Below are 144,179 nucleotides of genomic sequence, written 5' to 3'. Positions count from 1 at the left end.
CCGGTAATTACAGATACCACTTCCCCATCTGAGCTGCTGAATGATTGCTGCCATCTGATACCCCTCCGCCCTCTCCACTTTTCCACTTTTTTTTTTAAAAAAAAAGAAACCAAACATTTTGCATTGCTTGAGTAATCATCTGAGCCATCTGAGACACGCCGGACCGTGTTTAAATCATATCAGTAAGGATAGTGTGAAAAATACTGGTTTAAGCCACTCACGATGGTGTCATCCAATTCCACAGGCCAAGGGACCAAGGAATATCTGTTAGGTCGTCGACTGAAGTCTCTCGACTGCGCAGCACTGTGAGCTTTCGAGGTGAGAAGAGCTGGAACATAAAAATGGAAGCTCCTTTTTAACTCTCAGACACTCCTTGAGGCTCCCCCATGGCTGATCTCAGAGTCCCTCCCCGGCACCACAACCTGGACGTGCAAACCAGCTGATCCGCAGGGTCCGGAGTGAGAATTTCCGATTCTGGGGGAGTTGGCCTGCGGCTCAGTTTCCCAACCACGACGTGGGAAGACAGACGACTGCTGCAGAGGCTTGGCTGAGTCTCTGCTACGTGTATTAAGCCAGTCACAAACCTTTCCCTTCCACCTCTCACCCATCTCAGGGAACGAACGCGCCACCGTGGCACCTCGCTGCCAGCCGGGGAGAGCAGAGAGAAGACGGGGGATATGCCCAGGAGCAGCCTGCTCCCCACACTGGCTTGCAGGTGCATTGTACAAACACTAACATCTGTCTGCAGACCCCATTTGTATTTGTCTGTGCGTTTAAAGCCTTTCTGTCGTAGCCCGTTGGGAGGGAAGAAGGTGATCCCAGGCCACAGTTGAGGCGCCAGGAATCCTCCAAGCTCACAACCCGAAGCAGGATCGCAACTAGCATGGGACCAGAGTGTTCGGCATCACCGGGGACTAAAGTGAGCACAACTTTGGGAACTAAAGTGACTCGAGTGAGCCCCAGTCCTCAGCACTGGTGAGATCCCACCTTGAGGGCTGTGTCCAGTTTTGGGCCCCTCACCACAAGAAAGACATGGAGGGGCTGGAGCGTGTCCAGAGAAGGGCAGGGGAGCTGGTGAGGGGTCTGGAGCACAAGTCCTGTGAGGAGCGGCTGAGGGAGCTGGGGGTGTTCAGCCTGGAGAAGAGGAGGCTGAGGGGAGACCTTCTCGCTCTCTACAGCTCCCTGAAAGGAGGGGGTAGCCGGGGGGGGTCGGGCTCTTCTCCCAAGGAACAGGCGATGGGACAAGAGGAAACGGCCTCAAGTTGCACCAGGGGAGGGTTAGGATGGATATTAGGAAAAACTTCTACACTGAAAGGGTTGTCAAGCATTGGACCAGGCTGCCCAGGGCAGTGGTTGAGGCACCATCCCTGGAGGTATTTAAAAGCCGGGCAGACGTGGTGCTGAGAGATGTGGCTTAGTGATGGTTTTTGTCAGAGTCAGGTTGATGGTTGGACTCGGTGATCTGAAAGGTCCCTTCCAGCCCAGGCGATTCTGTGATTCTATGAAGCCAACAGAATTCAACGCTACACACTTGATGTGTAGCTGCACACTTGATCAAGCTGCACGCTTGAACAACGTCTTAGCCCAGAATTACTTTTTTGGAGAGTGTGAGCCCAACCGCGGGGCTTCCGGAGGATGCGCTGAATGAGCGGTGCCATTCCCGTTTAACAGGTGGGGAAGGGGGACGCAGACAAAAGGGCTCACTTGCCCAAATATCACTCCACGTGTCCCACCAGCAAACTCCACACCAGCACTCACACCCAGGAATTCCCAGGCCCTAAATCTGGCTTTTATTCTAGCTGTTTTCCACCAGGGAAGGCGACTTAAAGATGGGAATCTCACCCAAAGTGAGTGACAGAGGGTTTTCCCGGTACAGGAAAATTTTCATCTGATATAAAATTAAAGCTTTCAAGAAAGCTGAATTTCTGAATTTCAGGGGAAATACTGACATCTCTGTATTTATTTTTAATCGCTATTCAGAGAAAAACAAGCTCTTCCATGAGGCAAAGACACAAAAATTTTCTGTTTCCACAATGTTGAACCATTTCATTTCGATAATGTCAAAACAACCCGAAATACTGTCTTACGCCAAATAGTAAACAGCTTGACCACTTTAATAAGCCAAAATGAAATTAATTTACACAAGCAAGTCGGAATGATTTGTTTTGACTTTCTCCTTTAAAAAACTGACAAATTGCTAGAAACCTGAGATTTCAGCACTAACGATACCCTTTTTCCTACACGGTGACTCTTCCAGCCTGTGTTTTAGACCAGCTCTGCGCGTAACGGCCAGACTGACTTCAACCCCAGCAACACCCACTGCTTCATTGGTACGTGGTCCAAACCCTGCTCTTCTGGAGCTCCTGGAAGGAGATGAGGCCCATGGTGACACTTTTTGGTGACAATTCCAATGTGGACAACAGCCGTGCTGTACCCCTGGGGCTACCTCCGTTGTGTCTCCTGCTGGTCCCAGGGACTGAGCCACTAAAACTAAAGGAACCGGCACCCAGGTGACAGCCCAAACAAAAAGAAAATTGTTGCCATCAGAAGTAAGAGCCCGGAAAATAATCATTATCGTCTCTGTGGAAGCGCCAAGTCACCTGTGGCTCCGACCGGTCACTTCAACCTCGACTTCTAGAGCTCAACCAAACCACTCGGACTGTGCTAATTTGTAATTACGAGCGGGTGATTTATTGCACGTTGAGAGCCTTGTAAATCAAGCTGAAAAAACGGCCCCGTCAGAAGCTTTCTGTTAACATTTCTGTTTCTTTCTCTGCTCACTGCTACCGAAGAAACTTCAGACTGTGCCATTCCAGGTCCCACCTCCCTTCCACCCGTCGTTTTCAAGTATTTCAGCTCCCGTGGAAGGGCTGAAAAATCTGGGGTTTGATGCTGTGGGTCATGGCCCCAAATATTCCCCCCAAGCCTTTTCCTCTACAGAACACAAAAGACCCTCTCCCCGCCTACCACAGTTCGTGTCCCACACTTCAGAAAGAAAGGCACAAAATTTCAGGTACGCTCAAAGACGAGCCGGTTACGGCTCCCAAAAGCAGCGAGGCCAACCAGCTACAAGTGCGACGCAGGGCTCGGAAAAGCGAGAGAAAATCGTTTAATTCCTACAAACCCACTCGCCAGCCTGTCTGCAGGCAGCCCGGCTCCCTGCTCGCGTCTCGCGAGTTCCCCGCCTGCCGCCGCAGACCGTTTCGACAAGGGAAAGACCCTTTCTTTGACGCTTCGCGTTCCCTCTGCCCTGGCTGCGGCTTTCCCCAGGTGCCAGCCGTTGCGTGCATCCCCTCCCGTCTCTGAAGGTTTCTCCGTCTACCTTGCAGAAAGACGGCAAAAAAGAGATCCATTAAACACGATTAATACATTTATACCAGGTAACTACTCCAGCCTGGCCGCCCCAGGGTGGTGGTCGGAAGGACCACAAACGTCCGGGCACATTCCCCCCGTTTCCCCGTCTGCCCCGCGAGGAGCCGCGTGGCCTTTCCCCACTTCAACACCTGATTCCGGAAATTTCTCCCCAACCCCATCAAGTCGTGCCCTGAAACACGCCAATAGCTAAATTTACAGATGACCATTTTATTTCAAACCATATTTTTTTGTCGTTGTTTCTATAAAGGTCTCCTGTTTAAGGTTCCTGGCTGCTTGCACACTAAACAGCCTGCCTTGCTTTCACTTTGCCGCATCTTTGTATGATATTATTTTTACAGCTGACAAACACCGTTAGACTATGGCAACACTGAAGTGTCAAAGGCAGATTGAATTTGCTGATTGCTGAAGTTCTTTGTGCTGCTCGCGCAGAATTTCTTTCCCCTATAATACATCTGTTGTTTGTATATTCGATAAAGTTAATATCTGTGAAATCAGTCATTTCCCCCAGCTCTAAATTATACCGCAACAGACAGAAGATTGACTTCTTGTATTGACAAGAGAGAAGTCTCAACGCTTATTATTTGCGGTGACTTGGAGAGATTACAAAAGCACACAGAATGGCTTTATCAGGGGACTATGTTTCTATAAAAGCTGATAAGGTGATGTATGCACGCTAACAGTGGGAAGTTTTAACCAACTTCAACTTTTCTAGTATTTTGGGGAGGCAGAACTAAAGAAATAGCACAAATCAACGTATCGTTCCCTTCCTCTCCTCCTGCCGGTATCCTGTTCAACACTGATCTCATGTGCAATATTTATGTCTACATAAATAATTCAGGAACTAATTAATCCAATTCTTTTATAATTACCTCTTATAATGGCATACAGCCCAAATCCCAGCAGCTTAATTGCTACTTAATGGAGATATTTATGACACCAGCGCTAGCAAAGAATATAGGCGCTCTCACTTATTTCAGTTAGGGATGAGGCTTGAGCTACTGAGCTCCTGATTTGGATTTCAAACACCTCTGAAGTTCTGGCATTTGGAGACACACAGGTTTTTCCCTTCAGAGCAAGAGGCTGCAACGCTCCTATTTGACGTGTGAGCGTGTATCAGGGCAGGAGAGTCAGCACCCATTTACTGCAAGAGGACAATACCGCAGTACCGTTTCTCTGGTGCTTTGACTCTCGCCGTAGGGCTGTCCTGGGTTTGGGGCCCATATTGAGAGGTACGACCAAGTTTTCCCGGGCTGGGTTAACCCCTCTACTCCGCTCCGGTGAGACCCCCACCTGGAGTACTGCGTGCAGCTCTGGAATCCTCAGCACAAGGAGGACACGGACCTGTTGGAGCGGGTCCAGAGGAGGCCATGAAGATGATCAAAGGCCTGGAGCCCCTCTGCTGTGAGGACAGGCTGAGAGAGTTGGGCATGTTCAGCCTGGAGAAGAGAAGGCTCCAGGGAGACCTTAGAGCCCCTTCCAGTCCCTAAAGGGGCTCCAGGAAAGCTGGGGAGGGACTCTGGATCAGGGAGGGGAGCCATGGGACGAGGGGGAATGATTTCAAACTGAAAGAGGGGAGATTTAGATGAGATATTAGGAAGAAATTCTTTGGTGTGAGGGCGGTGAGCCCCTGGCCCAGGTTGCCCAGAGAAGCTGTGGCTGCCCCATCCCTGGAGGGGTTCAAGGCCAGGCTGGACGGGGCTTGGAGCAACCTGGGCTGGTGGGAGGTGTCCCTGCCCAGGGCGGGGGGTGGCACTGGGTGGGCTTAAAGCTCCCTTCCAACCCAAACCATTCTATGATTCTATGTAACCAGAGCATGGATCACCCTTGCTCTGGACATGGGAGCAGCCTGAATGTTAAGGGCGTCTCAGATGGGAACAGGACACTATGCACCGTGAATCCTGTCTTAATGAACCACCCCCGAGGACCAAATTAGACGCTTAGCTGAAGAACAGCACTCACACAGGTGGGAGCGGAAACGTATCGTGTAAATCTGGGAATGGTAGAATCAGGTGAAGATTTCGTGTATGCTACTCACCCCAGGCAGATAGCAAGATGTGAGGAAAACCTCCAGCTTTCCCAGTCTCCCCACCAGTACCCTTACACGGGTTCAGGAGTTCATCGTTTTCCCTCTGTGGCCAGCATCGTAGTGGCCCAATGCATCAGAAACTTGCTCGACACGGGTAACGTCTGGTGCTCAACACAGCTGCCGACGCTGAAAATGTAATTGGGGACCACAAACATGGAAGGAAAGGGTAACATGGTCAACAGAAGCCCACTCAAACGTGCTCCTGGGGCCAGCCAAAGCCACACGGGCAGCTGGCAACGAGAAGCCCTGGCCACCGAGTGGTGCGTGGGTCAGCAGAGAGCAGAGGGATGCTCCGGCAGAGGCGGAAGCCCCCCCCCCACATGATCCGGGATGGCCCCACAGAAAGGAGGTTTGGGATTTTTCTAGGTTGGAATGGTTTGAAATTTATTTTTTTTTTTATTTTTAATTTCTCTTATTTTCCACACGCAAAAATTAAGTTTAATAACAGCACAACCTCCAGCAGGTGCAGGTAGCGGCTCAGTGAGTATTTTTGATACTGCAAGAATTACCTGCAAGAACTGGATAACCAGCTTTGTGAGCTGACAGTAGGTGAGAAAACACTTGGAAAAGTAAACAGCATATAAAGGGATCTTTCAGGGCGCAGTCCTGCGGAGCTTTTGCTCTAGTCACATCTGCCAACATTTTGATGTCTAATTTATTTTGTGGGGTCTGGTTAATAAGGGAATCAAGATCATAAGCAGAGTCATGAATAATCGGGTGTCACTGGTCACATCCTCTTGTTCTGTCGCTTACGTCTCCGTAAGGGAAACCTGCCCTCCTTTAGAAATATAAAGGAAGGTTAGCTCTCCCTGCCTCAGCTTAGCAGGCCTGCGATTTTCCCCTCGCCCCTTCGGAGAAAAAAGCGAGAGAAAAAACCTTGGGAAAGGAACAAATGCTTAATGAGCTATCTAATTTGGTAGGCACGCTCTTAAACGTGATCTCAAGCCAGCGGGGTATTTCCAGAGCACGGTTTGACGCACGCTGCCCGCTCCACGAGCACCTCGCGAGCTTGTCTCGCGCATCGCTTAAAATAAACCTCCTTGAGAATACGAGAGCAGCGTTTCTTGCCATGTAATTAAATATGTGGTGTCTTTTCCTTTGCGTACGTCCCTCGGGCCGGCTGTGCGCAGGCCCTGGACCCCGTTCCCCTCCTCTCGGGGATGCTCCACGCTTGTGGCCTGTTTTAAGCAACGTTTTACAAGATCAGCCTGGGAAAAGGGCTGGAATTTGGGTAGCCAGAGGCGAGCGTGGCGTTTTTGAGTCGGGCTTCGCCTGCCTTGGGTTGTTGCATCAGTCCGGTTTACTTCAGCCTCAGAAACTAAATAAAGCTTAGGCAGCAGGAGCAGCTACAGGGATTGTTTGCGTTTTGGGTTCAAAGGACTGCATTCGGTTCAACGTGAACGCATCCTCGACTGATTTAAACCGAGGGGCAACAAACAGTTCTAAAATGAAAAACGAACCCCCGCAGATTGGCGGGCGCAGGTTTAACTACGCCCGCAGAAAAACCGCTCCTGCCACCAGTGCGATTCCCCCACCGTGACGGAGTTCTAAAACGTTAACGGCTCGCAACTTGCAAAAACGCGACGCCCTGAGACTTTGCCCCCTTGCTTGTAAAGCGCGCCGCACCAAAAAGTGCGTGATAATTAGAGGGAATGTGCTGGCGCGAACAGAGAAATCTCATTTTAAAGCCTTTAAAAGCTTAAGAATGCAGCTTCAAACCGAGAGCCACTTAGTTTTTATGATTGCTTTTATCTTTACTAGCAGCTAAAGGCATCCTCCGAAGTCTCAGACTAAGTCCTAATCAAAATGGTTTAGTCGGTGTATTTTCATGAGACCTGGCAAATTTATTCCACTGTGCTGCTATTAACCGGTGGGTATTTATGCATCAGGATGCAAAGGAGCGACTCCTACAGCTCCCGTTTCACTAAGGAAGGTTTCGTAATTGCACCGAGAGGTTGGGAATTAGGATTCCGGGGTCTCTTCCGAGCTGCAGGACAGACATAACGTGCCGTCCCCAAAGCGAGTCACTTTCAGTCCCGCACCCACCGAATGCACAGTAATGTGGATAAGAAATTATTGGGAAGTCTGTCAAGACGTCTTCAATAAAAGGATGATTTTGGGGGCATTTTATCCCCTCATCTGCATGCTCACTCTAGGCCATTTCACTGCTGGTAAGGCTCTCGGAGATTCTCAGGTGGAATACACTGTCAAGAGCACTTTTATTGGTGTTTGCGGGTGGTTAAGGCATGAATCCCTTTCTCCCTGACTTGAGTCACAAAGTTGGGAAGCTGAACCTGAACTAACAACACTGGAGAAGAGGTAAAACAGAGAAGTTTACAAGGAAATTAAAGAGAAATTGAGCTGTTAACTAAAGGTGTTTTCAAATAAGCCCTTTTTGTTTGGGGAGAGGATTACACTTTTCCAGAGCTTTCCAACTTTTTTAGAAAGAAAATGAAAACAGCTCCACTCTCAGACCCAACGACTGAAAACATCTCTATTTCCAAAAAGATCTTCTGGGTTGTATTTTGGTTGGGTTTTTTTGTTTGTTTGTTTTTTGTTTTTTTTTTTTCAAAAAAAAAAAAAAAAGGTCATCTGACCTTCTACATACCTGCTCCTAGATCCTTCGCTTGATGAACAGACAGGGCAGACGAGCATTAGAGATCATCTTGAAGACACATCACACAGCAGAGGTCTCCGAGGGACACCGCTTCGGTCCTCTAGCAGAAATCCCAATGGGCAGCTTAGATGGACCATCTCCCACCCCTGCAGAGAGCTGGGCAGAGAAATCTCCACAGATTTTCTTCTAATTTCAGCCTCTCGTTCTTCTGTCTCTTAATAAACCTGTCCCCAGGGACAAGGATTTGGACGAGCCCCTTGGAGAGTCCCGTATTTTTTAGCATTATAAGCCTTGCTCGTTACTCTTCGGATAGCCTCATCACTGTGTTGTACTAGTACGGCGCTGACCTCCAGCGTTCCCGACCTGTCCCGGGGACCAAAGAACCACTATGAAAATTCAAGATAAGAACAAAATGGAGAAAATGAAAAATAAAAAACGGGCAAAATGAAAAATGGGAAGAATCGCATGCCAGGAAGGCTTTCCGTTGGTGTCCTCGCTCCAGGTGGGCAACCCAACCTTTGGCTGCTGCATCTGCCAGGGTATTCTCCACTGCAAGGAACTGTTGGGTTGAAATTTTCCATTGCAACAGCTCTACTCAGCTCAAATATTCATGAAAACACTCTGTAGAGAAAGATATTTTATCTAAGAGAATGTCTTGGGCTTAGTAACTCCACTAACTTTGGTGGAATAAGTCTCCTTTCTGAGCTGATGGTGATTTATCTGCTCTATTAAGTTCAACGACAAAAGCGCACGGTGCTTTCAGGGGGACCAGAAATTAGACTGTCTGCGAAAAGGCAACGGACGGAGGTTCCACCTCAGTTGCTCCGATTTAAATGCAGAGAAGCTCCTGTGGCTTCTTTTGTGTTATTTCCGCTTTAAAGGAAGGAAACGGGGAGCAGAGCTGCGCCAACGAACAGCAGCACCGCAATCGCTTAGGCTGAAAATAGCGAGTAGTTTAAGCAACTGTATTTTCTTTTCTCACGGAATTCCCAAGTATGTTTGGGGAGTTACGGATTCATTTCTCAAAAGTAACGTACAGTCTTCTCATTTGATGAAAAGAAGAAACACAAATGAAAAGACCCACACAAAATCATTTGCCGCTTCTCGCTTATTTTGAGAATATTCTTACCTGGACACGTGCGTCTTATTTCCACATTTCTCTCCATGTACAATTCAGCTGATAATAAATACCAATATGTTATCCCCTGTATTTAACAAATAAAGTTCTATGGTAATTTCACAATCAACAATGCCTGGTGTTAAGGATTTCATTATTAAATCTGATTGAATATGATTAAATATGGCTCATGCTTTCCAAAATGGGTTGCATGATAGATTTAAATGAACTCATTAGTGGTTAATGCAGCAAAGCGCTTTCTAAATGCTAATGTTTGGCTGCCTTTGGCTCGTTAATTAATTTGAAGATTGTGTAATTATCAGAGCTTTCAATTAGCATACCTCTACTTCTTTTTATTCCCAAGCGACAGTTGTTTGCGTGTAACTATTGGAAATTCAATTATATTTATAATAAAAATAGGACATCAAGCTGCCCAAACAAGCACACTCTGCATGGGAACAGCATCTTTTCCTCTAAAGTCTTTTTTTATTACTGTTATTTTCCAAAAAGAACACAGGCTCAGCAGCTTTCTCTCGGCGCAGAGGAGGGACGGCAAAGTACGCGGCTTTGCCAGGTAATTACATACCTCTGAAGAGTTGTGTGGGACACGTGGGGTCTGAGTAGGGCTTGGAAAGAAACGGGAGTAGAGTTGGGGTTGTTTTCTCTCCCGTTCGCTGTTTTTTGGGGTTGTTTTTGGTTGGTTGGGTTTTTTGGGTTTTTTTTTTTTTTTGGTTGGTTGGGTTTTTCTCTTTTTTTTCTTTTTTTTTTTTTTTTTTTTTAGTTGGTTTGTTTGGGTTGTTGTTATTATTGTTATTAATTTTTATTCTATACTTCGCTTTTAAAGACCAGCAGCCGTGAAATGAGATAATGAAGCCCAAATTGCCTGTCCAGACCGGGTGAGCTGGTGTGTGGGTGGGTGTGTGTGTGTGCAGACACGGCACAAACTGGTGGTGGTCGTGCAGGACCACGGAGCCACCAGCTTTGGCACGGGCTGGGAAAGCGACACCTGTTAAATACACTGCTGATAGGGCAATGAACGTGCCGCAGCTCTCCTTTAAATGACAAAAGAGCGCAGGAAATAAAACAGAAATGGTCTCTGAAGCAGGTATGAGGCACAATGATGGGGCCATAAACGCAACAGAAACTCAGAACTGAACAAAGAGTTACAGTCAGAGCTTGTGTCTGCAAGAGAAAGACGCGGATTACGAGATACGAGCACTTCATAGAATCACAGAATGGTTTGGGTGGGAAGGGACCTTAAAGCCCAGCCAGTGCCACCCCCTGCCCTGGGCAGGGACACCTCCCACCAGCCCAGGTTGCTCCAAGCCCCGTCCAACCTGGCCTTGAACCCCTCCAGGGATGGGGCAGCCACAGCTTCTCTGGGCAACCTGGGCCAGGGGCTCACCACCCTCAGAGTGATGAATTTCTTCACAATATCTCATCTAAATCTCCCCTCTTCCAGTTTAAAACCATTACCCTTGTCCTATTCATAACCGTCAGCGTGGACTCGAGAGAGATGCCGTAGGGATAACTCCTGTCTGACATTCCTAGAGCCGTAAGGCGCTCAGGTGGAAGACCAGAGCTTCGTCTCCTGCAGGTTATGAAAGCAATCACTAAACAACTAAATTGACTGTCTGGATCGTTCCTCCCACGCTTTTTAAAGGCACATCTGATTTCTCTAACAAGCCTCCACGGCTGTCTTCACATCAGCCCTTACGACATTTCACAGGGAACTTGTTTGCCATCAAAAGATGTTGTTTCCACTAAACGTGGGATTCTCTGCTGTAGTCACCCAGGGCCGCAAACAGCTGGAGCGGCAGCACGAGTGTAAAAGCCAAAAAAAACCCCCAAACCTCGGGGTTCATTAGCATTCACGCCACCGCCTGAAAGGAGCCCTTCTCTGCCAGCAGCTGCAGGAGCGACAACGCATTAACATATGGAACAATTAAGCCCAATAAGCAACTATTACGTTTTCTAGGGGAATAGACCAACTTCATTTTCTCAAACAGTCAACTCGTATATCCAAAAAAAAAAAAAAATCCAACACTTAGATAAATCATCTGAAGAGTTTGGTTTTTAAATTGATATTAATCATGGGTGTTTATCCTATGCACTTTTATACAGATATTTATTAATCAAAAATAAGCAGCCAGGCATGATTAAATGGCCCTTCATACTCCCAAAACCCTCAAACCCCTCAAATCACCATTCAAGGGGAAAAACACAAGGAATGATTATAAAGCAAAATGCGTCACCCTTAATTTCTCAGCTACTGCTGTTTCAACGCCAAAAAAAAAAAAAATTGTTAACTCTTTGGTTTCCACTGAAGTTGCTGACTTGCTATGTGACTCCTATTTCAGGCAGAGGTCTGCCCCCTCCAGCAGCAGGGGATTAAGAAAGATAGGGCTTGGTTGCGTTAATAATTGATGGAGAAATAGGAATGCGGAGACGGGTATCTTAGAGAAAAAAAAAAAAAACAAAAAAAAAATCACACCTCCAAGGACTGGAAAAGCCCGTTGCCGCTTTGCCGTCACATGGGAAGGCAGGCGTATCGCTGGACAGGATACCAGGGCTTGGCCGACTCGATTAATGTCCCCAAACCCTCTCAGCATCTCTTTCCCGTCTCTAAACCACGGAAACCCGGGCGTTCGCTGCACCTCCTAGAAGCTGGCAGTGACCCCGGCAGCAGCTCGCCCTCGGGGTTTGCTTTTGCCACCCTCGTCCCTCGGCCTCCACCACCAGCTTGGAGGGAAAACAAACGCGGACAGACCGAGGAGAAACTTCACCCAGGAGCAGAAAATACAAGATCTCTTGGCTGGGCTCCATCACAGAATCAATGGTAGGGGCTGGAAGGACCTTTGGAGACCATCTCATCCAACCCCCTGCCAAAGCAGGGTCACCTGGAGCAGGTTGGACAGGAACGCGCCCAGGTGGGTTTTGAACATCTCCAGAGAAGGAGAACCTCTGCCGTTCCTCCAAACAGCTCCCCTCCGCCATCGGGATGCCGGAGAGCCCCGAGGGTGCCATGGAGATTTCCTAACAATGTCACAGCAACACCCGTTTTAAGGCTTCAACCGCCTCCATGGCAGTGCTGGTGCTTCCAGGCATGAGCTTAAGAATCCAGCTAGTCTTGGAGATGAACTGCTGCACGGAACTGTCGTCTTTCAAGGCAGCTGGAAAAGAGAAATCGCTGACTCAGCAGCTGCCCCAAGCCAGCAGAAGATGCAGGAACATCAACGGGCCCGTCAGTGAGGACTGTTATTGCTGGAGGGTGCAGGGACAGGCAACAAACCGAGAAACCAACAGAGCTTTTGCCGCAGCCCCTGAGGGGGGAGGCAGGGAGCCAGGAGGGAACCGGGCTCCCAGGCTGCTCCCGCAAACTGTGGAGAGACTCTCGGACTGATGAAAAATAGATGAAACAAAACTTAAACCACACACTTAAACCCTGGTTTCAGGAAAAGGCGCAGCACGGTTCAGCAGGACGCCTCTGAAAGGTGAGAGCAAAGCACCAGACTTGAACGAAGAATTGCAACCGCCGGCGCAGGTCGCACCGAACGTCTGCAACGCTTGTTCAAAGGCAAAGTCACAGAGACGGGGATGAAAATTTTGTTGTGCCGAAGTTCCCAGAGATTCGGCTACTGACTTTCACGGAGCTGGCAGTCAGCCACCCTAGAAACGCCCTTAACACCAAAAGAGAAAACTCTCTTTCGGATGAGACATTTCTGGATGAAGAGGGCAAAACGCGGCGTTGCTCAAATACCCGTCCCTGCTGCTGGTCAGGAGCGCGCCTGCGGTATGAACCATGCGGACGTCCCTTCAGATCCCGCCTTTGGTGCTGATGGCCACGGAGCCTGTCCCCGGGAGCTCGGCAGCGCCTCCGCAAGACGGAGGAAGGCGAGGAAAGGGGAGGAAGGTGTCTCGGGGCAGAGTCGCTGACCCCAGTCTCCAACAACCACCGCGCCTGTGGAAGGGTCCCCGTCGTTCTGCAGAGCTGACAGCCCGGGGCTCTTCGTGAAGTCCTGACCTTCCTCTCCTTCCCCTCGTACACCCCCACAAACTGCTGTAACAGCAGACTTTTCTTGGGAAGACCCCTCCATCCATCCATCCATCCATCCATCCATCCATCCATCCATCCATCCATCCACCCACCCACCCGCCTGCCACAAGGACTGTGGTCCCAATCCATCATCTGCTCCATCGGCCTTTCAGTCCCCTTTTTTCCGTACTTGCGGCGCACTCCGGCATCTTCACTTCTGCAGATAACGAAGGCCTGTGCGCTGCCATTTAGCTCAGCAGACGATGAATCTGACAGCTTAATCTGAAGTCCTAAACAGCTGTGTTTATTTACTAAAGCGGTAAATTGTTTCCTCTCAAGCACAGAGGGATCGGTTCTGAACAAACGAACGTCTCTGCAATTTGGTGAGATTTGGGACTCGCACATGCTTTCTCTTGAAACTATACATTTTTCTATCACTGAAGTATCTGAATTACAGGCAACCGTGGGATCCAGTCTTTGTTTTAATGACTCCCCCGGCTGCTGTTTTGCATAGAGGAGAAGGCAGGCTGGAAGTACAGTAAATTGGCTCGCAGGAAATGAGAAATAATAACACCACTTGTGTTCTGAATCTTACTGACTACATTTGCTCCCGGTTCCAAGACGCTTTTCTGTTTCCTATCTGTCGTTCAGTTCAGATAACACAAATCTCTGCAACACCACATCGCTCTTCTAGCCTGTCGGGAGGGGTCGGGAAACCGTAATGGTAGTCACACACCCGCACCCTCAAACTTAAAACGCGTTGTTATACGAGTTTCTGGAAATGGCCTTCACTCCGGGATGCCCGGCAGCGGCTCCGGAGCCGTGGGACTCGCCACGGTGCCCGGCTCGTCCCGCTCCGAGGGATGCTCCTGCTCTGGCCCCGGGAGCGGGGCTGCTTGGGAGCCTGCACAAAGCACAACTCCTGCCCGAATGCCGGGGAAAGGGAGAGAAAAGAAAATCCTGCAGCTTATCGAGAGCTAAGTATAGCGTTCCTGCGGCAATCCCAGCTGGAGCAGCAAAGTTTTGGAAAACGGCTGAGACACAGAAATCTAAAGGGAAAATAACACATCCTTCTTGCTCAGCGGCAGTGGTAAAATAATGCCAATAAAACCTCCTCTTCTGTTTCCCGCTTCTCCTTGGGGATACGGAAGCAGCTGGGAATACGCTACAGGTCACTACCGCTGAGACCGTGGGATCCTTAAAATCTCTCTCTCCATTCGGGCGTCTCCTGATGAAGGAGGCGCCTTTTCTTACGACTTACTCCCCGCAGCAGCATCAGCCGCACTCCGGCCCCGAAGAGGAAGGGTTCAGGTTGCCCCCACACAGGCAAGAGCGGAGCAGGCGATAACCCCGAGGGAGAAGTCATCTGCGTGCCGAAAATACAGTTTATAACCTCTACACCCTTTTTCAGTCGTTCCCCGCGTCTCCATCGAGCCGAGGGCGCCCGTTTGCTGGGGAACGCACCGCAGACCTCGGCAGGTCCCAGGCCGCGGGTGCGGGGGACGCGTCGGTCACACAGCCCACCCCACCGCCTCCTTCTCTGCTCTGCCACCCCCCAGAGGGGAAAACACAAAATAAAACCAGCCGGCGGCTTTTCTGCTGGGTCGGTGAGCTGAAGCAGCTCACAAAGAGGAACCTTCTCTCTCCTTTTGGGAGCTTTGGGCCGTTTCCGTACCCACGACCACGTGCTGGAGGCTCTCACCTCGGGCGGGCAGATGCCATCTAAGTAGCACACCCGGAGCCGGCTGCTTTGGTGGCCTTTCAAGGGCTGCAGCCAGCTGCGACCGCCAAGCAGAGAACTTGAGAGAAGTTTCAGACACGGGATTTTTACAATTTACAGTTTTCCCCTCAAAATCTCCAGCTGGATTGGAATTATTTCTACGTGGTCCCACTTGAGAAATGACTCCTTGGTTAGTCGGCAGGTGCTTGGCGTCCTCCAGTTCTAAGAAGTGGTATGAGTTTAAAGCTTTTTATTTGCAATAGATTTGGTTATTTTTGAATCCCTGCGACGCTGGCCTATTTAAAAGCAGCTCTTTGGGAGACAGAGAGCTGCGTGGTCAGCAATCAGGAGCGCGTAGGTCTCTGGAGATAGGAGCAGCCTTGGCTGAAATGTATTTTTATCACATTAAAAAACACTTACTGCCCGAAAGCATGATTAATATAAAGCAGCAACAATTCTTTCTCTTTTTAGTACTCTTACCATGCGTGTTAGCGTATCACTGGAGCATTCTATGAATTCACTTGCCTGTTTCGTTTCAGCGCCGGCACCGCGTCCAGCTGCAGCTCCCGGGGTGCCCGTCCCCGTTCTCGCTATTTCTGGAACATTCCCGTAGCGGTACGGGTTTGCGAGGGCAGTCCCAGTTGGAAACCACGGGGCAGACACAACCCTCAGCCCGGTCTCTCCCATCCTATTTTGGGGGAAACGCCTTGGGAGCAGGGAATTTTATTCCTAGCTTTGCCATAGACCTGCCGGGGCAGCTCTGGACAAAGCCTGTCACCAGCTGAAAGCCAGGATGGCGGAGCAGCACAAACGAAGGGTTGCAGAAGAGAAAAAAAGGTGTTTACCTAAAACTTCCCAAAGCATTGGGGGTCCCATCTTGGCTGGGACATCAGTGATACGAACCCATAAATTACTGCGCCCTTGTTTGTATTTATTACAGCAGAATTGCAAAACCGGGAGCCTTATTTCATTTTCGCAGTTCCCCCCCCACCCGCTTCCCCTCTCGTGCCAGAGACCATATTTCTTATAAATAAGGTTCGTATTTCCGTGTTCATTAGATTGTTTGTCAAGAAGAGCAGCTGGTGTTGATGAACTGATTAAGATGCTCCGAGGACGGCTCAGCCTAAAGGAGAAAAGACACAACAACAGATTTCAAAGACGTAAAAAAGGCTGCTGCGGAGAATAGAGAGACAGCTTTTTCTCGCCCCCCCCCCCCCCCCCCCCCCCCCCCGCCAGCCCACCATTACGGTCAGGGTGGACAAACCAGAAAGTTTTTAATTGCAACAAAACAAGATTTAGATGAGGCAGAAAAGCGCTTTAAGGCTGTGACGGGATGGGAATGGATGGGAATGCCTTGGAGAGCCCGGCTGAAGCAGGGGCGTGCGGATCTGCCGAGCCCTCTCCGACACCCCCCACCAGCGGCATCCCCTTTTGCCTTCCCCGTTATTCTGATGGCCCCATTCCCCGCAAGCGACAGGGTTCGGTTTCATCCCGCTTATTTGGAAGCCCTGCTAAATAAAGCGGAATAAAAGGGCTGAAAAGCTGGAGAGACAGAGCTCTGCCAATTCCTGCACCCACGCGCGTGAGAACCGGTCCAGCCCCAAACCACGCAGAAAGCCCCGCGTGGGGCTGACGCTCAAACGAGCGGAGCGCTATGGGCACAGGCTGCTTATCCTGGTTATTTCTTACTTTTCATTTCGTATTCCTCGTCCAACGCGGAGGCGTAACTTACCTGCCACGAGAAAAGCAGCCGACGGAAAGACGGGAGTTGATTTACCCGCCCAGCCAAGCGGAACGGGAATAAGCCGGGAGAAAAACAAATAAAACAAACGGGTCAACAAGGGTTTCGCACTTGAATGCTCCAGATAAGAAATCATAGAGCCAAACCGCAAACTTGGAGGCACCACCCGCTGTCCGGGCGACGGCGACAGCCTACACCTCTCTCTACCCGGCATTCCCAACGGGAATTTTCCCTGCTTTAACAACACACAGCGCAAAGTTATAATTTGTTTTCCGTAAAAGCTATGCGGATTGATTTCCTGTAAAATTAGCTGCAGGAGCCGCGCTGAAATTGAAGAGTTAATAGAATAAAATAATAGAATATTTAATTCAGCGCAGGCAGCGAGATTTGCCGGTCGGAGCACGAGATGGCAAACCACGCGATTGCGACAAACCGACACGCTCCTGCTTCTTTCCCCTTGGGAACTGGGTTCTGGCTTCAAATTACTTACTGCTGGAAAGCACTGGGTTGCCGTCCACCTCATCAGCATCGGACTCGGCTGCAGCATCCCCGCGAACTGAAGATGGATGAGATGTGGCAACGGGAAGCGAGAGAACGGCAAAACTTTCAAATAACAACTTAAAAAGTGAACTAAGCAGCAGGAATTGCAATTCTTCGCTGTTTGCCCAAGGCGGGAATTTTCTACCTTGAAAATGATTCACTCGCAAGGAATTAAGGGATGTACGTCAGGAGCTACTGCGGCTCCCAATTTAAGCATTAGGAGTTATACTCCGACTCCTGAAGTGTACGCCCGTGGTTATGACATCATAAAAAAGTCTTTTTCCGTATTTATAGAGCGTAAGGCCACAACGCAGTTCACGCGTAACAGCGAGCAGACATTAACGTCCCTCGTAGCTTTTGTAATTGCAAATTACAATTGTAACAGCACCCCAACTCCGTGAGCAAAAAAGAGATCGTAAAGACCCAACGCAGCTTTGGAGAGCCACCAGCCGTGCCCCGGTGGCTCGCAGCCTACCTGTGCCCCCGGCCCCTGGCCTTTACGAAGGACTGACCCGGCCCCTTCAGATGTTCTTGTCAATAAAAGACATCCCAAGCAGGGACAAAGGTAGAAATTAAACCAAACGGAGCCCACAGATTTAACGTTTTCCATCAAGGCTGAGACAACACGCAAGAAGAGCAAATGTTGCCTGAGATGTGTTGTACGCGCACTTCTGTACAGTGCAACGGGAAACGTGATCTTTAATAGGCGGATTTTTAATATTTGTCAAGAAAAGAACCCTTCATCCACCAACACTCCTCTTTTCGGAAGTGCTGCCCTAGGTCCGTCTGATTGCACCAAAGCGATTGGAAATTTCCCCTCAGCGCTGCCGGGAGCGGGGACCTCTCACAGGAACACTCCATCCGAGCCGTCACCAGTCCCGTGAAGAAGTCTTCAAACGTTCAAGAACGTGTAATTCAGAAAGCTCGAAATACAGCACGCTCAGGGTAACAAGTCAGGGCTCTCAGCACCTAGACCAAGTCAGAAAATCCCCATGGAAGGAAGCAAACGGTCTGTTGAAAGCACTTGACCCCTATTGGGACTTTTTGACATCTTCTCGAGGGCACGATCTTGACTTGGTACCTGAAGTATGAACGTGGCAGCTGAACCTTTTCACATTAAGTTTAGTAAGAAAACCTGGTCTTTTTTAACCCTTCCAGCTACCCTTTATGGCACCAGTTTTCAGTTGGTCAGATGAACAAGAAAGCCTCTGCACGACGGATCTCCTGGGTCAGCTTCCCTTCAGGACAAATTGTACTAACTGGGGCATCATCATTCTCTTCAGAATCATCGATAAATTCCTCTTAAATTATTAGTCTGTTACAGCTGCCCCGTGCCGACAAAAGGGAAACAAAGGTGTTGCTTAGATTTCCATTAAACCACTTCCCTACGAGGTGGGGAACACGGACCTTATGAATACCCGAGATCACGAGTTTTCCATAAAATTACACACCCAGATTATTATAGCATGAGGATAACTAAGCTCCAGAGGGAAGATTTGGGCAGTAATGGCGCAATGCACCTACCCGGAGCGCCGTCTCCTCCTCACAGGAGGGAGGTGGCCATCACTACCATGGCAAGCGTAACATCTCCGTACCGCACCACCGCGCTGTGGGTCCTGCATCTCAGGGGGGGACGTACCCTAGATACATACTCTAGATGTATCGTGACATTAGTTCGCACAAACAGCCTCTCTCAAAGCCACGAAGTTGCTTCAATATCGTGCTCTCCAACTTCAAACGACAGAGAAACCCTCAAGGGCGCTCAGACGCCAGGTGAAGGGAATCCACGACTGGAAGATACAGTCCCCCCTCCATTTGCAATCATTACGTATGTTTTTCAACAGCAAGTTTCAATGTGTTAAAATAAATTGATTTTTATAACGTTCATGAAATAAGAAAGCTATTACTTTTGAACATATTATAGCAAATAAATAGTCTGCAATAATTTCACCACGAAGTTCTAGTGACATTGAAAATAAGCCATCCGGGTTCGCGCTCTCGGATGGTGACACGACCCACAATTCTGAAGGAATTAAAACATTCTTATGTATAGACGGATCCATGTTATTTCGTGTATAAATCTAAATGCTTTCAAACACCCGGAATACAGTAACACCAATAATTTCCGAAATCAAATCGAATCTCTCTGCAGGAATGGATCTCCGGGAGGTGAGGTTGCGTTACCGTGCAGGAACCCGCTCCCACGCCTCCACGGTCCCCGACGCGGCTGGAGCGTGGCTGGAGCCTCATGAGAGCCAGGTTCTCTTCCACGAGCACACGGGTAAGGAGAAGCCGAGGCACGTCAAACACACACAGGAGAAAGCAACAAGCTCGTCTAAATCAAACGGATAGCAGTAACCGGTGGCCAAGGATCGCTCCACCAATTTCAGAGGATTTCCGGCGCGTTCATAAGGAGTACGTAACTCTTTACGTACAGCGTATTCCTCCCACTGCTTCTTGCGTATTCTTACGTGAAAACGTGCCAAAATAAATATTAGAAACAGCATTTCAGCCTACCGCTTCCCCAACACAATCCACCTGTAAATCTTCTGTCCCACGCACTTAAAATTACATTCGAGCCAAGGTAATATCAAAATATATTTTATTCTGGACCTCTTTCAGATCTGATTCAAATTACAGTTGTCAAAGCAATACAATGCAAAGGGAAACTGCAACAGAAAATGTGCCTAGAAGGGATATAAGGGCCTTGGGGACAAATCATTGTGATGTAGAACCAAAATACATCATAAAGTGTAATTAACATGGTCCAGGACAGTATAGAACATCTATATCAGTCTTCTTTAGACAATAATCATGAAAACTGAACAATAAAAGTCCTTTAAACAAGTACAAAAAACTGTCATGGGCTGGTTTACACTCTTACAACAGTTGTAATTTAACTGGATAACTGAAGAAATGATGCAGACATTTTAATCCAGTGCTATAGGTAGGCTCACAGAATTAGACCCAAAGGATTTGTAACTCCAAAATGAAACCATTACAACTACAATGTCAATGTCAGGAGAGAGAGAAAATTACTTCTGTATTCTAGAATTACTGTTCTGCACACCGCAGTCTGTTGAGGACAAGATTGCAAAGTACACTGGACTAGCAACAACATGCAGACTGTTTTCCTGTATTTACCCACAAATGTCAAAAAGCATTATGAAGTAGAAATGAATGATTATTTTAAAAAAAAAAAAAGAAGAAGAAAAAAGAAAACAAAAGAAAAAAAGAAAACAAAAACATGCCTCAAGTTATTGTCAAGCTTCAAACTTAAAGGCAGAGAAAGCGAATTATGTACTCAAAACTACTGATCTGAAGCACTATTAACACTAAATCTGCAATCCGCACCGAACGGCGGATTTTCCTGGTTGGTCTGCCTTCCCTCGGACTGACGGAGAAGACAAGTCCCGCTTTCACACAACGGGGGATTTCAGAGCTTTCTCTGGAGGGAGGAGCGAAGGCTGCTCCACGGCTCTCTCCCTACGGAAAAGTGTCAGGGATCTCGATGGAGATTTACTGCTGTCTCCCGAAGCCAGAGATTTTGCTTCTAACATGCCACAATGTTGCTTCTGCTTTTCTTCAGACTTCTGGAGAAACTGGTCCCTCTGGGGAACGGCTCTACAGGGCTTTGTGAAGGGAGAAGCTCGCGCGCGTGTCAACGAGAAAGGAACCCTGGGCTAAACCCGGCAGGTCCTGCTCTGGGAAAAGCCCCGCCGACGCCAAGGTGGGTCTTGGCTCGAGTGAGATGGGTCTCGTTTTACCCCCGCATCTCATTTTACCCCCACATCTCGTTTTACCTCCGCGCCACGACACGGACCCAACGCCTCCAACGCTCGTTCTGGCAAGGTTGATCTCATGAAGTGAAAGACAACGGGATTTCTGGTTAAGTAAAGATCAGGGCGGGGAAAACAAAATCGGGTCCCAAGGCTCCTCTCCGCTAAACAGACAAAAACATACAACCTTTTATTTACAGGCTGAAAAAACCCAGTTTGCGATTTTAATGAAATTCCTTCATTCGGCAGAACTAAACGCGTCGGCTGCTGATGGCTCCGGAGGCAAACTGGCACGACCGCCCTACGCCACCTACTATTCTTCCTAAACACAAAGAACATTTCAAAGGTACAACGTCCCATTAAATACCCTAGCATGAGGTAAGCAGTGTAAGGAAAAAGGAGTGCTTTTTTTTTTTTTTAAAAATGAAAATTAATTAAAATTGGTAGAAATCTTTGGCCTTTTTTTCTCAAGATGCATTAAAGTGTCATGAAATCAAGAAACATGCTTCAAAATGCCATGTCGTTCTGACTCTGGTAACTATTACCTCCCTCCACCCAACCCAGAAAAAGAGGCACTTTTAGTGTTTCATATAAGATTTCCAATCATCTAGTAGACACGCTAAATAACCCTGCACAATTGTAGTCCCAGAATAAACTGAGTTTATCAACATTACAAAGAGTCTAAAAAAGCTTTTATGAGGACCTAGATATTCTCTTAACTACACTAAGAAGTCCACCGGTTGGGAATCTCTACATCACTTTAAAAATGCAGAAAAAGGTAAAGCGAAAATAGAAAAAGAGGAACTCTACAGAAACCTGGACCTAACGCAGAGATGCGAATCGGGGCTCTGAGGTGGATGCACAGAAAGACAGCGAACTCGAGAGCAGTTCGTTTCTTACTCCATCGCTCATCCTGAGCCCCGTTTTCCCCCTTCCTTTTACCCTCTATTTGGATATTTGCCCATTAACCTGTTGAACCGGAAAAAAAATAGGAACCGCAATGTAGGCAAAGGCTCATGCACACGTTTGCCTTTACACTTGGAAACCAACAGAACGACTCGGTCCGTAAGACTAAGCCCGTGCGTACGTTTCTATAAAGTGAGGGCCTTACTGACACCTGGCGTGCTCAAAGGAACAACTCGGATGGTCTACCTCGCTATTGAACACGAGGTCTTTGCGCTATAAAACGTAATAATTAATGTCACGGTTCTCTTTTTTAAAAAAAAAAATAAATTTTTGCTTCACATAATCACAGAACCTCGCACACCTTGCACGCATGCATTTAACAGTCTCTAAAAGAAGAGGGGAGAAGAGGCGTGAGCAGGAGCAGCACTGTGGCATGCTAGTCAAGGACAACGATAAAACAGCGACCGGCCAGATCCTTCCCTTCGCTCGTGGAAACCGGCCTCGCTCCGCTACCGGGGGACACTGCTGACCAACAGCGGGCTGGGGGGGCTCAGCCCGCGCCCCCGGAGCACGCGAGTCGACAGATCCCACCTTCCTGCCGGTCCTTCCAGCACCTGAAAACCCCTGGACCTGTGATACTGAAGCTCCGTTTCGTCTATTTCTGCATACGTGGCGCTACGCCTAAGCAACCAGAATTACAACCAAAACAGCTGATGATCGAGAAAGAGGACAATGGCAATACCCTAAAACGTGGCTGGGTGATTTTTGCAGCTATGTCACAGAATTCCACCACAATTGTTTAGATTGGCTGAAAGAAATCATCCCGTAACTTTTATGAAAATGAAGAAACTGTCCATATTAAAATACAAAAGTACTATCAAGAATCACTTCTGACTTTCAGATTTAAATTCAGTGCAATTGACAAATGCATTGCTAAACGAAAAATGCAGCTTAAACATACTCAAAACATTTGTGTCTATTCCTGGGAGCACAGTTTAAAATTATTGCACAGAATTTTTTTTTTTATTTTTATTTTTTTTTTTTTTTTCTCCATTAAATGACAGAGGTCAGCCACAGTCATGGACCTCCAGCAATAGAAGCAATATTTCAAGTGCCAGACACTCAATATATTAGGTTTCCTACATATTGTAACTCACAGGGCAATTGCTCTTAAACATTCGTAATATGTTCCAAAAAAACCCTACAAATAGCTGGCACCGAACCACCGCGGATGACTGCCTTTATGGATATGACTTTTTGTTGGTTTTAAACGCTGTGTACGATAGTAATATAATCCTGGGGTATACATAAAGAATGTATTGTTGACTTCTCTTTACCACTGGCAAATTGCTACCCTACCTTAGCCAAACTCAGACTTGCTTCAAGTCGTGTTTATTCCATGGAAATAGCAGAAATCAATGCCTAAAGAACAATGGTTAAAATGTCAAAGCTGCATTATCTCAATTAAATCAATTTATAGGTAACTTGGGGGGGGGGGGAAGTTAAAACAAAACAGAAGTTTGAGACTAGCAATCATAAGCCACAAAATTATTTGTGATTGAGATAGTGTTATAAAACTGATAACTTTGCAAAGCTCTGTAATATAAACCATTCCTTAAGTAAAATGCCTGTGACATAAATTTGACAACCTCTCTTTTTATAAATTTACACTCTTGGAATCTTATGCAAGACATGATGCAACCTTTTCGACTACACATACGCGTAAACACAACCTCATGCTATCATTTACAAATAAAATCACTATCAGTATACTTTTAATCACATGAGCAGAAAAAGGTTTGCCATATACATCTGTCATTGTAAGAAAAATACTTGATATTGTAAACAGAGTAAAAGACACTATATAGTAGTGATTATTAAAAAAATAGCAGCTTACTTCTACCCTATATTTGGAAAAAAATGTAGTCACAAGATACAATAAACTGCAGGACTGGAGCAGCAGGGGAATTAGTGCAAGTATTCATCTTTTAAATAAGCTGAATCACTGCTATTAAAATAAACTTGAAGCAAGTCCTCTGTTTAAGATCATTATTTTTTTTTTTTTTAAATCTAAGGTAGTAAACATTTTGCCTCTTAATGGCAGTGTTATCAAATATATGCCAAAGATTTTATTTTAATAAAGAAAAATTACATGAGATACTTTTAATACTGGAGTTTGGTTACAATTATACATCTAAGCTCCTACAAATACGATGGGCAACTCTCGGAGAAGCTGTGGCATGAACCCTTGTCCAGAAAGATCTTAACCTCTTAAAAACGATCCCCCAGCTATACTTTGCTCCTTTTCACAATAGTGCACAATTTAACCATATTTTAGCTATGGTCTTAAAGCAACAGAAGATGCATTTTTTTTTTCCTCTTTTTTTGTCCTTTTTTTTTTTTCTTGTATGTATTTTTGCATCCCTGTATTTTTCTTTTCTGTATTTTTGTGCCCTTCTGTTCTTAAGTTTGGCAGAATTATGTCCCAAATAAGAAACTACTGCATTTCAGCCATGTCACCAGAAAATAAAACATAGCATTATACCCATTCCTGTCATACTTCGTAGATGAGCAGGACGTGAAATATCACGCCTCAAAGAAGGATTTTTTTATTTTTTTTTTTCTTCTCTCTCCATAATCCCTTTTCCACCCTCCCTCTGTTCACAAAATTGTGCTCTGGGAGCCACAAAATGTACCAAACGTTATCAGGTTCAATCTACCTTTTCAAAGAATGCATTAAAATATGTTTCAAAGAAACATGGTTTTTTTCCAAGGTGAAAAAAAAAAATAATATATATATATAAACAAGAAACTAATTCACTCCCTTACTTCATGCATCCGTAAACTTAACCAAACCAAAACAGAAAACCCAATGGTTAAAAGCAAAGAAAAAAAGCTACTGCTGCAGATTTCTGTAAGTCCGTTTTCTCTGTACACACAAACTGCTCAACTACTGAGAAGGAAAACAAAAATCCCCCCCAATCCATTGTCGTAATGGATTTAAAGGGAGGAAGGGGTAATGAAGGCTGCCATTAGTATCTTCTGAATTTGGTATGTATATGGGTCTGCTCTTGTATACGGTATATTTCTCTCTCTCTCTCGCTGTCTCTTCTGTTTTTCATATCCAAAACCTTTAAATGTTATTTTGGGGCACAGCAGATTCCAGCACTTGGTGAACAGGATTCACAAGCTGTGACAAAACTCTGTCATCCTCTTCAGGGTGTAATTATTTTTTTTTTTTCCTCTTTTTCTTTTTTTATATACAGTATATGTATATATTTCTTTTACGTTTGGCTGTAGTGGACTGGCCATGGTTCAATTGGGACTATAGCAGTACATGGGTCAGGGACAGTCATTTTGGCTATGTACACATTCATAGTCGGTCCATGGCTTCCAACTAGTAGCGCTATTTCCGTAGGTCTAATACACAAACCTGTAAGAAAAAGAAAGACGTATACAGAAATTGCGCAATATTCCACATTTATACAATTCTCTGGGAAATACCTCAGCAAAACCTATGAAACAGATGAAACCTATGGCAGAGGCTGCCCAGAGAGGTGGTGGAGTCTCTGTCTCTGGAGACATTCCAAATCCACCTGGACGCGTTCCTGTGCCACCTGCTCTGGCAGGGGGTTGGACTAGAGGATCTCCAGAGGTCCCTTCCAACCCTATGGTTCTATGATTCTATGATTGTGCAAGTGTCACCTTGTATCTCTTAAAAATAGATTGAGGGGTGGGAAATCCCCAGGTGCGCACTTTGGTTAGGAGCACCCAGATCTGCCACGGGTTCTGCTGCCTCATGAATTACTATCCAAACATCAACAACTAGTTCATGTTCTAGTTCTGTCAGATATAGAAATATACTAGTAAAATATAATCATATAAAAGCTATGCTTTTGGTCATCAAACAGTTCAACTCTGCCTCTATTTGCTTAGTTGTTATTATATTTAAAACCAAGGGGATGAGGAAGGCTTTCGCCAGCAAACAATGTAAGACAAAATAAACCCAACGCTTTTAAAAGAGGTAAAACTAAATGAAAACAAATCTGTTGTAAGTACAATCAGCCTCTTGGGTCAAATTCACTAAAGACTGGAGAGGTTACACAGTATGGATATAAAAAGGTCATCTAGGGTGGAGTGATAGTTTCTACTCAGGATACACCTTGAGCTTTTTGTTCCATTTATGACCTTGTCTATACTTATAAAACTAAAATGATACGAAAGACCAATCGAAATGAATTCTCTAGAGTTTAGTCTACTTAAAATTCAGAGCTTTCTATTTTCTATTCTGAACTGCCTGGAGCATGCAGGACAGGAGAATGCTTTGGCACTCGTGTTAAGATACTGTCTGAGACTCCGGCCTCCAAAGCCACCAGGACTGCTTCTTGCTCATGTTTGGGGCTTTCAGCTACAGCTTCAAAGTACCATTCCTTTATCATTCCTATTTTATTCTAATTTTGCTTTTCCTTAGGCTCTCTTCTCCTTTCTTTCAAACCCATGGCAAAAGAGGTGCAAGCGCAAAAAACAACGATTGTACTTGTTACGAGGAACTGCACGTTAACATTTGTCATAGTTTAGGCTGGATCAGTTGGTTCTTTCTACCTCAAACCAGGACAATATTTACCTGCAGGACGATGTCAGAAGAGCTAGGAGGTGATGCTACAGCACACCGCTATGAGATGACAGAGGGTGCGTTCGTGATTCGTTAAACATACAATTTTATTCCCTGCTTCTTCTAAGCCACGTAAGCAGAGTGTTATTTACATATAGCTCCTGTCATTTTTAGGAACTTTTTAATTACGGGCATTCAGAAATTTGGACTTTGCTTTGCTGCTCTTTCTGTTGAATATGATGCAGAGAGATTTCATTCCTATCACGCGTTACAATAATATCACCTACACTGAACGTTTTCACTTGAAAAGGGCAAAGAGGCAAAAATGAACTTGTTTCCAGTCTATACTGAAAGACCAGCCACAATGAACACATTTCCATGGAAAGCCCCAGTAGGGACAGAAAATTTAAATGAGAGGCATCTTCACCTTCTGAGAATTTTGGAGGATTTAGAACTGTAATGCATTAAGCTGGAACAAAGACATATTCTCCTTTCAACATTACAGCACCCTTACATGTGAAAATCTACATGCGATGTAGCTGTACTAAACTTCAGCTACAGGAGGAAATTTTGTCTCCGTAGTTAGTCGAAAGATTTCCAAAAGATGCTTGTTGTTGAAAAGTCAAACAAGTCAAACTGCACTTACTGAACCATCTGAAGCACTTGCTCCAACTTTGTCTCCTGCTGCATTCCAGCAAACCTCAAAAATCCCTCCTGTTCCCCGATAACTGTGAACTAGGGCACCTGTCTAAAAAGGGACAAAACATGTAATTAATATAACAAAATCCATGCCAACAAGTAAAGTTTGGACAACACGTAAAACCTCCCCACTGCTTTTAAAAGCTCAAATTCTCGGAAACGGTCCAGGTGAGACTCGTGGACGATCTCTAGCACGTGACAAACACAACTATGGCCTCTTGATCCCTTGTGTTTGACAGGCAAAACTGGGGACGGCCATGACCACTTTCAATTACTAAAATAAACCTTTCAAAAATTAACATCCACTTCCCAGCAGCCAGAGGTTCCATCTTGCCTAACAACAAGGTCTTTAGACTTTCATTCGCAATCAGCTCTTTTTTGGCCAGAAATACAAAACAAGTAACAGTGTCTTAGAAAGTTACGTAGAAAACATTTTGCTGTCATCGCCTTCTCTCACACTTCACATTCTCTTGTTTTCAGTGAAAATGCAATGAAACAGCTATCAGATTTCTATGTCTACATCCAGTCACCATTTTTCACAGCAAACCTGTTTTATCAGGAGTTAAACGTTCAGAGTTAACAAAGACAATTTGTGGATGAAACATGCTATTGCAGACACTTTGTTGACTATGTTTTGACGTCGTCGGTTTTTGGTGGTGTTTTTTTGACAGTGATTTTGAGGGTTTTTTTGCTAAGTAAAGACAACATAAAGACAATTATTACTTCACCATAGCCAAGCACTCAAAGAGAGAAAATTAAATGTACATCTACTAACAGGAGTGGCCTTAGAACAAAGTCTGTTAGCAAGGACAAAGCTCTTGGTGGCCGAAACATGATGGAGGAACGAAAGTTGGAAGGACACTGATGGAAAAGACGAGACCACAAACGCCTGAACAGAGAGAAGAGCTGTACCTGTGTATTCCAGATGTGTACACATTTATCAAAGGAGCCGCTGGCCAGGTACCTGCCATCAGGACTGAAAGCTACACTGTACACAGGTTCTTGATGCTTTGTCAGAGTATGAATACAAATTCCTCTGTCTACATCCCATAACCTAACAGTAGAATCAAAGGATGCACTGTCAAGGGAAAAAACACAGATTAATTACATCTCAATTTGACATATTTTTATTTCTAATATAAACATAATATGATGAAGTATCCTACACGCTTCAAAACATTCTGTGAACCTACGTACAGAAAAAGTGAAGTAAAAATAATGCTTAACAGCAATTAAAAACAGGATTAAGTAGTACCTTGCTAACATAAGATTGGCATTTGGATTATTTGTTCCTGGTCCTGTAGGACTCCATTTGATAGTATAAATTTCTTTGTTGTGTGCTTGTAAATCATGGACACAACTGTCTTGTTTCATACTCCAGATCTATGACAAAAACGGAACAAAAAACAAAGACATTTAGCACAATATTGTACTAAAATACATTTTACATCTTTCTTCTTTATCACTTGCAGTCTGACTGCTACCTTTTAGGCCACCCAAAATATTTGCCCTGACTGCTGAGTTTCTAGAGTACTTATTACAAGTATTATTCCAGTCCCCTCCATTCTTTGAGTCTGAAGTGCCTGGTGGGGTTAATGAGTAATAAAGGTACCGTCTATACAAACTGATCTGCATGTGCTAACTACGAGCCCCTTGAGAAGTGCAGGGATGATAACAGATGCTAAAATGAGAAGAGCAATATGTACATGTTCATGTCTGAGTTGACAAAATACCACAGTCCTATTTTTAAATGAACTCCTTGCTACACAGATCGAGTGAAATAAAGGGACAGTAGAGAAATTGTCTGGTTTTGTCCAAAGCCATAGATGTGTATTGCAAAAAAGCATTATGGCATTTTCCTGGCTTATTAGGATTTGCATTGCCAGGTGTTCGTTCAATACTTCATATCCAACTCCTGCATGATAACCTTCAACAAACAAAATAACTCTATTCTATCAAGAGTTTGCATTGCACACAGAAGGGCTTTTGGGAAACTTTTATACCTTTTCTTAAATGTGAAACTTGACATAGCAGTTAATCATCTGAATGCATTTTTTTAATGTTATCTGGTTTAGTAGTGCTTTTAGCTCACCTTTTATTAGAAAAAGCTAACAGGAGCATGTTTAAGCCCACCTATATTTAAGATGCAATTGAGGTGTATGCTTAAATGAATGATGCTTTTCAGAACTGGTGCCTCACTGAAGGGGAAATTGATTTTCAATGAGCAGACAGAATTAAAATTGTACTTCCAGCTTAAATTGATGGGACCAAAATCTAGCTTCTCTTCCCAAAACTAGTATAGATTAAAAGAGTCCACATTAGCTGCCCTAGAGAATATCAAGTTGTCATCAAAAGAGAGAAAAATAAGTAAATAATAAAGACATCAGTAGGCACCTTCCATCTACCTCAAAACTTGACACTTATTCCTACTGCCATTGAAAAGTAAGCGATCAGTGATCTCTAGACTTATCTACAAGCAATAAGGCTTCCAGTTAATCCCGAACAAAACGATAAAATTCTTTCCAGGCTGGGCTGAATTCAAAACAGCAACCGAGAAGTTAATTGCCTGAATTGCCTGAGCCCACAAACACCGACATGTTCCCTGTTGTCACCTCTCTACTCTCCGAGAGGCAGCAGCGAGAGCTCGAGCTCCAGACTGGAATTCATCTCACCCGAGTTTCAGCTGCCTCAGTATTAAACACCCAGCTTAAACTGGCTATTTTGGCTCCATCCATTGCCCAGGGAGAAGGACTGATGCTCTCAGGGGTTTACTCATCACGCTTGACTTAGACACTTAACTTCGGAAAGGAGGAATTGCTCTTCAGTGGCGCTAGACACTGTTGACTAAAGACGTCTAGACATCCAGCTTTAGACTGGAGGCTTAATCCTTAAATGTTTATATTTAGATAAGGTGATTTCCATTGCAAGCGCCGCACTCTGTGCCAGCACAGGAAGGGATATCGGGCTAATCAATGCAGACATTCCCCGTCTCCAATTAAACTGCAATGAGCTAGATGGAAATGACTGTCCCAAGGGCTACTAGTAGGACAGCACCGTCAACACAAAAAACCATAACCCGAAGCTCTACTAAACATAGTGCTAAACACCCACTAAATACAAAGCAGTATGGGAGTAATGGAAAAGCATCTTCTACCATGGACCTGTCAGGCACAAAGAGCCTCCTTTCTTCCAGTGCATCTAACCTGCGGGGATTTTTTTATGCATCGCTAGTGCGCCTTGAAGTCACGTGTGGAAGTTACAGTATCCTCTGCATTCACAAGTTTGCCCCAGTTCTACAAGAAAGCCGGTTGCTATGAATTATTCGGAGGACAAGTGCAGGTGCAATCAAAAACTGCAGAATGACTCCTGTTGAACTGGGAAAACGAAGGAGTACCCAGACTCTCTTAATAAACAATATGCCAAAGATTTTAACTAGAAAGAAGGGGAAAACAGAAGAAAACTAGGAAGGGAGCTAGTCACCCATTCTTGCGTGTGTTACACAACATGCATTCCAACTCTTCCTTCTAACCGAAAGCAACCATCAAGCGTGACAGTTTAATGTTTAATGACCTGGTTCTGTAAACAGCTAAAAGCACCTAATAAAACATGCTCCAAGTCTCAGAGTGGCAGCCTGTAGCGAGTTCTCTGGACCAAAGCTTGGCTCTGATTAACAAGGATTTGCTAGGATTGCCTAATCTTTTTATATTAAAAAAGAACAAATATTAGACACCACTGGAAATACAGCGAGACTGGTGGATTGCCGGAGCTAACAGTGTGCATTCCAGCGTCCTGCACAGACAAGAGAGCAGAACTCCCGTTACCTTTAGAGTCATATCATCAGAGCAGGATGCCAGAAGATTACCAGTTGGATCCCATTTGATTGCGTTTACTTCATTCTAAAATTGAACAGTGAGAATAAGTTGGAGTCTTCACTTCCATTACAAATGACAGCTTACGAAAGATAAAGTTGGACAGAAGTTATGAGTATTTGTGTAATCGTCAGTATTTTAACAGTTAATTTTCATTCCTAGCTTTGCCTTCATTAACAGTTAACTTTTTTTTGCTATCTGTTCATCACATTTTCCCATGGTGCTCTTACACAACGTAGGCCGTGCAGAGCAAAGTCTTAAAGTTACCATCTTTCTTCTTCTAAAGCTCCCTTTTGCTGTGCCACCCTGGCACTGGTAAAAACAGCGGCGCACGGGAGCGAGAATTGTTCTAGTAACAACAGAGAATACAGTCATCACGTGACCTTAACTACAACTACCTGCGTATGCATCTAGTGCCTGTTGCCAGAGACCAACCGTTACACAAGTGCTGTACATTGGCAAATAAACCGGGCCCCCAGTCCCTTATTAATAAAAATACGGTATAGCAGCCCCCAATTTCCCAGTACTTACTGTGTGACCCTGGAAGGTTTTGATGGGCCTATCTTGTCCTAGTTTACAGACGTGAATACACATGTCTGTACTGCAAGAGGCAAACGTGTTGTTACTCTGCCAATCAACATCTAATGCTGGTGCTAAAAGAAAGAGAAAGATATTTAAAACTATGGTACGTATTCTGCAGGAGTCTGATTCGCAAAGTTAGGGTGCACCACCTTAGAACAAATGCCAACAGGAAGCAACCATTAATTTTACAGCCGTTCTAAAGAGAAAACACTATGAACAGTGAGAAACGCAGCCAAAACCAATCTTGCACAAAGAAATGAAACAAAATTTAGTAGAAGTAATTAAAACCTGGAACATATCTGACATGAAACAGTTATAAAGAAGACAGTGCAGCAGGACAACAAGCTGTAGTTTAGTCATCTACAAATAAACCTCAGGAGTCAGCACACGGAACAGGTTGCCACAACTTAACACATCGTCACGCATGAGCTCATCTCCACTAACAGTCCACGTCTGTGCTGATAGATGGCAGCCAGTGAAAGGTAATGATTTATTTCCTTTCCTAATTCCAGCATTATAGGGTGTGGTAACTTGAAGCTTAATCACGGGCAACATATTCCATTTGATCAAGCCAAGATATTTATGGCAGATAGCACACGGAATTGCTTGGAGTAAATCAAGAATCGATGGGTTTGATTGTTGTCGTGCCACTGAAAACGTAGCGCGAGCGGAATAAAAAGGGGAAACAAGACACATCTCTTAAAGGCCCTTCAATGACACGTTCGTCATCCTCGCTAGTCTATTTTCCAGCTGATTCTGGCAGGCTTGCACAGCGTGCAGCCCACAAAGCAATTTGTCTGACCTCCCGAGAGGCCGCGCTCCCATCCCGGCTGGCCAGTGACCAGCCTTTCAGCTGGTTTGTGGCCAAACAAATTGGGGACAGCACAGCGGGCAGCGCAGAACAAAGGGATGCTGGGCTGGCATTACCACAGCAGGAAGATGACAAATGCAGTCCTGAGCTGATAAACACAACGCCTGCGTGGCCCACCCTCTTGATTTGTCTGCTCTGTACTACAGAAAGTCGGTAATTTTTGGATTATCTCTCATGACTTTCATAGAACTGCAATAAAATTGTGAGTTGTAAAATCAGAACCATTCTATCCTTGTTTACATTCTCAAAATTCGTAAGACTACAAATATGGGAGTCAGCATGCAAAGACTGCCTATAAAACTGTAAAATGGTGTAAATAAGCACCACAAACTTCAGATTTTTTTAATCTATTTTAATAAACCCCACTTTTTTAGTCTTTTCAGATGACAATCCTGAATGATCAAAATCAAGACTTACCAGAATGGAAAGGAAACTGCTGCTTGGCTTCGCCAGTGTGGGCATCCCAAATAATTGTGGTCTGTATTAAACATAAATAAACAATAAACAAATTTGTACAAATTGCCGATTTCCCCACAACTGTCACCATTCCCATGTATCAGAATACCCAGCCTCCTCCCCACAGCCCAAACCTGCTCCCGATGAGGGATTTCTAGGGTTTCACCCAATACTGAAGGAAATTGTAGTAGATGTACAGAGAACAGGAGAGAACCTTAACATGGTGTGGCATTAGCAAGGTGTTCAATCACAACACCTCGGGGTCTGGAGGGAAGGGGGGGGTTGTGGGCTTTTATTTTTTAATAAACAAAAATTAAATAAATTTATCTCCCTAGTCCTATTTATATTCTCGCAATCTACTCCGCACACCTATTTTAACTTCCAATACTTGTACATTCAAATTGTAATTTCAAATACTCAGGTGTCCCTGAGGAGATCTCTATATAAACAAGTAGTCTCGTAGTTAAGAATCTGAAAGATTTGATTTAAGGGTGTAATTCTGTTCCGAGTTCTTCTCTGCCAATACTTCTGATATCTTCCTGATGAAAGAAATCTTACATGACAAAATGAGTATTTTATAATCCCTATATTCTATGCCAACATTCCTGACCTGCCTCAACGATCAATGAAAATTTTGACACAGAACTCAGTGGAAACATGAACTGACCACACAAATTACTTATGGAAAAGAAGCGCAAGGTTGAGTCAATCTTTCTGCTAATGCAGAATATTTTTCAAAGCATAATCTCCATTGCTTTATCCAAGGAGTGTTATTGACTGAAACCATGAGGCTTCTACCTCCTCCAGAATATTTTTCTGCAAATTAAAGCTGTACCTCCACAAAGATTTAAAACCTGGGATAAGCCATTACAGCTGCCAAAAGAAGAAACCCGTCCTTTCCATGCTTTCAGATATTTACTTTTCCTGCCTTTCTGCACATGCATTTATAAGGGTGGGCACTAATGCAAACCAGGTTAAACGCGTACAGGAGAAAAATAATAAATAAAGGGGAAAATCTACTACTTTCCAGTGACAGGGCCAGTTTTAAGTGTTGTGGGCCTGTGGCCTTACTGAGCTTGCAGTTTGCCAGCCTAAGAGAGTAATTGTGTTTACTTCTGCACCTAAAATCAGTTACAGAGAAAAAATTAACTCTTCTTACTCTTTGAATAGTCTATTCTATTCCTCTAATTCTTCTTAAATCTATTCCTCATCACTCTGTGCCCTTCCTACCATTCATAAAACCTCTCACGCTAACAACAACTTTGAATTTAAAGACCTTGTGTGCCGTTAAGTTGGTTTAGAGATGTGAAATTAAACAGTTAAACAAGGAGCTTCACGGCTGTACGCTACTGGCACCTCCCGGGTCAGATATATTGACTTTTCTTATGTCCCAGCTCTAACCTTTTTCATCATTCTCGGGCTCGACTGATACCCAAATCAGCCGGAACCTATTCCTCCAGTATGATTTTTTTCTGCGTCTTTGCGTAAAGTGCTTCACTAAATTTTAGATGATTCTGTTTTACAAAGGTTTAATGTTCCTGCGTTCAACGCACTAACTTTCCAACTTACGCCAACCTAATGGGGAAGAGATCCAGGGACACTGAAATTTAATAAATTAAAGTATCTCAATAAACTACTACAAAACACAAGGAAACAAAGCTAGCATAACAAGTTCTTTGTAAGTACATATTTACGTCCCATGCCTTCAGTTTAATTTTCTTACTTTCTATAGCTTTGCTGTTATGCTTACAATTAGATTATAACGGTGAAGGAAAGAATTTTAATTTTACCAAAGATTATTCTCACCTTGTCCACTCCTGCACTTAAAATGAAGTTTCCTTTCTTGTTCCATTTTAACGCAAATATAGGACCTTTATGTTGCCCTAAGGTGCTGGCAAGATTACCTGAAAATTTATATTGATATGAATACATTAAAAAAATAAAAAACTATGCTGTGAGCCACAATACAGGAAAATATACTGGAAATTAAACGCATTTCACTTACCGTCTTTAGTCCATATCCTTGCAAAGCCATCGTAAGACCCAGTTGCTAGAAGTGTACCTTCACTCTGCCAGCAAAAAGGTTATTTGATTTACTCATTTTTACTGTATAACTCAAAGCTAAAGAGCACAAAGCAAATTTCAGGTAGAATACATCCGTGTAAAATTTATGATATTTATTCCATCGACTACAACTTATTAAAACGAAGTCCCCGACGTACAATACAAGAAATTACAACGCAACTCAAAACCAGAAATCTTTCAGCAGCCGTAGCAGAGGATGCACAGCTGCCATTATTTAAAATGTGACTCCGCAAAATTATAGGTACCATTTTCTCGGGGTACTCTGAGCCCTGCCATTTCTACTTACGTTCCAATCCAGCGATGTCACGTCTTTGTTGCTGGGTACATCCTGCCCTCCTTCTCGTATACAGTGTCGAAGTACCAGCTGCGTAGACCCGCTCGTGCTGTTTTCACTGAGGTTCCATATCCGTGCTGTCGAATCGCCAGATCTACAGAACGGTTCAGGAGACTATAACCCCTTCTCTCAATTAATTCCATTTAAAAAAACAAAAAAGGGGTGTTTTTTTTCAAGACGGCAAACGTTGTGGCATTTGACGTAGAGGGCGTTGGGGCAGGTATTGTTTTAACTTGTTGCCATGCCACCGAGCATTGCTATTACGTACAGAAATGGTTAATGCACATACCCTGAGGCCAAAAGGTCACTAACGGGATTCCAGGCACAGATAAACACTTCAGACTCATGGCCACGCAGCACCACTGCCTTGTTGGGAGGGATTTCAACATCTCCATCTACTTCCATCATATCTGTGTGATTATCTGCATTTTGGGAAACAACAGTAGAGAGAGGTGGATTTTAATATTTTGGGACGATACACTGTAACTACTGCATGGTTCCTATTCTTCTGGGATGAGCATAACAATCGATTCACAATTTACGTAGATTAAAATTCGACAGAGCTGTAACATCCCTTTATTTTTCCAGTTCCAGTTTACGGAGTACTATAAACAGACGGGGAGTTTCAAAACTGTGAGAAAGCTCTTAGCCCCTCTAAACCTCAGCATCCAAATGGATTTAATTTTGAAGCTTCAAAATTGAGAACAAAAGTTAATACACTTTTTTTGCAATGTTAAAAAATAAACACCGATGTTAAAAGCACTCACAGGTTTTCAGGCACGGTACTGCATAGTTCAATATGTTACTAGTCTATCTTGCGCTTTAAAAAATACGCTTATGACACATTCCTTTTTTAAAAAAAAAAAAATAATCTCTCTTTCCACCAGTTGCAGTCAAACAGGTTTTAAATCTGCATCTCAGACACTTCATTTACAAAATGGCTTCGATTAATATAATAACATTTGGTGATACAGTAAACTGATAAGAGATCTTTTTAAGCTGCATTGGCAATTACCATGGAATTGTGGCAACACAGAGCTTTCTGCGCGGAAGTGATGTCGAATCCATATTGTTCTGTAAAACATACTGGGGGTAATTCAACTGACAAAACAGTTTTCTTGGCAGCTGCCATCAATCATTTTCTATTATTAAAAATAAATTCACACGGAGTGTAAATGCAGAACATAAAAAATGCTGAACAGTTCACCTGCTCCGTATTCATTCATTGTGGTTAAACAAAGCATCTCACATCTATTGCTTAATTTAAAATTAAGGGTTTCTGTCACTGTTTGTATGTGTGAGAAAACAGAAAAGGCTATTAGAACGTGTATATTTTTAAGAAAGAGCGCCACGTAAAACACTGCTTCAATGAGAGCGAACCAATGCCGGTATAATTCGGTGAACCAGCCAGCAGGGGTTGCTGGTATCTCACATTTAACAGGGGCTGAAGAGCTGAAGTTTACCCTTATTCTATCCAGTTCACAGCTAACAAGTAAATAATCTTTTGAGATTTTTTTAAACAAAAGCAACAAAGTAGAGAGCTTATTGTCTAAGCCAAAGATCAGATTTCCAGTTTATTTATCATCTATAATAATGAAAAAACTAGTAAAATCCAGCTGTAAAACGCAAAACATTTACACGGCTTGATAGGAATATTCTCTCAAAAATGTCTTTTCTTCAGGTCCCTTTACAGCAAGAGCTGTAACTCCCCCCCTCAAATGTGTAATTCGGACTTCCAGAACGATATTTTCATAATCACATTTTAATCCCTGACCTGAACTTTTCTATACTAAGCCTAATTGTAAGGTACGTTCCTTTGACCAGGGATGACAAATGGTGAAACAAGTGACTTTTTATCAGCACCGCTCAGTTGTAACCAGCTGCGGATTAGCAGACTCCTCTCCTTATTCCTTGTACAGTGGCCAAAGCTGAGGGGATGCGATATTTAAAGAGTAGTCTCTGATTTATTCCCGCCCCCCCCTCTTTCTGCAAGAGCTCTCAGGTGTCCCGTGAACAACCTACAGATGATGGGAAAGGGGCAGGACTGGAAGTGGGTCTGGTCAAGGGAATGTTGTGAATTAATGACTGCTGAAGTTTCAGTCTCCTCCTGCAATTCCAAATATCAAACTGGGGACAATCAAAGGTGAGAGACCATCTGTTAAAGTATCACCTATGACACAGGTATTCTCTGCACGCTGAAGGGTTACTAGTACTTCTCCACACGCACCTCATGGTCTACTAGCTCATACTGTGATACATGCCAAGGAAGCGACGTTGACCCAGGTTAAGGTCATTTCTGTCTCAACTTACTTGCTATAGTATGTGCTCCGTTCTCTTCTCCATTTGCAGTATTTTCCCCATTTTTCGCTGCTCCCTGTTGGTTAGTCGCGGCTGCGGCTGCAGCGGCGGCCGCCTGCTGTTGTGCGAGTTTATCTCTGTAGGCCTGTTGTCTTGTCTGGACCACATCAGGCATTACTGCATCTATCAGTGAGAGAGACTCTATCGGCCTACCATCAAACAAGGTACCATCCTGAATTCCAGCAGAGGGAGAAAACAAAAAAAAACAAACAAAAAAGACAACACCAAGTACAAGTTAACATTATGGGCAACAATTCCAAGGAAAACTAAAGCAAAAGTTTTGATTTAGTGTAATAAAATGGATTACAAACGGTGCAGAAGTGATATCTCATCATTGTTGAGGTTGGGATTAGAATTTTAGTCTAAATTTAAGTGGCCATCATCACTATGCAAAAAAAAAAAAAAAAAAAAAAAAGCCACTGCAGGCCTCTGGCAGAGCTTCTGGAATCAAAAGTTCTATGCTTCGGGTTTGCTAAATCGTCTGGTAAAGCAACAAAAAAAATCTGTAAGTTATCTATGAATATGATTTCAAACATGAGTGGCCGCAACAAAATCTAATGGTTTGTTTGAAGAGCTGCAAACATTGGAAGTCGGGTCACGGGCTTGTGAAGTTATTCCATCTTATTAGACTAATACTTTCCATAAACATATTATCTGGAGAGTTGACTAGTTTTCTTCCTTTTTTTAAACAGTGCTGGCATGCTTTCACACAACAAGGAAGAATTTTATCCTGAAATGGACAAGACCCAGTTAAAAATACCCGTATACATATGCCGGGGCTTTGTAAGGATCTATTTTTAGAAGCTAGAAGGATTCCTTGCGATAAATATAGGGTCTCCTCCTTCTATTCCAATCACTTGCTTTATTTTTCTGAGGCTTCCTAAGGGAAAGGATTTGCTTCAGAGGGACTATAAAAACTACGCATAAACAGAAGACATAAGGGAGACTGGAAAGAGAGCAGAATTAGTGAATAAAAAGGTTTCCTTCTGCAATATAACGGAGACATACCGAGGCTGCTAACCTTCCAGGCATAAATGAGAATGGAAATCGAGGGCATCTGCAGCATCAGGCAGGAAGATACATAGCTTTCCGTACTGCTGGAATAACCATTTAAACATCAAATGTAATAGATGCTGCTCAAGATGAATTAGCCAGCAGAGGCAAAAAGCAAACTGGCATCTACCTTCATCCTTCCTGCCACAAACTGAAACCCTCGCTCTACTTGGAAACCTTGCCCTCGGGCTCTCGTTACTTCATTATAACGACACAAGACCCAAAATGAGAGCCGCTTAGTGCTCTCCCACCTCCTTACTGCAACTCTACAAAAATTAAGAAGTTCCTCATCTCCATGATTATCTTATTGCATTTGTCTGGATTTGCTACAACATGTATTAGGGTAAAAACTCTGCAGACAACGGACCTTTAAGCAACGAGCCAGAACACCATGCCTGGTGTTGTGTGGCTGCACTGGGCAGAACCCCTACCCAGTTATGTCACTCCATTCTGGTCCCACCACTGGAGTCATGGTGAACACCAGCAGTAAGGAATCTGAAGTAAAAGTAAATAAATAGGATATAAGAAAGTTAAGAAAAAATACTAACATTCAAACTTACTGCAAGCAAGGATGTAATTAATGCTCCTAAAGGCAAAGGCTCCTTACCTCATTAATACTGACTTCTGCTTCTACATACTGCAGACCTTTCTGGATGATGGAAATCAAAGCAGCTGGTGGCACCAGAGCACCGTTTATATTAGACTGGCTGATATGGCTCTCTATACCAAAGGTAAATGCTGAATGGGAAAACCCTAAAGACAAGGCAAAAACATCAGAATTGATTTACGGATAGACAATGCTACTCGCCCTACTGCTGGAGGAGCTTCCTTTTACAAACCTCAGCAAATTACACAAAGTTCTAACACGCTTACGAACGACAAAAAAAAAACCCCTCTGCTGTTTTCCTCATAGGTTTCTAGTTTAAATGTGCAAAAAGACAAAAATGAAGTTTATATATAAACACAAAAATTGTTAGTTACGGTATCATTGGCAAGACATTCGCGCTTGAGCTTACTGCAGGGGGGTTGGACGAGATGACCTTTAAAGGTCCTTTCCAACCCAACGCATTCTATGATTCTATGAAATGTAAAAATATAACAAACACAATTTGCAATAGAATTTACATATATTTATATACTCTAAAACTATATATGTGTATTGTATCATACACAGTCTTTAATAAAATATATATTTCCAAGACACCAAGACTGACTTGTTATTTTAACTCACTGATGTGTTACCCGTGAAAGCAAAACGGATCTGTACGTGGAACAGAATTCACTTCGCGGTACAGCGCTGCCGTAATTGTGCGTGCTTTGGCACTTAGAACTACACGAGTATTGTGCGCTGATTAAGCAGTGGCAAGCATGTTATGGTGCAACACTGCTAGTTGCTTGCTATTTATTTGATCGCCCTGAAAAGGCAAATTTCACCTAGAGAAAAATAGTTTCAGCAAATTAACTTTACTGTCACAGAATTTAATCTTAATCCCCCCCCCCCCCCCCCCCCCCGTCAGGTAACTAGGATGCTGCCTGCAAACTTTCAGATGAAGTTAAAGCAATTTTGCAAGTTTGGCTTCTGTGACAAAAGCAATCTGCAACTGGAATAAGAATGTATAGTAGTTTTCAGTAAATTCAGGCGGAACAATGAGTTTCTGCTTTCTTCTGACAAGCAGAGACTGAAAAGCTCTGCCATCCACCATTGCTTCTGGTGCTTCTTTGTCTCAATTTCAGAAGCTCATGAGCAGTGGACATAAGCAGTAGACAGATGTTGCATCAGTCAAATGCATTTTCAAGAAGCCTGAAGTTTGTTTTCAAGTTTGACAATATTCATCTGTCTTTTGCCCTTCCTCCCAAGAAGCAGTTGGCTTTGGGCCAGCCTGACACCAAAGGACAAAATCCTCCAAGAAAGGGTCCTGCAGGGAGAGAGGATTTTGGGAACCCAAGAGTCATTCCTGTAAAAAACTCTGTTCATCTATATTTAAGATTCAAATGATACGAGTCATATGGTCAGAGATGCCGCTTCTTCCTTTGAAATGCAACAACATCTGCCCTCCCACCGTCACATTCAGGCAAGGAATTTGGCCACGCAAGACCAGCTTGCGGGAGCACCAACGGAACAGGAAACACAGTATTTTAGTGGTCATCCTTTTTTCTTCGTCAAGTAGCCCCAAAGAAAATGGTGCAAAATGCCATCGTCACCCTGTAGATAAAAGTGATCTCCAGGAGAATGCATTTCTAAGCAATCAAGTGAGTCCTTAGCTGGTTGAGTGCCACCTGAAGACTCCAAATGACTAAATCTGATTAAGTTACAGAAGGTAACTTGGCAAGAATTCGTTCTCTTGTTGAGAAGAAACACCAAGAGAAAGTTCAGAGAGAAGCACATGTCTACTGGCAAAATAATTACATGAGTCTGTGTTTGCTAAAGCCAGTTGGAGATGAATACCAAATAAATTATGCATTGTTTAATAACCAGAATTGAAAAAAAACCCAAAAAAAAAACCAACTCACCTGACTCTTGCAAGTATCTATATACCAGGAAGTTAACCTCATCACTGCTTATACTCATCTTTATTCCCAGTTAAACCATGAGGTCACAACAAAGGACACAACCCTGAAAATAAAAAAAGTAGGTCAATTAAGTATTTTTAGTACCTAATACATCTTTCTCAACAAATGCTACATTTATAAAGTAAGTAGCTCCCTGGCAGCACAGACAATGGTTTTATTTTATAATGCAAATAAGTCTACCATAGTCATTAAAAAGTCGTTTGTCTCACCACAACATAAAGGTCAGTAAATTAAATACTGAAGGAACAGATTCTCAAATGATGCAAATTGGTATGGAGTGGGGAACTATGCTGCTGAACACCAGTATTAAAAAGGCCTAATTTCACAGTTTTTTTTTAAAAATCATCAAGTGAGTTCCATCAAATCAACATTATTGGTATGGAACACATTTTTTAAAATGTGGATTTCTCTCTGTCTGGCTAAAAAAAGACAGAGAATTTGATTTAATGTTGGTACCCAGGCAAGTTCTCACATTTGCTTTCTAATCTACTTCACTTTTCAGGTACTTCTACTCTAGTAAAAAGGTGCAATATGGGCTACAACACTGTATCTGTTCAAAGAAAGCTCAACTATTTCCACTAAAAATTAGGAAACATCTCAGCCATACACTTAACGCTTTGCAAACGGAATTCTTGAAATTAGCGACAAGCTTTAAACAGAGCATTTTTAGTAACATTTCTCTGGGCTTTTGACCAATGCTTTAAAAAACATTAAGGGATATATACACCCCATTTCCCCTTGATTTTATTAATGGCAAATATTTAGCAAGACAAATACCGTATCAGACTATATATATGTTTGATGATAAATTTTGAAAACATGAAGCAACAAGAGCCTGTAAAACATGACGATGAACAGACAAAATACACTATTTTTTCCAACTTTAAGCCTCATTTTTGAGAACATTCTCATGACTTCTCAATGTCTGAGAATTAAAATCCCAATCTTTCCATGACATGTAGTAAACAAGTGAAAAATCAGGTTCCAGAGCAGAGTGTGAAATAAGGTCCATCTCCTATTCCCAGTATCCACCCAGCACTTTTCATCAGCTTTTCACCCAGCCACCACCATCATTTTCTGCTGTGGATCTGGAGTCTGAGAAGGTGAGCAACTTCCCTACCGATATTTGACAAAGTTTGACCTGGATCCAATGTAAAAAAAGCAGTGGAGACCAGGTTTCCTTGTATTGTTCAAAATAAAAAAGGTTTTGCTAGACGGCTGCACAGTCAGGACATTGACCACTGGTGCTCCAAGTGGGAAAGTGGTGAACGCAGAAGAAAGCAACAACTCAAATCACAGAATCATAGAATCTTCGTGGCTGGAAAGGACCTTTGAGATCATCGAGTCCAACCATATACAAAGATCATGATCGGCATTATAAGGCTGCCGTACATATTCTTTCTAGGCATTTTTTCCTAGCAACATTTCCCAAAGAAACAGCGCAAAATTACCACGCTTTCTTATCATTTAACTTGCAAATTCTACCAGTCAATTGCAACCAGATTTGACGTTGGGAAGAACTCTCCAAGATGTGACTTTCCTACAAGTCCCATAATATCATAGAGGAAAGACCCAATTAAACTCCTTGAGGAAAGGCTACAGGATGAACTTGGACATTAAAAGTAGCGGGTTTGCCCAAAACCACACACAAACGCTGGTCAGTCGATGAGCACGTGGACACCCCCAAACCCATCCCAGGAGGGAGGGCAGCACGCACTGCCCGCTCGGTTCGGGGAGGCACAGGACATGGTCCAAGAGCTGTGCAGGGAAGTCTCAGACCCACCTGGGACCATCGGGACCCAAGTGGGAGAGCTGGGGTCACCCTGCACGGGAAATGGGGGGCTCTACACCATGCTGGACACATCCACAGAAGCCCAGATCTCCTGCCTAGAGAGCAGCTCAGATGCACTGCACTGCCCAAGGCGGGACGATGGGGTTAGGTTCTTAAGGAAATAAATAAAAATGCAGAGCTACTTAAATCCTTCTAATTTCTAAAGGAAAAAAAAATAATAATTGTTCCAGTACAATAAGTTCTAGCTAAGTGCAACACAACTCGTAAAGGTACATTGATACTAACCCTACTCGACCCATCCACAGCCCCCAGCGATGCCTGACGTACGCGCTATACCCGCCAAACCACAATATACTTTGAAGGCTCGTTTATTGAGCAGTGTGTGAAATAAACGTCATTTTTAGCCATTTTATGCATTAGCAACCAGTTCTACCGCATGCAGGACCAAAAGCTACTTTTATTCAGCTACGTTTTGTTGTCATACCTGGCGCCAACCTTCCTTATTTAAGACTGCTTGTTACAGAGAAGTTTTGTAGGCAGAGGAGCAATAGTCTCCTTCAGAAATAAAGGTAATTAAATTTAAAAAGACTCATAAAAAAGCCTTTTTACATCACGTAAGACACAAAGGGTAGTCATTATTCCATGGGGGTGTTACTGATTTTTAAAATCTTGTTGCGTCATCCACAGAGATAGCTCAAAATGCAGAAATCAGCTGAAAGTGCTATTTGCTACATAGAGATCTGCATTATTAATATAAAAAAGGCTCCCCACGCAAAGCGGAATAGTGGAGATGCCACGTAAATTCCCCTGTTATGCAGCTAGGTAGCTAAAGAAAAAAAAGCTTAATGTTTTGCTCGTCTATCAAAAGTGTTATTCACCCTGCTCAATGAGAATCATTTTTCAAGGCTGGTTCAAAGTGTTTTTCCACAAGGTGCTTTGGTACGTAAGGACCAAAGTCCTGCCGCACGCTGTCCCAGCCGGCCATCGAGAGATGGCAGTGCAACACCGGCTTTTGTACTGCAACAACTAGAAAAACACAGAAATGTGGTCAATAAACACACGGCTTTGCCTGATGAGGACATGAAACTGAACAGCATGCAAAAGGTTCTAATTTTTTACCAAGATATTGCTTTATCCGTTTTTTCGGTGCTTATTTAAATTATCTGAAAGCTCGTTTCTGTATCTACCCCCCACCGCAGCGCCCAGAGACACCCCTCACCTGGCTGTCGCACGGCTGAGACATGAGAAATTGTGAGAAGAATTTCTTGAACTGAAAGAAGGTGGGTTTAGATGAGATATTAGGAAGAAATTCTTTGCTGTGAGGGCGGTGAGCCCCTGGCCCAGGTTGCCCACAGAAGCTGTGGCTGCCCCATCCCTGGAGGGGTTCAAGGCCAGGTTGGACGGGGCTTGGAGCAGCCTGGGCTGGTGGGAGGTGTCCCTGCCCAGGGCAGGGGGTGGCACTGGGTGGGCCTTAAGGTCCCTTCCAACCCAAACTGTTCTATGATTCTATAATAAGAACAGGCAACACCAAAGCATCCTCCCTTCCCATCCCAAAGGCAAACTATCACATTAAAGAGAAAATACAGCAGAAGTACAGACAGGAGAGGATACAACAACTATTTCCCTTTGACCAATTTTGAATTAATACCAGGCTTCCGCTGCCCACCCTCGAAACTAGGGGCCAAGTCAGACACCCCTCAGCAGCGTGGCCACCTCCAGCCACGGAAACAGACTTTTTGGAGAGCTGAAGAAGCAGCTCAGAGCTGCATGAACCCCATTGCACGTGACGGGGAAGCTGCTGCTGCTTCCAGCCCCAGGAACTTGCTGCCCCCCTTCGTCTCGCTCAGGGCTTCTGGAAAGTAACCAATGGGAATGACCTTGAGATGATGGTGAAAAGCAGGAGAGGTGGGACAGAGAGGGGACCCATTGGCCCCAAAGCCACCCGTCATGGTGCTCTCAGTGCTCAACACCCCCTCGCTTCATGCTGAAGTTACAACTTGCCAAGGATGTCTGCCAAAGAAAAACAGTAATGGGCTAGAAAAGAAACCTGCTACCCTACAAACCATCTGAACTCCGTTCTCCCTAATGGCCCAACACAGCCAAGGCTTGTTTGGGAGGTGACGGAGAAGATTTCTTCAAAGTGGCATCATGTAAATGGAAACGGAAAAACAAACAGAGGACGAAACGCTGAAAGAAGAAACTTAGAGAAAAAATAGATAAATTTATGCGTGCACTGCTGCATGTACACGCATATCCCACATACTAATAAATCCACTTCGTTAATGCTGGTTTATTTCCCCCAAATCCACCATTTCCATGTGCAATCGACTACCTAATTTAGACACTTAATAGATATTAGCATTGCTCTTTATTTCAGATACAGCATATAAATATATTATAAATAACTGAAAAGACACAGAAAAATGAGCCAAAAATAAGTAGAAATGACACATAATTCCTCCCAGTCTTAGATTTCTAGCTTAATTTGCAAAGGGCCCATTAAAAATATCTCAGGACATTTGCACCTATATGTCCCAAAACCATTCTGAAAATGTAACAAGATCCTTAAAGCCCTTTTTTTGTGGCCTCTCTAAAAAATTCCCAGTCTTCCTCAAAACATTCTATGGATTTACAGGAAATACGGCAAAGTACGATGCACCCACACAACCGTTCTAGCTCCAAGTGCACTTTTAAAGGAGATCCCTCCCATTTGCCCCGACTTCCGTTTTGCAACTTGGAGCAGTCGCAGTGTACGTGAAGTAGAGTCCTTACTTGCAAAACTAGGATTAAATACAAAATAAATAAAAAAAAACCCAAACAACAGGTAAAAAAAGGATTTGCACGAGGGCTTACAAACCATGCTCAAATTGCTCACGGGCTTCCGGACACTTGGACCACTCCAAACGCCACTGTTCAACTAGAATCAGCACAGTATCAAGATATCCCACGTATTTTTTAATGTTGCTACAGAAAATCCCTGAACTCCCAAAATTTATCAGGCGTAAAACATATCAGCCATAAATTAAAGTCAACCGTCTACGCAGATGCCGGCCTCAAGATCTACTCAAGAACTAGATGTGCTTTAGACAAACTGACCCACTCGTTCCAACTCTGAATCCATGACAGAAATCACACAAAAAGTCATTTGGAAATTACTTTTTTCGAAGGAAAGGAGGCTTTTTGTCCCAGAGACAACACGCCAACGCTGACTTAGCTTCCACATAGCAAAAACGTGCCGGTATTTCTGTAACATGCGTACCGTAACTCGGACACCCCGGCGTGCGGGGTCTCACATGGCCTTCTCCACCTCTTGAGGACCATTCACACGCTTTCATACTCTGGGTAAAATTTACAAGTAAAATCTGTTATAATGAGCATCAAGTTCCACGATCACGAACACCGGATCGGCAGGCGAATGGGTGCCCAACGGTACAAATCTGATTGCTTTTCCGACAAATTATTATTCTACGCTGCACATTTACGCGAGCTTTGTACTCTTCTTCCAGGTCCATGCCAAATGCTAGAGAACAGATGCCGCCCGATATGGCTCCTGGCCTAATAGGTCTTTTGGTTGGGTTTTTTTTGGTGGTTGTTTTTATTATTTTTTTTTTTTTTTTTAAAACAAACCTGAACTGGCAGAGAAAGTTTATATGTCAGATTAGGACTTTGTATCTCTTAATCACAGTTTTATAACGTATACTAGATTTATTACAGTTAGATTTATTGTATCATCAAACAACAGCCGAAGAAAGTAATATTTCTGCAGTTTTAGGTGGGCTCTAACACATCCTAATTAGGTAGGATAACAGAAAAACCTGGCAGGCTGCTGTGAATAATAATTCCCCCAAACATACCAATCATCAGTTTGATAGCAAACACGATATGTTAAAGGGAACAGCTAATGCTTTTGGTGGCTCTGAAAAAATGTTTAATGTTCAGATATAAACAGACTGCTGCATTTATCCACGGAAAACAGAAGTCTGGCTACAGAAACAATAAATCTCCTACAACAGAAATATCGTCACCAGTCCTTTTATTTTTCCCTCTATCACAAGAAATCTGGACACATGTTTTGCCAGCATGTGTGCACACAGACAGCGATGCCATTTTTATTTTTTTTAATTGCTGCTTAAGAATTGTCCTTTTTTTAATGGCCATAACGGTTTAAAAACAAAGTAAATTGTAATGACCCAACTTGGGAACGCGTAATTTTTTAATTACGCCCAAAAAACCTGAAGGCGCGTACTTTGAAAAGTTTTGTTACAATTCTGCTTTACATCTGTATTAACTCTCTCAAAAATAAAATGAACTCCTGTGTGTGATACACAATTTTTCATTACGCTTTGCAACCGACACGGGGAGTCCCTCAATCTGGCAAACCTACCTCTGAACTCAGCTGCTATGGGACTGCTGTCACGGTGGCTCTGGGGACAGACAACACCCCGTAGCCCAGGAAAGTGCCGATACACCAAATCCACCACTTCTCCAACTGCATCCAGGTCGATTAAGACAGTGAGGCATCAATGCCACCAAGGCTGCTTTGACTTATCAACTCAGAGGTGCTGAAGCAAGTGAAGAAGGTGCTATCCAGGTGCGCCAGGGGAGGGTTAGGATGGACATTAGGAAAAATTTTTTACACCAAAAGGGTTGTCAAACATTGGAACGGGGTGCCCAGGGCAGTGGTTGAGGCACCATCCCTGGAGGTATTTAAAAGCCGGGCAGACGTGGTGCTGAGAGATATGGGTTAGTGATGGTTTTTGTCAGAGTCAGGTTGATGGTTGGACTCGGTGATCTGAAAGGTCCCTTCCAACCCAGGCAATTCGCTGATGCTTTGAAATCCAACCACTCCAACCAGGCAAACTCCTGGATTTGTGAGGTTTCAGCAGACTTCACTCAATACCAAATCTACCCTGTGAGCAGCTTCCAGAAGTGGAATTTTAATCCAGGGCTTCACAAAACGTTGCTGCCGGTGGCCGCTCTTCTATTACAGCGTTCTCCAAAAGCTCTTCCCCAAGCCATGGCGGGTCTACCCCAAACGGCTGTGAGGCTCAGTAAGACTACAGCCAACGAAGAGTTATGTATAGCCCTTTAGAAATGGTTTATAAAGGAAAACTCGTAACATAAATTAGTGGTTCCCGTACGTCGAGCATGCAGGAATGACCAATGTTGAATGACCTTCTGCTTAAGAATCTATTAGACATCAATTTCAATCAAAATGAACATTTTCTCATCCTTTAAAAAGAAGAAAAAAGAAGAGTTTTCTTGAACCGTATCAACTAATTGCTCTAAACACTCCTATTTGCTCTTTCACATCTTCACTTGAGAGATGGGGTCCAATATTGTAATGGGCACAATACAAATGAGCCCTTATTAAAGGCCTCCTACTATCTGACAATCTGCAATTAGGAATTCTTTCTAACCTTTTGAATTTAAAGGAAAACGTTTTTTAAATTAAATGCATACGCTTTGTTGTAATATATTTCAAAATGAAAGTTATCTCATTTTCTGCATTTTCACCTGTGTCTCTAAATTGCTATTATTTAAATGTGCCCTTTTTTATTATAAGATTCAATAATCTATGTCAAATGTGAACTTGCATAAAAAATTATCTGTAATTCTACCTAATGAACCTTCGTACTGATTTCCCATATGATCAAGTTTTGCTAGTTTCCCTTCCAGCCATTTAAAACAAGAGATGCTTCTCATGTTCATCTTTTAACTCGACTGCTTTGCTTTTAATCTCAAGAATACAGCTTCATTTCCAAATACTAAAAAAAATAATTTTTCCTTCCCTCATCTGAATTGTTTTCCATAGCTCAGGCGATAAATATTTGTATTCTGTACTTCAGCTTTAGTGACCTGATTTATGGCAACAGTCTCTGTCTTTCCGTGCCAATTTGAGAGTATGAAGCATAAAAGATGACAAAGCCAGTTTGAAATTTTCTGAAGAAAAAGAATTACAACCCTGAAAGGGAAAGGAGGGGGGGAATCCAACAACAAAACAAAACCACCCAAAACCTTAGCTAAAAATAACAGTTACTGTCTACTTATCTGAGTACCCAGTCCCCAGAAACGCCAAGCACAGTCCTGAGTACTATTACAAAATAAGCTGCAGATGAAGCCCATTTGTTGGTTTTGCCTGGAGCAAAGTAGTATTTAATTACTGAACTATGAATCTCCTCCCCAAAGTCATATGCTGCGTGACCCAGGAGACTGGGATTCCGGATGTTACAGCAGAGACGAGCGACGGTGTATTTCCAGGGCTATGGCTACAAAGCTGCAAACTTCTATGCTTTCTAGAGTTAAAAATACATCTTCCTGGACCGCTATAGGGCATCTTGCAGTGATTTTGTAAATCCCTAGACTGACTAAAGAAATCGGGATATTTCTGGTACCGACACTTTATTCAACGCTCTTTAGGTTCTTCAACCTCTTTTTTTTTTCCTCGTTACAGTGCAACACAGGAAGAAATTATGTGTTTGGGGGAGATTTTCCTCCCTATTTCCTGTATCAGAATAGCAAAAAGGTATTGTATTTTAAACACTTTTCAACTCTTTGGGGAACAAGGAAAATAGACATTTCTTTCCAGGCACAACTTTTCTGCATGGCAGTTACAACCCTGTTGAAATGGAGGTAGTTCTGATATATCTTCAGGAGCAAATATGTTATTCCTTTAAAACTTAAAAGCCAAACCCAGCTGCTCCAGACATGCACGCGTGTGGCAGTAAAACCACCAGCAGAAAGTCCTGCCTCCATTTTGACTACTTCTTGAAAGCCATCCCTACCCGATTCCCCACAAGATGCCAAACCCAAACATCCCATCTCGCCCCCCGTGAAGGCAGCCAAGGAGAGGGCTTTCAATCACAGAGCTCGAGTTCACCGACGCTGGCAAACTAGGATTAAATGAAAACTGTCCAGAACTAGTAGTTACAAAGTTAAGTCACCACCCTCTTTCGATACTTAAAAAATTTTCAGAGCACACCAGGAAATACAACCAAACATCATGAAATTCCCCTTGATCAAACACCTAACGCAGACCAAAGTAATTTTTCGGAAAGGAAGAACCCGTGGCTTGATGGGATGACCCATGGGTTAGACTGTCCTACTCACACACAAGCTGGGCAGATGCCTACAGCAGCAAAACTGGAAACGCGGCATTTCTAAACCCAATTAGAAAGAGATAGCTTCTGATTGATGAGCACAATTAGCACGTTTACCTGGGGAAGCAGCAGGATAGGTTTGGCCAGTACAGATAACTTCACAAGATGACCTGCAAAGTCCATCTTCCAGGCTCTGTACGCTAAACATATCTAACTGTAACGGAGAGGGAAGTACCAACAAATAGTTGTTATTACTCCAGCGAGAGATGTCTGTCCCCCAAAAGGGAACATTTTCTTATTGGAGGGGCCATCACGGGAACAGCGGTAACATCAAGCAAGCCGTAGAGCTTCCATTCTGAGGCCATTAGAAGGACGTACCTTTAGACAGAGTCACAATCCTTCAGTAATACCTAGTTTAAATAAATTAAGACTTTGGCAACCAAACTCATAGACCCTGTCTCAAGAAGGCTTTGTGAAATTGTCAAATGGCTTTACTAAGTGCTAAAATAACGGCCTACTAATAATCTCTGGATCTAGCCACAGAATAGCGGTAGGTTGGTGGAATCCAGTGCAAGAAAGATGAAAACTGGAAGAAGCATTACCTGCTAGTTGTTTAAAATCCCATGCAATATACCTCTTCGGCGAGCACCCAGTTTTAAGCGTGCAACTATACGACTGCTGACCTCCTCTGCGGCATTAAAACCTTAGCAAAAAATTAATTATGGATGAACGTGGGAGCACACCCGTTAATCCTCGCTTGGATCAAACTGTGTAAAAATTTCACAGAAAAAAACCTGATTAAGAAGAGCTCTTGAGTTGGTCAAAATGAGACGTATGAAGAGCTTCTGTTGAAACTAAGGTAGGGGAGGGTCAACGTCAAAAAAAATGTCTTCTATTTGAGATCATGCACCATTGAAAATAAGCACAACTTCTACGGTTCAAGCTTCTTCATCAAGAACATGTAGAAATTAAACAGTTAAACAAAGTTAAAGATCTCCATACTGTGCTAACTTTCGGCTCTCAGCTGATTTATTCTCATTTTCACTGCTGGAAAACCCACCGAATAACGTGGCCTGTAAGTCTGATCAAGAACATTCCATTTTTTCCAATACGTTGTTCCTGATGTTCCCACAATAGATCATTCAGGGCTCTAAGGGACCGTGTCAATTGAATTGAATGATGTGGTCGCCTGCTGGTACATAAATGCAAAGGCAAAGCTGAGGGGGTTTATTTTCAAAACAGGAGACATTGATCCTGTGACAATGTTCCATTACCCTGACTTTATTTCTATTAGAGACAGTGATTACATCTACATCAATCGCTTGAGCTGATGGATATTGGTGCACTAACAGTGACACAGTTTTTCACTACGCTGCTGCTGCCGCTGCCCTGCATACTGATGGTTCACCAAAAAAAAGATTCATTCCGAGCTTGGACTAATGCTACTTATTTGTCAATGAAAAACTACTAAAGCTTGGACACACTTTTGCAATTATTGAGTTTTCAACTGGCTGTGGTTTTGGGTTTTTTTGGTCTTCTGGAAATCTTATTGTGGAACGGTTATTAGTGACCGTGCAGCCTGGCACGGATTCTATTTGTTATGATTGAAATATTTATATCGCTACCTCATGGTAATAAAACAGCATATGTAGTTCTTACGAGCATCTGCGGAAAGATCTCTCTGCACTCCTACAACAGCATCCCTATCTTGACTGGGGATTTTTTCATACGAGTGTACAGATTCCTCTTCCATTTCCCCGTACCGCCACCCTTTTACAGCTTCTACCGTACTTGTTATCTTTCCCAAGCTGGTGATCCGTCTTCTGGCTTTCAGCTCTTGATCTGACATATGATCTGGAGCCTGTGGTCACGCATTTGCCCTGGTTTTCACCTCTTCACCATGCGCTGCCTACCCGTAACTCTGCACTCCCGAATTCATCTCCCCAGCCGCTTCCGTGAGCGCTGGCTTTATCTGTACTTCCTTCAGTCATTTCTTTTTCCTACGTTCTTCTTTCCCTTCTTTTTCACTACAACACATGAGTTGCTGACATTTTGCACAAATAAACTCTGGTGGTTGAAAAACATTCAATTCATCTTCAACAACGGTGATTTCTATTCCAACGAAGCCCTGTTCTTTTTATTTGTCCTTGTTTGTTTAGCCTTGTGCCCCGAGTCACGCCTGAAGTGCCTGCAGGAGAAAGGCCTTTGTCTGACTGGCTTCAGTGTATTTACTGCAGTGGGTTCCCTCAGTCTTGATTAGGAAGTTTTTTTAATGCTGCCATAACAACAACAAATTGAGGTGTTTTGGAGTTATACCTGCGCAGATAACAAAGCAAGGCAGAGATGGGAGTTAGCAGCATCCGAACGAGTGCAGAAACCGGGACAACAGGATACTGCTGGAGCCGGCCAGCATCTTCTCCTGGCACCCCTCTGCCCCATGTCGACGTCTACAACTGAGGTTGGGTGGGCACCTCCTCGCTGAAGTCCATTCCGTACTGCACATCTACATTTTTTCCAAAAACCAAAAGCAAAACAAAATGACCCCAAATCTTCCTCTATGGTGTGCCCTGGTACTCGCGAGGCTGTAGGTACCCGAGCGGCCCCTGCCTACGGCATCCGAGAGCCTTCAGCTGTACTGCAAGGAATTTTGCTAGAGACCAAGTTTTGAAACACCCATTAGGGGCCCCCGCTGCCTCATGGTTTCAGATTGCGTCTTTTTTGTGAAATGTCAGGTTTGTATGTTTGGGGTCTGGTTCTTCTTTCCCAGTGAACAACTGAAGACAAACTAGAACCAAACACTGACACTGGGCTGGACACAGGCAGCTACACCAACACGACCTTTTCCAACAAAGGATCCACTTGTTCGCCCTGCCATTGGTGTAGGAGCCTGAATACCCTCACCTCAGGTTTTTAAGCACCTACAAAGCTAATATCGAGTGCAGGCTTTATTTTCAGCGTAGAAGTTGACGGAACTGCCCCATAAAAAAATACTAAAAACATAAACTGAGCAGAAGAAGCATTTTCTGCAGTGGAAGACCCAGGAGAAAGGGTGCTCTATGAACCCAGCTGGAGTGAAGAATTTAGAACACTGAGCACCTTCCTCAACTCCTACATTACTTTAGAAAAAGATCTTGGATTATCAGGCATCGCAGATCACTTCTGCAGTGTCGGGGATATAAACATGCAGTTTGATGAGGGGGGAAAAGAAGAGAGATAGTAACGAGGTGCTCTGTTCACCGAGCGGGTGAAGAGGGTTTGATCTATTCCAAACGCAAATAAACCCAGCTTATTTCCCCATTGTTAAACCTAGTCTTATATGCCTTTCCCATGCGAAAATAAGTTTTGGAATTATGTACTCTGGCAGCATCTAGTTTGGGGATAACAAATAATTTTTCTGAAATTCCTTTGTGAGTGCACGAAAGCTGCCAATTTTTTCCTGAGGCAGACGCCTTGTTGAATACTAACAGCTCTGAGTCCACTGTTTATGAAAAATGAAGGATGAAATGTAAAACCCCTGTAAGAAAATACCACAAAGGGGTGAAAAAAAAAAGAAAAAAAACAACCTAACAACCTCAAAGGACACAGAGAAGATCCTTCAGCTACAATTTATTACAATTTCAAGTCAGGAAAATACAAACTGTTAACAACGAAGGATATCATCTCCAGCTTCAGTGGCCGTTTATCAAGCACAACTACATCAGCACCTACTACTTACTAAAGAGGAGGCCAGATTGATCTATTTATTTTTTAAATTGGGATGAAGAAAAAGCAAACAGTGCCCTTTGGATAGGGAAAACAATTAATTAATTGTACTATGAATGCAGGGTTTTGTTGTGGCTTTTTTTAATAAAAAAAATCTGACTACTTCTGACTACTTGGGTCGAGGCCAATATTAGCGATGAGCTGCGGACTGATAGCAAAGAGGTAGATTGGTACTTATGAATGTTAATAGTAGAAATACACTGTGCTTTAGACATGTTTTTCCCTATTAACCCAGATACTAAACTTTTTGAGAATCTAACTGCAGTCAGACAGCAGAATTTGGTCTTGAAAATATGTGCTAAATAACATTCATCGTATTTAGCGTTCACAGTTCTCCACAGCCATGAATCATAACCTAAAGCCTGGAATAAATTAAATGTAAACTGACAAGTTCTTTCTAGCCCCAAGATGTTCACCTAAAAGATTTAAAGATGTGCGACTCATGATTGACTGCAGCATTATGCATGAATGTAGAATTTTACAGAAGGCTTAAGAAAGTTTACCTTCAGATTAAACACTCAGCTCTTTCCTTTACCCAAGCATTTTCACCGTCCAGCCCCGTCTACTAAAGCAGCCTGAAACAAGCCTGAGGGAATTTGCAAGTAAATAACCATCAGGAGTTCAAGACCTTAAAAAAAACCACCCCAAACCCCACCTTTCACAAAAATAATAGATAACATGCTTCTCAATGTTAAAAAAAGAACAACATGTGAATCTACATTAGGTATGTCTACTCCCACGCTCCTCCACTATGCCCACCTTCTTAGACCACTAATCTGCGGAACAAGACATCCTTTCCTCGTAACCAGTCCACCGATACCACCTTCTTTTATCCCCAAATAAAACCAAATGCAACAGCAGCATTAGAAAGTGCAAACCAGAGCTTGGAGTCTTTAAAAGTTGTCTTAGAACTGTAGCATTTTTGTTCAAGAATAATGCAATTGCAGTCTCTGACCTTAAAAGAGCTACCGATGCAAACATGATCAAGTGCAAAAGGGCAGTATGAAACCACCTTCACCTATGCTGTTTTTTTTTTAATTAAAGATTAATTAGCAGGAAGAAAATATTAAATCAGAGCATTCCTCAGAAAAGAGAGATGTACTAATTAAAATGAATTTAACGCTTACAAGTTTATTTTAGAAAAAGGACCATTGAAGTGCATTAGAAACCAACTGTACTTACTTCAGCACCTCAAGACTTAACTTCAGGTGGACTTTGAAATTAGGTAGCTAAATTTTCCAGAAGCATCTAAGTCACTTAGAAGCCTTATTGGAATTGATTTCTAATAAAGAACAGGATGTGAAGTACTTGCCTTTCCTGGGTACTTCCTAAAACCAAGTTGACGCGTCTCTCAAAACCCATGAAATAAATTAAGAAACAAACACTGTCTGACAAACGATATCTTTGGCATTCAAAGAGTCAAAGCTCCTCTGATCTGTTGACTTTAAATCAAGTATTACAGGAAGAGTTTAATATCCAAGATCTTAGTCCTCCTAAGGGGACTGGGCACGGCCATTCATGAACACGAGCGATTGCAGCCACAGACAGCTCGTGCCGATTCATTTGTCTTAGGCTGGGACACAGCACGATCAACGTACTTGTCCTATTTTCTAGTTACAACCTAACATAACAAAAACATGAGACCAATGTAAAATACTCATTGCTTCTTTCACTGCCCTATATACAAATCTGCAATACAGATGCAATCTATTAAGAAGTAATAGAGAAATAAATCAACAGCAACGCATGCAACATCTTGGTAAAGATGTAAGGAGTAAAGAATACTGCTTTACTTTTACTGAAATAAACCACTGGGCATTCCTCCGCCACCATTCTGTCATTGTTGGTCTCTCAGGGCTGTCATCGCCTCCACCACGCGTGGTCTAGGAGGCAGCGAGGCAATAACCAAAGACTGGGAGGCAATGGCCTGACTTGCAGAGCCCATGGCCCAGCTTCCACCATGGGACTGGACGCTCAAATACACAAGAAGTTGAGTTGCAGACACGAGACCCTTGCCAGGACACAGGCAGCTCTGACACAAACACCTCGCCCCCAGTAACTCCGCAAGAAGGGCCAGATTGTTTTCCAAGCCTGCAAATATCTCTTTCCTTGATTTATATAATTTTCAATTTCTGCTACAATAACCACCTTCAATGCAGACATTCAGTCTACGCATCTCTACATCCTACTCTGTACCACACGGCAAAGTTTGACTGCGTAAATTGTCACAAGCAAAAACCATACTGTCTAGGCCTTAGTGCCGTGCATTTTGGCAGAGAATGTCTCCATCTATATTAGCTATACCCGAATTTCCGTAAGAAATAGTATTGATTTTTCCCTTCAAGTATATACACTTCATGAAAACCTCACTCATGCCTCCGAAGGTTGTCTAGACATAAAGTTGGTCCCCGTTCCTGCCTTCAGCATCTGCTTATTTTTTCTCTAAATGACGCTATATCAAAGGTCTTTTGGCAGAATATTAAGAATAGTGTATCTGCTGAGGTGACATGCCTCTAATACATAGAAAAGACATGCAATACAGTCATCATCCTTGACCAGATTTTCCATACCCTGCAATATATCTTTTTTTCTTTTTTACTGGGAGCGGTTCCAATGTCTGAATCATCAAGAGCAGTCTTTTCTTCTACAAAACGCCCTGAAAAAATAAAAAACAAGCTTCTTTCCTTGTCTGTTGAAAATAGAATATTTTACCTAACTCAAATTATCCTAGACTAAGGACAACTTTGAATGAATGCCAAGTTCTGATACTTCATGAGTGTTTAAGTCTAGAGGCATATTTGTACTACATTGAAAGAAAAATTCCCAGAGATCCGATGAACATGTCTGCCGCAACGCAGCCCCAGGTGGCTCCTACACCTTGTAAAGTCACCTGTATCTGTAGAAACAATTGCATTGTTGAGCTTAGAAGATTAAAGAAGTGTACCAAATGTTCTTCTTGCTAATTTGGCACCGTACAGAGGGTCTGGCTCATACAAGGAACCAGAACACACCTGTAGAGGGACAGGCAATGAGTTTCAAAAAAAATCTTCCAAGATGGTTTAAAAGAACACTATTTTTGCTTTTCTGTATAGCACACAGGATATAAAAAAAAGCTATACCAAAGCAGCCTGTGGTATATAAAGGTTTTGTTTTGTGAGGGAAGCATCCTTCAAAAGCTCTATGCAAATGCTTGCATGAGTGCCCCTGCCACACATAAAAACCTTAAAATTTAAAACAGTTGGCTTTGTACAGTGGAAGCAGGAGAGTCTACTGAAGAAACTCTTATCAAATAGGCTGAAAGTCAGAAAGGATCCAATTAAGATAAAAAGTTCAAACCCAGGACATTTCCTCTTCTTTCTGACTGCTTAGGCCAACATCAGGCATCTGTTCTCACTAATTTTTGAATTAATCCCCTTTGAAGCAAACTATTGAGAACCCAGAGACACATCATCTGGCCGATAAGGATCCCCCTCCCTCCATTAGGAAGTGCTGTTGTGGATTAAAGAGTCTCCTCTACTGGCGCAGTTGGCAACCTGACGATAGCTTTGTGTAGAGAAAACAGTTTTGCTTAGTCAAGTTAAAACATCGGCAGAGATGGGAATACATCATGTCTTGTAACTGCGGGCTACCATTACATAGGCAGCTGCACTGAAATGCTCCTCAAACTGTCCCACAAATGACCTCTGTCTTCTGCAGAATTAAGCGATCACAGTAACTACTGCTGCTAGTTCAGATTTAAAGAAATTAGACAGGATGGCTCTTCAAAAAAAAGAAAGGTTATCTTTACCTCAAACACCGGAATAACAGGTTCCACGCCTGAAAAATTCTGCTCACCCACTTCCAGTAACAGGAGCATTATTTGAAAATAAAGAGATGAGAGAGAGAGAGAGAAGTCCCTGACTTCTGCAGATGACATTATACTTTAATAAGTACCGCACAAATTGCTCACAACATTTTGAAAAATTTTCAGTATTTCTCAGACTCCAAAGAGCTCCCATCATCTTTCTTTTCTTACAATATTTATAAAGCTGTGATGTCTTTACTTTGCAGAATTGCCGCTTAAGATTCTTGAGTGATGCTACTCAAAACTTCACAGTGCCATTTCTCTCGTATCAGTCTGAAAGCCTATTTTCTCCCTCTCCAAGATTAAGAAACTCTAATGCAAGTCTACAGGCATTATTTGTGAGTGCTCGAAGTGTTATGTACCTGTAGGGCTGGAAACCGTTCAGTGTGAATTGTACCACACCCAAGTATTTTAGATAGACCGATCTCGAACAAGTCTGATGAGGAGAGGCTGAGGGACCTGGGGGTGTTCAGCCTGGAGAAGAGGAGGCTGAGGGGAGACCTTCTCGCTCTCTACAGCTCCCTGAAAGGAGGGGGTAGCCAGGGGGGGTCGGGCTCTTCTCCCAGGGAACAGGCCATGGCACAAGAGGAAACGGCCTCAAGTTGCGCCAGGGGAGGGTTAGACTAGATATTAGAAAAACTTTCTTCACGGAAAAGGTTATCAAGCATTGGACCAGGCTGCCCAGGGCAGTGGTGGAACCACCATCCCTGGAGGTATTTAAAAGCCGGGCAGACGTGGTGCTGAGGGACATGGGTTAGTGGTGGATTTGTCACAATTAGGTTGATGGTTGGACTCAGTGATCTTAAACGTTTTTTCCAACCTAGACAATTCTATGATTCTAATGCAATGACAGCAGGGAAAATGGCTTCAGTCTTTACACCAATTCACTTGCAGCTTCAAACAGTATCCTTTTGCTTCCCTATTTTATCAGCCTCCAGAGCCTTCCCAAGCAAGCTCCCCCCCGTATCTCCAACACAAAAAGATCTTAAGGTTCTTAAGTTGACTGAAGAATCCCATTAAGAAGTTCTTGTGTACCTCACCTTGTTTTTTAGAAAACAGAAGAAAAAAATAAAAAGAGCTTGTGAAAGTATATGTAGATCCAGATCAATCCAGAAGAATATTTAAACATATTCTAGACCCACTGACTTCAATCGCTTAAGTGATTTGTTGGAGCAGAGCCAGCACAAGAGTTCCCTGCAAGAGCAAGGCCATAAAGAACAGTTGGCGATATCCTTCTCTACCTTGTGCGCGTCTCCTTGCAAGATAAAGTTTGTTAAAACAAACTCCCTCTGGCTTTGAGTGCCCTCTATAGACCTAAAATAGTACACAAATAGAGCTTGCTAAAAACTTCAAGGGATTGTGACGTTTTTTTTATTAAAAAAAAAAAAAGAGGGGGGGGGAAGAAAAGACATCTGCTACACCCACAAGACATTTGTTAAATTACAGCATATATTAAAAATTCTACAGATATAAATGTGGTATCAGTTATCTGCTGGGGAAGAACAAATACTCAATTGTGCTCTTGCACAGCACTTAAGCATGGCTGGTGGTAGGCTGGTTCGGAATGAATTTTCCCTTTATTAGAGAAAGTAAGGTAATCTCTGCTGCCTTGTAACTCTAGCCACGGAGAACAGGTAAGAAAAAAAGTTTAAGGAAAGTACGCAAAAATCAAAAGAAATTGCACACATGCCGTTGCATACATTTAAAGAAAACAATTGCAAAATGGTGACTATACATTACATATAAGAAGAGGAGACTAGTAACAGCTCACGGTCTGGATATTTGCCCTCTGAACCACAAATTCATATTTCTCTTTAGGAAGCCAAGACTTCGGTACTTGAAAGAAAAACATTCTATAATCAAAACATAGTAACTTTTCCCCCATTTTTAAAAAATGATACACTCTAAGGCAATCGTGGCTCCACGTTTCAAGTAGACAATACAGTTTTTCCAAGGTGTTTTGTTAAAAGGTCTATTTATTAATATTTCCATGCTGCTATTTGGTGTTATATCATAACAACTCTCAGTGAAATGGATATGGATTTACACGTGAGACAACAACAGCTCCAAAAGGAGCTGTTAAAGACCATTGACTAAAATAACACTTAATGTAAAGATTCAGCGGGCTGCAGAACCCGATACCTAACAAACACTGTAAACGCACGTCATTGCAATTACTAATACTAAATCGTACCAAACTCTCACTCCACTTTTATGACAAAAAAAAAATAAAATAGATAAATCATTGAGTGTCCTTACCAGAACTACTCTCTGAAACCCCACAAAATTGAGATGTGGCAGCAGTACAGCCCTTGGTATTACACCACCTGTAACACAAACCATATTATGATAGTTTCTATCAATATTGATTTTAAAGGACGAAAAAAGGATAAAAGCTGTTTTTCTACCAGTCTTTTACTGAAAGCATTAAAACAACATTCAGTTTCCTACTGATTACAATATATGCTTAGATAAGAAAATAACCAAACAAAAATTAAAGACCACCTTTTGATTACTTACATGGAATAAGTTTTAAAAATTACAGGCACAGTTTCAACTCTCTTCTCGCTCTCTTAGTTGAAAACAAAACCCCAGCACTGAATAGAGCATTAGCTTTAATGGAGTTTCTGTTCTTTTTGGTTGCTCTTATTGACAAAAGGGAACTTTATGAGAATCCAGATTAAAGTTTACAAATGGCTGAGTATTGACGCGGTAGCTTATTTTAGTGTTAGCTAAAGCATACAACTAAAATGACTCAAAAGTAAGATAAAAAACAGGGAACACAAGGCCGTGATCAAACCAGCCTGTGTTCTCAAAATTGAGCATTTTGGATCTGAATTTAATACCAACAAATTAAAAAGAACATGTTATACGAAAGAATCCCTAAAATACCTTTGTGGAGTAAATTTCCCCAAACCTTAAACACTCCCTAGGAGTTAAGAACGTTACGCGCCTGTGATCAGAACAATTACCGATCCTACACTTGTATAATACAGTGGTTGCTACCACCGATATTCAGTACAGATTAAATCATTAGAGAGTAATTTTACATAAACCAAGGGATTAAAGAGAAAGGTTTGAAGGTAAGAACGCAGAAACACTGTGTGTGCACTGCAAGAAAAGTGTTCACATACCCAAAAAATGCTTTTTGAGGCAGGACATACTTAATCGTAAACCAGCTAACCCTGCCCTAAGTGGAAGAGGATCAGGAAAAGAGCAAACTATTTTTAAATACTAAACTCCAGCCACAAAGGCTCACCAAATACATTACAAATAACACTGAAACTTCCCAAAGACCTCCTCAAAACAAGGACTAAATCCAAGGAAGGCAACACATGCCTTAAACAGCACGTAGCATTTCAGACTTTCCATCTTAAAAATAATCACTGACCTCCAAGAAACCCTCCGCTATTTAGTCTGTTACTAAGCTGAATAAGACTTGAAAATATTTTTTTTTTCCTTGTTTTGATTGAGGAACTACAGAATATTTTGGTCAGCGATCATTTTCCGTGCTTAAATTCCCAAGAGATTCAAATAAACGTCTCCTCCCTCTTTTCCGCAGAGCCCGGGGCGGCCAAGGGGGCATCAGGCTCCAACAGCACGGGCAGGGCCCCGGGCGAGAGAAGGGAGGATGCGATGAACACTGATGGCACTATGCTCCTCCACGGGTAGGGAAACTGTTTGATTACTATTTCATTAATATTTAATTAATATTTACATATTAACGGTTCTCCCTTTTGGAGTAAGAAGATATAAGGTACTGTGACCTAGAGGTGTGAGCAGTAAATACTACAAAGCATCACTTAGAGATCACCAGCTGCTTCATAACAAAAAAGTTAGTTAATTCATTACTACGTTTCTATGAAAAATACTCCAGTGCCACCACCCTGGATTTGAAAAGCATCTTGGTCCTTCTCTGGAGCAACACTTACCGAGAGCAGCTCACAAGAGAAGTGAAAAGGTCCTGACCGTGTATTAATGAAATTTTAATTCTCTCCTGAGCTATTATGTACTGCCTTGATCATTTCTGCAAACCTAATTGTATATATCACTGTATTGCTAAAATGTAATTTGAAAAAAAATAAATAATCAGAAGCAAAGTTTAAAACACTTATAAAATTTTAACTCCAAGATGACTGATAGCGCAAAAGGTCGTTAAAAGGGGATGCTGATCCTGCTGGCTAAACAAACAGGAGGGAGCCATTAAGTTTCAACACTTATATGCTTTGAACTTTGTGCGTTTTATGTTTATATTAAGTATTTTTCATTCATTTAGAGTGAACTGTCTCAAGTAAATAACTGATATTACCCCCCAAAATGATGCCACACAGGAGAACGGCCCGGGAGAGCAGCGTACCGTCACTCCCTCAGCAGAAGCTGCTTTAAGAGGAATTCCTTTCCTCTCCACAATTCCCAACAGATCGTACACAAACACACAACATACACAGAACACCAGAAATTCAGCATTGTGTCAGCCTCCCTGCAACAAGCAGAAAACCCATGTACAGGTAACTCATTTGCCATGGGACGGAGAGGGCTGAGGGGCGCAGGGCAAGAATGAAATGTGTGGCCCAACTTGACAGCTCTTTTAAGAATGACTAAGTGCAAAAGTAATTTTTCAGGTGGATCCTAGGAACCAGCTACTTCTGCAGCCACTTGCATCACACAGTGTGAACATCAGAGTATCCCCTAAATTATATTTATCTTGGAAACACTTTTATCCAGTTTCAAAATTAATAAATAAGACTAAAATTTATTGCATGTGCTGCAAAGACTTACACGTTACATAGAGAGATATGTTCCCTTTACTATTTTTTTTTCTATATAAGTTAGCAACGTGAACAGAATTTGTAGCACATAGGATAAAAGCTTCACATTTAATTATATTCCTACCAAGCGACGTGATGAAATGAAGCACATCACAGGGTGCTCCCTACAATCCCAGGGTAGAACTTCCCATACTCTATCCGCTCTTCACACTTTCTTTCTGCAATAATGCCATGGATTGCTTCCTAGTTACATGCTTAGTCTTTTAGTTTTCTTTCTTACGAGATGCCTACCTGCATGTATTTCAGAGAATCTAAAAAGAATCAAACCGCAAAGCTACAGTCTCATTAAAGAAAAAAATAAGAGTTGGACGAGGAGGGGAAGGGCTAAAGAGATTTAGCGGCCTCAGGGAAAGGACAAGAAGAGAAAACACTGCGAAAACGTGGATGATTTTGAGAACCCAACATTTTACATGACGCTAACTGGCAAGCTTAATGACTGTATCTGTTACTAAAATGCTCAAACTCTGTAAGAATTTGTGCATCGTGGCATGAAATCTTTCCCACTGCAGCTTAAAATATCTATGCATTTAAAAACCACATACAAAAATACACATTACTTCCCCATTTCAAAATTAATTACAGGGCAGGAATTTTATCACACTACCACCGATGCACGTGATGATGCCACATGTAAAGATACTGCCCTTGTTTTGGCAACAGAAATGGTGAATTTAAAAAGATTCTGTGAAAATGTCACGCTCTTTCTGGAAGTAGCTGGTTAGTACTGCTGAAGCTGGAGGATGGGTACCCGACGAGGCCACCCTGGATTCACCTTGATCAGCACCGAGCCCTATTGACCCATTTCACAGGTATTTTCCACAACCTCTTTCATTTTGCTAACTGAAAGAAACACAAGGCAGACTGCACCTTGTATTTCTTGAAATTAAAGGAACAGAGCTAACCGAACTAGACTGACTCAATCTCTTAAAATGATAGCTTTGCTTGCAACCCTCCTAAGCTCGTGGGTAGCAATTTTCATTACAGGTTCTTCTCTTCCATAACATGAAATTGAAATCCTTACTACTAGTAGATTGGGACTTCTTAAGTCAATGCAATTTTTTTAAAAAATAATCAAAAATGGATTTTTTTTTAACAAACCAGTAGCATTTCTTTTTTGAATGACTGTCTAGGGTACTTGCTTGTTTTGATATTAAATCATGTATACTTAGGGAAAAAAGACAAAAAAGTAAATTATGTGCATATAAAAAGTACTGATGTGCATGGCATAAATTGGATGTGGCCCATCAGGGAGAGAGAAACGATCTACTTTTAGGAAGTATTGTTTACTGCTGGCTTCCCCGCCACACCACCTGTTAATAGTATTTGCTGTCGTTTTCTTTCTGTATGACTATAGCAAAGGCTGCTAGTAAGGCGATGAAATGCGTGCGTGCAGAAAAAGAATTCGGTATAATCTGACATTAAATAAAAATGTAAGTCTCTCTCTTGAACCTGAGGCAATGCATGAGATGGCAGAGATCTTCAGAGAGCCCACTGCAGGAATAAAACCTTATTTTTAGTCTGGCCTATGAGCACAGCATAATTTCTGCCTGCTTCTCCCTCCATTTGCATAAACCCAAATCTTAGCACTGAGATATTTGATCTGCTCGTTACCATTTAGTCCCACTAATCCCTCGATTTCAAAGACCATCCAACCAACAAATGTCACCAGCAGAGAAACTGAAACCCAAGTAATACGTTAAGGGCTGGTTCATCTACAAAAACAAGATTTACTTTTCCATTTTTTCCTCTGCAAATGTCCCTTTTTGCCACACCTGAGAGAAAAACCCAACTAACAAAAGAGGCAGCTTAGACAAAAGCAAAGTCTTGGGTTGAAAAATTCACATCGTTCTGCAAAACTTAAGCAAACCTGTTTAATTTTCCAGTAGGACTGTACCGATTGCTAAATATTTTGTCATAATCCAGCAGTTTACACACTGTACAGCCAAACACAGCATCAGAAGATAAACTGACAAGAAATCATTTATCGCACGCAAAGTTTAAGATCACAACTCACCCAATTTATGATCCCAAAGTAAACATGATAAAAGTGGTATTTCCTTGATAATAGCAGAAATCGTGATTTCAGGAGAAAACAGAAACACTCATTGCAGAGTAAGACTCCAAAACCATGAACAGCCCTAATCCCACCGAAAGGGACTGAATGAGACTACTCGGACACTGAAAAATGTATGCAGGGAAGTTTGAGCATTACAAAACCTTAAAAATCTTTGGGCCATAACCATACTTAAGTGAAAAAAAAAAAAAAAAAAAAGGAAAATTTTAGTCCATAAATTTATAGCCCAGACAACTAACATTTTCCATAAAGCTCCCCCAGCAGATGACAACCAGACATGGATTATAACGCCACAGACACACAAAGCTTCAGTGGTGTTGCATCTTCACGTCTAACTGTACTATTAAACATTACCTGTTAGCAAAACAATTATTCCACATTCTGAAAATGAAACTATGAATTTTAAGATTTTTATCTGTAAAACGCTAATGTTCTGCTTTGACTAACTCAAGGCAACGTTGCAAGTGAACGCGCATCTTTTCTTCTCTCCCTTATCCACTGTCACATTTCCATAATTCATCTTTTTAACGATTTAAGAAGTCCTGGTGGTGCTCAAAAAGTCTTATATTTGAGCAGCTGCTGAGGGCACACCAAGGAAGAAGCAGCATGTACATCCATAGGAGCTTTGACCGGTGCGTTTATTGAGCAGATGAGTTTTTGAGCTTTATTGTGTTGTGCATTCTTCACTTGGGACATGTCTTTGAAACACTAAATTAAAACAACAAAGGAGTTAAAGAACTGGACCACAGCGACCTGCATTTCCTATCATCCCATTATGCTTCATGGATGGAAGACAGGCTTTTTTTTTTTTCTTCCTTTTTTTCCCTTTAGTATTTTGTAGCATACCTCCAAGGAGCCAATGCATATTGCTGTTTTTCATACATTGTTTATGTACTGTCTGCCACAGGACACTACTCCTATATGTTTCTATAAAGTTACTTGGTCCGACTATTTTGGAAACAAGGCACTGAAATTCCCATTCCTTCTATTTGAGAGATATTCCAGTTCTTTGGCCCGATCACAGTTCAAACTGCTTGGCTTAAAGCCTTTAGGTTTTATATGTACCTTCTCAGTGAAAAAAAATCAAACACAGGGATGGTTTTTACCAAACTGAAGGGCAGAAGGATTTCATTTTTGAAAGGTTGCCTCCGCTAGTATTGTTTCACGACTGCTGTCGCAAATGCTACAGGCACTACTTTGCATGCTCATTAAAAATGATCTCTGGAGCTTGCATCTCTTTTTCCTGAAAAAACAGCCTTCAAAATGTAAGCCACTCAAAAGCAATGGTTAAAGCTGGTCTTATTCCTCATTCCTGAAAATCCTCAGTTTTACCATTTTAAAATTTAGTAAGTAATTTTATTTTTTTTCCTTGCCATTCTACACAGAACCTATAGCAGCTTATCTTATGGCAACCAACATCATCGCTGTCACCATTCCCAGAGCAGAAGGCTGCTACATACTTTACATGCCTTTGACTTCACGACCGGAGGTTCATCCACATCCAAAATACGGAAAACAAGCGACCTTCATCTTTTCCTTTACCCCCATTAATTCAGTGCCACCACGTTCTCCCAGGAGAAGAGCTGAAACACAGCAAGCAACAACAGCCACAGACGCTCGGAAATCAGGTCTGTCCTCGTCGCTCTTGGACCATGAGAAGGGAAGAGGCAAACCACCGGGCACTGACCGTGTCTTGCAGGAACATCAGCTCCTTTCAAATAAATATCAAGTGGGACTTCTGGGATGGAGCACACACCTCAAACTGGGCTTTCATTTCCTTGGGCATGCTTGGAAAAACAGTGGGATTTGGTCCCAAATTGGACTGAAAGCCGGTTATATCATAATTACGTCATATCTAATTAAAGTCCGTATCACTAAAATAGAGACTTGCCAATGTAGATACAAACGTCATGTGGCAGCCACAGTGGTTGTCAACCCTGCAGCTGGAAGATAGCTCAGGATGTGAAAGCATAATAAAGCCACTGAGTAAATAGCCTGATTTCTAGAATTTAGGCAATTTTGCTTTATTTTATAGCATCGTAGTAACACTTTACTAGAGGCAGAGACAGGTTCTTGGATTGCAGAGTTGCAATTCAATAGGTATATGGAGTTACAACACAGATCGCTCTTGCACTCTCTCAGGAGATTCGAGTTAAGTTCTTGGCTCAGGCTTGCAGTGAAAATAAACAGACAGCATTAATCTAGTCACCATTTATGCATAAATTACATTAAAAAAACCCCAAACCTTACTATATTAAATGACAGCCCAAAAGACTGTGAATGCATCCAGCAGGACTAACATCAGAACAACAACAAAAAAAAAAAAAGGTGCCTGACAAAGTCTTTAAAGTAGCTCTTGTAGTTTGTGTATCATCTACTTACGGAGACAAAAAAAAAATAATCATCTCGGGACAGATGGATTCACAAAGTCAACAAAACAACTCAAACCAGGCTTACCAACGCCCCCGGTCCTCCTCTACGGAAAAGCTTTTGACGAGGAAATAAGAGTCTATTTTTCTCCAATTTTGGAAGTATTGCAGCTGTATATTGCTTAATAATTTAGTTTATTAAAGGCAACAACTGTCAAAATCTATACAAACTAATTTGTCGTGCAGCAATCCTACATTATCGGAATCTTGTTATAATCTGACTAATGCACACTATCGCTTTCTAACCATGCCGATAATTGCTTTCTTGGCTGTACGGGCCTAAAGACAGTAATCCAAAACATCTCCCAATTACACTGAAAAATATGCACGTTTGCGGAAAGTTGCATTACTTAATTCTCAGACTTGATGGGCCTTTAATAATACGAGATTAAAAAACGTTTGCAAAAGAACACTGATTTTTGGTGCTATTCAGCAAGTTACATATTTGTGTAGGAAAATGCCTACACATGCGTAAACACCAAAGAAGCACATATTGAGATACTTATGGAACATGAGACAGGCTCAAGGAAAAAAGGTGAAAAAATAAAACCTCATTTAGATGGAAGAACATATTCCAAGTCTATACATCGAAACCAACAAGAAACCCAGTTATTAAAAAGCCCTGTACCTCAACACCTATGTAGGTGTGACAGTTATTCATGAATTTAACTTGTTTACTTCCAACACATGCAACTGTCTCTTGCCCTTGCCTTCAATCCTTCAGGGGCGTTGGAAGCTCCTCGAATTTGTGGGTAAATCGGCAGCAGTTCAAAACACGAGAACTTTGCACAGGAATCATTGCTTCATGTTCCCAGAGCACGCTATTTAACAGACGCTTTCCCTGCGGTACCAGGACTGGCATACAGGTAATTTTTAAGATGCTTTAAGTGTTGCGACCTGCTATTTTAGTACTTTGACAAATACAGTTGACTATTTTTGATAGAAAAGATTAGCACGTAAATATTACAAGGACAAGCAGGATTGCCTGGATGCAGATACACTTCTTAGCAGAGGAGAAAACACTGACGTTGCCACTTGAAATGCAAGAGAATTTTTGTAAGTTTTTAACATATTAGAGATTTTCTTTTAAACTACTACAGAATCTTAAAATTTGTCTATAAATCTTGGCAGATGAAGTGTGCACCTTGTGGCGGATTCTCGTGACTACAGTGAAACCAACAGGATTACGTTACAAATAGGACAATATGAAATAAGCACATGCAGAGACACAGTATTTCCCAAGTCACGTGGAACTGAAGAGAGAACCAAGTACAAAAAGTGCAAAACAAACCACTGACAGTCGCTCCCAACACATCTCAAGCCACCTGTGAAACAAGAAATACCAGGCTTCAAGCGTCCTGCGGAGTTTAAACGTGGGCCTCATCATCTGCCTTCATCTACAGCTCTCATCACGGGAGCAGGCGGGTGCTGTGGTGGTGCCAGCTCCTCCTCAGACCACTGGGAACTGGGCAAACCCTTCCAGCTGCATTTTAGCAATGGAGAATAACTGAACCTCAAGAGCTTCTTGAAACGGCCGGGATCCCAAGCGATGCCTGGAACACCAGTCTCCCCAGCTATCTCTACCAGTAACAGCTCGCTCTATCAGTAACACAAGTTGTTTGGGGTTGGTTCCCTGCCCAGAGCTCTACTGTGCACAGTAAAGAACAGAAGAGCCAGGGGAGAAAAAAAAAAAAAAAAAAAAAATAAAACCACCTTAAAATTGAAATCTTTGGCTATCTGCAAGAAAATGGAAGCAAGAAGCTTGCTGCAGAGAGTCTGTCCGTCCTTAACGGTTTCTTTCAGAAGCGTGAGGCTGTGCATTACGCTGAAACACATGCGGAGACCCAGCTTTGGGGAGACCGGCAGGAGATAAAATACAAAGAGCTCATCACCTTTGGAAGGACCCTGGCAGTTGCCAGGAGGGCTCCGAAAGCTCCGAGCCCCGCACTATGATTCCTTTAGCGTCAGTATCATGCCTGTAGCAGCGTACCCTCCAAAGCACAGCGTATTAAAAGGCAGAAAAGTACATCTGCTTCTTGTTAGACACTTGGCACTAATATGGGCTTTTCCTCACGCTTGCAACCAACGCCAAGACCTTAATGCAGCAGATGCAGCGTGCGGTGGAAGGTACCGCTGATGCTTCCACTGACAGGTGAGTTTCACAGGTAACAGCCAGCAGGGTTTTAATCCAGCAACGGCAAACGCTTTCTAGGACACAGCTTAAGCCCTCGAGGACAGCCAGCTAAAAGAATAATATAAACTCTATAGATGGTGGGGGAACAATTTTTGTTCCCTACGAGTGAAGCACTCACAGCAAAGTTATCCGCACGAGAGGGAGGAGATACGAAGACGACACACCAAATTCCGCAGCCGGCAGTCACAGCCTGCGGTATCGCAGCATTGTGCTGTCGAGTTTAGCGGAATGCATTTAAAAACGTTTGGATAGGTGACAAAACAGATCGAAAAATATCAAGCACATGGCAAAGTACAATGCCTCTCTCACACATTATATTTTTATTATAAATTCATGTAAGAATTCATTGAAAGGACAAGTATCACATACACTTATTAATTTACAGATGAGTGGAAGTGGGAGAGAGAAGGCAGGAGGAAAGGTGAAAAGGCAGAAGAGGTACAATCCTATGCGGAATTTTTTCCCATCAGAGCAAACCAGAACATAAGATCTCTTTGGTACAGTAACACCTGTGCTATTAGAAGTGACGGGCACTTGAATGCATGTTTTACTCTGATCCCAAAGGATCAAGCTTCTTGTGAGATGCCCCTTCTCATTTTATTCCTCTTCAGTTTGTCTATGAGCTACCCCCTTCCAACGGAGACCAAAAAACTGCCCTATATTTTACTCTATACGCAGGAAAACGCATAGTACTGATGCTGATTTAGGACTCACAAATGGAGGTGCCATGTAGGCAACGCATCATTGGCTTTTCACTTAGGCCTTGGTTCAAGAGGGAGGTTTTTCTTAAAATAGTCGAAGTGCCATTACTTTGAAATCACCATCCTCAGAAAGTGGTTTTGAGAAATACGACCAACTTCGCTGTCAAGCTTTTGATTGCAAAGGCACATCAGCGTGAATGTTACTGGAGCAAAAGTTTCAGAATTAAACATATATGCAAAGGAGGATACACAGCATAGATGAATAATATATGCCTATAAATAAGCAGAAAAATAGACTTAAAATATCCACATAACTATTAATTAGTTATTAATATTAGATCTCTGGTCTATTTCCCTTCAAATTAGCAATTAGCCACCCACTAGCAAAATGTCAATTGCAAAACAAGAGACTATATTTATAGTACAACCTACTTTGAGTTTTGAGATACATGTCAGCCACTTCTAAATTACAATACCCCTATTGTGTGCCTTCTCAAATTAACACCTAACTTTCATTATAGGCAACTATACCTACAAAAGTCACGTTAGATTTTAATAGCCTTTATTACATCACATAAGCTGGTGCAAGCATTTTTCCACACAGAAGCCTACACAGAGAGAAAGAAAAAAGAAAAGCATGAAGGGATTCATCGGTATGAAGTTGGGTTAGACATTGGCACAGATGTGTCTCCCAAGGTCCTGTGCAGCTGCGATGCTGGAGGAGTGAGCGTCCAGGAGATGGTCATAGGAAATTCTTGGCTCTGATTTTATTGTTTCCCATCCAGAGACTAGCTTTGATTGCTAGTACTACAGGCACCGCACGGTGAAATGCACTACAACATACTACCTCATCTTTAGACTGTAGTCACACGGAAGGGTCTCCAAGAAAGGGGAAACAACGTCTCTAAGAATGTGTCTTAGCAATCAGTGGGGAAGGTGTATGCGCCTGCGTAAGACACCCTGCACAAAACCACGCTGGGTCCACACCAAATCCCCTGGCTACCTACCGAAACGCAGAGGTCCCTCTATGGCCTCCCCGGCCTCAATTCTATCATGGAAAAACCACGTACAATCGGTGTGGGATGCCTCTTCTCTGCAGCTTTTGCAAATGACGTAATTCAGGACTTCTCTGGCCAAACTAGACCATGTTGGGGAACGTGGTCTAGTGGGAGGTGTCCCTGCCCAAGGCAGGGGGGATTGGAACTAGATGATCTTTAAGGTCCCTTCCAACCCAAACCTTTCTATGACTCCATGATTTTCGAGGTCAAAAGTCATCGTGGTAAGTTCCATTTTTAAAGAACACATCCTATTCCACTGAGTTTTCTTCTGGTTTGTGTGACATGATTTGCCTTGAACACAATTCTCCTCCCTTTCTCTCTCCAGATGCCTGACACTATCTGCAGAAAACGCAGAAAAAAGAGCATCCTGCAGAGGTTGCCTGAAGATGGAGAGCTGGCAGGAGAAACCCTGGCAATAAAACACACTAAATCGCCTCAAGCCTTCTGCTGAGAGGGGAGTGGGACTCATTGTTCAGGGTACGTCTGCCGTAGAGAGGAAACAAAAACAGAGAAAGAATTACACAGAAACAGTTCTCTAAACAAACTTGAGACTAAGGAACACCTTCTCCTCAACAAGAGGTGACCTGTGCTCACATTTTGGTGGATAATAGTCTATTTTATGGATTTATAGCAGATTAATTTGGAATACTCAGAAATGTCTGGAAGATAGACTTGAAGCGAAACACTAATCATTGCTGCTCATCTTTCCTCTTGATATGAAATCACATCACTTTCCATCAGCTTGCAGGAGCACGCTCCTCCTAATAATGCCTTTTCCAGAGCTTTCTTCTACAGCCTAGCTCTTTTATTCTTGTAAAAAATAAAAAAATCCCCCTCCCAGCCTCAAGATTTGCACAAAACCAGGGGCCCTGTGCCAGCTGTTTAATTTCTCATGTATTTATGCATACCAAAGTATTTGTACGAAGAAATCAATTGTAGCTGCAACTAATTTTGCACGTTGCCGATTCACCTTTAAATCCATGGGGAGTGAAAAGAATCCTGAATTATTAAGATCAGTGTTTGCTAGCCGGGAACACGACTGTCTATGTTTTTCCATTTCCTAAATTTTGCTTTTATCTTGAAATTCACTTTAACACTACACCTATTAAAAACTTAGAGGAGTCAAAATTGAGAAAAGGAAACAAGAGCTGCAAGAAGAAACAAAATACGAAGCCAGCTGGGATCCAAAGCCACTTTCATCACATGGGATATTTTTATATCCGTTGTACATTTTATTTTTTCTAATAACTGTCACACACGTAAGCAGGAAAGCTGCGAGGTACTTTAAAAGGACATAAGAAAGCAAAGATGAACGCAGCCCCATCCATCCCTTGCTGGGCTTTTCCTTTATATATGCTGAAAATATTTAAACCTCAAGGAGATCATTTAAAAATTTTCAGGATTAGGGTGGGCTCGACCAGCTGAGGGAAAGTCTCCACCATCAGCAGATTTCGTTCAAACAATAATGGCTGTGGGGATCCCACATGTCCTACAGCTCTGAATAAAAACTGGAGCCCAGCTATCAATAAGCAACTTCGCCTCTGTCGCCGTAACACCGCACACGTCTCCTGCCTTATAACAAACCAGCACCAAATCAAGACCTACTTTGTATCTTCTGATTTTTCTCCGATTCCAAATCAGTTTACTGCAACAGCTTATCTTAAAACATGCAAGCGCTACCAGCAGAAGGAAGAGATTATATTAATTTAAAGATTGTTTTTTAGTTACACTTATCCTAGGCAAAGCTGGCATTAGAGGGAAGGACATTTGACATGATTTTTACGGTTTAATTACTCTTAATAGAAATAGGGATAGAATTTAGAGGTTTGGGTATGTCATGGAGATGACGGCAAGTGGTTTTCTGGGAAGTCCTGGCTCATACAGACCACTCAAAAAAAAATCCACAACAAAAACTTCTTCAAATCACAGAAAAAGAAAAAGCAAGTAACTGACAACTAACCCCTGTTGCTGATGGCTGAACACCCATTTCTCTACATACTGTATCTTCAGACGATTATTTCATATCCCACAGGTTCCCGGCCGCTGCTGAGGGCCGCTTTCCACCAGAGAAACCACAGACTTCACGGTCAGTCTGGGTGGTAAGAGGGTTCCCCCTCAAAGATGCCAGGGAAGCTGCATTTCCACTGCCCTTACCCAAATTAATTCAGTTAACATATTAACTGAATTGAAAGTTATAACTGAATACTCTTACACACCCACGGAAACAATAAATCCTTTGCCATCATATCGTCCACCTGAACTGCAGTTAAGAAGAGAGCCAAACGCGATGACCCCGTGCGCTACAGCAAGAAAAGCAGACACGGTTATCCTCTACGGACAGAGGTGAGGACAAAAGCACGATTCAGGCTATGGAAGGTCAGAGGCAGAAGAATGAGGTAGCACTGTCAGGCGATCATGGACTTTAACTTCGGCTCCTAAATCTCCTAGGCTTTTACAAATGTTATTCAAAATATATCAAAAATGTTATTTTCTGCCTCAGGTGAAGCAAACCTGTCCATCTATTCAGAACAGCAACACCCAGATGAGGAAGAGGTTCACTGTACATATGCCACAACATGTATTATTTGGGGGGGGGGGGGGAATCAAACAACCCAAACCCATAGTTCATTTTGTCAAGAAGATAAGCGAGAGCACTTTCAAGTAATTAAAGGTTTGTGGGCTTTCTAGAGCTATTGTACTTTACATTTATACATACCTGCTATATTCTTTATCAATCTATAATAAGCTATTATTTTTATAAGATAATAGCAGATCCATTTTTGTTCCCTTTCATATTGAGAAGCGAACTCTTTAAGCGCTAACTACCCCTGACAATGCGATTAAAACCCGACCCAATTTCTGGATGCAAACGCACGGCGTTTTTCAGAGCACAGCCATAGGTAACCAAGTTCATCCCTATTTACCCTGCCCCTCAATTCCCTTCCTAACACTGAAATCTGAGGGGGAAAAAAAAAAAAAAAAAAAAGACAAGGCTACGACAACTGAGTGCCTGGGAGGAGAATGAGCAGGGACACGCGCAGGGGAGGGGGTGGCAGCCCACCCAGGTGGGCTCCGATGGCTTGCGGAGAAGGAAAAGGTGAAGGAGCAGATGTGCAGGGTTTGTATCACCTCTCGGCACTGCAAAGCAGACACAGTGAATTAAAAGGCTGCAAGGCCAGGATTATATAAAACCAAAAAACCTCTGCTAATCATCATCTTTACTATCTGCGTATAAATCACAGTGCGCATTGATACCAACCCTTGTAAGAACTCTGATGTGGTCAGACACGCGTGGATAACACGTACAAAAAGATCTGCAAAACACACACACAATTAAAAAGCAACACAAGATGGGGATTTTACTCATTTCACTCAAATTTCTTCTGTTCTGTTCCAGGCAACTCTCTTGTTGTTCAAGGAACCTTCGCAGCAATTAAAACCAGCCATTACGAACATTATTATTATTACCACTATTTATCTGAATAACAGCAGCATCCGAAAGACCCTTTTTCAAGATGGGGGCCCCATTGTGCTAACGCTGCATAAACATGTAAAACTTCATTCCTGCGCCGAAGAGATTGTAATCTAACCAGACGAGGTTGATAAACAACATAAAAGCAAAATGTCAACAATAAAAAAGAAAAAAGAAAAAAAATCTCCTGTGCAGGACTTTTGCTGTTTTGTTTTAATATATTTTCCTTAGTCCATCTGCTACTTTTTCTTACTGACCAAGGTGCTCCAGACAGTCTGCATCGCTGCTGCTGCTGAGTCTGTCCTCCTAGCACATCCCGTAATAAATAAATAAATAAAAATTCCTCTTCTGTGGGAGGCAAAAAACACAGAAGAGACTTCAAAGATAATGAAAGTGCCGAGATGCAACACAGCTCTTTTAGCCATTCCTGAAAGTGCTAGCTGTTTCTGAGTTAGGATAAGTACAATGTTGAATATTGCACCTTTATCTAAATTCACTAATTTCACTGGTCAGTGAAATTAAATATTTGTAGTACTGAACGAGGATTAAATGCTAGCCCTTGGTTTATGTGCAAAAAAAACCCTAGATAAAGAGCTATATAACAAGTCTATTCTGTGTTTGGAAAAACCAACCTGTATACAGCTCGCAGTGCGAGAATGCCATTTCTCTTTATTTTCTAACCATATACCAAACTGCCTCCTACACATAAATCCTTGCTCGGCCCCAGTGAAGGCAGCAGAAATGGGGATACTGAGATAGATCAGAACCTCGCGAGCCGGGAAGTGTTCTGAGGAAAGGAAGAAGCATCACGGGAACAGGCACTTTTTGTGTCCCTGGCTCCGGCTGTCGGGCTGCGCTAGGAAATGCCTTATTAAACAGCTGAAGCTCTAGAAATTCGCAGCCATTATCCTAGTGCGAGGCAAAACGATACACAGGCACTTCTGCCTGCCTTGGATGCTTTCTACAGTCAGTAAATATTTAGTAGATTTAAGATTCCCCAAAACAAATGATTTTTCTAGGCGTTACTAAAAAAAAAAAAAATCCATAGAGCTCGCCTAGATTTGGTTAGATGTGATAAATAAATGTGTTTCCTACAGCAAAGTCGACACTTTACAGATCCTACAGTCACTTAGCACAGGAGAAAGGAAGCAAAAACCCTTCTTCGAAATGCTCCATTTTGGAGGATTTTTTTGGCATTCACCTATTACTACGGAAACCATCCCCCTCCCCCTTTCAGGATATTCCTGACTTTTTGACAGCAGTGCTTTTTTCATTTAACACGCGGTGTCTATCACGAAATTCTTCTAGGAATACACAGCAAGTCAGGGAATGCTTTACCTATTGACAAATCCACTATGTTTAAGGAATATTAAGTATTCCTTATGTAGAATAAACAGCAAGTCAGGGAATACCTTACCTATTGACAAATCCACTATATTTATGGAATATAAGTATTCCCCCCGCCCCCAAATTCTTCAACTAAGCTTCCTAATTACAGCACTCTTCTCACAGGATTTCGACAGAGGCTCTGTAGAGCACACCGGGAGTTTAAAGTCGAGATGGCCACAAAATTGCTCTTCAAATATCCTAAACCCCCGCACACGTTAATGCCCTACTATTGTTTCTCAACCCTGACGCAGTGTGCAGCAAGTTGGTTGTGCAAAGGAGCCACCACCGTATCGCCTGAATTGTCCAAAGTGATACTCGGCTGCCACAAACCATCCAAGGAAGGGCTACGAACACCTCTCACCGGGCAACCACGTCTCATCCCCTTCTGTTCCCAAACAGGCCCTTTTAGTCGACTTCTAGGCAATTTTCATGGGCATAGCCAGAGGAGATGTGTGAGGCAGAGCTAAATTTCTTTTTTCATTTATTTTTTTTTTTAATATATAGCTACCCTGACATGCATTCATTTTCCAATGGAAGATTCCCAGAGAGGCACCACTGTTGAAAACGCAAACGACACGCTGCCAGGCGAGAGAATAAGGAAGCAAATGTGTTTTTCTCCAACCCGGATCTCCTCCTGGGATCTCCAAGCTCCTTTCCCTACGTAGCACTGAGCCCACAAACCACTGCGGATTTTCCGGCAGATGAGTTATAAATCACAAAAATATGCGGAACAATTAACTTTGCTCAAGCTGCAATGCTTTTTCTTCAAAAGCAAGCACTGGGGTTCCTAACTGATGAGTCTTGCATAGTTGAGATCTTTTTAAGTAGATGTCACCCGCCGCAGCTGTAATTTGGCACTTCCAGCAACTCTCCACTCAAGCTTTGCCTTTGCTGATGTTTCTCCACTCGTGTCTCGTACAAAAATTCCCAGATCAATCTTGGAGCAACAACAAAACCTTACGAACCCCCAAACTGAGCGTTTTTTCCATAGATTTGCTATCCATAGATGCCGCAAGTTCTCCCCGAAAGGGTTTAGAATGTACATTTTCAAAGCATAAATCCAAAGACATTTATGTAACAGATTAAACTGTTTTCCAAGTCAGACAAAAAAACGAGTCCAAGACCTGTTACGTGCTTCTGAATTTGCTGAGCCATAATGTTCGTATTCATTATGTTGTTTTCTCCCAGGCGGCAGTTTCTGTCCCATGTTCCTAACAGAAGAGCATGATTTACTTCTCTACGTGTCAAATTTGCTAATCTGGCAAAAACAGAACACAGCTGAAAGATCGCGGACGTTCTCTCCAGGTTACACAAAATTAAGCTCTCACCTTTCAAAGGCAAAACCTGGTATTCCACAAACTGTGGTGTGGTGAGGTTAGGTTAGGTTAGGTAGACCACCAGGCTGCCCCCTTGAGCCCAGTCTGTATTAACAAGTGTCCACCTCAAAACCAGCAAGGCTGTTTTGCCTCCCATTATAATATGGGAAGATTATCCCAAAATCTTACTTCCCTGATGGATGAGATCTGTTTTGTAACTGCCAGCCTGAATATAGTCCTTGCCAAAATACACGCATTTCTTCTTGTCCCAGTGCTGTCTTCAATCTCACACAGAATAGTTGTACTCAAGGCTTAATCAACACCACGTCCCCCGCATGTATTTAGAGAGAGCAACTCTATCCCCTCTCAGACTTCACCTTACCGGGATAAACCAACCAACCTCACAGCGTTCCCTTCCGAGACGGACTCGGCTCTTCCCCCACCCTTTCCATAGTCCTCTTCTGCATCTGCTCCACTCTACACTCATCCTTCTTGAACGTGGTCTACACCAGAGTAGTTCAGTGGTGCTGCCTTCCGCATGAGCAGCGCTAACACTTCCCTATTTCTGCCGTCTTCACCTCACAGATTTTAGGACTATGTTTTTCAGAGCTGCAGGGTACTAGTGAAAAAATATCCTTTGATTTTACAGGCTAATAGACTCACATCTTTCCGTCCCTCTGTTATTTTCAAGAGATGAGCGCCCAGGTTAGGGCAAAATTCACATCTACCCAGAAGTGCACAACCATGCATTTGCACTGCAGAATTTCAGTCCGTTTTTCACACTCAAGTCCTAAAGATGATGCAGCTCCTCCTGTAGGATACCCTGTTCCTCGTCTATACTGACAACACCTCCCAACTTTATGTCACTGGCAAATTTTGTTGCACACTCCTACTTTTGGTGCCAAGTTCATTAGTGATCTTAAGGCAAAATCTTCCTTTAGGCCCCGCACATCCCCTGTGAGCACAAAATGACATGACCTCCCTTTAACATTCTCCTTATTCACCTCACAATTCTTCTACAACATCTCAGCAGTATGTTAACTAATCATTTCCTACGTATTGCTGGAGCAATACCACAGTCTAGACAGACCAACTTATTCTTTTGTCTAAAACCCAAAATGAACAGCTCTATGAAAGAAAGACAACACGTATCCCACTGTAGGTGTCCACGAAGGCCATATGCATAAGTCTTGTCTATTTTGATTATAAATACACACACACACACAAAATGCCGAGTAGCAACCTTTCCTCAGTTCCTCCCCAATGCAAAGCCAGAGCTCCCATGAACTCCAGACACGGGGATCGCAGTTACGTTAAGGCACGTAACGCTCATTCTTCTTCCAAACATGCTACCACGCATGCCCGACTGCAGAGGAACAAAAAGCAGTCCAATGAAAATGAGAAGCAGTGACAGTCCCAGGGCTATTGCCAACCTCGATGGCGTAATCCCTGCAGCTGCCATGGCACCGTCATAATGCAAGACAAAAATCAGTAGTTTATTTAGTTTGGGTTAGGAGAAAGAGGAAATTTAATTGAAATACATGGACCACCATAGAGACAACCAGAGCACGTGTGACTTAAAACCCATAAAACAGCTTGTTCCTGTAGCCTACGAGGAGGTAAACCTGCTGAGAAGCTTCAGTCAACTCCAGCAAAGAGAACGGTGGAAAAAAACTGGAAGGGTCAATGAAAGCGACTTTGCTCCACAACAGCCTATTCACAACGGCTTCCAGCTTCAGGCAAAAACCAGGCCACGCAAGAGTCTGCCCGCTGACGGCGGTGGACTTTCAACCGGGTATCTAGTGAACTACAACAGCATAGGAGATGTCTAAGTAATAACCAAAATTGAACGGCTCAGCACAAAAGGATTTGGGGTTTAGAAAAAGTTAAATTATAAAAGGAAGTGGGGAATTAGGCTAGTGGAAAGGTATGCCAACAATCCCTTCAAAGCTGCATTTGCGTTCACAAACTCAGAAGCAAAGTAGTTACTTGCTTATCGTAAAAAGCGTGAACTCTGCAGGAGAAAAAGCAGTAATGACCTTGCCTAGAGAGCAGCACACCACCTCAGGGGTGCCCATGGTAGGCAATAATAACTCGTAGAGTATCTTCTTTTTAGAGAAAACCCCAGCACCTCTAAGGCTGTTTCCATTTGCAATTTATGTAATTAACAGTCGCCGCCTCACAGTGTTTCCCTGGGATCAAATACCCTCACCCACTCCTCAGGTTACCTCCTGTTTCCCAGATGGTCAGTCTCCAGAAAACACCTCCTGCGCCTCAGCCACTTCTGGGTTAAATCCATTTTGATGGCTCATTAGTAGAATAATTTATCAACTGTTGCAAGAATAGCTGTTGTAAATTTGTTTTCTATGTAAATCAGGTTCCATGCAACTAGGATGGAATCCCAGCCTTTTCAAATGCATTTTAATGTGAAATGCTGACATCAAGTCTTAAGTTCATTTGATTATTTTTTCCGTTTATGTTATTAGTAATCAGTTTTTCTGGCACTCTTCTGTTCCAGTTCAATCACTCAGTTGAATTGCTTGAACTCCTGGTGAACTGCACCAAAAAAAGGAAAATTAACTAATGCCTCATTTGATCTTGTGACCATAAAACTTGTGTTTTCATTCCCTCTTTAACCTTTGACCATCTATTTTTCCCCTTAATTTGTGTGTTATGTACCTGATAGTTTTAAATTTGTTTCTTTTATTCATGAAAAAAGAATCCGCTCTGACAGCTGATCTGCCCTCTGTTCATTTTAACCATCGCTGACTTTATCCTAGATTCTCATTAATAAGCATGCACGTAAAATCACTTCTTCATAGTCCATCATACATGCATGTTATTAGACTCAGTGCATTCTCTCCCCCAGAAGTGCACGGCTGTTTTCATAAAAAGTGGCAACTATGCTAATAAAGAAGCTCACAAAAGAGTGAAATGGTTGATTTCATAAAAGCTCATTATTGCTTTATGAAAGTCCTCTCCTTTTCATATTGCTAGGATGGACTTGAAAATTTATGCTACAGGGTTTATCTTTCTTTTTTTTTTAAATAGATGACAAACACCTGAACACACGATAAACAATAAAACGTTTTTAAAACGCACACAGACTATAATAAAATACTGTCCACCTACAGCCAAAAGAAATTAAATGAAAGGGGAAAATTTCATGAATATCATTAGTGAGGACAAATATTCCAACTACAGCTCACATTTGACGTCAATACCCTCCACTTGTGTGAATATTAAATCCATGGATGTCGATTCTACATCTGTATGTCAAATATCAACCCCTGGAGGATTCAGAGCCCTTGTCTTTAACACATTTTTATATGTGTTCATTAAATCACAGTGAGAACACCACACATGACCTTCACGTCTGAATACGGGTGCACTAAGCCAGTGATTACAATCTTTATTTCTATTTGTTTGGCGAACTAGAGAATTGGCATGTAAGTGCAGGCTTTTAGATCTGGCATCCGTGTTGATGGCCACGCAGACGCAGGTTCCCTGGCCTTTGGTGGCCAGCAGGTCTCAGTTTCCCCCAAGCAAATAAAAATCGGTATATTCAGTATCGTTCCCCCCCACCTACAGACTTCCTGTTGTTCTGCAGCAACATTCGTTATCTCCCAGCATCAACACCACAGAAACCAAGGGTAGCTTTTACTTTTGTTGACCTGAACTAGCATCAACTTTCTGTTGACAACACGGAAACCAGGATCAAGACCTGATTGTGGAAGTGACACATTAACATGATCTGCTGTGAAATAAGCCCTGCTCATCTCCGGAAGGTAACACTCATGTATTTTAGACACAAAAGAGCCTGTCCTTCGGTTTGCTCTGCAGCATCCTACTTCACGTACATGTTTTTATAAATATTCAAACTTAGTCGCTGTCCAGAACATTTAACACCATATTTCTAATGCTTTCATGTAATAGAGCGGGGAAAGGGTCATTTCAGGTCACACAACTTTACCATGGGCATATGGCAGTGAACCCACAGCAGAAATATAAAATCTCCCTCTCCTCTAAAGCAGATGGCATGCTGATCAAGTGAGATATAATCTAACGCTAGCTGCACCACCATGGCTGCTATTCACTATGGAACTAAAACCAGTATAAAGTGGTAAAGACAGAAAAACCCAAGGCAGAGGAGGTAAAGGAGGAGGAAGAGGACAAGGAAAAAAAAAAAACCCATAGAGTAAAAAAGCTGTAACCTAAGACAACCTATTGCAGCAGAAACAGCCTCTTTTGAGGTCCATCTAAGATTTAAACCGTGGGAATGCCAATAGGCAAGGAACAGCCCTCATCCTGCTTTGGAGGACGTTCCCCAGTTTGAGATCCTGGGCCCATTCCCTTTGCTCTTGTGATCGCACTGCTCTGGGCACCTGCCAGGGGCTACATATCTCGGCTGCTTAGATAATTACATATTTATGATTCTGCTGAGAACTCTGAGTCAAAGCTTACGTCTGAACTGTAAAACGCTCGGAGAATCAGCAGCAAAAGCTCTCTGGTAAACGCTGCTTCAAAATAGAGCCACCACTTCTTAAAATTAAGGATGGCAGTTTCCCTTTCAGTTGATTCATTCAGTAGTGAACTTTGACTAATGGTAGAAAAAGGAGCAAGGGACGTTATCCCTCTGAATCAGAAAGGGATCTTACTAGTGTGTTTAACTTGCTTTCTGTAAAAAAAGACCCAGAAAATTAAAAAACCCTTCCAAAAATGGATCGCAATGCAGTAGTACACAAAATTTTTAATGCTTAACACAGCATGCACCCTACCACACCACAGTTTTTCTTCTGTATCGTATTATTAGCACTTCCTCTTCAACACATTTACCACTAGATCAGCTAATTCATGCTGATCCAATAAATAGAATTTATGGATGAACACTCTGAAATAACATTGTTCAGCTGTAACAAATTATCGGACAAAATACATTGCACTTCACCTTCCTTCATTGATAATAGCACCCATTGATTTTAGAAGGAGCAGAACAGTCCCAAAGTCCACGTTGTCACTTAGTTCAGACTATTTCAGAAACTGCTAGACATACATCTATGTTTTTTGTCCTTTTAAAGCTGTACTCCATAAACCGTACAACCAACAGCCTCAACAATAAATTTCACGAGCACTTTTAGGCCCTACCATTAAAAACACTTTCAAGCTTGGTTAGCTTTATGCATGCGAGTCCTCCTTATTTATATCACAAAAGAACTATTCCTACACTTGAAGATACATGTACACACATGCGTATGTACTTGAAGAATAAGGGCACTAGTCTTGCAGGGTTATTTATTTTGAAGCAACTATTCATGTCGCTTGCAGCCAACATCTGAAGCGCTGCCAAGTTTCATAAACTCTTGAAAGCAGGTCCCCGTTCTCAGTGTAATGAAAACCAACCTTCAGCTCCACCGTCTCTCAAAGGTCTGCCCACCTGCAGGTAGTCTTTTGTACATACTTAATAGTCGTAAGATGACATTCGGCTCCTGTTGAAACCAAGTCAATTTTGCAATTCCTGTGCAAACCCTGGAGCCAGTGGCACGGACCTCCTGCTGTCCTTGGCAGGTGCCGGCAGAGGCAGGGCTTCCCCACCAAACCCAGCTCCTCCAAGTTCTGGGTGCAGGCTCCTGCTCCCTCCCCCTTGCTGGTCTTCGTCTGCATTTTAACGTAATAGTTATATTCATTTGTTCCTTCAGCTGTCTTGTGAGGAGTGGTAAGGTCACAAGACAACACTACAGAAGGCACCACAAAGGGATTCAAAGAAAAAGTGTTGCTGCAGTCCTGCGGAAGTTTTTGTAGACATCTTCCAGTGCCTTCAATGAATGCCTTTTTCTCTGGAGTGACATATTTATCCTCCCCAGCCCCTCCAACCACTCCTGCCGTTTCTGGGCTAAATCTGCTGGGCAGATAATCACATTGAAGCGATGCACCCATGGAATTTCCTGGCCCAAGAAACTCAGCGCCTGCAGAGTTGTTCTCTTATAACAGGTCTCTTACATGTAAGAGCAGCTGATGTAACACGTAACAGGCAGTTTACACCTTCGAAGCACAGTATGATATATTCACCTAAAAGTTGACAGCATTGAAAAGAACAGATTTAAAACACCTATTTTGTATTCCCCCCAAAGAGGGTGAGGACATGACTTAGCTATTGATGACCCCACTTTCCTGGAGACGAAGTAACTCTGTGCTCGCTGCCTACCCTTAGCCTTTGCCTGTGTCAGCTTGTAATAAATAACATCCTTTATTCTCTTCCGTAGGAGAACTTTTTAACTGTTCAGTCTGTTGATCTTTGTCAAACTAACCATGCAGTAAGAGACGGAGCCAAGAACCCGGGCAGAGCGTTTTCCAGGATGCCTCTCAGAAGGCCACCACGTTGCTTCGCTCGCTCGATTCTTCCGTAGCCCTTTTTGGTTACTTCCTGCAAAATTAAATCCATCACAGCAAACCGTTGTAGGACAGTCACAAACTGGTACTTCCCGGCTTTCTGTAAGTTCCTGGATTTTGCACGCTCCTTTTTATGTATGTAGATATACATATAGATAGATAGGTACATGCACACACAAGCACACCCCATATATATCCACACATATTTATACACACACAGACAAACGCAGGCTTGCTTCACCGACTGGTAGAAGACAGAAAGACAAACAGTTTTGCTTCTAAAACTTGCAAGAGAAGCCATGCAAAGTATGATGAAAATCTCTCTCAGATAAGCTACCTGTTCCAACATGTAGCAGGAAAATTAATTTGCTAAAGCCTTTGTGAAAAACCTGGTGTGATTTTTTTTTTTGCTTAGGCCAACGGTCGAAGGACTTTCGATTTTATTTCCAACATATTCATGGGTCCTTGTGACCGTGGATTAAGCACACAGTTATCAGCCTCTAAATGAACCTTCAAAATCCCAGGAAAAGCAGCATTATACATTAATTTTCCTTCACTTAACAGGCCTTGTTCATTAAGCCTTTGCGTCTTTCCTTTGGGACTCTGAGGAACGTTACAACTGGAAGAATGGGAAGGAAAACTTACATCAACTGAACACAGCCATGCTCTCTTTTAGCAGGCTGTATCACAAGTGTTTTATTTAAAAACAACAATGCCAGTATGTTTTTAAGGTGTAACTGATATTTTATCCTAGTTACTTGTCATTTATCGTATCGTATATGATGAAAAAAATAAGCATCTTTTAATTAACTTTAAAATAGAAAAGCAAAGACAGAAAAAACAGGATGTGTAACTTCTGTTTTACTTTTTTTTTTTTTTTTTTTTGAGTACTAAGAAATGGAACTGACAACCATGCCTAAAAAACCGCTCAAAAATGCTAGTATCAATTCTCAAGGGAATCAGAAACGTATTTCTGATTCAAATATCGGCACTGAACATGGGGAGCCAAGTTAAAGCAAGTCCTGTTCGGGAGAACATCACAAACTGCTTTTTTAAGGTCAACCTCTGGCCCATACTTTGTCTACAAACATCAGAGAGAAAAACAACATAAAGAAACCCTATAAAAGTCTTTTTTGTTATAAATCAGATTAAGTTATGATTACTTTCAGGATGACGAAGAATATGTCTGGCTTGTCTCTTAAATCTACATTCAAACTGTTTCAGAGTTAATTAAGAGATGAGGAATTGTTTAGAAATCTCTAGAATAATAAAATATAACAACGTATAGTGCAAAAGCAGCCCTTAAAGAAAAGAGTGGGGAGTATTTCACTTCACTGCAAGTAACAGTTGAGTATGTTTTATGATCACTGTAACAACTAGCACGCCCTTGAGACTCTGCAATTCTGATTTCTAATATAATTTGTAGGGGGAAAATTAGGACAAAACGCAGTCAGATTTCAAGTACAGTCTCTCAGTATTTTAAAATTTTATGAAGTATAAGGACTAGGTTAATATGGAATGAGTCATGTTTTTAAGAGAAGCAGTAATACAGACCTGTATTTCACATCATAACTAAAAACATGCTCAACTAATACAACATAAAAAGAAATCAGAGTAGCTTTTTGTTGGAAGAAGGTCAACAACAACAATGAAAACTTTGCAAAAAATAGAAAAGGCCGAGAGTGCTGCTAGTTCCAGTTTGGGAAAGTGAAAAGACCAAGCTAAGTGACCAGGTAAAAATGATGCCTTCTCACTCAACAAATCCCTTCCCAGCAGCTGAAATTCATCCCAAGTCAATAGAAACGTCACACAAACCAACTCTGAGCCTAGACACCAGGCTATTAAACGACATACACATCTGGTGCAGCTCTTCTCATTTCAGAGTTGTATCCATGATGTCTTTGAGAGTCACCAGAATTATTTACAACATTTCAAAATCAAGCAGTTACATCCAGGCAGACTCCCTGGGAACGTCATTTTGCTAACGGGGCAAAGACAGTGGAATTACAAAGGTACAAGAGAGGATAGAATTTTTTACATATTCTCTAGATCCATAGCCACACGCAAACCAACGGAACCCAGCCCAGCTCTCAGATCCCAAATTGAGTTTTCAAAGCTAGCGGTTAGAAATATTATCCCTTTTATTTCTGCCCTAAGCACCGTGATCTAGAGATGCTTGAAATACAAAACTCAAGCTGACACTTTATGCATTTATTTCTTAAGGCTAAAGCTGCAATTACCATTCTTGTAGCACACCTCAGCTGTGACAACACAAGATACTGAAACCGCTTATTTGATTAAAGCTGGAGAAGTAAGTTCCAGTCCTTCTCTTCAGACCTCACCTCTGCCTTCCATCCGCACAACTCTCAGAAAGCACAAATAAACCATCAAGACAGCCTGCAAAGACGAACCTCCAATACTCCGTAACATTGAGTAACACTCCAGAGATGGAATAAGATGATCACATCAACCAAGCCCCTTTGTATCGGAGCCAAGATTTTATCTTCACTAGTCTCATGCTGCCAAACATGCTAAAGCAAAACACACCTGACACTGCATAATTTTTTATTTATCTTTTTTTTTTTGTAATAGGAGAAGCTGTCAGTACTGAAACAAACTGCAGGGAGCACCCAAGCGGGGGCAATAGAGCACTCAGCTTGGCTACAGCTTGCCCCAACCAGGCTTTTGGCCAAAAGAGGAAGCAAAACCAGTTACCGACAGGATGAGCTGTGTTATTCTCAAGTCACACTTCTCGCTTCAAAATTAACATGCTGCCCTACTTTCCACAAGATAAAATCCAGGTGCAAATGCAGTATTTTTTGTCAAACAGAATAATGGCCTAGATGTTTCTTAAAAAATTAAAATAATCCACTTGCGTACTAAAAAGCGGTTATCCTAAAAATACTATTTGCAATATAAGATGGCTTTCAGTATATATCTGCAGGAAGGAACCACACCACCTTTAGTCAGTTAAAAAGGTACTTACCATTGGCAGTGCATTGATATGCAGAAGTTTTCCTTACAGGTGCCTCTTGCCACAGAAGGGTGATGCTGAGAAGGAAAGAGATAAAAATAGGAAACATTAGTATTTATTATTTTGAAAACGGTGATGTTAACGCAATAAAAAGGTTATCAAGCGTGGGCCTTCATGGCTTTTGCAGCCCGCTCTGTTGGAGGAGCTGAGTGATTACTGCTGAATTCGTGCACAGCCCAGAGCGGCAGCGACCAGGAAGAGGAGAGGACACGGAGCTGGGGGTTTGCAGATACTCTGTCGCTACCCACATCACCCCAACCGCTCCTGCGGGGAGCCTGAAACACAGACCTTTGAACAAATAAAGCCTGGTGAATGAGTACTTGTCCCGTCAGACATCTACACAGTCGCAGCCATTCAGCAGGAGCGTACACAAACAAAACAACCTGTGTATAAAAATCCTGAGGTCTGGATTTTGCCTTAGCTCTCCAGAAAAGGCTTGGGGAAGTTAACTAGGTAAAGTAGGCAGCTTTCAGGATCTTCTGCACGTGCCAAATTTCCTCTGGAAATTCAGCTTTCCACTTCTAAACACTGAAAAGCCCCCAATAAAAATCAACATTCCGGCGGTTCGACTTCCAAAATGGTTACATCCACTGAAAAGCAGTAAAAAAAAAAAAAAAAAAGAAATCTGTTTTCCTAACACATATTGCACTGAATAACTCCATTTATGCACACAGGTGTGCCCATGCACCCAGATAGTTCAAACTCCTGCAGTGAGCTCGGGAATTAAAGAAACCCCAGCTCACGCTAGTTGCTGGCTACATTTGACAACGCGTACATAACAGAAATCATCCCAGTGCAATATTCAAGCGAAATCTTTCCCGTCTTCAAAAACCGAACAAAAACATCCTCAAAAAAAAAAAAATGCTCTCCTAACATTTTCATAATTTTCTTTACACATCAATAATAATTTTCTGCATCTAACAATAAAATAGTTAAGTGTAAGCAAACACATTTTGATGTCCAAATATGTCTTAACTCCATCCACTGTAACATCCATTTTTATTCAGTAATGACAAAGGATTTTTATTCACACTAATATCCCCGAGTGGTTGCTCTCCATACAAATACTTGCCAGACTACTTTTCTCGTTAGGAAATAATCTAATCGCCCACTCAACGTGAAGGGAAAGGGACAGATGGACATGAGTGACTAATAAAGTATTATCCAACTATTTTTAGATTAAACTACGTACAAAGCATCTGTAAAATGTGTTCAAAACCTTTTACTAGGAGTAAAGAATAACTACGGTTTTTGGGGGCTCACGATCAACACAAAGTTCTCGTGTGCAATTTTCAAGCTCAACCAGGAGGAAATGGTTTATTATAAAGCCATTTTTGGACCCAGAGGAAAAAAAGAGACAGAGCAGTTGCATTTATTTTATTCTGAGAAGATCCCACCGCACCACCAAGGCGGGCAGAACCCCAGCCTTCAGAGGGCAAGAGGCGCTGCAGAGGATGCTGAAGAATGCAAGAATGCTGAGAATTGAAAGAATTTGCAAACAAGCTCTTGTGCCCTTGCTTAGTTGTACTGATGCCGCAGAAATTATGTAAATAGGAGGAAAACTCCCCTCCTCAAGCGGCACCGTTTCCTATGCCGAGCTACTCGGAAAGTTTGTTTTTCCACAGTCGGAGTCACAGACCAGCAGAGAAGAGAAAAGCTTTACCACCTCGCTCAGCAGACCCCATATACAATCATAACAAGATTTTTCCTTAAAAACAGATCACCACACCAACAAAGCGATATTTGTGCTCTCCTTTAAAGAGTAGACTAAATCATTGTAAAAGCCATGTGCGGAGAGAGGCAGAGGAGGGCTCTGCTGCCCTGTTCTGAGCGCGCCGCTTGGTTTGGGTTATTTCATTTGGGAAGGAACACGGCAAACATAAATAAAAGGATGATTGCACAAACATAAGCCATTTTCTTCAATGAAAAAAGGCTTTCTTCAGTATACACTGCCCGAACTGTCTCCTTCCAACACCCCTTTGCCCTTGTGCAATCTTCCGAGTGCTGTACTTATCGTGGAAGCCAGAGAAGGAAACCTTTCCGTCTGATCCGTGGAAGAGGCTTCTTGTCCTTCACTTTATATCTAAACAGGGCAGTGACACGGAAAGAAGCTGGAAGCAAAGACTCAAGAGAGCAGAGAATGAGAAAAGAAAGGGTTCACTGACTCGGCTTCATTCCTCACTCATGTTAATTGGTTGTAGGCTCCAGTTTTAAATAAGAGCGCTTGAAATGACACGTAAACATTTAGAAAACTGCGATGTCCTTCTTCAGAATCAAGTACTGAGCACAAATGCCTCATCAGCGGCTTTCTTCTTTCCAAATTTATCCTATTGGATTGTGCCATTTTGGCATCTACCTTGAAACAATGCAGGGGACAGCTGTAATTTATTGATTTTAGCCTATCTCTCATACTTTAAACCATTGACCAGGTGTAGTAACAGCTACGCTATGTGACACTTAAAAATCATCCCCGAGCTGCCCTTGGAGTTGATAAAGCACACCTGGGGAACGCACAGTACATCGTGAGTTTGGATCCTTCATCTCGGAGGGGCTGGGGGTTCACCGCTGACTGATGACTAACGCCTTCAGCATCGACCGAGCACCGCTCCCCTCGACTTCAAAAGAATTAAGAGTTTGCTGCATGTGAACTGGCCTGCTCCCAGCCACAGCTCACCAGCTCTGCACATCCTGGGTTTTTCTGCACAAGAATGACCCACCTGATGTGTCTCCCCATGACATCGCACCCCAAAGCTTGGTAAGATGGCCAACATCATCTGCTTGGGAAGAGCACCCTGCTGTGGTGCGCAGAGCGGCAGCAGCGCCTGAAGCCATGAACTCTTGAGACCTTCTCCCAAGTAACAAGTGATAGGACAAGAGGAAACAGCCTTAAGTTGCGCCAGGGGAGGGTTAGGATGGATATTAGGAAAAATTTCTTCACCAAAAGGGTTATCAAGCATTGGAACAGGCTGCTCAGGCAAGTGGTGGAACCACCATCCCTGAAGATACTTAAAAGCCGGACAGTCGAGGTGCTGAGGGACATGGTTTAGTGGTGGACTTGGCAGTGTTAGGTTGATGGTTGGACTCCATGATCTGAAAGGTCCCTTCCAACTCAGGCAATTCTATGATTCTAAAAAGGTCCAGGCACAGACTGCAGCAGGCAGGCAGTTCCCATCTGCATGGCCAAAACTAACACCCCAAACCAGCTACCAAAAAAAGCAAAAGAGACCAAAAAAGCAAAAAGCAAAAGCTACCAAAAAAGCAAAAGGAAAGAGACCTGGGAGTCCTGGTGGACAACAGGATGACCATGAGCCAGCAATGTGCCCTGGTGGCCAAGAAGGCCAATGGCATCCTGGGGGGCATGAAGAAGAGCGTGGCCAGCAGGTGGAGGGAGGTCATCCTCCCCCTCTGCTCTGCCCTGGGGAGGCCACACCTGGAGCGCTGTGTCCAGTTCTGGGCTCCCCGGTTCAAGGAGGACAGGGAACTGCTGGAGAGGGTGCAGCAAAGGGCTACCAAGATGATGAAGGGACTGGAACACCTCTCTTAGGAAGAAAGGCTGAGGGATTTGGGTCTCTTCAGTCTGGAAAAAAGACAGCTGAGGGGGGACCTTATCAACACTTATAAATACTGAAAGGGTGGGTGTCAGGAGGATGGGGCCAGGCTCTTCTCAGTGGTGCCCGTGGACAGGACAAGAGGTAACGGGCACAAACTTGGCCATAGGAAGTTCCACCTCAACATGAGGAGGAACTTCTTTACCCTGAGGGTGGCAGAGCCCTGGCACAGGCTGCCCAGAGAGGTGGGGGAGTCTCCGTCTCTGGAGACATTCCAAACCCGCCTGGACGCGTTCCTGTGCCACCTGCTCTGGGTGACCCTGCTCTGGCAGGGGGTTGGACTGGGTGATCTCCAGAGGGCCCTTCCAACCCTATGATTCTATGAAATACCAATCCATGCTGCTAGCACAGACTGGGCTACTGTTATCAACTCAGTAATAATTGTGTGGTACAAAGACGAAATCACAGATAGAACCACCCGTGGCACTGCCCAGCGACAAACCTGGTTGTAGACACTTAGCACAAATGTACACTAACATTATTCCTTACCTGTTTCCACACATAATCAGTTCAAAACAAGGATTTCTCTAGAAACGATTTACAAAAATGCTTAATCATTTTCTTCTAGAAATGCCGTCATTTACGCCATTTTCTCCTACCCATCCATTTTACGAGGAATTACACTGGGTTCGCGCTACGGCTAAAACAGTGTTTTCTGCGTGAGCTTTGAATCGCTTCTGTTCCTCATGTGAACTTGTGCGCTCATGTTTTTCTTCTAATCCTCTTAGGATCACACTGTTTATACTGCTTTCTGAGATTTTAGTGCTATTTGAGCTTTAACAACAAATTTAGTCATTAGATGTTGCGCTTTGTGAATTACAAAAGCCTTCTAAGGACACGGTATCTTTTCTTCTAAATTATCCTCGAGTATCCTGCTTTTATCTGGATTCAGTATCTGGAAAGAGTGTCCCAATCAAAACAGAATTAAAAATAACTAAATCCTGGATATTCCCCTCAGTAGCTAGGCTGCAAAATGCATCAGACAATAGTCTTAAAAGCCTAAATTGAAAACTAATCACTCCATTGAATCTTTCCTTTCATTTGGTTAATAGGCATATACAAAACTAGCGGTGATTCTACCACTGCCGTGCTTGGAACATAAACAGAGAAAAAGTTCTTTCTTTTAATCACAGTTGCACAGCGACGTATGGCAATTTCTTTAAAACAATTCCGCAGTTCTACACTAACAGAGACCTTGAACCGAGATAAATACCAATTCAAAAAATTCAAGAGAAACAAATACGGATGGGGGGGGGGGGGGGGATCAGGACCATGCACAAGACAGCATTAAAAACTGTCATTACCTGCAATTAGCTGGTAGCAATAAAGATCCTAGTGACAATATGACGCTCACAAACCGCACCAGCACTACAGTGTGCTGGCATGGAGGGGGATCACCGAGGGGTTTCTACAACAGGGAACACTCCAAGTACCCAAGACCTGCCCAGAGACAATCCACCCGTATTCCTAAACTCTATCTGAAATGACTTTTCTCTGTCAATGAGAAATCCTTGTTTCCTGATCTTTGTTCTATCTTTAGGCCTTTATTACATCAGAAATATGTAAAAACCTGACACAAGCTGACTTTCTGGATGTTTGAAAGAAGAAATGCTTAACGTATACATTCATATCACATAAAAGTTGCACAACTTTCCACACTTCAGAAATGCTCTTTCATATATCAAGCAGCTGTATGTCTACGGACATATGTGAACCAACTATTAAAAAAAAAAATCTGAGAAAAAAGAATAAGAGCTGTGTAAGCAGCAAATACTGTTGGATATAGGAACCACTCTTCAAAGGTGCACAGAAAGGGGATTCCTTGGGCAATGAGAAACACAGGGAAAGTCAGAACAGAGCAAAAGAATACCGTAGTGGCTATATACAAGCTTAAACATCGATTTCTTAAAAGTCAAAAATCAAGGCAATCACGGAAAATAGCTTATAGCCGCCTGAAAGGAAAGGAAGCTAAATTGCTGGAGAGGAAACCGTCTTTGCCAGCTCTATTAAGAACACCCAACGCCCAGGAGCAATGGTGTCCATACCCATCAGTGGGTACCAGTGGGGAGGGAGGGCGGGCAGGCGAGCCCCGCTGCCGCGCCAGTTCACTTGGGTGAAATTCATTAGCGAGTAACCAATTCACATAAACTGAAAGTTAAAAGATCTGAGAAAATGAAGTTAAATCCAGTCTAGACTGGGAAAGAGTGTAAGTAGTTATTACTGAAGGCGCTGAGTGTTTCGTGCAGGAGACACAAAATCCCACCGTCACAGACTGCTGCATCTAGGACAGGCACCCACCTACCTATCTAAATTCAAGGTACTTCCTAATTTGTGTTGCTTGTTGGCTTTCTGAAAATTTTGGACATGATGACCAGTGACATATAACAGTAGCATATTGATAAATAATGATTTGTGGTTTTAGTCTAGAACCGAGTTTTAAATTTAAATTCATTACTGCAAGATTAATCAGAGAAAAGGCTGAGAATAACCTGTCAAACTGGGTGCTCTCAGCAGACTCGCATCAAACTGGAAGGAGAAAAAAAAAATAATTTTCGTTGTGTAAAAAAAATAAAATAAATCTGATGTGTAGCATTTAGAGTCCACCCTGTTATTCTCAGTAAGTTTATTACAGATTTCAAATACATACGTAAAGACACAAACAGAATATACCACTTTAAAAGAAAAAAAAAAAAAAAAAGACTAGATCAGAATATTTTTTTTTCCATTGCCTTTCCTCAAGGTAGGAAGAGCCATACTTCCCGTGACAGTAATTCAGCCTGCTCCAACTTGCCAAATCGAGTCAGCCACGCTGCTCAGTGACAGCCCCTTCCCTTCCCCATGCGGAGCCCGTTAATTCAGACGAGCCTTCACAGCTGAGTGGAGCAGCACCTGCTTGTGCCAACAGGGCAACGTGTTTGTAGGGAACCGAGAGTTGGAAGGTTACTGAGACTTCTAAACTGGGCTCCAATTTGGGGATATGGAACAAAGCTCCAGCTGCTTCCCTGGGAAAAATACCTTCTTCCCTGGGGAAAAAAACCTTGCCTTTCCCCGCTTCTGCTACCGGTGCCTGCCTTGTCTGTGTTTTTAGATACTCACAGCAAGATATTCCTCTGCTTTGGGATTAATGGTGGCCTTGCAGAAGAACCGATCTAGATTATGGCAAGCATCAGAAATCGTTACAGTGGGGCAAAAGCACAGCTGTACATATTTCCTAAAGAGCTCAATTTATTGAATTCATCAAAATTCTGTCTCAAATGTGCCACACTTTGGGAGGCGGGATACATGTTTTAAGTAGACATCACATTTGGAACTGGGCTCAAAATGTTTGAGGAAGGAAATCTCCAAGAATAACAAGAGGACACGAGAACTTTGTGTTATTTTCAACCCTAATGAATGTATCCACCATTCAAGCCCTGTCTACGTTTCCCTTAATATCGGTACCACTATCACCCTTAATTTTTTGGCAACCAGAAGTTGAACAGGGCATTCTTTCCGATTAAACGCTTGATCTTCATTTTTGTCGAGCCAAGCTAATGAGCAGCAGAGGACATTTAGACGATGCAGCAGGACTTGGGTTCTGCCGCAAGACACGGCGTTTGACGTCAACAGGCTCAAGAAGTCCCGCTGTGGCCACTGACCCTGAACATCGCGTACACCCAGCGTTGTTGAAGTCGTGGCTCTCCTCCTGTCTGAGAGCACGTTAGGAAGGCTGGCTGCCCTCTGTCTGCCTTCTGCAGGAGCACCTTGCAGGATGTTTGCCCTCAAAGAAAATATATTTTTTTTTAAAAAAACCAGATGTGTACTAAAATGTTCTAAAAATCCAACTTACTTGTGATATCGGGCATGTAAAAGTAATAGCACAGTCTGAAGAATTGGGATCCAAGAATTCTTTTCATATAGCCCTCAAAATTATGAGTTACTTTTAATACCCAATAGCACTTAAAAATTCATAGGTATGAAAATGTTTTTCTGAAAACCTAAAATCATACCAGAGGTCAAAAGTAAAGTTTGTGGTGGAGCTTGGGCTCATACACTCCAGATGTTCTTGGGATGCAGCTCCCCTAAAATAAGGTGTTTATAATGCGTTCCAGATTCTTCCTAAAATTATTATTGCTATTATTATTTTGTGCAAAGCCAGAGAAAAACCTAAGCCTCTCAGGCTACCAAAAAAGGTAACACTGACTGCCCTGAAATCACCCATTAAATGTATCAAGGAATAATTAAATATTTTCTCCAAAAATACCACTCATCAAAAGCTGCTGCACTTCTGCTTACAGTCCCCTCTCACTCCCTCAGGAATTTTTCAAAACTGAGTGACATTTGGTGCATAATGTACTCATGCAGTAGCACCATCTTTCTGTAAAAATTCTGTGTCTCGGTCGTATTTCACACAAATAACCTACAGATTAAGCTCTTTCTGTACAGGTAAACCCTGTATTAAGCAGCAGCTCAAGTTGCCCAAGACCAAAGAACACACAAGGAATTTCCCCCTTTTTCAAATCTCCACACCCTACCAGCAGCAGACAGTATCATCTTTCCCCCAAACCCTCCTGCCTCTGCCCTTCCCATGCTCCCAGCATTTCTCTAACGGGGTAATTTTGCAGCGTTACATGAGGGCTCTGACTCACAAGGAGTTAAAACCTACCCGGAGAGGGCTGTCCTTATTCACGCACTGGTTGTCCAGCCACCCCTGCTAAAAGGACAACTTACTCCAACACAGCAGCTACTGAACCGTGACAAACTGCAGACCAGGGTATAGGAAAGAAGACCCTTCCCCTCATGACCACGCCAAGCTTTCCTGCTTCAGGGGCAGGTGAGCCGGCGCTGCAGGAGGGGCTAAAAACTCCCAGGGCAGAGGGACGGCAAGTTCCCAAGTAAGATGCCTCTTCTCCGTAAGAGCTCAGAGGGTGTAGCTCACCTGAAGGCTTTGGTTTGGTTTTATTCTCAAGTCACACCTAGCCAAAGCCTACCTGCTACTGCACAGAGAGACCTCTGTACCCCCCACATCTACCCACTCCCAGTTGGGTGCTCTCGCCACTTCCTTTCCGCTAAAAAAATGGAAATTAATAGTTTTCTACCACTCAGCTGCTGAAGCGTCTCGCTGCAGGGTCAGAAAAGGACAGAACTGGCTCAAGAGAGGAAGAGGGAACACAGCCCTGAAAGGGAAGAAACGTGGGAACAGCACTGCCCGTCGTCAAAATACACCTCCGTTTCCAAGGCATGGCTGGTGCCTTGGACGCCGATGGGGTCCCAGCACAAAAATCTCACAGCGAACACGGAATGATGTACTAAGTAACGCGAGTCACACCAGAAATAACACAGACACTAACTGTACAAAATATATATATATATATTATTCTCTTGTCTTTTCAAACCAGTTAGATACCAGAGCTGAGAAACTGCCCATCCCACTGACTGAATAGGGAAATAGTTGCATCGTTATTAGACTTACACGTGGCGTTAAGAGACGCCGAAACCTGTTCCAAAGAGTAAGCAGCCTCCAGTACAGATAAACATAGCGAAATATTTACTTTAGCAGTATGGTCAAGGAGAACTGCATTTATTAAATAAATGGATTGAAGTCATTAATCAACAGCAGCATTAGACTAATCTCATTATGCCACTTGTTCGTCACCTTTTTTTTTTTTAAAAAAAAAAAAAACACAACAGGACGTAACCATGATCAAGGAAAACAAATATATTTGATTCATCAATGACAGCACATTTAAAGGATTTGATGAGCACCAGGAAATGAAGCCACAGCAGAGAGGTCTCACAAAGATCGTCACTAGGCTATGATTAATTGATAACAACCTGACAGTGCCCTTATTCAAGTCTCCTGTAAGTAGTAAAGTGGGGCTACATGTATACAGTTAAGCTATTAAACTACGTACCTCGTGCCCTAGGTGATCTATTCTGAAATTAAAAAAAAAAAAAAAAGCTTTTCCTAAAAATACTCTTCATTAACATTTCGATTATGTTGGGCTTTCCTACCACAGAAAAAGGTTTTTCCGTATTGCAAATGAGTGCGAAAAAACCTAAGCAAACTTCATTTGTTGCCAAAATGAGTGAAGTCGGTATTTCTATTTCATTGGAAGTAGCTTCTGTTGAATTTCCTATGGTCATTGCAGCTGTAGAGCTCCATTTATAGCCCCTCTGAACTAACGCATTACATGTACAGAGCAACACATAGCAGGTGTTTATCCCACAAACAAGGGCGATTAACCTATTATGTCACTTTGCAAACAGTTAAAAAAAGCAAAAAAAGTTGCTGATGTCAGTTCCCCAGCACCTTTATTTTGCTTTATACAAGAGAAAAGATTTTATCCAAACAAAATTGCACAGGACCTGAATGAGAGCTGAAGAGCGGCCACACCGGATCAGGCCAAAGGGCTCCCCAGCCCATTACCCCCTCCCCAGCAGTGACCCGAAGGCAGACAGAATCAGAGAATCGCCTGGGCTGGAAGGGACCTTTCAGATCATCGAGTCCAACCATCAACCTGACTCTGACAAAAACCATCACTAAGCCACATCTCTCAGCACCACGTCTGCCCAGCTTTTAAATACCTCCAGGGATGGTGCCTCAACCACTGCCCTGGGCAGCCTGGTCCAATGCTTAATAACTGTTTCAATTTAGAATATTTTCCTAATATCCATCCTAACCCTCCCCTGGCGCAACTTGAGGCCGTTTCCTCTTGTCCCATCGCCTGTTCCTTGGGAGAAGAGCCCGACCCCCCCTGGCTGCCCCCTCCTTTCAGGGAGCTGTAGAGAGCGAGAAGGTCTCCCCTCAGCCTCCTCTTCTCCAGGCTGAACACCCCCAGCTCCCTCAGCCGCTCCTCACAGGACTTGTGCTCCAGACCCCTCACCAGCTCCGTTGCCCTTCTCTGGACACGCTCCAGCCCCTCGGTGTCCCTCCTGCAGTGAGGGGCCCAAAAATGGACGCAACACTTAAGGTGGGGCCCAAAGGAAGAGCAAAACCAGCACCAACATGATCTAGTCCCCTAAATAATCTCCTCACCTCCAGCTGTTTTCAACTCAGATACTTTTCACAGCATGATTTGTTCGGTTTCTGTGTATTTAGTAACCTCAAAGAAATTATCTGCCATTAATATTTTCAGTCCCGTAAACATTTAGCATCTACCTCATCTGGCAAGCAGTTTTACAGGTCTGCTCCCTACTCGGAAAAAGAACAGCTTGTGTTTTTCTTTACAATTTTATATATCAGCCTCTTATTAGCTTGACATTCCTGTAAGAGAAAAGGAAGCTCTGACCCCTATTCACCCTCTCCACGGCTCTTATGATTCCACAAACCTCGTTATAGCCTACTCCCATGTTTGAACCAGTTAAACTGGTTAACCAGTTGCTGCACGAAACAGGTACCTGGTCTCTACGTTGCGTTTTGATATGACAACCGCATACTTTGCATGGGAATAACTGAAGTCTCCCATGGCGTTTCCAACCCTCCTGCCCTTTCTGATCTTTCTAAGCGTTACCATCTTGACAGGGTGGTCACAAATACAGACCCACTTCTACAGACTTCTCATATACCACCCAAAAAAAAGGCACTTAACACATTGTTATTGAAGGTGTTAATCTATAAAAGTGTTCATCTAGGGATGTGAAGCGGAGAATTGAGCACCTAACGTGGTAAATATTAAAATAACGCCTTTAAATTTCACGACTATTTTTTGAAAGAGCATGGGCCAACATGTGCTCCTCAGCATAAGCTCACACCTACAAAAGAACTCAGTTTCTTACATATTAGTTTTTAATTCAGGAAGCTATTCACTTCCAAAGCTTATCTCCGCAGTAATCTGACTAATACTCTTTCTCAGCGTATCACCTTTCCACTCTTATTTTCTCTTCTGCTTTTCAGCAGAGCTCTCTGCAAACAGGGTTAACAGCACCTTGTTTTCTCTGTAATGGGCATGTCCTAATAGTCACTGCAAAGGCTGTGTCAATGCTATCAAGAGTGACTTGAAATTAAGCTTTCTTAAGCTTTTCTGAAGAACTGACACTAAATTCACCGCCTTGAAAAGTATCCCAGAAAAAAATGTGTTTTCTCAAGCATGTTATATGTCATTTTCAAAATCAGTACAAAAATGGAACTAGTTGCTACCCTCTGCATTAAATGCCTTTTTAATCTCAGTGAAAACATCTACCTGGTAACTCAGAAAGCTGTTTGTGGACCAGGTCTCAGGTACAGGTAAGGAACATCTCCGACCAGGAGAAGAGACAACAATTTAACAGAAGCAAGTGTCAAGGGCAAGAAAAGATCTAGGGTTTAGGGGAAAAAAAAAAAAAAAAAATCTACTGAAGATGGTGTAACTGGCAACACATTTAAATAACCAGGATCCACCTCCCCGAAACAAAATCACGCAGATGAAGAACAGTTATGGGAAACAGCCTGTTTGAAGCAAGAGTAGTAAGGGCTCTGGAAGGAGGAATTCTGCCTAAGGAGACAGCTAGCGTATAGTGTTTGATCTCACAGGGCTTTTCCCTTTCTTTACTTTTTGATTCTTATCTTGACTGTTTCACACGAGGAATTTACAATTGGCTGAGCTGTGCATCCTGCAAATCTCACTGTTCAAACTAGAATAGGCTGAAGATAGGATTTCCCCATTTGGGAATGTCATTTAGAGAATTCTGCCTCTGCTCGTTGCCGGCAGAATTCTCCACAACTGCCATCAGGAATTCATGAAAAGGGTGGGTTTAGGCCTTTTTTTTTTTTTTTAAAGTCAACTCGCATTTATCAATGTGATCTACTCGACTGATCAAAGTAACAAAGCCTCAAGCCCTCTAGTCTTGGTCTTTGGGGAAAAAAAAAACTTCTTTATTCTATCAAATTGTGAAAGACAGAAAATTTACCCACACCTTCATTTTAAGACATGCCGGATAGCTACCATCACTGAAATTACCTGTTCCTCGCATGTTTTTGGCTGCTCTGATACAGGTTTACTAAAGCATCCATAGACTAGCCCAGTTTTCATTTTTAAAAAAGAAAAAAAAAAAGCTATGAATGCCTATAAATGTTAAAAAAAAAAAAGAAAACTATGCCTCTATTTTCAGTTTGAAAATACAGCTATTTAGCTCTTTTTATTGATGAAGAACTTATTGGAGGCCTGTACATTTTGCTGCTTTCTTTTGTGATGATGCTAAGACACACTCCTTACCCAAGGAAACAACTGACAAATGCTTGAGCAAGGAATATCAAACACACACGTTGGTCAAAAATACTCCACCTCGCAGAAGCATTTCCCCTCAGTGTCAGACACATCAAATGTTGGGGTCTGGTTCATCTCCAAACAGAACACTGTAGATATTATTTTAGTCACACCTACTCAGGGGTTTTTCTTGCCTCTATTTTTCTTAAGCGTGTTTTTCTGCCATGCTTTTCAAAGTCAGCAGCAGGATTTTTAAACAGAAAAATGCAACGTATTTAGCACTTTCTAATAGATACGTAGAACCTTTACAGCACTATGTAATAACTGCGTAGAACTTGACAGCCCAATAATGATGTATCTTCCATCAGCCCACAAGTAATAACAACCCAGGTTTACAAGCTGCCGCGCTTCAGAAGAGACTGTTTACCAGATCAGATAAAAACAAGGTTCAATACATATATATTTTTTGTTGCATGACGCTGTACAGCTGCAATCATTTATCAGACTTTTTCTTGTCTCTTATCATTCTTATCACTGCCCAAGGAACAAGCAAAGTCTTGGAATTACAAAGATGTCTCAAACACTAGCACTTCTGACCCATTTAACACATAGCAATTTTTTTTTTTTTTTTTTAAACCAACTTTATCCGGATAGAAATCCGCTTCCCATATTCTCACAGGAATACTGCTACTAGACTGATTTTTGACGCCTTTTCGGAGAAGTCCCATTTCACCCTCCCGGACTACACACCACAGGCACACTGACTCTCCCCCTCCCACAAAAAGGAACAGGATGCTATTCTGCCAGCGACATCTGTAGACTAAACAAGGCAAGTTTAAGAGCAATTAGCATTATTTGTTCTTTTGTCAAGTTCGGGTAATTTCCTTGTGGCATTTTTAACATTTAACATTGCATTTGTTAACGCAACGATTCAGAAAACAATACTAGCTTTATCTTTTTGTTCCTAATAATCTCCTCCTGTAAAGCAGTAAAAATAAATATGAAACTACATTCATTTACTTTTGCCTGCTTATGTAGAGGTAATTTTTATTGCTTCAGTGTGTAAAGACTTTACTGCAAAATTCTTAAATGACTTGGACAATCGCCAGTCCTCAAAATGACACATGCCAAAGAGTCTTACCAAACTGTGAAGATACTGGCTCCGTGGACCAGCCACAGACCACCCATGGCCTCGCAGGGCAGAGATGAGTGTGGGTGAAGGCACGCAGCCACAATGAAATTGCAAATATTTCACGTCAGCAAAGCAACAATAGCGTAAAGTGTTAGGAATACATGTATGAAAGTGATCTACGAAGCCTCCCATCACTGCGTAAAACTCCACCGTCCCAGCACACACTATGCAGCCATAAACACTACGATAAGGAAACAGCCATGAATTCTACAGTGTAATAAAACTCAGTATATGCACATATATGATGGGAAATGGAAACAGAGAGAGGTTTACTTCTTGGTTTGCAGTTCCAGCTTAGGGATTCAGCTTTTCGCTGGTGGTAGTACCTAACAAAATTGCCAGTAGGGCACTTTGATTTCACATGTACCTCTCACATGACACAATTTACAGAGAGAGATGTATTTGCGAAATATTAAAGGCAACATTTGCATTTCTTTTGATTAGCAAATCAGAAAGATACTACTGAGGATCCAAACAGTCTGCTCATCCTTAGTTACCAGAAGGCTTGACCTGCTGAGGTCACTTCAGCAGTCCTATCTGAGGCACTCCACCCAAACCCTCCTGTGGGTTTTGGGTATTTTTTCTTTTTTGAATTAACCATTTCTCACCACTAACTGTGAATTAACAAACATATAAATCAAGTTCAAAGGAGAGACATTTCCTAAGCCTCCCAACAGATAGTGACAGCACTGCCCTTGCTGTTGCCCCATCAGCTGAATAGAATTACCAAGGTTCAGATGGACTTCACTGCGGCTACTCCCAGCCTGGACATGCGTGGGAGCATTCCCAACACAACCCGAGATCAGCAGCTGAACCATTCACGGCCAAAGAGATCCAAAAAGCCAAAATTCAGGCATGGTGGACTTAAAAATTCTGGTAAAAATACAGAGCATAGACACTTCTGTGATATCAATATTGATTATGTTCGGAATTAACAAAGATTAAAATACAAACCCTACAGTGCTTATTATTTTAACCAACTAGAACAAAACAAAAAATAAATGACACTGTCTAAAGAGAAGTGGAGCGCAGTAACTGTGGCTCCTGGTACCGTTGCCGCGCCAGGGAATCACGGCATGAGGGGAGGAGAAAAGAAGAAGAGGGAACAACACAAAAGCATTTCTGTTTGTTCTTTTTAAAGAGTATTTTTCTTCATCTTTGCCAAAAAATTCTATTAAAAAAAATATACATCTTTTGTTACTCTTAATTGAAATTCTTCACTGTGTTTTGACAACAGAATCTTTGTTGTCAAAGACGCTGCAGCATCTTTGGTATGTGCGCTGACTGTTACTCTCTTAACAAAACAAAGCTTTTGCAGCGATACAGTTTGTCTTGGACCATATAAGGTTGAGATTAAAAGACATAGGTCGGTATCAACCAGATCTGAGCGAAAGAGAGAAATCCAGAAATCTCCCCGATGCCTGAAACCAGCGGGTGAGTTGGACGGAGAGGGTGCACGGGCTCCGATAAGCGCCACGTTTCTTGTAAAAGCTCCTTGAGGGAAAGGCTGCATCCAGTCACATGGGAGATCCTTCAAGCGCAGGAAAAAAATTCAGGAACGCAACCTCGATTTACAGGAAATCACACATCATTATTTCCACTTTCTGTAGTGTAAGATACGGCTTGCTAGAGACAAGCAGGCAAAGATAATTCGTCACCCTCTCTCGCATGTCTTTGAAATGCCAGTTTTAACTTCTGACATGTAAATAGTGTGATACTGGGTTGTACTCTGACCATTGTTACTTTTCAAACTGACCAAAACCACACGCAGAGGCCATATACTCGGGAAAACGCTACTCGGTGTGCTCAGCAATGCTTCAGCGGGACCGCTGACCCCCGGGCTGGTTGAAGGCTGCAGCGCAGGGCTGGCAGAGCTGAGCCCGGCGCAGCATCACTCGGGCCAGGGTGTCTTCTAAAGGTATACCACCTGGTAAGATTGAGTTTAAATTTTAATTTCAAATTCCACTTAAAATTTTGGCAACCTATACCAAAACCTGATTTAAGCCACTATAATAATTTCAGACAAATGAAATATTCAAGCAATATATTAAGTTTTAAAAGAAAGCTAAACCATGGATGGAACTGCTAGAAATCACCCACAGAGCGTTCACAAAGAGTATATTGAAAGTATTAAGTAGTAAGCTCTTACAGGGGCATAGAAATTATTTTTAATACCCCCAACTAGTTTGTATTCAACTAGCTTCAGTACTTTGAATGGACTCTGTACATTCAAGGATGAAAAGTTTATCTGCCAATTATAAGACAACAAACCCCCACGAACTCTGAAATACTGAAGAACAAAATCAGTTCATTTCACTGCTTACAAAATAGTACTTTTTCCTAGTTTTAAATGCAAAGGGTTTCGTAAAATGTCCCTTTGTGCAGTACACTGCAACAGTAAAAACAAGTGAAGATTTTAGATACCCACTTTCATCTAAATGCGGTTTGACACAGTAAATAAGGAACACACTATTCACCAACTTGCAACTTCATAAAAGCTCATGAAAACTTGAATAATCTGTATAAATGAAGGCTAAGTTATGTGCTTTAACAAAAGCAGAGCAAAGCAGTAAATTAGCCCAAGTGGCAAAAGAAACACCAGCTTTACTACAACAACTCAATACTAGTAGCAAATCAACCATTTTAATAGATTGCAGCACAGTTATTGTCTCGACAAAGTTTAATTTCTCTAAATCCCCAAAAAAATTACAATCAATTACTTCAAACAAGGGCTTCCGTGAGTTGATTAAATTGTTTTCACTTTGATCCACCCAGGGCCTAGCAGACATTTCTTCTAGTAGTAAGCAGTCAAAGGTGTAAATTAAGGCTTGAAAGACCACCTTAAAGCAACATCTATAATAAGCCTTGATATTCAAAGAGCGGTCCAATACTTTCAAAACAAAAAGGTTTTAAATAGGGTAGCAAAGGCAGGCAGCAATATCTCTCCGTTTCTGGGTGGAAGTCATGGATAACAGATTCAAGCAAAGCCCCAGCAGGACGTACCCACAGGCTGAGGGGGTTGGTGCTCCTTCAGAATTGAAACAATGAGCACCCAAACGATTAAGGAACTTTAACTACTCTGTTCTAAAAGCCATGTGACAGATCAGGAGCTCTTGGATGTTGGTATTCCAGAAAACCGTAACTTCTATGCTGCTGAACAAAAGAATGTAGTTTATATAGTGATAGCATTTATTACAGTTATTTGTACTGTGATGGCACTGGGGTCCCAGCTGTGAATAAAAGGCCCAATGTGCTAAGCAAAGATATAACGTACCTGTAGTCTAAGGATAAAGGCAAGTTGTGCAGAGAAATGTAACCCAAGGAGCGCAGAACCACCCCAGTGAAGCAAAGAGGGCAGCAAGAGGGGGTATTGGGAGACGACGGACACCCCACACTGCACACAGATGAACTCTCAGAAACAGCATGTGTGGCAACGCTGCTTCTGCTCCTCTGGTCAGCCTGAACCTCTCCAAACCCTACTGAGCGCTGCTAACAAGCACAGGCTTAAGCTCTTCAGTGTAGGGTCAGCCAGCCTCCGAGCACCCAACACAGCAGGTCCAGGGGCTACGCAGAAGGGAAAGGAGACGATCCTCAGAGGGCACCACCGCCCTCCTGCAAGGCGATGGCGAGGCTCTGTGCCACAACGCTATTGATTACCCAGTGACAGGGCTCCCGCTGGGATTTATGCTGGAAAAGAGAGATTTGTAATATACTCTATGCATTCTAGAGGAGGCCACGGAGATGATCAGAGGGTTAGAGCACCTCTGCTGTGAGGGCAGGCTGAGAGTTGGGGTTGTCCAGCCTGGAGACGAGAAGGCTCCGGGGACACCCTAGAGCCCCTTCCAGTGTCTGAAGGGGCCTACAGGAAAGCTGGAGAGGGACTTTTTACAGGGACATGTAGTGATAGGATGAGGGGTAACAGCTTCAAAATGAAAGAGGGGCGATTTAGATTGGATATTAGGAAGAAATTTTTCGCTGTGAGGGTGATGAGCCCCCGGCCCAGGTTGCCCAGAGAAGCTGTGGCTGCCCCATCCCTGGAGGGGTTCAAGGCCAGGCTGGACGGGGCTTGGAGCAACCTGGGCTGGTGGGAGGTGTCCCTGCCCAGGGCAGGGGGTGGCACTGGCTGGGCTTTAAGGTCCCTTCCAACCCAAACCATTCTGTGATTCTATGATTCATCTTTAGACTTGGGGAAGTCAAATCAGTGCTTGAAGAAAACGAGCAGGCACTGAGCAACGTACAGGACCTGCAAACTGCCTTCTCAAGTTCTCAGCTGTTGGAATTGCTCCTTCTCCTGTCCTGGTAAAGTGCTGCTTTCTACATGAATTTTAACATATATCAGATTGTCAAATATCCACAATTTCTAAGCCTGATCTACTTTGCAATAGTCAATTTTGCAGCCTTATTTCCAGTGATTGATATTAACACACCACGGATCACAAAATTAGAAATACAGAGGTCAATATTTACACATTACCAATAATTAGAAAAAGCAGTCTTATCTTCTGCAGGTTTTGTGGGTGTTTTTTTGTTTGGTTGTTTTTTCTAAGTTTAGCTTTATCATTTAATTCTAATCCAGCAAACATTCAATATGTAAATAAAACACAAAATTGTATCCAGACTATAATAATCTTCAAGTAATTACACTGAGAAAGAAGGAGAGAATAACAGGGCAATTGCCACATACAGTCACCTGTCTTAATTGTACCTGCAATTATTTTTTGTATTCGGTATGCATTCAAAACCAATCGTTTTTTACTTCAGCTCTATAATTCATACGCAGTAGTGCCACACTCGCTCTCGCTTCTGCAGGCAAGTGTTCCCCGAAAGTTCACTTTGGATATCGTAAAACCTCAACCCATTGACAATTAACTTGTACATCTCTCCAGAAGTTTCTTTACAATTCGTCCTCTGTATCCTTTCTGGAACATCAGTAAAAACCACCAATGACTAGACCAAGAGCACTGATTTTAACTGCAAACAATGTCAGAAGAATAATGAAGTTGTTCCCATTTGTATGGTGGCAAATAAGAAATGAATAATAATATGAAATACCTACATTATAAAAAATAATTCTCAGAAACTCCTTTCTAAATTTAGGTTTTGCTGTCTTACATACTTCAAAAATGTGAAGGACCCCAAAAGATCAATACAAACCACAAGATACTAAGGTGCAGAAATCAATAAATATTATTTAAAAAAAAAATATGGCAAATTGTACAGTAGCAAACACTGAGAAAAATCACACAGATCCTCGTACAAGAAACAAAATATGTTACAAATCAAGCATTTCTAAACCTCCCACATCTTCAAATAGGGAATGCGGTGAGAAGAATGCATGCCAGAGAAATTGTTTTCTAGTGGGCATTCAGGTTTTCCTCATTTCCAGTAAAAACTTTTACTAAAGGAATGGGATCTCTAAGGATTTATCTCTGGCCTTCCCCACCCCCCATCATATTAATTTTCAAAGAGCTTTCTGAAAATTCGCTTTGCATCAAGTATCACTGGTCAAGGATGCCAAAGGAAGAGGGCAGTACCCTTTGATCAGCAGATACGACCCTTTCACCAGTTTTGGCAGGATTTTATTTATAGTACCTTTAAAAATCTTTCGATCGTAGCACCAAAGTCTCACTTCACATCATTCCTGGTTTGGAGACACTGGGGATTCGCGTTCTGCCAAGTCATTCCTTCTGCGAAGTAACTGAGCTGAGACCCTGGAGTCCCTCAGCAGAATGTGCATAAAAGGATCCAGCAAGACAGGACTGGCATCTAATTGCCACTCTGGCTCCATCAACTTGCTGTCGGATTCACTTTTCTTCAGTTCAGTGCCCAAGAAATTTCCAAACAAGGCAGAATGAATCTGCCAAGCCCTGATGTACATCCACACCGCGAGGACACTTACTGGACTGTTTCTAAGAAAGGGCCACCATTTGGGAAAGCTAACAACTCATTAAGCACCAGGAGAAAATCCTTTTCTCCTAGGACACCGCCGTGCCATGTAATAGAAAATGCTATTAAACAAAAATGATTGACTGCAAACAAACACGGATAATTTACTGAACAAAAAATATCTTGCAGTTAAGAGACAATATGAATTACCATATGCGGACAACTAGTATGCCAAAAGGGCAGGGGCCTTGCTGCCCCACAAAAATGAAGTGGCAAACGCAGACAGACAGTTACTGACAACATGTTTTGATTTTAGCAAGAGAAATTTAAAATAATCCTAAATAGAGGATGTAATTGCCAAAAGGAAGAAACAAACAACACAGAAAAAGAATAATCAAGATTGGAGAAAAGGAGATTATCAAAGGCACCTGCTATCACAAGAATAGAAATGAGATCTGTGGAAGCCCTGAAGGACTCCTGGCGGAAAAGAAACAAGAAAAGCTATAAAAAAAATATCCAAGAAAGTGATCATTACTGATCTGATCATTTTGGCAAACAGAGATGTAGTAGGGATGGTAGCGACTGCCAAAGGGAAGGAAAAAAAAAAAGGGGGGGGGGGGCTGTATTGCCCTTGCATATGCCACGCTGGGCGCATTCCCTGTCTTTGCTGCCCGTATCCAAACCCCGCATCCTGTCGGTTCTGCGGCGGCTGCATCACTCTCACGCCATGGCTACAGTGCTCCGGGAAAACCAGCACTGGGGCATAAACATCTCCCTGGGACTAATGCATCATCTTCTAAAAGATTTCCACCGATTGCACTGTTGCTGGCTCCAGCCCCAAGACAGTATTATTGCTTTATTCAGAGCAGAAAACGCACTGTGGCAAAACAACACAGGAGTTTCACTGCGCTTTTCTGCTCTGATCGGAGCCGTTTGCTCCATCCCACTCCCTTGCCCGTACACACTACAGAGGACTTCCATCCCCTCCCTAAAAGATTACGTTCCCAGCACCCCAGTTGATCAAATATAATGAATGTACTACTGACTTCAACAAATTAAACATATATCTCCAAAACCTAACAGTTTCTGTAACAATTTTACTTACAGAACTTAAAATTCCCATAGAAGGAGGATCCTGTTTGATGTTTGAATTCTCTACTGTAGGTGTCTGAGATACAGTGTAAATATTGTTTTAAAACAGATATTCTATACATTTCTACTCATTTGCAAGATGATCAAAAACCAGTGAGAAGTTCTAAGGGGAGGACTTTAACTTTGTTCATTCACCCCCCGCATCTATTGATTCCTTGAGTTCATGCAGGAATTCCCAAAGCCTTTGGAAAAAATAGAGGAGCCCGCTGGGTAGAGATGGAGAGAAAACGCATTATTTAATAACTAGAAGCTACATATGAGAGACCTTTCTGGTTTTATTTTTAGCACAACGTATCTCTTGGTCGAAAGACTGTATTTTAACACTGAGAGGGATGTAATGGGCAATGTATTTTAAGCATCCAGTTCTAGCAGGTCATAAAGATTGTATCATTATCCTCCTTGGACAGTAATTGGCAATAAGAATACATGTTCTTCTCTTAGTTTTTGTTTCATTGATGAGTTGCGAGGAAAGAGAAATGCTGTTCATCCAACTTGCTGTTTATTTAATATTCAGCTTTCTTGAACTCCTCTTCTTATGCAAAGCACAAATGCTGATGATCAATTATTTTAGCAATCATAACTCAAGCTGAAATTTTACACTCTGTAAACACATTATCATGACCACCACATTATGCGTTTGAAAAATTCCAGTTGCAGCAACCCATACGAATGAACACGCTGCATTAGGTTTACAGTAAAATTCTGTGCTGGCTTAGACGTACAAGGGGTTTTTTCATAACAGTAAAATGAACGACAAACACATACATGCCGAGTATTTTTCTACGCGCTGTACAAATGCACACATTCATGCACTAACATTCATGCACTCGCTTTAAATATTGAATAAAGATGAAAAATATTTATACCCATCTCTAACAAGAAGTTATTGCAAATATTAGATTTTACGTTTTTAAAATTAAACTATCAGATAAGATAGAGAAGTCAAAGGAGAGCTGGAGAATGTTTTGTAGGAAAATTTCCTGTAAACTTCATCAGGTTGATGACAAGGAGAACCAAGTTTTCCCGAAGCAACCAGTAGATTTTTGGGAGCAATCTAGAACACCCTCACAGTGGGTGGCCTAATACATCTTGAAATGTAAGTCTATAATTAAATTAAAATTTGCAAAATTCAGTTTAGACTTTTTATGAGAACACTGAATGCACATATAATTGGGGTGTAACACGTACACTGCATTACATTCCACTGATAAACCATAACACTTCAAATCAACGTTTCATGAAAATGCTTAGCAAATAGTTTGACATTTAATGCTGCAAATAATAGTAAAAGGCTAAACAGGGAAAAAGTGGGCTTGTTGCTGAAGGAGGTGGATGATTTAGCGACAGCAGATGGAGATAAGGCTGAGGCTCCAATCGGGGATTATTTGATACGACCAGACCCATGGGACCAGAAGGGCTGCGTCCAAGGGCGCAGAGAGCCAATGCCATAGCAAGGCCACCATCATGTTAGCAAGCTCCTGGAGATTCAGTCTCAATGACTGCAGAAAGGCAGATCCTGCGCCATTATCCAAAAAAGGGACAGCAGCAGAATCTCTTGCCCCAATGACACCGCCCCGATGCCCCCTCTCGACACCGCCTGCCACAACATTCACATATCCAGTCTGGGATGTTGCCATCTGGATGAGAGACCACCAGACGGCTGGAAACCTGGTTGGGCTCCATGGGCAGGTTAACGGGTGGTTAACAGGTTCTTAGTTACTGACCTGGAGGCCAGTAACACGTGGAATACCGCACCCATCTATCCTGGGACCTGGCCCACTCAATGTCTCTATCTACAACGGTTGATGGTTGGACTAGATGATCTGAAAGGTCCCTTCCAACCTAGGCAATTCTATGATTCTGTGACTTAGAGAAAGCCAGGGAGTGCACTCTCATCAAGCTTCCAGATCACAGAACCACAGATGATATTGGTTTAGGGGGGAAATAGCAGGTACGCTTGATGGCAGGGCTGCCATCTGGAGGGACCAGGAAGCCCCTGCAATTCCACAAGGACAAGCGTGGAGTGCTACTCTGGGCAGAGAAGAGCCCTTGCACCGTCCTGGGCTGGGACCAATGGCCAGGGAGCAGCTCTGCTGAGCACCAGCCAGCGGCGCCTTCTACTTGCCGGCCTTCTTGATCTTACAATGGTTTATTCTGTCTATTCACTGCCATTGGAGTATTTAATTCTGAAACCTTAATAAACATTATTTCATCAGTTCTTTTATGAAATAAAGTAGCCCTGGTAGAAAGCGTGACGCCAGTACATCCATGTCCAGCAGGTACTGCTTGCTGTGGAATTTTTGTTTCCAAAATGCGCACTGTGTCTTCAGACAGAGCCAGTGCAGAGCTCTCAGCAAAATAACTGAAAATTGTGATTCCTGTGTCGATAATTAAGCCACAATTGGCACTTTAAGGGTCACATTCTACAGTGCATGGCTGCAAAAGTAAATGCTATGTATATTAAAATTGTCACGTGGTGACTGCAATGAGCATCTATGCTTGTTTACCAAAGGAGTTCCTTGTATTTAATTCTGATTCCTTATCAAGCATGTTAAAAATCAAGCAATTGCAAAGTCCCATAAATATAAGTCACTATTTGAATTTTCATTAATACAGTACTTAACACGCAAAACCAAATTAATTTATTTCCGCATGCAAGAATCTGAATGCGTTGGAGAGACAGCACATGCTCACACACACTTGGAACTGAGCAAACTGTTACAAATTTACCGGAAAAATTGTATACTGGGCATATGTAATAGGCAATTTGTGAACAGATAATTGCTAGTTCTAACCCAAACCAAAGCAAATCTATCCAAGAAACGTGTTCATATAAACAGATTATTTTTTATATATATATATATGTATATATGCACATCCACACTTTTAAATATTTCACATAGAAGCATCTTTTGAAAGCACAAAAACCAAAATGCACTGGGGACATAAAGAGCCCTAGATGCAAGGCAAGCTAAGCACGTGCACCCACACCATAACCAATGTGTTGTGTCCCACCCCCCCCGACCAGTTATCTTCTGCCGGGAAACAGAACAGCAGCTGCACAAAGAGAAAGTTAGAGGTTAAACCGTGAGCATCCGGAGGGAAGAAAAAGAGGCAAGAAACTTTAACATGAATGTCTTCCCAAGCTGAAATAGCAGCGCTGCCTTCAACCCATGCCATCCTGCTAATATTCCAAGATATAACATCCATCATACAAGCATACTCAACTAAGTGACATATTTTAATTGTAGGAGCACAAGGCTTCTAACATTTATGTAGATAAAAATCAAGTTCAGAGTTGTTAAAAGGAATTCTCTTAAAAGCCAAGGTTTAAACCACAACCTGAGGTTAAAATAGATTTAATTTGACAGGGTGATGTTTATAGTGTTCCTAGAATTTTGAAATACCTGCAAAATTCTTCTCTTTTATCTTTAGCTAAATATCTGCTTAGTGTAAAATTTCTCCCACAGTAGAACTCCATCTCCTAACACAAAAAAATGAAGAAATATCATAAACATTCACAAATTAAGGTTTCAAAGGTTCCCAAAAAGAACCTATGGCATGTACCTGAGCAATACTTGGCAGATCACAATATACTATCATATAATGATCACTTTGGAAGAAAAAAGGTTACTTAAAGCATATCACAGAAACTTCAGAGTTGGAAGGGACCTCTAGAGATCATCTAGTCCAACTCCCCTGCTAAAGCAGGATCGCCCAGGGCACATCCCTCAGGGCTGCATCCAGGCGGGTCTTGAAAGTCTCCAGAGAAGGGGACTCCACACCCTCCCTGGGCAGCCTGTTCCAGGGCTCTGTCACCCCCACTGTAAAGAAGTTTTTCTGTGTATTTGAACAGAACTTCCTATGTTCTAACTTGTGCCCGTTGCCCCTCGTCCTGTCACTGGGAACCAATGAAAAGAGTCTGGCACCATCCTCCTTCAGCCCACCCTTTACATACTTGTATGCCATAATAAGGTCTCCCCTCAGCCTTCTCTTCTCCAGGCTAAAGAGTCCCAGCTCTCTCAGCCTTTCCTCATAAGGGAGATGCTCCAGTCCCTCAATCATCTTAGTTGCCCTACGCGGGACTCGCTCCAGCAGTTCCCTGTCCCTCTTGAACTGGGGAGCCCAAAACTGGATGCAGTATTCCAGTTGTGGCCTCACCAGTGCAGAGTAGAGGGGAGAATGACCTCCTTCGACCTACTGGCCACACTCTTCCCTATGCAGCCCAGGATTCCATTGGCCTTTTTGGCAACAAGGGCACATTGTTGGCTCATGGATAATTTACTGTCTACCAGGACCCCCAGATCCTTCTCCTCAGAACTACTTCCCAGGAGGTCCACCCCTAACCTATACTGGTGCTTAGCATTCTTCCTCCCCAGGTGCAGGACCTTGCACTTGCTTTTGTTGAACCTCATTAGGTTCTTCTCTGCCCAGCTCTCCAGCCTGTCCAGGTCACACTGGATGGCAGCACGGCCCTCCGGAGTGTCAGCCACCCCTCCCAGTTTGGTATCATCAGCGAACTTGCTGAGGATACACTCTGTCCCATCATCCAAGTCATTAATGAATATACGGAACAAAACTGGACCGAGTATTGACCCCTGGTGGACACCACTGGTTACAGGCCCCCAACTAGACTCTGTGCCGCTGATCACAACCCTCTGAGTTCTGTCACACAGCCAGCTCTCGATCCACCTCACCGTCACCTCATCTAGCCCATACTTCCTCAGCTTCCTAATGAGGATGTTATGGGAGACAGTGTCAAAAGCCCTGCTAAAGTCAAGGCAGATGACATCTACGACTCTCCCCTCATCCAGCCAACCAGTTATAACATCATAGAAAGCTATCAGATTGGTCAAGCATGATTTACCCTTGGTAAATCCATGTTGACCACTTCCAATGACTTCCTGTTCCTTGGAACATATGCTTGGAATATTAGCTGAATATATCCTGGAATATACAGTTGGAATATATCCTTGGAATATGCTTGGAATATTAGCTGAAAGGCTGACATATGACATCATTCAATTTCCACTGCTCCTCAAGAGAAATCCTCTTAACTAAACCTGCGCAACCACAACATCTACTCCTTAAATAATCACAAAGAAAAGCAAGACCATTTTACTTCTTGAAGTCTCAGTGTACATCCTAGGGCTCCTTACATTTTAAGCAAACAGCAACAAAAACCACAGGTATTCTAATTTTGAAAGTGTTTTCGTAGGCTTAGAGACTGTGATTATACATCTTCAAAATGCTCAAGTACATACGTATACATCAGTGTCACTCATTAAAAAACTCACACTTTTTTACTTGTCTATATGCCATTACCTTTATATAGACTATAGATTTAACGAGGTTATATCTAAATTTTCTGCATAGCACTTCTAAAACATGGCCTATTCCATCCATACATGCAGCTGAAGTTCTTATCCAGACTTTCATCATCTCATGCCTGAGCTTATGCTGGTCCTGGCAAAAGCCAGCTTGCCCCACTCGGATCCACTTAGGAGCCTTCTGAAAAGATCATTATCTTTTGTCTTGCCACATCTCTTTGTACTCCTTCACCAGCTTCACTTTCTAATACCTCAAACATAACACACTTACCAGGCTTCTTTTTAATAGCCAAGAAGGGCCTTTGCACTTTGCTTATCACTGATTTGGTACCAAAGAGCTAACTTCAGCTCCCTCCAAATGGCTAATGATGCACTTGATATATTTTCAAATGAGCATCAGCATGCTTTCTCACATAGAGCTCGTTATGAGAGGCGCTCCCAAATTCACAAGTCTCCTTTGAATTCCTTTTCAAAAGTCTCCTTTTCCATGTCAGCTACAAAAACTGCGTGTTCAGTAGCTCCAGGTGATTTTTTTCTTCCGTGAATATGTATAATGGCTTTCTGAATTTTAGCATTACCATGTTCCAAGGCAATGAACTCTGCAGGAATATTCTAGGAAAAAAAATACCTAACCGTGTTTATTTTGGACACCACTTTCTCATTTCATTTGACACCTTTAGTCTTTACATTAGAGTAACAACGATCACTCCCTCATTACTTTCACCGTAATGCTCCTGACTCGGCTGATGCTGGGTTCCTGCCACCCAAACTGGAGACTACTCATCTGCTTAATGAAACTCTTCCACTGCTGAGTCCGATTGCAGAGAACTGAACTTACTTGTGAACCCGAGCAGACACTTCACTAAGTTTCTAGCAAAGGCATAAAAAGTGGCAAGTTTGTTTTCTCGTTAGCAGGACAGGCCTCTGGAATTGTTCTACCTCAAGGACATAAGATGCCGAGTCCAGTTTATGAAGAAAGGTGTACTACTAATTTCTGCTGCCAGGAAAAGAGAGATGCTCCATATTGCCCACAGCAGCAGAAGGGAAAGGACAGCATGCGATAGTGAAGACTGTCAAATCCTCCCTCGGCTGCTACGGTTATTCAGTCTCCACTCCTTGTCTTACTACCGTGAAAAAAGAATTAAGATTTTCTCTCAAGGGTTGAACTTTACTGAGGATGATGAGGTAGCTGTGATGAACCAGAAACCCGCAGGGAAGCCACAGATCTGGTTCCTGCGCACTTCGGTAGCGGGTCTAATGACACTGTCGTTAGAGTCTAATCTGCCTCCCGGTCCAATTCCTTATTCTGCAAGAGCAGGGAAAAAGTGATCCAGTTCCTGCTACAGGCAGCAAAAGGGAACGGCTGTGTAAGGAAGTGCAACATACACGCCTCCATTAACTCACTAGATGAGCAACTTCCCCCTGATACAGCACAGCAGTTACATCCTAATAAATTCATATTTTTTGTGTCAGGAAATCCATTTTTGGTACAGATTTGAAGTTGACCGAGACACAAATTCATGAACTGGTTCTCTAGTACTGGTTTTCTTTCCTTGGAGCATGAACCTGTAAGAACTTTGGCAAACACGCTGAAAGGTTTTATGGTTTCACTGCTGTATGGTTAAATAATTTTATATCCTTTTCTGAGATGTCTCACATCAGTTTAAAGAACTATTGCCTACTGAGTCACAGAGATTTCCAAAGCCCTATCCACGCTCGACCGCTGTTATTTTTTAGTCTCCAAAAGCAGCAAGGTAATCATGAACTATAGCATCAGGGAAAAAATAATCCAGGCTGCCTCGCTAAGTTAACATTGCACATCCAATGAAAACAATCGCTTCAAAAATTAGAAAATCATTCAAACAATTTTATCTTTGACATTTCCCATAGTTTCTCTTACTACACTCAGCCATTTTTTCATGTTTCTCTTAACAAGGCTTTCATGAGATGACCTAGTTTATTTGCACTCCTCCCAAACTGTGAAGAAGAATGTGTTAACATAAACCAAATGGTCCCAGTCATTTTGAAACAAGCTTCTCCTCTGCCAACTACTCACCCTCTGCCACCCCTGTCTACTGCCTTGACACTTTCCAGCCATTTCTCCTCCCAGCCCTTTGCTGCCATCTCCTTGACCCCAAATCTCACCACCCCAAATGCCTGATACCTCCCTGCTTTTTTTCCCCCTGGGATGGTGCCACTTTCTTCTCCCTCGCAGGCCCAGCCTTGCAACCCCAGGCGGCTGGGTTCCACCTTGCAACCAGTTGCTCCTCACTCTAATGTCATGAAACATCACAATCAGTAAAAAAATTAGTAGCTCAGGCTCCTGCGAAGCCAAGTGCTGCTCACTGAGAGCATGGCAGCTGGCTCTGCCTCCTGTTTAAAGGAATACAGTTTGCTCCCCAGCCATGCAATCGGCCAGAGAGCACAGCCCAGCATCACCACCGGTTAACGCCACCGCTTCCCATCGTGAGTTTGTAGAGAACGATTGAATGTCCTGGGCACGGGAGAAAGCCCAGCTTGGGTTTAGTGCCAAAACACAGAGAAGAGGTTGACGTATCACCTATCCCACCGCTGAACAGGAGAGTCAGGGCTTCGTATAGCAATCTAGTGAAGGTAAGTGCCAGTGCCATCCCTGGCATATGGTATTACTCAGGTTACTATTTTCTTCTTTGCTATAGCAGTGTCTGTGGCAAGATAGCAGCCCAAAAATTACATAATGTAACATGAGGGAAGAAAAAATAAAAATTAAAAAAAAGCCACCACAAACAAGTAACAGCAGTGAGGAAGAGGCCTTTAAAGCTTTTGTACTGTTGTGGCTTTGTTCTGCTATTCAGAAGAAAAATAATATTAAACAACCTTGCAATAAACTGCCTGAAGCAAGCTATTTTTGCGTTTCCTCTGGTTTAGTGACTAGCCATTTCCTCACTCCAGAGGCGTACCTAGAAGTGCCACAGGCCATAGAGGAGCAAACAAGTACCCGTGGGAGTTAGGAGAATACGTAGTGAACACTCGCCCATTAAGCGCAAACCTGAAGGACAGATTGCGAATTGCCAACAGGGGATCTAACGAGCAAATCATACAGAAACGTAAGAGTCCGCCATTCACACAAAATAACCTTCATTTCTTGAAAATTACCTTAACTGTGCACTCCTATGTCAGAAGTTCCCATCCAGAAAAGATTGTGGAGTTTGTTGCTACATAAAGCAAACTCTCCTCTTACTTACCCTCAAGTTTAAGGGAAGTTGTTTCAGCTGTTGTGAAGTTTCAGAGGACGTCAGATAAATCCGGAGGAGCCTGGAGCCTGGGACCACGGACTACCACCATGCTAAGGACACAAAGGAACTCTATCTAGTGTGCGTGACCCATGGCTGTGGCTGTAAAGTACATCTCACCCAGCAGCCTCATGAATAATACGTCAAATCCACAGCAGCAGGTTGGCCCACTGCAGAAGGTCTGCAAGGACAAACTTCAACGTGATTTTTCCTGTTCTCTCTGAAGACTGAACGGCTTCAGAAGGACACTAGGAAAATATGTCTTATTCCAGTACTGGCTACCAGAGATGGTTTTTCCTCACACTTTGCACTGCAATAATTTGAAATTCTTACAATGACAAATACTTTTCCTTGAATCACAAGGGGTTTTTTTAACCACAAAAATGAACCTTTTTCTATTCTCTCTGCAACCACACTGAGGACTCCAGCCGACCCAGGCCAAACTGAATGTGAAATATCACAGCAAACCACCACACAAGACAAAGTGAGGAGCTGGTACAAAATTATGCCACCAGATTGAATTTGCACAAAAAAGCCAAAAAGAAGCAGCTGTGATCTGGCATACGCCAGGTTTGATCAGACACTACTTCTCCTCTAAAGACAGTATATCCGTCATGTCAGGCCGTTACTGATTTCCTGGAAATAACACAGTCAAAAAGCACACTGCTGACTCATCCATTAGCATGAACGTGGAGCCCTGGCCTACATCTAGTTTTGTTTGGGTTTTTAGGTAGTTTAGGACAGATAGATATGTGCTAAGGGTAACTACCGCAGGAAGCTTGAACTGTGATGTAGAGATTTGGGGTTCTTCAATACCTGCCCTCTGAAATTGTACAGCTGTCTACAGTTCTTGCTTAGGATAACTAGAAAATCTCCTACTGCTGCTCAAAGCTTATGATTTCCAGGAACACGCAGCTCGGTGAAATGCAACAGAAAGTCATTGCTGATCAAGAATACCTCCTGCCTCATATCCAACCACACGCAGCTGCCCAAGACAGCCCAGAACCAGAAGTCCCAAGCAAGGAAAATTAATTCCATCCCTTTCACAAAAACACAACGCTTCACGTGCTGAACCAAACAATTGGAAGATTCAGAGTCTCTCCCGGTTACCACACTTCTCCACCTGCTACTCTCTTCTTAATTCTTTGGGTAACCGATCCCTCCCCTCCTCAAGCCATAACTGAAAATTATAATTAACAAGATAATGATACAGGAGGAGAAATCTGTTTTCCGTCAGTATTGAATTCCTGCGTTCTTGCTCGTTGAGAAGGGAGGTCAATTTCATTCTGAATTTTGCACAAATAACTGCAACCATTCCCAATGGCCTCCTGAGATTTTGCTTTTGCTAGGCATGATAAAAAAAATGCATTTCCTAAATGAAATTAAAAAAATAAAGGAAGACTCTAACGAATGGGAGTACAAAGTGCCGTGGCAGGTAACCAGGATAACAGAAGATCACGCTGCGAGCTCTGAATCTGCACTGACTTCCATGCAGCTTGTTCCCCACTTTTAGGGGACGATCACCGAAAGCAACATGCATTTGTTCAAAGTACAATTCGGACCATGCGTTCTGTGAAGGATCACAATTGTGATGTGCCTAGGTCTGAAACTAGACCTATAAATGATAAATATGCTATGATGAATGTATGTATGAAATACAAAGCACCAGAAATTCTCTGCCACAAACACACACACTTATTTTAAATCTCAAATAAATTAAAGCGTGGTACTGCAACCATCAATACTACTGTTTAGCTGGTTGGAGGCTGCTGTTGAATAATGTAACGCATTAGCTCCCAAATAGGATTACATTTTTTGCCTTAAAATTTGACTATTTTGTCCAGCTTAACAAGGATGAGGACAACAAGAAAGCCTCCAAAATACCAAACAAAAATTGCCACCCCAACTTACTGCCTCCGGAAATAGATGCCTCTACAAGAGCAAATTTGTCTTACAGATTGTCTAAAATTCTGACAAACAGGCAGTCTTACGCTCTGTCTCTCAGATGTGGAAGACCACTCTTTAAAAATCCACTAGTCCACACCTAACAGTGAAACTACAACATATCCCGTACACCCATGCTACCCAATGTCATCTAGAAATTAATGCGGTGAATTAATTTGAGCAAATATTCCCCTGGCTCTCAACAGTTTTCAATGAAACCATTAAAGGTTCTTCTCATCTGAGTCCACTGTGAGCAAACACGTGCTGAGAACTTACCTTTCCCTTCCAACTTTGAAACCTGTGCACTGCGTGTTACTTAAATCCAGGACCATTCATTCTCAACTAAAAAAAAAAAACAAAACTGAAAACAGCTATTAAACAGACACACCCACTGCAATCCAAAAGGACAAAAAGTAATTTCCTTCAATTGTGGTGCAGAGATAAGGTACAAGTAAGAAAACACTCAAATACAGTTTAGTTTAATGAAAGTAAAGTGTTCCACATATCCTCCAGCAGTAACCCCCAAAAGATCAACCTCCACAGCCTTTACTTGAATAACATCTCACTCCAGGGCTGTTCCCAAAGCCAACTTAATTCTTCCCATGCACTATTTTCCCCCTTCAGTGATACCTACCCTCTCCGTGCTTAAAATCTACATCAACTTATATTTCTGTCAATGCCAGCCTGGCCTGCTATAGAACATATGAAAGTGTCTCTTATCAGATCTGTCCACAAGCCACCCAAACCATTACAAGATTTTCTCCCTGTCAAGGCTGGGATCAAAGCCAGTCTCATTGTCAGCATGAACTCGGACACAGGGGAAGCCAATGCAAGATGGCACTTCTCAAGCTACGGAATACGTTTCATCACCAAGAACGATAAATGAAAACAGAAGTCCTTTCTCCTCTGGAAGCCACCTATTTTCAGAAGTGAGGTCTGATTTTAAAAGATCAACTGTTCTAGTTCACAGTCAGATCTATATGTGAATGCATGTTAAGATCATTAATATCAGTTGAGGAAAAGGCATTATTTTGAGCTTCAGAAAACATAGCCATGTGAGGAAACTGGACCTGGAGATACCCAAGAAGGGCACAGATCTGGGTGTAGTTTAATAGCTCACTTCAGGCCAGGGACCTAAAGAGCCTTCCTGACTCCTCTGTGTATCAAAATCCAAGTAAGAGTTCGCTGGATAACTCAAACCCCACCTCAATGGGCTGACTTTGGATTCTTCCTCTGAGCACAGGGAATCGGAGCTGCAGCACTGCCCGACACCGGATAGGCGTCAATCAGCTTCTGACCCCAGCAGAGTTACAGATTTAAACCAACTCAGGCCTTAAATCAAGGCAGCACCAAGAATAGGATTCTCTTCTCTAGTTATTTCTAAAATCCTTACGGTAGCATTACTAGAAAGACAGCCCCGATCACGTTTCTAATGCAAAGGGTCGCTCCGGTCGCTCAAGCCAAGTTGCTGCTAAACTTCACACTGAACAGAGTGAAAACAGGACACGGGCAAATGCAGCTGAAAAACACCATTACAAGGACCTTAGGCACACTGATGAGAGTCCAAGCATTTTAATTACATCACGCCTATATTTCCATACTATTTAAATAACTATTTGCATATAATTTATTTCAATTATTTGCATGCCTAGCATAGGAGTTGGGACATTTTAGTAAAAGATAAAACAAATAGTATTTCACACAAACTAATTTTATAGGAACCTTGCAGTGAATTAATTGTAAGTCAATATGATGAACCACAAAATAAAAATAATGAAGTCCCTCAGTCTTCCCCACACCACCCCCATTCCAGTAATCATACTGGTTGACTAAATATTAGAGTAATTTCCACCATTCCAATTAAACAGAATGCAACTATTTCTTTCATTCACACACACAAATTAGCATCTGTGGCCACAGAACATCAAAGCAGAAACTCAGCCTGCAGCCAGGAAGTCACTGAGTTTTCTGCTATGTTTGGACAGCATTCAAAACATTACATTTTTTCCACCTCAACATGCACATGGTAAAAATGTATCTTTTGAAAAAAAAAAAAAAAATAAAAAAACCCCTCAAGCTAGAATGATTCCAGGATCAAAAAAATTCTTGCCCTGCTCCTCCTGCTTGAGTCGTTCACAGTCAATTTTTATCATAAAACTTCTAAAAATAATCTTTAAAAAAAAAATAATCATATCAACAGTAAGTTCAGAACATAGGGAATTGGTGGATGCTGCAGAGAATCTGGTTTGGTATTAGACTTGCATAAAGCTGAATGGGCTGGGAGAGCTGCTTGTTAAACTGGAAACGGATGAAGAATGGGTTTTTATCGGGGAAAGACAAGAGGAGAATGGCAAGGGAGAGGTGCTGAGTTAACATTACTACCATCAAAACCGATTTTACTCCTCCGACAGTACGGAGGAGTCTGAATGGAAAACAGCGTAGCATTATTTTATGGCTTTTGCTAAACAAGCAAAAAAAAAAAATCCTGAATACAAATTCATGAGATGAGAAATAGGTGGTGGTCAACAGAATAACTTGCAAATTTCGAGAGAAAAATATAGCAGATAAACATCTTGCGGTATAAACTGAAGACAAGACATATGAAACCATGAACAAAAAAGAGTTAGGTATATCTTAAGGGAAAAAAAAAACCAAAACAAAACAAAGGAGTGATAAGAACGCTATCAAACCAGTCTGAAGTATATCTGATGAAATTTCTAAGTTTCTCTTAATTTCAAGCAACTTTGACATTAAAAAGATAAATAATGGCATCTATCTGTGGAACTACACTGTGTGGCACTTGCACCTTCTATTTTTTTTTCTTCCTTCAATTGGCAAAACCGTTGATCCTGCAAGAACACACATAATTGGTCACACAGGGGACACCACTACCTTGCCTATGCCACCAGTGACCAATTTTGACAGGAGATATTTCTGTCTATATTCTCCAGTGAAAGCAGATTCATAACATTCTTCAGTATATTGGGATTTTATTTGTTCACGTTTAACAGCTTGACAGCATAGACGGGTAATAAACTACTCTTTTACTTTTGGATTTAAATCTAGACTATGACCGGTTCCTTGGTAGCTTAGAACTGTACTACAAAAAAAAAAAAAAGAGCACAAAAAATTGGGTTTTTATTTGCTCATGTTTGTTATGCTTGACAGCATAGACAGGTAATAAATTACTCTTTTACTTTTGGATTTACATCTAGGCTATGACTTAGTAGCTTAGAACTGTACTACACAAAAAAGAGCACTTTTTTTTCCCCTTTGAGAACTTTATTGAGATGCAGTCACTGTTAAAAAGTAATAATAATAATAAAAAAACAACGAAAAACCAAAACACAAACAACCAAACCCAACCAACCAACAACAAAAGAAAAACCAAAACACCAAAATAACCCAGCACCCAGTGTACCAAAAGCATTAGCGGTCTTCCAAGACTACATTCTGCAGAAGCATTAAGGAGGACGCGTAAAAACCTTCCGCAATTTGGGAATCCCCCTACACCTGACCCAACAGCCCAGGGAGCTCCATGCTGCTTGGACAACGCTTGCTCTGCAGACGCAGCTCTCGCTGCCCCCAGTCCAATACACACTCACCACCCACAGGAAAAGCGCAATTAACGGCCTGATGCAAGGATTACGGTAGTTGTGTTTATTCTATCATGCCCTTTCAACAAGAGTAAATAGATACAATCCTAAAACATTCAATATTGTTATACAACTACCTCCCTTGAAAATATACTCAGAAAACTTTCCCATCATTTCACGTCCACTGCTCATTACATTTGCATGCCTCTACCCATCATTCCACTACTTTCCTTCCTAGCTCCCGGATTTATTAACTTGAGTAAAAGTGATTTCAGTATTTCTACCAAAGCAACACTCAGCAGATGTCTAGCATCTATATTTATACAACTCTAGAACTGGTAATAAACATGATTTTTCTGTACCGCCACACTACATTTTTTAATGAGACATCATTCCTTGTCTCTGTTTACCAAGAATTACGTTGGCCACAACTGAGTCCTTATCCCATATTATTACACCACATAACAGGAGTTTGGCAAGCGGAATGGAAACTTCTCGTTATATATGAAGGAACGCTTAATGGCTAAGGATTGGTGTTATTCTCCCTGCGTCTGTGGACAGCAGGGCTACTCGGACACATGGGGGAAGGTATCTAAGGGGAGGGAGATGCCTGGGAAGGTGTAAATGCTCAGGCTTTAGAGCTTATTTCCATCCAGATCCCAACCACAGTGACTTTCAGAGGATTGTGCCAAAGACATTTCTCCAAGACAGAGTGTGTGGTTCCTAAATGACGTCAGATGTCTGGGCAGCCAGCCAGCTTCCTATGGAAGTGATTTCAATACTGCTGAAGTTCATTCTAATTGTATTTACCATATGATTACTTATGCAAGGAGCCAGCAGCTTGCATAGGTAGCCTGTACTTCTGAATTTAATAAAATAAAACATGTTTTGAAAATACAAAGAAAGAGATGGAGCGAGGTAAACAGAAATCATATTCAAATTTCATGACTTTCTCTGAAGCCACTTATTCCAAAAAGGAACAGATGTTAAGCCAAGACAAATTCCATCCTTGCTTAACTGGGACTTAGTCTATGATGCAAAGCAGAGTATTTTCCCACCTGCAAATTTACAGTCGTTCCATACCCATAATTATACCTTAAACGTAAAGCCTTGCCCCTTCTGCTCATGCTTCATAATAGGTCCTCACTGCCCCAAGGGTTTTCATAAAATTTGTTTGGTTTTTTCCCTTTGAGATCTTTCTCTTAAAACTTTCCTGGGGCATACAAAAAAACTCCACACAACCAATCAAAAAAGCCAAACAAGTTTGAAGACAGTTATGCTACAGGTTACCGAAATGACCACTCCTCTTCACGGACAATATAACATCAGTACTTCCATGCAGACTTTCATCTCTCTGCCTCCATTCACCTACTGCCTCATTTTTAACTGTAGTTATAACCGCACACAATCAAGCACAATTAAGCCCCATCGTGTGACGAGAACACCGACAGATCCCTGTCCCACAGGCAGTAAGCAGTGTCACATCAGGTGGCAGCATTCTGTAACGCGCTCACGATCATATAATAGTTGATTGTTAACAAACAGAAATAGGAAGCTGATGAAGTTCCTACCCTGTTATGGCAGGGCACTGAACTTAATGCATTCACATAATCAGCACTGAGAGCATTCAGGGATTAACGTGCTCCGAGATAGGCTTTGAAAGAGAAGAAACAGAATTAATGCAACTCCTCCCCTTCCTCTGTACTCTTTCAGCCCCAATATTCTCTCCCAGTCCTCAAAAAGGAAATATGCATTCGCAACACCCCAGTTCAGATTTCAGATTCTGGCAGAGTGTTTCCAGGGTCTTTGCTGTCCTTTCTGATCGCCCCTTTCTCCTAAACAACAGCTCAGAAGTTCAATGACAAACAACAACAGGAGAAGGACAGCAGAAAAGGCTCTGTCCTGCAGCAGTGCCTTCAGGATTCCTCATATGTCTGAAGGACCACACTAACCATTGTCGGACTCCCTTTCTGTTCCCTGCAATCCCACAGCTTTCTCATGGAAATCTCCAATTTCTTTCCATAAACTGATTTCGGACCATTCTCTAAAAGTGTAAATAGAGCAGACAAAACAATAAAAATTAGATTAAAAAAAGAAACCAAACACCAAACATACGCCCCAATGAATCTTTTCTCTGTGGTATTTTTTGCACAGTACCTAGTTGCAGTAGTGGTAATCGCTCATCATTATGAAGCATATTCTGCAACAAAGTGTTTGAAAGCATTCTGAAATTCTGGAGAAAATGAATGGGAAGTCCCATCCAGGTACACAATACTTTACAGTTCTTAAATATTGGCTGGTATAATAAAGAATCTTAATCCTTTCATCTTCATTAAAAAGTGTTTTGTTGTAATTTGTTAGGTATGTTACAAATGTTAGAAGAACATTAACATATTTATTTCAAAGCTTATTCTGCTACCTTTACACTTTTGCTTGTGTGTCGATTAGTGCTATTTTGTCGTTTATAGCTTTTTAATAATATCACACACAATCCCTCTACAATACACGATTCACTAGCCTGAACAGTCTGTTGTATTGGAAATGCAAAAATTAAGGTTGCCTGTGTCAGACTCATGTTCTACAGAATAGCCCCACCCAACACAAAAAGCACACCAACCAAACAAACCCATCCCTGACACAAAGGTCACACCTTTGCCAAACTTTGAGCACACGTTCTCCAACAGGAAATAAAGCTTTTCAAGAAAACTTTTTAATAGGTTAAAAAAAAAAAAAAAAAACAAACCAACTTACTACTTTCCCTTGCTGCTGCTGTTATCGCAAGACCTGACCTATTCCAGCTAATCTGTCAGGAAAGAGAGTCTGCCCGATACAAACCTTATCATGAAATATTTCAGCCTACTTACAAACAAAACAAAACAAAAAAAAAAAAAAAAAAGGCGATCAAATTTCCCAAGCCTAGTTGTTTTTACAAAGCTTTTCACCATTGCACCCACATTTCCATTAGGATCATAACCCTAGGCAATCACATAAGCAACTGAATTTCTGTGAGGGCCGTGACCGCACTTGCAGCTCCCTCTGCCCCATCCCGAGTCACCAGGAAAGCCCTGCAACGGGGACAGAGGGACGGACACCCCTACGCGCTGGTGACCCTGACATTCTCCATTTAAAACATCAGGGAACAAAGAGTATTTTCAAGTTTTGTCAATAATTGCCAGGACTAGGCCCAAATCAGTCCCGAATAAAAGCAAACCTGAAAAGAGTAGGAATCAAGACCTACAACTCCAGACTGGCTTTTTCCCACGGAAAACGCAAGCTGTGAAAAGCCTTATTTTGGCAAATTCTAGCACAAATTGCCACCTCTGCTTGAGCGCATCTTTCGTCATTCACAATTATTTTGATGTCGCCAATGCTCACGCATGGAGGGGCTCACATTTATATTTACCGTATGATTCTTCTGGTAAATTAGTATAAGTAATCTCTATATAGTGAAACCATCCTTTATAATAAGAATTATTAGAGTTTATATATATAAATTTATATATAAGTTATATATATATAAGCTATAGTAAGTATTAATAGGGTTTCAGGATTCCACATGACGAAAATAGGATATCAGGTCCAAATATTCTGCTTTTTAAATACTTCTTGGCTAAATAAGGTGTTAAGAAAAAATAAGCCATGAATATACCTAGAAATCCTGAGCTGCCTCACAACACAACAGTCACACAAAGGATACTTCACAGGTAAACACAGAACAACAAGCATTTCAAAAAATTGTCCCATTTGGTTTGTAATTTATTTTGTTAACCCACATTTTGCTTTTGACTTAGCATATTTTGGGACCACAGTTACGCAGAAAAAAAAAAAATAAAAAAAATTAGATGTCATTTTTAGCAATTTATAAACACACAGACTCACTCTTCCTAAGATCAGGCCCAAGGCTGTACGCGCAGATCTAACTCTGCTTTTTCCACGTATACATTAGGCAGTGCGATGTGATAAATCTGTGACCGTGAAGTCACGCACTCTACGGCAAATAGGATCCAGCACTGTTCAGCAACCCTGGAGAAGGCAGGCTACACCATGTTCTAGCTGTGATTTCTTTCCCCCACCCCATTTCATTTCCATAATGGTCCAGCACTTATTTTGCAGACTTTTCGTACCATCTCCTCTCAAAGGTATGTAAATAATGTAGTCAACAGTAACGCATTATGCAATTTATTTTCAGCCAACAGCACAGCCCTCGTTAGGCGCAATTCATGGGAAGAAGTAGTTAATTATGGTAATTCATCTGCAGACCTAGGTGAGCAATTTCACTGTTATTCTGCTATCCTACTTAATATGCCTATGCTGTATAAGAGCAGTTAAATGGCAACTTTCAAAACTGACATCCCAAGCCCTGATTCTCTAACGAGCTCTGAACGCAGGCTTTGACACAGAGCTACAGTAAACACCACTTCTGGGAGGTGAAGGAGTCGATTTACACAAAACAACTTGCAAGATCAGGGTTTAAGGTAGTCTACTGAATAGACCTTTAACAAGATCCTAGAAATAATTCTATGCTATTGTATTGCACTATTTGTGGGATGCTATGTGATCATATAATTAGAGATCATATAGTACATTCACACAAAGAATACTTTAGGGCTTGCCGGGAGGGTGGGGTGGGGGGGGAGCTCTTTTAAAAAAAGAAAACCACATTGTTTGGAAATTCAGAGCTAATCTCAACAAATGTGAAATGCTACCAGAGCACTTTTCCTTCACAAACTTTAGAGGAATACATTTCAGGTCTGATTGCTGCCTGAGGAAGAATTAGTTCCAAACAAAACTAGCTGAGGTTTTCAGTCATTATGGTGTTAAAAGTCTAAAGGAAAATAATCTGAAATATGCGTCGATATTAAAAAAAATAATAATAATTTCTAAACTGCTGCTCTATGACTGTAATGACTGGGAGCAAAGGCAGCATTTGGTTCAGAACCAACACTGAAAGAAGCCCTCCGGACAGGTGCAAAAAAAAAATACCATCGGTTTGGTAGCAAAACCAGAGGAGAGGAGCAAATGAAGGGCAGGTCTCAGCTGGAGTGGCAGTGTCCTGGAGAACCGCTGTGCACAAGCACACACTAGTTAACCCCTCTGTTTGGGGGAAGGCTCCAGCCTCGTCTCCCGTCAACCTGATCCAGAGGCCACCTGGACTGTCCTCTCCATGAAACCTCCTCTGGGGCAGCTCAAGCAGCAGCAGCACCAACAACCCAACCCGTCAGCGGCTTCCCTTGGCACATGCCTTTCAGCTGCCTTGAAGAAAAAAAAAAAAAAAAAAAAAAAAAAAAAAAAAAAAAAGAGTCCTTCATCTTGGGGCTCTTCTTCACTACACCTTGCCTCCACCCTTCTGTAGGCTGTCTGCAGGCTCCAGAAACCAGCTGCTAAAGGATGCAGCCTGCATAACCTGGAACATCACAAACTACTGAAGGGCCGCCTTCTGCCAAACCCCTGCCCTCCCGAGCGAAGTACGTTAAATAATGCAAAAATCACCGAAGCCCCACTCGCCCTGGAGAACAGGCAGCCAACACAACCTACGTTTGTATGTGCAGTGCTGCTCTTCAGCCATAAACCAAGCCTAAAAACCTGCAATTAAAAGCTTAAAGTTGTAATAACTTTAGATAGTCAGTGCTATAATGACAGAAGGCACGGCATTTTTACATGAGCATCTTGAAGGTGTCAGTGAAGCACAGGTCCCCACAGACAGACATTCAGATAGTTTTAACTTTAACCTTATACGCTTTGATATAGCTGCAGGACTAAACCATTAGTGCTCTCTACCTTGTTTATGACTGACTACATATGCTAGAATGTGTTTTGCCAAAACTCATAGCTAAAATAAAAACCAGCATTCAAATAGCACAAAACTTCATAAACCAAATAAACAACACATTGCAAATATTTAAGTCTTCCAAGCAAAGGCTTCTTCTGTAAATTTCAATATTTAAACTGGCAACAAAGCATTTCAGACAGTGAAACAAATGACTGGCTAAAAAAATGCTACCCCCATCGTCATCATCCTTTTAAACGGTTCATTTTTCTGTTCTCCTGAAACACGCATGGCACTCAAATTATAACTGAACAAATGTACATATCCCTAGCTATTTAAAACAAAAAAAAATTTGGAAACATTAAATTTAAATCTTTTTGTTTAACCCAAGATTAGAAAACTGTCAGCCCCGAAAATTAGTTTTGCAGAGCTTTAATGCATCTGAAAGTGGCTTACTTGCTAAACATGACAAGCAAATTCCAAAATAAAGGGAAACCCTTTCCCTCAACACGCACACTAATATTTTTCTTTCCTGAAGGCTGGATCATTTCCAGAGAACCTGAATTGACTTCAATGGAGCAATAATATGTTTCTTACAAAGAACACGTAGGATGGACTCAGAATACAAGAAAATGGCTCAACTACGGAAGGTCTTCACTCAGCTCTTAAAATATCCACGGATCACGCTTAAGAGTGATTTTTTAATTTTTTTTTTAAACAATTAGGGCTTGACTACACCAACAGCTATATCTGCTGATATAGAGATATCTATTACGCTAAACAGGAATAAGACACTTTCTTTCTGGAGTCATTCCAAAAAAAAAGCAAATGCACTGTAAATTCACGCTTTTAACTTCAAGCCATCCTACCAGCGAGTGTAAATACCTTCTTGTAAAGTTTAAGGGATTTATTGAAGTGCTAGCAGGATTTTCTTTTGAAATTAACCAGAGAAGACTTCTCAGTGTAGAATGTGGTGAAGATAAGAAAAGTCACAATACAAAAGCACGATTTACAATGGCAAAACCCAAATGTATACAACTTATAGTACTATTTCCGAACTGAAGAGATTTCCCAAAATTAAAACACCCCCCAAAATTTCATTTACCAGCAGATGAAAAATTTCCAAACACCGTATGAAAACAAGACACTGTAACAGAAAGCGCGTGCTCGTTGGTATCACAAGCACAACCGTGCTCGCCAGGACCACGATGGGCTTTAGGAGACACCTTTACTGCTGGGGAAAACTCTCACCAGAAAGCAACGTCTTACGTTAAGAGCCGCACAACTTGCATAAGCATTTCTCATGACAAGACCTGCAATGCTTGATCTGCCCGGGGCACCCAGCTCTGCCAAGCAAGGAAAATACCACTGCTTCTCAGTAAAGGGCATAAAAAAGGATTTTCATACAAGCTCGTAAATTTGCTTCGCTATAAACTTATAAACAAGAATCATTTAGGAAGTTATTAAGGAAGACCTGCCCAAGGAGAATTGCCAGCACATGACAAAGATTATGTCACTGCTTATGTCTACTTTATATATGGACAAATCCAAGCAGTCAAGACAGTATGAGTAACGCGATCATCACATACAGAAAGGCTGGTGTCAGACCGGCTTAGCTATTCACTGGCCCACTGTAGTCTGCAAAGATTTTAGCAAAGCTGCTATAAGTTCTTCTTGGCCCAACTTCACCGATTATAGGTTCATTCCTACAGATAAGCTATAGTTTACTGACACCTTCACGGTAACAACGCAGGTGTTCTTGCTGAACCAGTTTACAGCATGATTCCACAACCACTTGGATTTTACTACTCCCCCCCAAAATAGCAGTAGGTTTTAACACAATCCTTCCAGACATTACGTCCGTAGGACCCATAAACCACTGTATCAGCATGGCAGAGGAGTCAATAAACCATGACAGAGGATAGGAACTTTCCAGACAGAAGAGTTCAGAGAGCTTCACCTGTAGCTTTCGTTCCACGTCCCCACTCCACCGAGGGTAGAGTCAGCTTAGGGGTCCCACTACCCCTGCTCCCACCTCCACCACAGGGACAAGCTGCTGCTTGCCTAGTTGTGCTCTGAAACCCATCCCTGAAGCGGCTCCGCCAAAAAAAGTTCAGCCCTTTCCCCTCCCCTCAAAGAGTTGCCAGGGTCTGGAAAACGTGCAGGAATCCTAAAACTTCATATAAGGTTGCATTTCCACGTTACCGGGATACAAACACGCCTAACTTTATGAACCAAGTAAACCTGATTTCAACGTGATTCTTCATCATGTATGGGCACTATCAGCAAATATTTCCTATGTGAAGGACCATGTTTTGTCCAAAAAGCACAAGACCCACGAACACAAAAGGAGCACTTGCCTAAACAAAAAATTCCAAGTAAGCAGAGGCTGAAAAATAATACAAAAGCCACAGTACGCTGCTACGCAGCCTTTCACCAGATCTCAGGGTACTGAACTGGTCTGAAAAAAACTCCTGTGAAGTATTAAATCACTGGTGCATGGATAAATTTGTTAATCCATTTGCTAAGGTCACACAGTGGCAGAAATAGCAGATAATCCTGACACCAGCTTTCTGTCCTAATCATTATGTGGACAGAAAATCTTCAGTGATGTAAAAATGAAACTAAAAAGAAAGTAAATACAGTTATCTGTTACAAACAGGTATATTAGATCAACCCAGAAAAGCAAAACTGTGGGTGTGGGGAGCAGAGGTGTGTCTCTGGGGACACACCACTGATCTAGACAAGCCCATGAAAATTTAGAGAGAGAATTTATAACCAGAGAGTCATTTCATAATTCCCTCTATTCAAGCAGTCCCTATGAAGTAACTTGTGTAGAAAAACTGCACCATGCTCAAAAAAAAAAAAAAAAAAAAGAGTCTGAAAGCCTTGAACAGTAACCCACAGGATATATTCCATTATTCTACAGTACCCACAATAGGATGCCAAAAGCTTGCCATTTATCCTGTATTGAAGTTAAAGGAGTATTTTACAGTTTGCCTGTAAGACACAAAAGCTGGGGATGTCTTCTAATATCAGAGGGCAGACAGACACACAGCTGACATTGTCAGCACACGGTCAAGAGAGCTACAACAGCTTCTACCATTTAGTGCCATATTAAGGCATCCTGGTAATACCCACTATGGAGCTCTGGCAATTCAAGACCATTTTGCTGAACGCTCTTGTACGGGTAGAAAATATGCAGCAAGCATCAGCTTCTGAAGAAGAAAAAGCAAGACTATGAGCTGAGAAAAAACCTATTGTACGAATTAAAAATACTGAACCAGACAATGAGCTACATTGGCATTATTAAGATGTACTAAAAACAACAACATAATAAAATCACTGTAGGCAGGGAAGACTAATCTTTCTGTTCTTCCTTAGACAAAACTCACAGCAATTTCAATGGGAATTCTTCCCCAGATATGGCTGGATGACTACATCCACAGCCTCCACGTGCCAAGTTTGCTCCTGCAGCCAGTCTCTATTGCGTCCGTCTTAGTTACACTACGCATATTCACATTACAGGAATTTATAAATAGCAGGACTAATTTTGAGGTGATCCACAAAACCGTGTCCTCAATATAGATGAGGTTCGCTATTATCATCTCAAGGCTCAACAGTTTTGTGTAAAGGGTGTATATTTGAAAGACTTTCAAGAAAAAAAATCTTTTACTTTCTCAAAAAGCACATCTTGCATTCCCCCTGTCCCAAGCACGTCTACTTCAGAGACAGAGTACAAGCCTGCTATCCACAGGTTTCACCAGGCCACAAGGTACAAGAGTTTACAATGCCTTATTCTCTTCTCTTTATTTTCTTAGGTTCTGGACAACAAGACATCAAATAAAAATGGTGGTTAAAAATCAAGCAGCGGAGTATTTCATATATTACACAGTTTCTAGATGTGAACTCTTTAAAGAGGATCTTTCAAGTCCGAAGTCGCAATTCCACACGCTCATGTGTGCGGCACAGGACAAAGGCGCCTGTGCGCACGTACCAGCTCGGGGTCTCAAAGCCGTGTTTGTTCACCCAGAACAATGGGGCATGTGACTTGTCAACACTACCCACAATAAAAACAATAAGATAAGGCTGCCACTGATTTCACGATGACTGACTTTGTTTTTGCTAATTTTAAGTCACAACATCAATAAAATTCTATGGCATAAAATGCCTTATTTTAAAAAGCCCAACACAAACCTCACAGCGCACTGAGGCTTTCACTCAAACTTCTTCAGCTTTTTGCATTTGTGCTAAACACACCACCCTCCCCCCCAAAGCCTCCCTCTGACTTCATCAACAGTTCAGTCAATGTTTTACGACCAAAGCCGAGATTATTTTTATCAAATACGGGCACTGCCAAACTTTGTCCTCTCTGTTCCCTGCCTGGTGTGGCTGTCCGGGCTCCCTCTCTGCCCAGGCCCCTCTCACCTCTGCTCCATGCCTCGCTCGCTGCCAGTGCCGCAGCCCATAAAATGAGACTTACTCCACAGGTTTCGCTCTGCCACGGACCAGGACTGCACCGTCCAAACCCATCTAACCCCTCTGGCTCAAGTGGGCTACCCGGGATCAAGTCCTATATGTAAACTCAACTAAAGTTTGGAGAAAGGGGAAAGAAAGCAGAGCAAACCCAGAGAACAGAAATAAAAAGGCACCAATTTGGTTTAAAGAACTGACAGAAGAACAGACAGGGAGAATGCAAAAGAAAGTCCAAAATGATAAAGAGTAGAGAAAAAGCCCGGGGGGGGGGGGGGGGAGGGGGGAAGGTGGGGGGAGGTTAGAAAAATGAAATAAAGCCTTAGGAGGGGATAATAGGGATAATAATTAAATGATGCAAACTGTCAGGACTGGGACAAAACACCCCAGTATATTAGATCAATTTGTCTCATTCACGCTACAGCACAGACAAGGAAGCAGAGCCAAGCAGAGGAGAGGGTACGACCGTATTGGCCATGGGAAGGGGTTAATTTTAGCAAGAAAAAAACAGCACCATCTTGCACCACTTGTGTTTTAATTATGGCAGGGAGGGCTTAGGGGGTTATTTTATTCACACAGAACAGCAGCGGGCCCAACAGCACCAGACTAACAGATAAAAGTAGGCAGCAACAGGCGCATGGAAATACATCGCAGTTCCAAACTTTCACCATTTACAGTAACATTAATGCAAATGAAACCTGACTAATCTGATCTCTGAACATGTGTTTTTAAAAACAGTGCATTTCTTTCTTTTCATCTTGAAAAAAAGCTCAGTTCCACAAGTGCGTAGTTACAAACCACAGCTGGGAAAGTGGGAGGCACACGAAGAACGCAAATAAGATTTTACATATTCTAACACCACCAGTGCAGCTTTCTGGAGCTCTTCAGCTATGTCCAACACACACGCACCTCGCTGCTGGCAGCCTCAGCGATTTAAAACAAGAGAGAATCTCAGCCCACATAATGGATGTTCTCTTAGCCGGAGTCTGACACCGCATTTCACATGCCGTCCGAGCCTCTCGTATGAAGTCATCCACAGCGTCAAAGAGCGAGTCACAACACATCGAAAGTGTTTTCCCTGGCTACCTCTGCAAGTTTCCATCCTTTAACTGTCATATAATTTCTTAAACTCTTCTTAGCATTTCCGTCAATACACACAGGATCTTTAAAAGTCTGGGTTTGCTCCCCAGTACATACAAGTAACCAGGATCACCCACCACAGCTGTGCTGAGCCCAGGCACAGGGACAACGAGAAGAGACTGACGGAAATGTTCAGTTTGGCGCTTCCACCACCAGCCCACAGAAACACACAGAGAGCAAAGGGTTCATTTTTATGTCACAAGCAATGCCCATCTATTTTACCAGAAAGTAATGTATTTGGGAGGGCTCTGGTGCCCAGGCACCCCAACGGGATGAGTGAACAATGGTCAAGGAGGCTTTTTGTTTGTTTTCTTTAAGGGAACAGACTCTTAGAACTTAATTTCTAATGTATTTAGCATGTACTATATGAAAGAATTTTACAAAGGGCCCTGATGAACTACAAATAAATAATCCATATCAAAATAACCTTGCATGTGTAGACAGCAAAGGAACCAACTAACACGGACTTTGCCAACAGTAAGATAAACACATTGATATTTCAAATGTAATCAACAGCCATTCAAAATCTGCCCTGGAAGACAGTCACACAAATACAAAGCATTTTTCTTACAACTCAAACAATTGTGACAAATATTTACTATAATGGCGAAAGCTGTTAAAAAAAAAAAAGTTGGTTTCTATTAATCATCTACATTTAGATATCCGTTCTCACTATCAGATTAAGCTCACCAAAACTGCTTAGTAGGCTGTTTCATTGTATTTTTGTTTGAGTTTTATCGCAATGCAACACATTGAAGTTTCATATTCCTGACTTTTTTCATCTTACGCAGTGCTAGAAATTTACAGTCTAAACAAGACCCACCAGATTGTGAAGTGCGTTTGAAATAAAGTGAAAAATCAGGTACCACGTCTGCATCAGCAAAACATCCAGGTTATGCAGCACGTATGGACCTCGCTCCTCTAAACCCCAGGTCTGGTGCATTAGCTACGGGAAACAGCTAATCCATTGCTACACAAGATATGTTTCTAGCACAATTTATTTGACATCATCATTAATAGATGGTTTGACCACACTGCTCCTCATTTTCCTCCATCCACATCTGTGCTAGCTTTGCTTTAAGAGTACATTAAAAAGTATTAAATCTGAACAAACATAACCCCAAAGTAAATACATTACAGATTCACAGATATCATCATGGCAAAAATCTATATTTTTACAAAGCACTTCCTAAATAGAATTTATCACAAAGAGTCTGTATTTAGGAATGCATATTTGTGTTAATAGCCAAGTAAAAATTTCTGCACTAGAGAAGACTGTTGACATCCATACAAAAATTAGCTGTGATTCATTGTTTAACAGTTGTCTTCCCGTTACAGAACACCGCAGACTGAAGGACATATTGCCAAACTGAAAGTACCAATACTTCCTTTAACCTAATATAGGACAAATAAATACACTTCAACAGCTTCTAAATCTTGCACGTCCTACTTTCTTGACCCAGATCTCTCGTTATTTCCCCCATAGGTCTATGCAATATCAAAACTATTTTTTCCCCACAAATTTAGACTTAACCTAAAAGAGGAAAAGTTCTCCTCATTTCTGTGAGCTAAGCAGACCTGGAAGGGGGGGAAGGGTCAACAAACAAACTCGTCTCCTTTAAGCTCGATTGGTATTTTAAGGTAAAATTTTCAGCCACACTTAACGCTCTCCCAACTGCTGAAACTACAAGCAAAAATTCTCATTCGTTCCAACAGGACTGTAAGTTAGACCAATATCAATGATAAATGAAAAATAATTAAATCTTTTTATTGCTATTTTTACAAGGCAAAAATGTATTTTCGGAAGTCATGCTGACACTCGAGCATTAATCAGCCTGTCCAAAAAACACAAAAGAGCTATAAAACTTGTTATTCCTCTCCTCGGCCAGCCTGGACTACTCCTTCCAGGAAACCAAACTGTCTCTTCTTTGCCTGGTACTTTTAGGGAACCATCGGGGGACTGAAATTCATCTCGCATGTGCTCACAATCAGGCGAATTCCCAGCTCAGGGTTTGCCGGCGATAGGTCACCCATGTGAGGAGCCTGAACTTTTAACACTGTTAATGTCAAATGGATGCAACTTTTAGGATAGGTTATATTTAGGGCTCTAAACCTTGACAATTTCTGTGGTTTTGGCACTGGGCACGGTATTTAGCACTACATTTTCATGAATAATAAATATTTGACCCTTAACTCATAACCTTGGACAAAAATGCTCTATGAGTAGGCTGTACAGAGATCTTTTCTGTATGCTCTCCAGCTGCTGCCAGCAGGCACGTAGCTGCGTACAGAACAGGAAAGTTTCCAGAGTCACTTTCACAGCCCTAATTCATAAAAACCTACCGTCGGCCTGACGTCAGTGGGGTTCAGTGGCAGCTCTGCTTGCAGCTGGGGAAGCGACCGGATCCTTCCCCAAACCCACCAACGGGTTAAAAGCAACACTGGCATTAGCCACAGGGACAGCTGCTTGCCGGCCTTGCCAGGTTGGCAAAATTAATGCCCCACCAAGGGGGAAGGGAAAGCCTGTTACTCACACCACACCAGCTAAAATTTCTAGTAACGCACCTCCAGCGATCTGAAATAACACTCAGTATGTTTGCATATGGCACATCGTTGTAAAGAGTGTCTGTAATAGACACACTGAACAGAGACTGAACTGAATCTCAGATCATAAAAAAAACCCAACCAACTGTTTTTCCTCTGGATGATTCTGATTTTTTACTGCTAAATATTACTAATAAACAAGATTGCTCCTTTGCAACATGGAGACTTAAGAATTACAACAATAAACACAAGTCAGAGTACACAACATAGCCTTTTACTAATACAGCTCCCAGAAAGAAACAGAAACTACACCCTAATGGGAGTTTGCAAAAGGCAGCAAACCACACGCAAGACTTGATTTTTAGAAACACCAAGCGCACCCAGAGACTGCCAACTTCAAATGCAACCATGGGGACTCAGCATCTTTGAAAATACGACTGTATTAATAACTTATGTTACAGATGTAGATGCCAGCTCGCACTCTTCAGAAGAATCATGTTTGCAGCAAGCAGAACCAGAGGACCAGCCCAGGGCCCACCATCCACTGCCACCGCTCTCAGGGCTGTGTGGGGCACACACACACCGTGGGCTCTGAACCGGCCTACGTGTGACCAGGTTGACATCCAGTCTGCTGCGCTACCCGTCCTGAAAAATGGACGTTATTAGCCTGATAGCATACCTGGTTGTTGCTCCTGGTATTCAAGCTAACTTGTTTAGAAGGACCTTAGTATCTCTACGTAGCACTGAATTACACCACGCAAACTTACATTCAAAGACAAGAGGGGACTTTCTGAAAAATGCCGCATACACTGGCTGAGACAATCCTGTAAAACTCCTCCTCATCACTTCAGAGACTCTTTCACGAGGTTTTTCAGAAAGCTACACCAATTCACCAAGCCTTTTTATTACTATTTCTACAGGTAAGAAAATATTCTCAGAAGTATTTCTAGCAATCAGCCCATCCAAGAAAGCACGCGAGCAGGGTGAGCTACAACACTGGCAATTTCACCCCTTGGCTAGCCAAGCCAGCTAGATCCTACGCACCCGACCAGCATGTGCATTCTCCCCTGTGCTTATACATCCTTTGGCTTGGAATGACCACTTATTTCTTATCAAGGAAGAAAATTTTTTAAGGCTCCTTATCAATATAAAAAGGAGAGCCTAAAAGATGTCACAGAAGACTGTGTGCTAAAGTATTAAGAGTCAGTGTCTCAGCGGGTAAGCCGAGTTACAGTTCTACAGGTCCTTCAGAACCACAGGAAAACTCAACTTGAGCTCAAACACGGCCATTAAGACTCCAAGGCATTTTGTATAAACAATTTCAGCCTTGTTTTCATTAAGAGAAGGAAGAAAAGGGCCTTCTCATCTTGGATTGGATACCACAAGGCAGAGCCCTAACGAGGAGCAGTAGTTCACAGTTTTCACGCAAATCGGCAGAGTGATTTCTAGACCAGGCTTCCATACTTTTTCACTCAACCTATCAACTCTCATGAAACGACAGCTATGCTGCCTCATCTTCACTACTTCTTACCACCAGTTAGCTAATTCAATTTTCTGAAATTAAAAGGAAGCCAATATATTCCCCTACAATTTCATCTGAAAAGATATTTCTTATTCCTCATTTCATTGTCATACTTTATCTCAGAGGAAACCAATTATGAGATGAATAAACCGGTCCCCATCTACTCTGCTTGGGATCACCAGATGAACCTTTTTCTAGTAAAGTCACTCTTTTCATTAAGCTTCTTTACAGAAATTAAGACCATCTAACTTCACACCACAGTGCTTAGAAAGCTGTGTGTATTTGGGACACGGGTGGCTAAATCCATGGCAGGAACATAGGAACTGTTTCTTCATCACCTGTTAATTTGAAGGCATTATATTAATGCCGTGATGCAACTCAAAAACACTGAAAACAGCTCACAACTGTAGTTCCTAATGGAACACTTCTGAGACCCCTTCACCTGACACAAACATGTAAATTTATATTAAAAAATGAGCATCCAATGAGTATATTCTCACAATAGCCACTTTTTTTAGGAGCCAAACACGCATAATTACCGAGTGTGCATACACACTTTCACTTCTCTCCCAACCTGCAGCTACTTGCATGAGCTGATGTTTCGGTCTTTAAAGAAAGTCATTATTACACCCTACACTGTGTGTGTACACATGCGCTAACACACACACGCGCGCGCGCTAGGGATGGTCAGTACACACAACAGTATCTCAATTGTCAATATCAATGTGAATTAGCTTAAAAATGAGGTTACTTCAGTATGATACGTTTCAGTACCACAATATTGCAGTGTTGACACAACGCAGTCCTGCAGTACACCCTGGCCTTGCCCTCCTCTCCGGAACAGAGACTGGACCACTTTATGACCTCCCTATCCTGGGTCAGAAGGGGAAGAGCTGGCGGCAGGTTAATGTCTGTCTCGTCTTCGCTTGCTAGAAGCGTCCTCTCCAGCAAGGTGTTGGAATTCACACGGGCACCACCATCCTGAGCAGCTACGGGCCCGGGGGGGAAGGGAAGTGACAGGCAAAGCAAGGAAAAAGTGGGGGTTAAGAGCGCTTAAGAGTGCCGTGATACAAAAAAAAGTATCAGTGTCATGAAAGATTCACATCCTATTGCCCACCACTAATACGAAACACACTTAACTTCTGCGAGCAACTTCTGAGACATCTGCAGAGCTTATTCAACCGAACCAGACCGCTGATGTTCACAAAGTTGTGTGTTTCTTCACAGGACTTCCTGACTTCTGCGCGATTACATCCTTGTAGGATGTGGGTCTTTACTGCCACTACAAAATTTGTAACAGCAAACACATTCTGACTCAAATGTGAAGTCCATGTTAAATTAGATTCCAGAACCGAAATCAAGTTAGGTAAAATAACTCAGTTTGCTTTACATTATTCAGATCTGTTCTTCCTAACTAAAAAAATATTACCTGAAAACAACATTATAAGCAATTCTGTCCATTTCCCCTAATCCATCCAGAGCTTCTTTATGCTTAGGGCTGTAGCACTTTTTAGCATCAAACTCTTTCATGATGGGAAAATGACTATGAAGTACTGCTGTTGGGTACTTAGCACTTATACCATGCCTTACAACTTCAAAGCACTACACAAACATCAATAATTACCATATATAGAGTAAAACTGAAAGAAGCATTCGTATAAAAAAAAAAAACTCACAGGGAAAAAAAAAATTGTAACTACCTGTTAGAAGGGGAAAAAAGCTTAAGCAACAGAATCTCCTGTAATTATTACATTCTTTATGCTACACACACGCATTATGGCTTTGCACGTTTAAATGAATAAAAATCATAAACTCTTGCACAGTCTTAAAAAAAAAATATTAAAAATCCCAAAAGCCAAACCCCAACTCCTTTCATACATTTAAATTATATTTCCTTCCCCTTTCCTCACAGAGTGAGAACTAAGTCTTTTCCAGGTGTTCCCAATAACAGTTTGGGAGGCATGCCACTAAGTTCCCAAGACACAGCACCACATGAACCCTGTTCTCATGGAGACAAATCCACCTTCCCCTAAAAAAATACTTAAAACAGTGACAGTGTACAGGCTCAGGTGATCTTACATAAATATTTCCATACATTGTATTCCATTAGATCGTAAACAAAAGCAAAGGGAAAAAAAAAATAATAATCACTACAAGACACCACAGAAAGTTTGCTATGACCATTGACAGAGCACCACCTGCACCCGAAGCACCATCACCGTAACAGCGCAGCCCTTTTTTTCTATGGCTAAGAGGAAAAAAAGCCTTCATACACTCATCCACGAACACATACCCACTCACTTAAATCCAAGGGCACACACAAGAGTTTGCAGGATCAGTCCACATTGGAAACATATTCCGAGAAGACGGTTACCATCCACAAGTCCAAAGGAAGGCCTCAAATCCAGCACGAGCCCTTGGATCACTCAGAGCAAGACGGGGGCCCAAAGCCGTCCGCTGCACCCGAAAACGCAGGGACAACTCAAAACATTAATTTTGCAAATGGTGCCTTCTCTCTCTCAAAGGGGCACAAGCCACAACAGCCCCGCTGGACACCCAAAGGGTAGAGGCCACCAGCACCAAAGGACTTCATTAATACGCTCAACTTGCTCATTTATTTTAATAACTCAGGACAGGGGAGTCGGACAAGCCCAGAAAAGCAATTTTTTTTTTCAACAAAGACTGATTCCTCCTGATCACGCCTCTCCTGCTTTAATAATAAAGAAGGAGTACGTTTTGTGATCTTCACCCCCCACACGCCACCCCAGCCATAAATCAGTTAGGAATTTTGATTTACGCAGACAGGAAAACGAGGAAGTCGAGCACACTGGAGAGTAGTAAAAACTTCCACCAGCAAAACTTCACTTTTCCCTACGCAGCGACCTACAAACCAAACTTTTCCTCCAGACTCACGTGTCATCTGCAGCAACAAGCCTCGGCCATAAAGCACATATAAAGTTTGCTGTTAAAGAAGCTGGGGGGGGGGGGGGGGGGAGTAAAGCACAAGAAGGAGGAGAAGGGGGGGACGACTTTTATTCGCTGGAGCTGCCTTAAAAGGAAATTCGGTGATGAAAGATTAAATTCACCTGGAACAACACGAGAGAATTTAACCCTTTCGGGGGGAGAGAGAAAGGGGGGGGGGTTAACAATAATAAAAAGCCACATGTCTTGCTGTTGCAGGACCTAGGTGTGTTTTATTAAGGAAATATATACATTGCATCAACCGTGAGAAAGGGCCGGGCCGGGGGGGGGGGGACACTCCGAGGAGCGGGGGAGGGGCGGCCGCCCCTCCCCCGCTCCTCGGAGTGTCCCCCCCCCCACACCCCGGGCCCGGCTTCCCCTCCCCCCACTTTCCCCATAGTAAATATAAATAAATATACTTTTCCCCATAAGTAAATATAATATGCGGGGGGGAGGGGAAGGCGCTTCTCCACACAAATCTGGCTAAAAATAGGCCGCTCGCCATGGCTCCCCCGTGCCATTCGCTGCCGAGCCCGTGTCCCCCCTCCCAATCCTTATTAAATCCTTTTTTTTTTTTTAAATAAATAAAATAAAATGAAGCCGGGTGGGGGGAGGGGAGCGGCGCGGAGTTTGGAGGTGGGGGGGGGGGAGGGGAAGCGCCGTTTGGCTTTAAAATAAAAATACCCAGCCCCACGGGATGCTTGGGGGAAGGGGGGGGGGGGGGGTAACACGAACACAATAATTTTAAAAAATACACACACACACACAAAAAAAAAAAAAAAAAAAGAGGGGGGTGTGTGTGAAGGAGAAAGGGGGGCCCACAGCAAGGCGCCCATCCCCCGCCCGCCTCCGACCGCCACAGAGACAAAATGGCCCCCCCACCCGACCAACCGCCCCCCCCCACCCCAGGCCCCTTCCCGCCCTCGCCCCCCGGTCCTTACCTCAGCGGCGGCGGCGGCGGGGCGGCTGCTCCCCCCTTCCTCGGGCACCAGAAATCCACCCGCGTTTGTCTCTCCTCCTTCTGTGGTGTGTGTGTGTTTTTTTTTTTTTTTATGTTTTTTTTTTTTTTTATACAGCCCTATATACGTCCGTACGCATCTGTGTGTGTGTGTCTCGGTGTGTGTACACACGTATATGTATCGATGATATATATATGTGTATATATATATATATTTTTTTGAGGTGTCCACACCAAGAGGAGGAGAGGAAAAAAAAAAAAAAACACAGTAAAAAAAAAAAAAACACCACCCCACCACACACACACACACACACAGAGGAGGAGGAAGGAAAAAAAAAAAAATAACCAGCCAGTAGTGCTGTGATATTCAATTATATCCCGAGCCAGGGGGAGGGGGAGGGTGGGGAGAGAGGGGGGGGGGTTAGAGATTAAGTCCCGAGGAAGGAGGTGGGGGGGGGGAACGGAAAAGAGGGAAAAAAAAAAAAAAAAGTAATATCTCTGTGTGTGTGATTTAGATTGAGGAGGAATTGAGGCAGAATGTGGAAGCTGTTACTAAGGGAAGGAGCCAAGCGCTCGGAGCAGCCAGCGGCCCTCAGACAGCGGGAGCGGGTGGCCAGCCGCACGGAAATGGGCGCTGAGGGGAAGGGAAGGCGAAGAGAAGGGAAAGGGAGGGAAGGAAGGAACGGAGCCGGGAGGCGAGGCCAGCCGAGGAGGGAGCGGCGGCCGCCCCGGTTAAAAAACAAACCCCCGACGCCGCCGCCCTCACAGAGCCGGGGGGTCGGCGGCCCGGAGGGGGGGACGCCCCCCCCCTTTTTTTTTTTCCCCCTCCTTCTTCCTTCCCCCCCCCCCACCTCCCGCGCTCTCCGGGCAGGCGCGGCGGCGGCCGTGAGGGGAGGCGGGCTGAGGGGAGGCCGCCCTGACAGGAAGGGGAGGCCGCCCGGGCCCTACCGGCGATGGCGGGGCCCGGCCGGCCCTTCCCCGGCCCTCAGGGGCGGCCCGAGCCGCGGGACCGCGGCTCGGGCCGCCCCTGAGGGCCGGGGAAGGGCCGGCCGGGCCCAGGCGGCGTGTGGAGGCCCGTGTGGGGGTGTGTGTGCGTGTTTCTAAGAAAGCCAACAACCTTTATATAAACGCAGGATTTAACGTGGTGTGGGTTTGGTTTTTGTTTTTTTGGTAGCACCTCTCGGTTGACGGGGGCGGGGGGGAGCGGAATCGGCGAAGCTTTACACTGGCGCCCAGCTCCGTTACTGCCTGTACCCTGTAATTTCATTTAATGAAAGTAATAATCCTCTGCCAGTAATCGCGGCCCGTCCTACCTGTCCGCTGCTCGTTTTGAGAATTGAAAGGCTAATACATCGTTCATATCACAGGTTTCTTCGCATTTTTAGAGTGGGAAGGGTATTTAGCGTTTATATCGCAAGTTGCTCCAATATTTTCTTAGAATTGAAACGCAATTTATTGTTTATATCGCAAGTTTCTTCAGGTTTTTTTAGGATTTGAAGGCTACTTAGCATTTACATCGCAGGTTTCTTCAATTTGTTTAGAATTGAAAGGCGATTTATCGTTTATATCGCAAGTTTCTTCAATTTTTTAGAACTGAAATGCTATTTAGCATTTATATCACAAGTTTCGCTGAATTTTTAGAATTAAAATGCGATTTTTCATTTATATCGCAGGCTTCTTCGAGTTTATATAAAGTTGAAATGCTATTTATCATTCGTATCGCAGGCTTTGAATTTTTAGAATTGAAGTGCAAGTTATTGAAGGTTTCTCTGAATTTTTTAGAATTGAAATGCGATTTATCATTTATGTCGCAGGCTTCTTCAATTTTTTTAGCATTTAAATGCGATTTATCGTTTGTAACAGGTTTTGTCAGTTTTTAGATTCGAAACGCTGTTACTTATACCATAGGCTTGTTTATTTTTTCAAAGCGAGCTTTGTTAATCGGAACCACGTTCCTCACCAGGCAGCCTTTTCCATCGTAAATTATTTTTGCAATAGCGTTTCACCCTCTTGGGCATTGCTCCAGTACTCTCGCGTCCGGACACTGGCACAGAGTCCCAACGACCACAAACCACGCAAGGATCCGACTGCAACGTCGGATGCCATCGTGCTTCTGCCAAAGGCTCCACAAGCCCAAGTCTGGTCTTGCCCGAATGGGACCTCCACATCACCGTGCTCCTGCAGGGCTTGCATTTACAGGGAGGTAGAGATACTGGCCGCAAACACAGCTCATATTTTTATTTTTTTTTTTGTGAACAGAGCTTGGCATTGCTGGAGAGCAACGCTGATCCTGGGGCAGCAGTTCTGGAGCTACGGGTGGATTTTACTTTCAGCCTAATGACTGGGACACACCATAGGTGGATTTCGCCCACCTGAGCTTCATCTCAGAAGCAGATGGGAGCCCTCGACTCCACGAAGCCTCTGTGAAAGCGGATGGGTGGGACTCCGGGCTTAGGAGCACCTCACACTGCTCATTTTTTTTTCAGGGTCAGGCCCATGTGCTTTTCCTCCTTTTATGAAGAATAATACTTAAATACTCACAGAAAACAGATTTTTTTTTTTTTTTGCATTGCAAAATCATTTAATTCTGAAAAAGCCCTGGGCCTTCAATCCATTTGCTAAGTTACGTGAGGAAACCAAAGTCTCACTAGAAAGCGTGTTTGTAATTGCAGACCACTTGGATGTTCAACATTTATTTCTGTAATGATTTTGATGGTCGAAGTGGGAAACTTTCTCTTCTCAATAACAGTGTGTAGATTGTGTTTCAAGTATGTAAAGATGCAGTAATTTTTGAAGACCACGTCCAGTCCAATTCCAAAATTTGACAACTTTGCTGAAAGTTGGGACATCTAAAAGGGGGGGAAAAGGTGGCAATAGACTCA

General features: G+C 42.6%; 1 protein-coding gene across 4 annotated transcripts; it reads right to left on the bottom strand.

The window, feature by feature from the left end:
• Nucleotides 1-24,501: 24,501 nt before the first annotated feature.
• Nucleotides 24,502-141,510, bottom strand: TBL1XR1 (TBL1X/Y related 1). Of its 4 annotated transcripts, XM_074590576.1 has the most exons (18): nucleotides 141,281-141,355; nucleotides 118,613-118,678; nucleotides 86,741-86,805; nucleotides 60,165-60,232; nucleotides 41,348-41,450; nucleotides 39,444-39,589; nucleotides 37,736-37,955; nucleotides 35,715-35,847; nucleotides 35,378-35,519; nucleotides 35,012-35,075; nucleotides 34,813-34,910; nucleotides 32,968-33,028; nucleotides 31,629-31,750; nucleotides 31,050-31,124; nucleotides 28,484-28,611; nucleotides 28,141-28,306; nucleotides 27,176-27,277; nucleotides 24,502-25,350 (listed from the first exon to the last, which is right to left on the bottom strand). In XM_074590576.1, exons 5-18 carry the CDS (start codon nucleotides 41,403-41,405, stop codon nucleotides 25,324-25,326), a joined length of 1,542 nt encoding a protein of 513 aa, XP_074446677.1. In that variant the 5' UTR covers nucleotides 41,406-41,450; nucleotides 60,165-60,232; nucleotides 86,741-86,805; nucleotides 118,613-118,678; nucleotides 141,281-141,355; the 3' UTR covers nucleotides 24,502-25,323. The 4 variants fall into 4 exon arrangements, with proteins under 4 accessions (XP_074446677.1, XP_074446676.1, XP_074446678.1 ...); XM_074590575.1 differs by lacking the exon at nucleotides 118,613-118,678 and having other exon boundaries at nucleotides 141,281-141,510; XM_074590577.1 differs by lacking the exon at nucleotides 60,165-60,232.
• Nucleotides 141,511-144,179: the final 2,669 nt, after the last annotated feature.

Source organism: Larus michahellis, chromosome 6 (genome assembly GCF_964199755.1).
Source record: "Larus michahellis chromosome 6, bLarMic1.1, whole genome shotgun sequence".
Lineage (NCBI taxonomy): Eukaryota > Metazoa > Chordata > Aves > Charadriiformes > Laridae > Larus > Larus michahellis.
This window is presented reverse-complemented; position numbering and strand designations above follow the sequence as displayed.

Bases quoted from the DNA above. Each gene is read 5' to 3' on its own strand.
- TBL1XR1 (XM_074590575.1), bottom strand. From the start codon at position 41,405: ATGAGTATAAGCAGTGATGAGGTTAACTTCCTGGTATATAGATACTTG. The intron at 34,911-35,011 runs GTAAGTGAAATG...ATAAATTTTCAG, and splicing joins AAGGATATGGACTAAAGACG to GTAATCTTGCCAGCACCTTA. The intron at 25,351-27,175 runs GTAAGTGCAGTT...TTTTTCTTACAG, and splicing joins CAAGTGCTTCAGATGGTTCA to GTTTGTGTATTAGACCTACG.